Here is a 144,179-nt window from a genome sequence, read left to right on the forward strand (position 1 = left end):
ACAAGTGGCATGATTGTCTAACCCTGTTTCAGTGAGAACATGAGTCTTTAAAGGGCAGAAAGGCAAATGGAATTCCACGTCCTGAGTCAGGCGAAGTTGTGGTGCTGTTTCCCTGGACTCTGGGGGGTCCCCTATTGATTTGTCTGGGCCCGGGGTGGGCCCTGCTGCCAGTTTCCCTGCTGTTGTCCTTGCTGATTTCGGGCAGTGTGCTGACCCTGCTGTTGGTTTTGAGGAAGATATCTGCATTGATTGGCCCAATGAAAGCCTTTTTTGCAGATTGGACATTTGGTAGAAGGACGCCTTGGCTGTGGCGTGGATCTACATTGTGCCTTAAAATGTCCTGGTTTGCCACACTGGAAACAAGTTTTATCAGTGGTTACAGGCTGGTTTTTATTTAGCGCTGCTGCCAGCAAATGGGCCTTGTGGGTGGCTGTACCAACAGACTGACAAATGCGAAGCATGGCTGCTGTGTCTGTGGCAGGATTGTGTATTATCGGGCGCAACGCAACCTTACAATCCTCATTTGCATTTTCAAAGGCCAATTGTTTGATAATTATTTGTTTGGCTTCAGGATTTTCAATTTGTCTACTCACTGCTGTAATCAGCCTGTCCATAAAGGAAGAATATGATTCTCTAGGTTCCTGTCTGATAGAACCCCACCTTGATTGAATACTGGTGGGTTCCGGGATTTTTCTCATTGCTTGTTGAGCAGCAAGAGCAGTATCCCTCAATAAGATCTGCAGCAGTGTGGCTTGTACCGAAGCCTGAGCAAAAGGGCCACGCCCCATCATAGCATCCATCACATCTGCGAGGGTAAGATTTGGATTATTCCCTCTGATTTGTTGTAACAAGGCTGGAGCATAACCACGGCAGGCAGTTTCCCATTCATGAGCAAATAATACACCAGCTGATGGGGGTAAAACTGTACGTGCCAAAAGCTTGATGTCATCTGGAACCAAAAGCTGGGCTAATGTGGCTTCCAAAAGAGCTTGTGTAAAAGGAGCTTGCAGTCCATTTGTCCTAACTGACAATTGGAGCTCTTTCAAGATTTTAAAGTCAAAAGGTTGGTGCTGAGCTTGTGTTCCTGCTGCAGCACCAGCAGGGGGCACAATGACAGGGAATGCCATAGTATCCTGAGATAAGGAACAAGCAAGGACTGCACGTTGGAAAGGGGTAGCTGGTTCTGCTGCTGCTGCTGCAAGAGCAGGGTCATTTCCAGCCAGACCATGGTATTTTTGCAGGATTGGGTCCTCTAGTGAGGAACTGTAGTCCGGAGGTTTGGGGTCTGGGGCTGCAGGCAAAGCAAGGGCTGGAACACATGGCAGGACAGCAGGCTGAATTAAAGAAGCTGAAGGTTGTATTGGCAATGCAGCCATGGAGATATTTTTTGGTGATAAAGAACCCATAGCATATCGAACCTTGCACCATGCATTTAAAATCCTAACATCAATGCTGGGATGTCCATGAAAATGTGTTCCAATCTTGTCCCAATGTTTTAATTCCCATGTCCCATCTGCAGGAAACCAGGGACAATGCTCCTCAATTGCCAGAATGAGCTGTATCAAATCACCCTCAGGGACTTCCAATTTGTTGGAGGAGAGGAGAAATTTTAAGTCTTTAAAAAATTTTTGTTGGGGAGTAGTCAAAGAGCTGCCCATTTTTCTAAAATCAATATAAAAAGAAAGAGAAAAGGGATCGGTCTCACCTGGATCTTTTTAAAAGATGAATTCAGCGCTGTGAAACCCTTGCCGGGCGCGATGAGCCGATGATATCCACTGCTTGGATCGAAAATCCTCTCACAGTGTCTTTTAAAATCCTCTCAGTCTGTCTGAGACTGCTTGCTTCAAGTTGCTTGTTTTTTTCTCTTTTAAAACCCTCTGCCGTATTCTTTTATTCAGCCTCACACGGGGCACCACTTGTAACAGTCCAGCTGTTCCAAATGGCTTAATTAAGTATAAAATAAAGACGCAGAAAAGCAACAATATTTCCTTGGACTGAGGACAGCTCAATTCCACATCCTCTCCCTCTCCAGTCCGTTTTTATTACCCTTTGTTCTCACCAGCCGCATGGCTGCTTGCCAGGGTCTCATGTTACCTCATCTGGCCAAGGCTTAAGCCCACCCACACCATATAGGGTCATCACTGCCCAGAGGAAACACAACTCCTTTTAAGGTCAATACAATTCTAATACACGATAAGGCACAACCATGCTGGTCACCGAGGTCAGCGAGGCACCAGGTGGCGCTACAAGCCTTTGCCATGACTTCCTGGCTCCCACAGCGATGGAGCTTAATACAAATGCAACTGTCATAGCCCTTTTGGTTTTGGGTGCTAAATACTAGTAAGTGCTACTGCTACAAATGCTTTTCATTCTGGACCAAAATATCCATTTGTGACATTGCGTTCTTTAAAAAGGTTTTCCTTGGCTCAAGTGTTTGCTGCAGCATGAAGTTAGATTGCAGTTATTACTCCCAATGGTGCTGCTGCATCAGAAACTACGGGAGCACACAGCTGAAATATATAGGACGTCGAAGGTGGGTGTCTGATATCATCTGCCTGTTCAGCCCTTCAATCCAAGTAGCAATGACTGCCAAAATGAGAAATGATGGCAAAGATTTTCTCTGTGTTGAAATAAGTGCGCATATATATATATATATATATATATATATATATATACACACACACAAACAGAAAGTCTTTGATATCATTTTTCATTTCAGCAGTCATTGCTATTTGCTACACATATAAACAATCCTTATGTTCTTGCACCGCAATTTACGATTTAGCTCAAAAAAGTAAGAGTGCTTGCTTTAGTGGAAATTACAATGCTTGCAATTTGTGCCCTCTAGTTCTCTTCCTGTTATTTTACAGACACTGTACTTGGAACAGGCTATTCATATCAGAATAGAAGCTGTCAACATGAATATTTATACATTAGAAACAGAGATTGGGGGAGAGAGAAAAGGTTCTTTTCAGATACATAGCTAGATGGACTCAGAAAGGCCACAGTATCTTCTTCTATTCCCAGACATTGCTATTATAAATTATGCTTTTAAAAAGCCACTACAGTGGACGCTCGGGTTGCGAACGTGATCCGTGAGGGAGGCACGTTCACAACGCGCAGCGCTGCGTCTGCGCATGTCGCGATTCGGCATTTCTGCGCATGCGTAAAGTGTGAGCGCCGAAACCTGGAAGTAACCCATTCCAGTACTTCCGGGTTCGGCGTGGTGCGCAACCCGAAAACACACAACCTGAAGCGTCTGTAACCCGAGGTATGACTGTGTTTATATTTAGCAACATGTTAGACATTATTTATTTCTTTGGAGGGCGTTGACATTAGCTTATACTGAACAATCTGTGCTGCATTACCTGTTCAGCTTAAACATCCAAAGACAGCATTCCTCAGCTGCATTTTATAAAAGGTAGGCTCTCATTTTCATCTTGAAATTTTTGAAATGCATACTGGATAAAACAGTGCAATTTCCTCCTGTAACCTTACAAGCTTGACTGTGTGTACTCAGCAATGGATAAAATCCAAATTTGCCAGAATATGTTCCAAAAACATCTGGCTTTTGAGACCCACATAGTAAGTACCCTTACTATGTAAGACCCACAAGTAAGTACAAGATAAAATATTTGCATGCTTTGCATTATTCATTTTGCTTATCAGACTATGCTGGACCCTATAGCCCCAACCACCACCCCCCGCCCAAGTATTGAACCCCAATAAGGTTTAGTAAGGCCCACCCTGGCACCTGCAATTTCAGCTGGCACTACCCACAGAGTGTTGTTACAAAGCCTATCTTTGCAGCTCAAAGGGACAACAAATTGCCCGCTAAAACATGAAAAAGAGCACCATTGGCTTTAGCCCTCTGTGTGTCCTTCTCTGTTCAAAAAGGAGCACGGCATGAATAAAACATGGTGGAATGTGACAATTGGAAATGGATGAGGCTTCTGCCTCTCATTTTCTGTCTTTCTCCTGTACCCAATGAAGTCATCTTGCATCTCTCACTAGGACTGTGCCATTGCATAATTTACTTCGGCCTTGTGGCGGTATTTTTTTGAAAAAAAGTGAAGCTGTTCTTGGGCACACCATTTTTAACTTGGAATAAATAAGTGAAAATGGAGCAGGTGAGGATTTCCAACTCCAGCACCCATCAGACTGCATTTGGCAATATAATACTTGTAGCTTTCCTATCATGTATGTATCTTGGGGGGTGCCTTTAGAGATTTTGTTAAACTTATATTTGCATTAGTTGTTGCAAAATATATGACCAACAAACTCTAGAATTGGGATTCCGACTCAAACCAAATCAGGCAGTTGCTTTGGATGGAATAAGGATGCGATGAATTGGCTTTGAACCCAATTTTGTGGTTGGTGTACACCCCTAATATAAACACCAAACTATACCCAAGGCTATAGCTTGATAAGCAACGCAAGTTAACAATGATACAATTATTTCTCCCAAGACCTTATTTGTTGCCTTTTTATGAAGTTGCACCATAAAGCGTAAATATATGACGACAAGCACATAAACTGTCCTAATAACTTGGAGGGCCACAGTATAGGCCTTACTAATAAACATATATACAGGTGACTCCCCATTTATGCGGGGGTTATGTTACCAACCCCCCCATATGTGAAATCACCTAAAATGGGGTGTTGCCTGTATCAGCTCAGCTGATGCATGGGTAAGAGCCTCCCTATTCATCAGCTGTGGGAGAACCAAACTGTTCCTCTACTCATGTGCACATTACTCCACTTCTGGTCCACACCATCTGCGTCAGAGATGCATTGTTCCTCTGGCTCGCACATGCAAGCAGAGGGTCAGCTCTGCTCTCTCACAGCTGACAGGTGGGGAAGCAGCTGTTTCCGTGCTACCCTGAAAATCAGCTGTTAGGCAGGAAGGACTCATGCTCACAAGGAGATCCTCCCCAGAGCCTTAAGAGGACATCCTATTCAGGCTCTGGGAAGGGTCTCCTGACAAGCCAGGACGCCTCTCCAGGGTGTCCCCCATTTCCAGAATCCACTTCTGAGATCCTGGCACCACGTGTGTTTGTGGTCACATGTAAACAGAGCACATGCAGATGGGGAGTTGTCTGTACTCCAAAAGAAATCACTGAGTTTAAATTCAGCATGCCAGCCAAAACTGTTCACCATTACACAGGAATGTACATTTCAGAATTTTGTAATCATGTCTGGGTAAAATTCAGTCAAATTTAAGCACTTTTAAAGTCCCAGTGATTTCAGTTTTTTGATGTTTAACTTGTTAATTAATACATATACCTAATTTGTGTGCACCATATAAGATGCTCACAAACATGTAATACATTGGAGAAGCCTGCAGATAGTTTAACTCCAGATCAACTGGAAATATTATTAGCAATGCTCATACACACAACCTCAAAACTGACCTCCTCGCTTTCAATTTTGGAATAACAGAGAAGTCACAAAAACACAATAAATACTGCATATTATCGTTACAGGAAGTTTAATTTGTTCAGCTCATCAAAATATCAAGGTTTTAGTGTACATTGTTAAAAAAACAACTACAATTCTACTTCAGACTAAGATACTCAGAATGGAGAATCTACAAGGATGTTCTGTTTCCTGACCTTCGAAGGTCAATCTTGCTACATTCAAGGAAGTAGCTATGCCTTTATTTATCAATATTAAGTAAGGCTGGGTTTTCAGAATGGGGATTCATATTACTGCCTCTTATTGGCAAACTTGTATGCAATTTAGAAATTTAAGGTAGATGTTGAAGAGAAGCAAAGTTTAATAGTATGGAAATCACTCCAAGAAAATATAAGCAGGACATTTAAGTAATTCAAGGGCAGGTTCTGAAGCCAAGTGTAAACAAGGCTATGGTGCATGGCTAGAAAAACACATTATTTTTCAGATGAACCAATTTAGAGGATGTCTTGTGAAAGCGGAATGCTGAAAAGCCTTATTATTGATTTGGCAGTATGTACATTTAGAATGAATGCATTTTTATAGAGAAGTATATAAAACAAATAATCAGTGTCCTTTTAAGAACGTAACTAAAATTTGAAATGAGAGGCTCATTTGCTTGATCTATGTGTTCTGCACTCTAATGTTCTTCATGTCTCTTAGCAGCACTGGTCTGTAGGTTAGAGCCAAGTTTTCCATGTATTTGAAATAATCACTCACTTGAAATCCATGAAGTGCTTCTTCCTGCACATTGCACAAAAGCAAAGTATTAGCCAGGGAAAAAATGATGGATATTAACATTTGAGGCTTTCCCAAGAGGCAACTTGTTTTATTTTTTCATCCCATTTAGAAATTTGTTCTGTTTCCATTGTAATACACAGATACTGCATTATGACAAAAGTGAAAAATAGACACATCCGTTTCTATACAATGGTGTCTAATGACATATTTACTAACGGAATTAATACAGCAAAATGAGGATTTCAAACTTTACATATTTCTTAGCTGTATCAGTATACATAATTTGAAGTATAAAATAAGCTACAATTTATCAGTAGCCCTAGTTAAAATAAATTACTGTTTAATATAAATGAGCAGTGTGTTATTTCATGCCGCTCCAAACTTCCCAATTTGCTTCAACCTGGTCCTACCGCCGCCACACAGCAAGAAAAGCAGCTATGACACTGGTCTCATCGTTCATTTGTCTCCAAATAAAGAACAAATGGAAGCCTGTGTTTGTTCTTAGTTTACTGATTATAGTTTGAAAATAAACAAGCCACAAGCCTGATGCAGACAAGGTAACCTGAGGTTTGTTTCCTCAGCACAGGAGTAGCATGCTGCTCTATCACACTGAACCATCATTTATTTTAACTATGGTTTACTGTGACGTGCATACTTGGCCAACTAACATTGCCTTGTCCCATACCCTTTGTTTGCAGTTGCATGCCATGTCCTATTTTGTTTCTGACAAATTAAACCAACCATCTTGTTAGAAGGTTAGCACTAGCTGCATTATGAACGGTACATTTTGAATGTCTTTTAAAATAAGATAATTGGGAATTAACCCAAGGACAGACAAGTTTAATTATTATTATTTTAAATTTCTATACAGGGCAGTTTATGATAGAAAAACACAAACATGAATAACATAGTAACAAATAAAAACACCCCACAACAGAGTTTAAAAGGGCATAGATGGTTTAAGGCCTGGGTGAAGAGGAATGCCTTTGCACTGATTTGCTATTGAGGGATAAGGAACTGCAGACTTTTGTTCCCCCAGCTCCTACCACAATGCTGGCAAGAGCTGGAGAAGGATATTTTCCAAAGCTATCCACTGTTAAAGTAATCTTAGGGACATGGTAAAACTTTGCAAGGTGCAGAGCATCAGTGAAGTCGGTAGTTCTAAACAGAAGTGGTTGTGAATTCCTCTACAAAACAACAGAAAGTGTTGCAGATGTTAATATTTGCATCTCATTTGCAGCAACTGTAGCATTAATGGCTAGTAAACACTGGGGAGAATAAGTAAGTTTTTAGTATACACTGAAATCAATGCTTTGTCAGTGCTTCCCTTAACCTAGAGGCAAGTTTAGTTGTTACTTTGAGTGCTGTGTAAACCATATGGAAATACAAGATGAGGATTTTACTGCCTTTCCACATTAAGGTTTTGATGGGGGAAAAGTAATTCAGATACTGTTTTGTTTGTCAATAAATGTGTGCATACCTGTATGATGGTTACTAGATGCTTCAAATCATCTATCTAAAATTGCATATTATATATTATGTCACTGTGCAAAAAAAGTGAAACACTTGGTTGGAGTATTATGGGCCACCAGAAACCTCACATACTGTAATGGAGGATAGTGGTTTTGTTAGAGAATCTTCCACTTTTATCCATATATATTATTATAAAGTAATTATATGACAAAGAGCAGCTGGCTCTTCTTGAAAGTCAGCATCAGAAAAATTGGGATAAGAAAATGCCCCCATAGACTTTTGAGGTGTGGGTGGGTAGGAGAGAAGGAGGAAAAGAAGAGGTGACCTGACGGGCCCACAATCCTAGCTACAACTAAATACTGACTTTTAGTATCAATGGGATGAGTAATTAGAAATTATTTGCTTCATGAAGCAGTTAATAAGGCTTTTATTGGAGAGATTTGCAGTCAATTGTCTCAGCCTACTAGCAAGGGAAAGGGACGCGGGTGGCGCTGTGGGTAAAAGCATCAGCGCCTAGGGCTTGCCGATCGAAAGGTCGGCGGTTCGAATCCCCGCGGCGGGGTGCGCTCCCGTCGTTCGGTCCCAGCGCCTACCAACCTAGCAGTTCTAAAGCACCCCCGGGTGCAAGTAGATAAATAGGGACCGCTTACTGGCAGGAAGGTAAACGCCGTTTCCGTGTGCTGCGCTGGCTCACCAGATGCAGCTTTGTCATGCTGGCCACGTGACCCGGAAGTGTCTCTGGACAGCGCTGGCACCCGGCCTCTTGAGTGAGATGGGCGCACAACCCCAGAGTCTGTCAAGACTGGCCCGTACGGGCAGGGGTACCTTTACCTTACTAGCAAGGGAAATCCATGTGCAGAAAAAACCTACCACGTAATAACCAACATGGATGCAGATGTTCGTCTGTATTACAATGCACACCTGAGTTCCATTACACTGGCTTGTGCATTTGATGTAAATAGGTTTGTACATTCCTTTATGTAGCCACAAACTGTTGCACACAGCTTCAAGTTGACTGGGTCCTCTTAATTAGAGTTTCCATTTTAATGATGCACTGCTTTGTGTACTTAGTACTGTGTTTCCTTCAAACAATGTATTGTATTCTAAGGGTGTAATTTACAACCAATTAAGTCCAGAGTATTCTAGTTAAAATTAAACTGGAATCAGATATGGTGGATTTCTTTTCCAAAATCTGCCAAGTCAAGCCTAGTTATTAAAGTCTAGTTAGGACAATTTGACAGAGAGTGTAAATTAAAATCGTGCTCTTTCCTCAAAAAACATTTATTTTTCTCTTTTATAAAAATACAGCAAACCCCATGATTCCTTATAAAATGTGTTCAGCACACTTTTAATGAGAGTTTCATAATTTTTGACCTATTATTTGGCCTCTGTATCTTAAGAACTATTTAATCATGATGGCCTGTCATCAGATGTTAAGATGAATTTTATTAGGAGGAAGAATAGCTCTGGTGTGTTGTCTCCTGCTATATAATGAGGACTACAGATCTGTCATGCTATTTTAAAATGAATGTCAAAGATTTTAAATTAAAAGTATATTTTGGGAATCACATTATACAAAATGGCTGTTATAGACAGGCAGCAGCTAATGGCATGTTTAAACAATTAACTTGATATTTCTTATTTTAAAAGTATTATCCAGTCTAGAACGATATATTCAGCTTTGATTCTAAAGTTATGTATATCAAACAGGGTTTATTAAATTTAATATATATAATGCCTGAAGCAACTCTTTTCATACAGAGAATTCTACTTTGGAGTTTTCGTTTGTGCATTCTTAGAAAAGGTAAAGACAGATATGAAACTTAAATAGAAAAGCAGCTTTCAGAAAATAATAACTCATTTAACTTCAGCTTTAAAATTTATATCCCTACCTCTTTGCCCAAAGACTTAGGGGCAGGGGACAACAATAAATACATAATTAATGTTAAAACAAAACAATAATAGTAGAATAAAAACAGTCTGCCTAGGTATCAGTATACATTTAAAGAAGGTCTTTAGCTGAGTCCTAAACCTGAACGACGTCAGCACCTGCCCAATGTCTGGCAGAAGTGCTTTCCGCAACTGGGGTGCTACTACTGAGAAGGCCCTCAGATGGGTTATAAAGTCCCAAACTATTCTCAATGATGGAACCATCAGAAAGCTCTCCCTAACAGATTTCAACTCATAGGCAGGTTGAAATGGGGAGAGGCAATAGGGATAAGGGAAAAAATATATTCTGACCACCTAAATCAGTTACCAGAATATGCAAAGCACTGACATAGTTACCTTCTCAATGACCATTCATTCAGCTTTGAATTAACTCAGGTTTGCCAAAAGCTCATTTCTAGCTCTGAAATTCTTCACTGAGTTTTCTGAGTTAATACAGCCACTACACTTATGAGGAGACAGCACTGTCATGGATACTTTAGCTGACATTTGTGCATTGCAGGGGGTTAGATTAAATGGCCCCTGTGGTCCCTTCCAACTCTACAATTCTGGTTCTAATAAAAGGCAGCTACTGTTTCTGCAGAGTAATGTAAAGCTTTGAAATAAACAAATCTATAGCTTAATGTTATTAAAAATGTTAATAACAGCCCTGCTGGATCAGATAAAAATCAATCTAGTCCAGCATTCTGTTCCAACAGGGTTCAGCCAAGTCTCCCTGGAAATCTCACAAGCAAAGTATTTTGCTCAAAGTCCATCAAGGATATGGCATTCTGTAAAAGAGAATGACATATCAAGATCAGGCTCATCACCAATTCCCAGTGAACAAACAAGGAAGAATCTATTTCATATACATTTGGCATATGCATTTGTTTTCTTTAAAGGATTACAGAAAGGATATTTTCCATTGTCACTAAGTAAAGCTACGAAGTAAGAAAACAGACTGAAAACAAACACATATTCAAAGAATGATTTGTTAAGTTTTTCTAAAAAGTTGACATCAAATCTTCAACACTGTTCTATTATTCTAAGTCATGAAGATAAAGAAGAAATTACTTTAAGAAAAACTTGGAGATCCTGAGTCTGCGTATGCTGAAGAATTTCTTGCTGTAGATGCTTGAATACAGATATACACATATAAATCTGATAATCTGGGCCAAGAAAAATACAAATGGCAATGTAATGGCAGATCTCGCTCCAGTCCAAGTAATTCCAGAAACACTGAGTCAACCATTGTTGACAGATCTAGGAAAAAAACAATAATCCAATTCATCACTTCCAGCAGCAACTGTTCCACATAATGCAACCAGCTCTATATACTCCATTCTGAGGTCCCTTGCAATTGTCAGCTACCATAATTTACAACAGAAATCCACCCCCCACTCCCTGCTCTTAGTCATGTGGGGGGCAGCACACCCTGTTTCACCACTGGAAGTGAAATGTTTTTCCCTGGAGGTTCCCAGAGCTCACTGAAAACCTGAATCACTGCCACTAGTAAGGGCTTGTCTGGGAAGGCAGCACTTCCGTTTGTAAAAGCAACTAAAGCTCTAGACCACGTCCCCTAGGCTGGGGGGAGGCATCTTTTCTCAAAGAATTTGAACTAAAAAGGAATGAGGGAGGTGTGTCATATCATCATCTCCCAATTGGTCATTTGCACTGCATCTTCTTTCTGGCAATCATGGGCATAAACAAGTTTCCACCTTAGTGTAGCATCATTAAAAACCCGGAAGAAGAATTGCTACATGAAAGAGTTTTCTAGTGAAGAATGTCACAAACAGTAGTACTTTGGTTTTGTTTCATGTGTTTGTATTTAGCAGAAGAGGAGCTCTCCAACTTTTTAATAAATTTGACATTCTGTTATTAAACTGATTATGAAAAACAAAATTAGAATAACTGTTCTTTTTGTTGATATCTACCACGACAATTTCATTTAGCTGTGAACTTATGAATCTTGTGTTAATCAGCCTGTAAATATTTACAAAAGTAAATCAGGCAAAAGTACTAATTTGATTGCAAAAGATAAGGTTTAAAACAGATTTTAGCTTGCTTCATTTGAATCCAACAGTGACAATGGACTGGAACCAGACTTTTTCTTTTTGTGGACAGCTTCTAATCCAACAGAGAAAACCATTTTTTGTTGAGTCCCCCCTACACTCTATGACTCCAGAAAAACTTACCTAGAGGATTAAGGACCCCTTGGAAGGTAGCACTGGGGATTTTGAGGAATGGAAAAATCACTCTTCCTCTTTCATGGGAGTGTCCTGAGCAGAATTCTGCTTAGGGGATCCAGCAGGAACAAACTCTGAATCTATCCCAATTAGTGTTTAGACAGCAAAATTACTTTTGCTCTTTTCACTTAAAATTATGGTGTAAGAGCTGGCATCTAATACACTGCCCAATTCTATGTATTTTCATTCAGAGGCAAGTCTCATTGTTATTCCTAAGCATTCAAATACTTTCAGCCTTATTGTAGAAACTGTACAATAAATAGTACATATCAGCAAAACAAACTGTTTTTTATTGCAGTAGCAATAATTCATTTTTTTGGTCTCACCTGTATAACTTGATTTCAAGTATGGTTATGAAGAACTACCAGACAAAAGCAATTCAATTTCAAAAAGCTCTCTCTTTCTACAATTCCCAGCTGACTATTCATTAGCAGTAAATATAATTTATAGTTAACTCTGCCCACTGCTGTGCATTTAAGGGTCTGACAAAGCTATTCTTTTTACCACTATGCTTTTTAAGAGAAAAAGAAAAATCTTCCTTCCTGTGAATTTCTTTTCAGAGTTGCTTCAACATGAAATGATTTAGTGGAAGTCCTACCCAGCTGGAATCTTGTCTTAATTTCCCTGTAAGCCTCATTTAACTTAATGAGACTTACTTCTGAGTAAACACCTAAGGGGCTGCACTATAGAAGAGGAAAGTGCTTTGGCTCCAGTTTTGCAGTCTCCCTTTCACTGACAGTCAAGGCAACCATTTTTTTAAAAAAACAAATTGGAATATTTTTTATTACCTGTGACGACGTAAAACCAGACATATGGAACGCAGAAAAGACTAGGGGTAACTCAGCCTTCAGCAACATCTCAACATAGTGTGCACTGCAAAAATAGATTGGATGGATCCCAGACGCTGCTGTGTCAACGGGCAGGTGAATCTGGTCAATGAAGCAACAATACCCAAAAGGATCCTTATTATACAGCTTTTCAAAGGTCTCCCTTCAAAAAAGATGTCACCTTCCCTCTGCCCATTCATTATCCACATGCAGAATAGAACAGTGATCGCTTTTCCTAATTTATGTCTAGCTGTAGAAAGTTTATTTGCTCCCAACACAACTAGAAAAAAAAAATACGGCAAAGTAACCAGTAACATTTACCATTGCTTTGGGAGCAATGGGAAGAAAGGACTACCTGCTTCCCCCTTCCCTCCACAGCCCCCTGATAATCTGGTCCTGAAGGCTGCCCCCCCCTGGGAATATGGGACATAAGTGATGGGAGCTGCAGATGGATGGTGGAACTGGCAAAAACTGCATGTCCCTCTTAAATGAATGGAGAAGCGCCTTAGGATCCAAGTCACAGTCCTTGCCAGGGCCAGACATTTGGCTGTCTTCAAGCAGCTGCATTGCACATTCCAAAATGTGTGTTTCAGGATCCCTTGGAGTGTTGTCGAAGGTGTTGTAGCACACCTCTAATGCTGGACTGCTTCACGTAAACCAAGAGCTGCACACTAGAAAGAGCTGTGGCTCTTCAAGGAATCCTGGCATGCACAGAATTCCTTGGTGCCTAATAGAAGCATTTCAGTCCCAAGTGGACTGCTTGGGGTCTTTCTGCTGACCTACCTTTTGCAAGGAGGTTTACTATCTCTAAAAAGTAGTGTACAGAAAAGCCTGTTCTTGCCAGAAACTCCATGAATTGACTGACAGCCTGCTTGCCTTAAACTGAGTTTATGACATTTAACTGCTAATTTGAGTGCTTTGTTACCAGTGTTAACAATATGATTTGACTTGTGGCTTCCCTACTAGATGTGACCCATTGCTTTGACCTCTAATGGCCTTAGAAACAAACGGGCATCAACTGTGCAAGCGTCGAGGAAGTTCCAGAATATGATTTGGAATTGTCACATATGCATAATGTTCGTGAGTAGCACTTCTTGATCATGCCCTACACTATTTCTTAAACTCTTTTTCAAATCTTAGTCCCTCTTGTCATATGGCTTTATTATTTTGGGGTGCTGACATGTCTCAAGTGGGGAGCCACACTTGCCCTGTTTGCTCAGTTTTCTAGTATGTGGAAGTTTATGTTAGTAGGAGAGTAAAAAATTAAACATACAAGTTTTCATTTAATTCTGTGATTATTTATGTTAAAGGAAACTTGTATAAATATCTGAGATGCTAAAATAGTGAGGCTCTGACTAGCAGTGACAATGCAAGCTGGCTTACTTTTTTCCCCCTTATCCAAAATTGCTACTTTGTATCATTTAATGATTTTATAATAAAACAAAAGCTAATAATCTAAAGCATGAGCTTGCACATAGCAATAATAATAAAAAGGCCATTCAATAGTTCTATCTGCCTACATACAGAATTTAACTCTACTAATAAAGTGAATTTTATGGCTCACTTTAAAATTCAATAACACCACCACTGCTATCTGTCTACCTGTTTCTTCCCTAGTTCCAGACAACCATTTGAGCAGATGTCAAATCCATATTTTTCTGAGAGAAATTTTGCAGGGCAAACATTTGGTTAAAAAAACCTTTAAGTAACTGCATTGTGTTCTGTTTATAAACAACTTTGGAAATAATAAATTTCATTTAAAATGTTCAGAGCAATCTTGTCAAGATGAAACCTTTTTTGAAGTCTTACAGAACTGTGCAGCCGTGGTATCCAAAGGAATGCTGACACAAGAAGACGGGAGAACTGGTGGAGAAAATTTAATGTTTTTCCCCTGTCTCCCATCATTATTAGAAATACAGAAGATGCAAACCAATCAAAGCCGACGTATCCTCCCTGCAAACCACCTGTAGGAAAACGTTCAGGAAATCCAAGGGTTTGTTGTTAAATGCAGAAAAACCCTGCCATCAAAAACACATCTATTAGTAGACCATTATTAGAAAAGGATCAGGCCTAGATACCAAATCCAGAGACTTAAGGGTATTCACATGCATCATGTACAAAGTACACCCCTTTCATTGCAATTGTGAATGCAAATCTATAAGTGTGGGATGTCTGTGGATCTGCTTTCTACACTGGAGTAAGTGGGGAAACCACTGTAGATTTTAAAAAAACTCTGGGCAGAAATAGAAACTTAGATGGGAGAGCATCTGCTCTGGAAAATATGCCTGTTGAGAAAGGAAAATGTTATGAAGTTCCTGCCTATATGGCACAAATCTTTGTGCCATCTTAAATAATTCAAGAAGGCATCTTAAAAATTATTTTGACAGTTATACCGACAAAAGACTTGGTGATGTTTATATTATGAGAAAGGATACGCAACGATGTCCTTAGAACTGCCTGTTGTCGTTTCAAAAAATTTTCACAGTGCATTATTACATGGCATAGATCATCTTCTGCATTCTCTCTCAGCAGGTTCAAATGTTTACCATAGCTAAACCAAAAAAAAAAAAAAGTTTATCTTAACTAGAAGCTATACACATTTTCATTTACTTATTTCATTATGGAAAAGAGCACACCAGACATTAATGTGAGTGATTTGTAGCCAATTGGCAGAAGCCTTAATCCACATCATATTTATAGGCAATCTATACTGGGAAAACATGTCTGCAGCTGTTTCTTTCTTTTAAACCTTGCTACTTTATTTAAGATGCATAACATTACACATAAAATAATAATCTGAATACAGAGAGCTCATGGAAGGGCTTGATACAAACCCAACAATATTTGTGACTCCTTTATCAAACAGCTGAACTCCATCACCACCACCCATGGCACATCATAAACTGCATTTGAAAGTCCCTCATTCCCAGATTAAACAGTTTTCCATGTGGCTTAGATGGCTGGTCTTTAAAAGAAAGCACTCTAAAGGCCCCTTGGGTTCGTGGTACTAGTTTAACGGTTCTTTGAATCCTGGCCTGACCTCTCTCTCCAAGTAAAGCACATTCTGCCACTTAAATGAGACCGCTGGTTAATTTCTGCGTGAAATGTATGATTTAATGGATTAAGGCACTGATTTGACAAATTTATGCTCTTTCTGTCATAGATGCTGCAACTGCATGCAAAAAATGATGCAGTTACTCAGATTGCTGTTCCACTAATGTAAACAATAATCCCAAACCTTCTTTATGCCCAGTTCCAACCAAAGTTGTTGGTGGTTTTGCTGGGGACATAGGAGCTGGGTGTGAAGCCTCAAGCTAGGTGCAGGAAGGTACAAAAAAGTATATTAAATACACATCAGATTACATGTTCCCAACCACAACTGGCGCCGTTACAGCAAGACCAGGATGCATAAGAGGAACGTAATGTGCAACATAAAAATAAGCAAAACAGAATTTTTGAACCTGTACCTGGTACTTTCCATGACTATCTATCTGCATCTGCTTGCAAATCCTATTTGCCTTTTTAAAATTGTGTAAGTGTCTTCTCATCAAGGCAAGGTAGCAAATAGAACAGAAATAATGGCACAACAGTATTGTATAAGCATTTGCACATTTAAAATGTTAAAACAAATGGGCTGCCCTACAACTGTAATATGTGCCAGCCTAGTGAAAGCATAGGTGTGGCGTGTATTTATATATTTATATAAAAAATATAGAGCAATAATGGCTAACCTTTCTGGGCCTGAGGGCTGCAGTTAACCTTGAACAACCCCCTGAAAACTGCATACCAGCAGTGCATGTGATCAAAAGTGTGTGTAGCCATCTCACTCCCTTGCACACACACACATGCATATCCATTGATACTAGACATTTTTAGTATAAAAACTTATTAAATTCTTCCACAAAGCATTCTGCTTTGCTTCAGGCTTCCATTTGCACCCCACTGTTCACAGCTTAAGTCAGCTTTAAAATGCACATTATGTTGATTTAGATTATTATTCATTCTAGGAAGATCAAATAAAGCATATACAATGGAAATGTGTTGATAGTTTAAATAAATGAATGAAACATTAGTGGTTCAAGAGCAAGGAAGAAGATTACTAGGTCTCAGTTGAATTAATATGGAATTATTAAAGCATCTGTTAATAGTATTTTGGTAAAAATATAGTGTTCAGAGCTTGGTTACTCATACTAGAACAGCTTACTACAAAAATAATAGTATGTATTATAAAGATGTTTTTAAAATATCTGATACTCCTGTTACTGCACTTCCTATGAGGAATGGCTTGAGGGAAGCAATGGCTTCCTGTTACCTTACCATGTAGAATTCACACTGTTGTTCATGACTTTAAAAGCCCTAAAGGGCAGAGGCCTGGCTGATTTAATGAATCAAGGTGACCACAGATTCAAAGAACTGTAGCGTTGGAAGGGAACATGAGGGTCATCTAGTCCAATTCCCTGCAATGCAGGAATATTTTGCCCAATGTGGAGCTCAAACCCATGATTCTGATATTAAGAGTCTCATGCTCTACCAAATGAGCTACTGCTCACTCCTAAAGCCTGGTGTGAACTTATTCATTTATTTATCTCCTGCCCTTCATCACAACTTATCTCAAGGTGAGTTACAAAAAAGTTACAATATGATAAAGCACTAAAATACTGTTAAAATCATCAAAGAAAACCCATATGGTTGCCTATACCTACTCTCTGTAACTGTGTGACTACACAGAGATATTTAGAAAGCATGATGGAAGAGACAGCAATTCAGCTGGCAATGGAAATGAATGGCATCAGCTCAGTCTTGGAGAGAGGGACATTCCTTAACTGATGGAACCAGCGCTGAGAAGCCTCTAATTACATTTTTGGTGGTACTGTCAGAAGGACCAACCTAGCTCATTTCAAAGGCTTGGCAGGAGAATATAGAGCAGGGTAGGGCCACCCACCTGTCAATCACCTAATGTCATAAAGATGTCACAAGGGTCTTGCAAAGTTCCTAAGCTTATATTGTAAAATAACCAAGAATGTTCTTCTATTTCACTATTGCTCCTACTGTGACCAACAGGGACCTTTAGATAGACCTTCTCAGTAGAAGTCATACAATTATAAAATTCTCACTCCTGAAATGTCTGCTAGTCAGAACCTAATCATCTAGAAGCACTCTCTAGTTTGGGGTGGCCTTTGGTGCACCAGGTTAATTCAAATTGTTAACTGGTTTCAAGACAAAACAAAACATGATTTTTGTATTCAGTTAGGGGGTTTATTTTATCATAGTAGTAATCAAGCACTTTTCTTTTTGTGTAATCTGGTTATATATTTTTTAACCTGCACTAGGCCTCCGGGGTAGAGCAAATAACCAACCTCAAATAAATTACATTCAATGTGTCTGAACACCATTATTAATCCCTTCAGTGGAACAAAAAAGAATAAAAGCAAATTCCTAGTTTTGAAGGACAAGCTAAATGACCTTTATCAAATCTATTCTGAAAACAACAATTATGGTAATTATGTTGAAATATACAATTCAAACTTACTTAAAGGAATGAAAAACATACAAACCATACCAGGAATTATATACTGGTAAGAAAATCAGTATTCCTTATAAATCTCAGCTATGAAGTCACTGGGGTGACTTAGGCGAGCCTTTAACTCTTCACCTCAGCCTGCCCTCCTTTTCAATGGCAATAATGGAATATTTATTTCTTTAAAAATTACTGACAACTTTTCAGGATAAAAAAATGACAAGGTTGTTTACAAATAAATATAGTACAATAAAAAATAAAGCAAACTATCTAGAGTTCAGTAAAGCTGGTACTAAGGATTAGAGTCCAGGAACGCCCATATCAAATGAAAAGTTTTTACCAGCAGCAGAACATCTGCGCTGTAGGTTCCTGTCATATCTGTAAGGGGAGGTCATTCCAGTGTGGGACACTGGTCTATTTTATACAGGTCGTCTTGTGAGGATTACCAAGAAAATATATGATAACCGCATTGCACAATATTCACTCTCCGTCCAGTTTACAGCAGGTGCATGGCTTCTGAGCAGGATCCCCAGAGGGGAACTGGATGCAGCCCAAAGAGAAAACGCAAAGCCATCATTTATACAGCACAACTGATCAGTCGGCATAAAAAGGTAAAAATAAAGAAAAAAGGCTAACGAATCCATTCTAAGACGGGTACTACTTAGACCTGAAAGCTTGTTATTGGCACACACAAAAACAACCAATTATGCAAAAATGGAGTATTCCATTTGCAATGGGGCACTAATTTTAGTACATCTTTGATAATGAGTATTGTTTTGTTTTGATAACATTAAAGTATCCCTATATAGACACTTAACTTGGTCTGGTGTTGTTTCAGCACACTATAGCCCCATCTACCGTATTTCTATGATGCTTCATGGAGAACACCCAAAGGCAGACAAAGCTGGCTAAGAGGTCACTTAAAGTGATGTAGGTGCTGTTCTGCCGGTGGGGAAAGAAGCCCGCCAGCAAACCAGCCCTTACACTGCTGCAGGTCACCCACAGAAAGCTCCACAGACATAGATGTTCTGCTGCCACTGAAACACTGAGGGGTTGCCCAGTGTTTCATGGGCAATGGAGGATCTGATATAGTTCAATCAATCGGGTTTGGGGGTTTTTTGTTACAATTTCAGATCAGCCACTAGAATATAGTCCAACACATATAATTTTACAGAGATTATAAATTTGGGGTTACCAGTACTACCAAAAACTAGGGTATGTTTGTGCATTGCCATACATTCATAATCACACTAGAATGAGTTTTTTGAGTGCTAGTGTGGTTGGTAGAGAGATGTAATCATCTGGTTCCTGGTGATGCATGCTGACGTGCATAATTTTGCCACATTGATGAGTCTGGTGTAGTTAATTCCCTTCCGTTGGCTGCAATGAGGGGTGTGGGGGGAAAAAGGAGAAAAAAGTCCTTGGACCCCCCACAATGGATGCAGTGAGCCAACAGGGATTGGGAAGTAGCAATAGCTCTACCGTAGGATCAGTGAGAGGAGGAAGAGCTTGCTTGGCCATTGATTCATGGAACATTACAATATTTTGGTGATGTATCTGGTCTGGAAGGTGCTGGCAGCAGTGAGAGAAACCGTGTGCAGTTCTGTGGTTCCAAGCCATTCACGTTACAATAATGATTTTCACCATAAAATTGTTCAATTTAAATGTTGTATTATGTCGAATGGATGGTTTCAATAGCATTCAAGTCATAACAAATTAAAAATGAACATTTTATAAATACCTAAGTGAAATGTTTTGACGTAATGTACCTGATTGTCATTTTAATGCCAAGCTGCTGTACAGATGAAAGAGTTTTGATCTCCACATTTGCATCAGCTGCAAAGAAAAGAAAAAGTCACATAAAAATAAGTTCAGGTAGGTAGCAGTGTTGGTCTGACGCAATCAAAATAAATAAATAAAAATTAAAATTGTCCAGTAGCACCTTAGAGACCAACTAAGTTTGTTCTGGGTATAAGCTTTCGTGTGGTGTCTGAAGAAGTGTGCATGCACACGAAAGCTTATACCCAGAACAAACTTAGTTGGTCTCTAAGGTGCTACTGGAATTTTTTTTTTTTTAAAAAATAATTTATAAAAATAAGTGTTTAACCATTTTAATCTGAATTTCTAAGAACTGTTTAAAAGATGAAGTTTGGTGGCGATCCATAATACAGTGAATTTAGTGAAAGCAATAAATAATAGTTATTATAGTTACAATAAGACAACATTTTGGACTATCTATGGCCTTACTTTTAACAACTGAACTCTACAAGCTTCCATTTTATGACAGATATAAATAACTGTCAGCTTATGGTTCATCACCCCTTACAACTTCATAAAACTGTCAAAGTGGCACCTTGCCTAAATACTGTCTGTAGTACTTATGCACAATCCTATGGGTTTTGCGATGGAGTTCCAGGAACCATAGGGTTTTGCAGATGAATCTCGCCTTCTCCATGGGCTCTGAAGAAGCTTCATCCAGGTTGCTATGAAAAGATCCATAGCTACTACTTCCCCACAGAGAAGAGGACAAAAGGGAGCATTTTGCGGGTGGATTTAAGTGGTGTCTTTGGATCTGCTTGAATTCAAAGCCCTTTCACTCCAAAACCATCGGGAAAGAATGCCGACCCTTTGGCTGGTGTCCTTCTTTTCCCTATTCAAATTCTTGGAAAAAAAACTAAAAGCCAATAGGAGGAGAGAGAAAATGGGGAACAACACCATCACACCACCTTCTGTCCTGACAGTGCATTCCCAGAGGGCTTTGGATTTTGTGATTTGTCTTCTATAACTACTAACCACTCCCAACACTGTTGCTCTGTCTAAGCACTTATCCCGCAGACAGAACTTGACATCAAGTGCTCTTCTCCAATATTTGACTCAACTCAGCCTTTTGCCAAGTATGGGTAGCATCCAGTAAAAACAATAGCCTAATTCACTATAATCAAAATGAATGAACAGATTATCCTGTTTCACAGTCTCTTATATATATGTATCTATTCATGACATAAATTAATGTGCAAAATTGTGGCTGGGTTGTCATTATAGCTATGTTTTCCTATTCCGAAGATATTTGTATCAATTCTTTCAGTGCAGATTTTAAACTCTTCACAATTGAAGTACACTTAAGATTAACCAATGAGTGAAGCATTGGCCTGGTGCGGTAGTTCTTAGATTTTTCCAGGCTAACAATATTTTCATCTGCTGTTTATAAAAAAAGTGGGCCTACAAGTCTTTCTTTGTACTTTATTCAATACATTAGGAGCTCAACACCTCTACAGGGGAGGGGAGGAGGCACGAAAGCTGCAATTGTAACGATGCACAAAATGTACCTTGTTTATTCCAAGATACATTATTTAATTTCCCCCAAAATCAATGTGAAACCCATTTTATTAAAAATGTCTTGAAATAATGTGGCTTTCAGAACAAAAGCATCAAAGGATCAATTTTCTCAATAAGAAAACCATTTTCCCCTTAACAAAAGGCAGAGTATCTCTGAACTGTCAATCAGACAAAGAGGTGAAACTGCTATAGTAGTTAAGCAGAATGAATAAAATATGCTATGGCAGCAGCTCCCAAGCTGCCAAATTCAGGGAAAAGATTTAAGTACACCTCACAGTTCAAAGAGAAATAAAAATTGCACAGAACATGTGTAATTCATTTTTTAAAGAAGAAATCAAACATTCAATTGGATGTATCACAATTCATATTTAATTTCAATGTATGGTGACTGTCAGAATTCCAGATACAGTCATGCTGAAAACTTGTGCTGAAGTAGTTTAACAATATTGACCATTTTTGTTTTTCAAAACGCATCCTTAATTCAGAGTTCACCGGCTTCTAAGCAGAATAAGGCAGCCTCCCCACCACCACACACCATTTTTAAAATCAGATCTATTGTGTGCAGTTCTTAGGTTTTCTATCAAATTTAGATTCTAAAGTAACAATTTAATAGTCTATTAAAAAATACCAAAAAATGTTGGTACTAGTTGGATGCCATTAACATTGATAATTACAAGTGTTGGTGTCAATTTTCTCAAAAGGAATGTGACTTCCTCTTCTTAGTGTTAACAGGGTGCTATTCTTGACATCCAAGAAGCACAATTTATTTTTGCATACAATATTAACTGCATTAATCCATAACAAATTTAATATCTTTATAGGGGTTCTTCCAACCCCCGGACTTCCCCCCACTCCTCTCCCCAGTTTCCAATAATTATCTCTTCTCTTTTCTGTGACTAAATACTTTTATCTAATCTATTAAGTCTGCTTTTTCAATACCCTTTATCAAATTATATTACAAGTGCTAATCCAAGCCTGCTAACGTTTTTAAATGTTTGCAATGCTCCTACATATGTTCTATGAAGTTAATACATTCATTTCTATTTTTTTTTTTTTTGTCCTCTTGGTGTCTAATCTTCCCATTCAATTTCGCCATTTTGGCATAATCCATCCAGCTCTCTTTTCGCACAGAAGGAAGCTGCTTGAGAAACTGCTGCTTTTCCACCTCCATACTGTAGCTACTGAAATAGGAACGACCTGGACAGGCAATGGGTCTCTCTCCCTGAAGCCACTTGGACCCAGAGGCTGTATCTGATCACCCTGATGTACTAGCAGAAGCTAACTTAAGGATTCCCACCAGTGCAATGGGACCTTTCCCCTTCTCATCCCCTGTGCCCCCCCCCCATATGCTCCAGAGGATTGGGAGAAATCCCAAAACAGTGCATGGTGGAAGGAGAGAGGAGACCTTAACTGCAAGAGTGAGAATACGCAGAACCTAAAGAAGGCCTTATCTTTATGTTTATCCCATCAAGAGGAATCTGGATGGCTCTCATGCTGGCTTACAGAGTATGATAGAAAAAATAAAAAATAAAATCCAACATAAAACTAAAACTCAAAAGAAATATGGTAACAGTGGCTGAAAACAGCAGCTAGAACACAATTCAGTTTAGAAGTTAAATGCCTTTCATAAAGGTCAAGAAAACTAAAAAAAAGATAACAATGAATAATCTTCTTTCCTAGAACACAAAATTCCAATCTCTTACAAATCTACACATAATAAAATAATTCTTTGCACTTGCATCCTTAGATACCATCTAGCAGATGAGCAATCCTGTCCTCATGCTAAATTACTACTGGTAAGAATAAAGCAATTTCAAAACATAAAGGTCAATTTTTAAAAGTGCAATCCATGTTCCAGGATTTTCAGCTTTTATTGCTACCTTGAAAGGAGATGCAAAATAATGTGTATGATCTGTCCTAATTCTAATTACATGAGACGTGTTCAGCTCGAAATATATACAGCTACTTATTTCTAAAATGACATTACATTTGCCAGAATTTTAAAGACTCTCTTCAGCTGGAATTGTTTCTCTATTAACAAAGTACTCCTCAGAGTTTTGAAGGGGAAAAAAAATAAAATGTGAGCAGCAGAAGTGCAGTCTTAGTTTTATAGAGCTCAGTAACCCCATGTAATCAAATGGCAAGCATGAAAATAAAAATCCCGTGGAAGACAACAAAGTAAGAAATGTTCTTTTAATAGCCAAATCCCAAATGGGACATGCAGCCCAATTTGTAATGTTTGCTATGCTCTCCAATTAAAAGGGAAGCTTTGTCCACTTTCACTTCATTGCCAAACTATGGGCAAGAACTACATGGAAGGGAGGGATGAGAGGAGATACTTTCCAGAAAAAAGGTCAAAGGTTGCTTTTAATACACACACACACACACGAGTGAGGTTATAATGTTTGGTCTTCTCTCAGGACAATCTAGCCAAGTAGGGTCAACCATTAATGATGGGCAGGAAATGATTTTCATTGTCCCACTTTTAGAGATCCTTTAATAAGAAATAAGATTTCAAACCTATGCCTGAAAGACATGCCCAACATGTCTGACTATTACTCCATACCAAAACTAATATTACAAAACCCAATCCAGAGACATTTAGGATGCCTGTGAGACGGATCCTAAAATGAGTTTTGTCTTCACCATGCTAATTTTCTGCAGAAAAATATTAAATCTTGCAGAGGGGCCCAAAAAGCACAGCCCAAAAATAGGTTTGCCACTCCAAATGTTATCTTATGAGTAGACTTAAATCTGGGGTTTCACAAATGTAGCTGGAAAATGGCGAATCTACCACCTTAGCATCTTAATTTATAGCAGATGATCTGATGCAAACATAGCTGTCAGGACTAGCAAGTACTCCAGTACCACCTCTAGGGCCAGCAGGCTGCCATATGGCGATGGAAAAGAGAAACAAAGAGGAAAGATTTTAAAAATATCTAGTGTCAGTTTTGTTGTGGTGGTTTGAGCTCAGGAGTGATATTTAAAGTTAAATATAGCTATATGCATGGATCATATTCATAAGTCATCCATATATTATATGAAAGACAGAGGCTGGATTTCCAGAAGTCTTTTTTCATAGAAGCTTTAACTTTAGGCGCATCTTCCACATAAGCCGACAGACAGGCAATATAGAGTTAAGTGTTGCTATTGTTTATTATAATTTTTTTAAGCCCTGCAACTGTATAAATGTCAATATATTAGCTTATTATTCTCCCTCATCTTTAAAACGCTAACCGAAACTAATTTGATTTTTCCAGATTTGCAAATTTTATAATGGATTGGAATCCTGAGGGATTTCACAACAGCTGGATGAATTGTGTTATTCTAATTTCAACTACCCAAGGGTTTAGAAAGCTGCTGTAGTTTAAGATAATCAATTTCTCATTTCCAGAAACATGATAACACTGAATATCAATGCATTGTCCTGAAACTACTTTCATATAACACATTGATTCTATTCATTAAAAAGCCAGGCTAAACTATTGTTATACTCCCTGTTGATCAAAGCCTAGCCAAGGTGTGTGTGTGTGTGTGTGTGTGTGTGTGTGTAGAGGGGCTGCACTAAGTAGTCTGCTGGCTTATTAAAACTCAAATCCATCTGCTCCCTTTACAAATAATTTGGGATACCGAACATCCTTACATCAGATTTATTATGCTCGATGATTCTCTGTGGTTTATTCCAGTATATGACTCAAGGGCTCAATACAGAGGAGAAGACAAACAGGGAGCCATAGTGTAACAAAAGTGTCAAAGGAATAAGTTGAAAATATAAAATTATATTTAATTTTTAAAACATTTCAATTTCCATTGATAGGTGGAATAAAATGCACTACAGAAGCACCCAATTAAAAAATCATGTTCCAGCTACTCTTGAACCATAATGAGATGTAAATAGCTATGTGTTATTTCAGAGGGATCCTCCTTATTTTAGTGAAATCATGTGTGCTTTATGTCAGATTTATGCCTCTTGGAAAGGTATAAGAAAACAATTTTTTTCAAAAATGAGGTTACAGGGTCAAAGTGACTCTGCAAATCCAGCTAATGTTGAGAGTTACATGCTGTACCCCAGACACAGAGTGCAAGTGTACGGGACCAAAGATCACACACAAAGTGAATGGCTGGGGGAAATATGGCTTGTTGATTCAAGTTTTTCGACTTTCAGTAGGATATTGGATAATTGTGAAGATACCTCATCCAGCCTTTTAAAGATACAGTGAAGGGTCTTAATTACTAAGTGTAACTGCTCACAACTGGGGAACTCCCCCATATCAGATGTTAAACCATCATCCTGTGTTGAGAGTTTTTCTTTCGTATTCTCCTTTACAGGCTTTACTTTTGAAAAATTTTGAGTTGTCCGAGTTGGAGTGGCTTCTAAATCAATTAGAGGTAGGAAGCGATTTTGGGTTTCCACCGCAAAGCAATGCTCAGCATTGTCACTCCCTCTTCTATTCCGGTGTGGCACCAACCTTGATAGTTTTGGTTTAGGGGATGATAGGGGCTCGTCAAAGTCTCTCAAGCGTTTGTTCTGACCCATGCTTTCCTCAGGCCAAGGATTTTACGATTCTTAAAATAACATAATAACCCTCTCTCCAATTAGGATAATGGCGTTCTCTTCTCTTTTAGCAGCCGAGGCCGGCCCGCAGATAAGAGAGAAACAAGGAGCAGTCTGCTACAATCTGGAGCAGGGCCAAATCTCTCAGAAAGTTGCCATAGCATGTAGCTGCAGCAATTATAAAATGCTTCAAAGACTGACTGGGTCAGTTAAGATAAAATATAAAGAATTAAAAGAAGATTAAAAGAAATCCGAAGAGCACCGGTAAGCGCGTCTTACCTCGGCGCCATGTTGAACCCGTGATAAAAGCTAATAAAAACTGATAAAAGCTAATAAAAACTGATAAAAATAATAAAAACAGCATCAACTGATGCGGAGCTCAAGTCGACGCTACTACTAACGACGACGCCATCTTGGATCCTGCTCTTCTCTTCGAAGCTTCGGAAATATGGCCACAATTTTTTGTTGATAATGGAGATTGTTGTGGCATGGCAGCAAGGATCTTGGTTTTGGGTGGCCTGACTTCTGCATGATGTTGCCAGTCATGTGGGTCATCCCAGTGGTCGCTCACCCACATGGGTGCAAAGAGGCCAGCCTCAGTCTCCAGAGCTGCAGCCAAGGCCTTAGGGCAGCCCCACCAAAGAACCCTTATGGGGATCCGCCTATTTGTCTATGAATTCTGTCCCTTGTCCCTCTGCCACCAGCTGTATGCTGTGACAAATACTCAGTTTAGAATAAAATATCAAACTCAATATTCTACAACCTATGCATGTTGCTATGAGAAAGGTGAAAACCTCATCACTACATCATAAAATGCCAAGATGTGCCATCCTCCTATTATAATGTATTAATTATAATTATAGCCTGCTTTTCTTTTTCAGTCAAAAAGTGAAGGTCAGCTGGGTCAAACCAGATCAAGAGAATGGAGCCTGCTATTTCTACCTATTCCATTCAGTGCCACTGAGGGAGGCTCAGAAGCCAGAAGTATGGCAGTTACCTTTCAGTTGACCATTGCAAGCCAGAAAAAAACAACATGAGAGAAGAAAATTACCTTCACATTCTCTGCTGGTGAAGTAACATTCTGATGGTGTTTCAGAAAGATGCAAGACAAACATTTCCATTAATTCTGCCAAATCTGCAATAAAACCACAATGATTAAAGCATCAATGCCACAAAATTTCCTTTAAAAAAGAAATAATGTCATGTTTTGTGATTAGGGTGCACACAATTTTGTAACAATAAAATAAAAAAAATAATATTAAAATGCCACAAAGTAAAATGCAGAACTATATCAACCAGTTTGTTTGTTTCCCTTATACCCTGCCTTTCCAAAGGTGGCATATGTAGCTTGCTCCACTCCATTTTATCCTCTCAATCACCCCGCGGGAGAGGAAAGGCTGAAAGACAGTGAGTGGCTCAAGGGCACCCAGTGAGCTTCATGGCTGAGTGTGGATTGAATCTTACCACAGCACAACAGTGAGTAGAAAATGAACCAAAATTAAAGCCTACAGGCAACTAACAGTGTAATCTACTACATATGCAGTCAGAAGGTAAGTGCGTTACAGGATTGTAGCCTAAAGCTGTCTATACAACCGCATGTTTATTCACAAAAGTATGGCAAAAATAATTCAAAACAGGCATTCTGTTTTTGTATTCATAACAACATTCCTGGTTTAAATTAAAATTTTAATGGCTTCTCTGACAATCTATTCAGTGTAAACTGAAAGGGAATCGTTTGTTATCCTTGGATCCTCTAAGGATTACTTCGGAATTTGTTAGACAGTTTCAACATAAAGAAAATTAGCTGTAATTAGATTGCACTGCCTACATTCTTCTATATAGAGGTTCTGAGGAGGGAAGTTTGGCCTTCATCTTGCAGTAAAGGTCAATGCACTTTAAGAGTTTCTGTCCTCCTTTGTGCAAAAGGCGTTCCAACACAGCTACCTGCTTCCTTTTGCATCTCAGCAGGAAACTTTCCAAGCTCTCCATGGAAGTCTTTTGCACTTGTCTTACTCATTTAAATGAGTAAGAAAGCTCTAAATGGGAGAAGAGTTCTATGTTCTATGCACACAGCATATCTGAGTACGATTGTTTTTCATTCTTTCATGGATAGTTCCCAAAGTCATATTTGCAAACACAGGTTTGCCTAGAGCAGGCTTTCACCAACACCTGAGTTCACTGACCCCTTGACGAGCTTATAAAGTTGTCATTGACCCCCAACCCAAATTCATAGGGATGCAAATGAAATGACATCCAGAAATATCAATGTATAATCAACCTTTTTAAACCACCAATCACCATTACTAGGAATCATAAAATGGAAAAAAAAATAAGGAATACTGTCACACTGTAAAATCATCTATTAAATACAGAGGCTCCTCACTGGCAAGGGAGATGCACTCTGTACATATTAATATTCTTTATTCCTGAGGCTTGTTGCATTTCCACACTGTCCCTTGTGGCAATCTTTTCCACCCCTAGGCCGTTTCTGACCTACTTTGGAATTCTAGATCTTTTATTCAGCCCCTGCACATTCACATCAATATCAACCACTTTGGGAAGCCATTGCCTAAATAATGTATAATTCTGATGTAGTAATTCATTTGGAGTAACTCTGTCAGGGATTCTTAGAGGAGTGTTTAGGATATACTGCTATGGATACATGATGTCTCCAGGCACTGCAGTTGTCTGCAAGGGATTCCGGTCTGGCGGAGTTGATGCTGTCAGGCTTCGTGTCACATTTGCAGACATCTTTGGAACACAGAGTTGGTCTACCAATGGGCCTGGTGCTGGAATCCAGCTCCCCATAGAGCAGAGGAAAAATAACCATGGGAGGAGTGGAGAGAGAAGAAATGCCATGGTGCATCTGCTGCAGCACAACTGGATGCCTTCATCTGCCCCAGATGCAGCAAAACATGTCTCTCCCACATCTGTCTCTACAGCCACAGCAAGCGCTACAACCCAGCAACAGTTTGACTTCACCTCAATTGTCGCTGGAGACAGGCATATTCCAACCAATTTAGGACATAGCAACATATAATGCAAGCTGGTTTAAATGGCATGTCTTCCCCTTTGACAGTCCTCCATCATACCTCACTATAAAGAATCATCAATATAACATAGTAAGGATAAGCAGTTTCCCTTTAAAAATAATTATACTTACTGGTTCCACTCATAACAGTAGGTTTGTTTTCCATGATTTCACAAAACTGTCTTTGAATATTTTCAATCAATTCCAGCGGTTTATCTGGATTATTTAAAGCACATGCAAGCTTGCTAGCATCGCCATCTAAAATGAAGATGAAAATATTGCTTTGAAAGCTATGGTTTTACTTTTGCCTAAATGATCACAACAATCAGTGAAGAACTTGGTAAGTCTGCCTCAAACCAATAAAGCGCCTATACAAGGAAATACAAAAAGATGTTCACTGTTCATAAGAGGACTGGACTGTGAAGGTGAGTTGCTTGGCTCAAGCAGCAGATGGGGGCTGGGAGGCACTCCCCTCCCGCCTGGCTGCTCTGCCTATTTAAACTTCATGCAGTATTAGAATTACTAAATATTACCATAGTAACAGCATTTTCCTGAAATTAAAAGTCCTGCTTTTTACAAACAGGTGCTTAGAAATAGCTCTTTATGAGCCTCCAAAAGCTTTCAGTGAATTTCTTAATTGTAAATATCAAAGTGATCAAGATAATTTCTCCCTGCTATCATCCTCTTCCAAGTTCTTGTTTGTGCAATATCGTACCTGTTTCTAGGCTTTAAAATTGCCTAAATTCATTTTAAGTATACACAATAAAACATTTCTGTAGTCCGACTTTAAAAACTTTGGTTCTTTAAGATACTTATTATTCCTGCTTCATTTCAGCATTTTAGTATCCTAGTTAATATTCAACTTCCTAAATGAAATCATCACTTGCAAATGCCGTTAGCCTTTTTTTATTAAATAGAAAATATTTGCTTTCTGTTTCTTTCACCGCATAAAATGCATTTTAAAATAGTGTTTGGACTTTAATAATTTATACTTAAATTGTTTTCCCGTCACTGGAATTCATTTGACCAACCCAGAGTATTTCACAAAGCTGTTCAACTAGTACAATTCTTCCAATCTATTCCATATGCACATTCAAATGCCAAGTAATTACACCAGAAGGCTTCATTTCTCAAAGGCCCTCACTGGCACAAGCCTAATTTAGTTCTTCATCTAATGTTCACTTCATGCAGCCAGGCACAGGGAAAAAGAAGCTTCATGCGCAGATTAGATCGTTGTTGGTGATGAAACTCCTCTGGCCCTTTCTCCCTGTATGATCATGACTTGTTCCCACTGCCAAGGAGGAATTGTTATTCATTTCCTACTTTCAACACCTTTTGTTTATATCTATTTGTAAGTGTAAGGTATTCTATATGTCTTATCATGATTCTCAGGATCCCACTTTTTGGCTCTACATGATTGCCCCTTCCTTTTACGAGAATGAAAGGTGGCAATAATGTAGAAGACTGGAAAGTACTTAACAAGAATAACTTAGAAAACTTAAGACTGTGTCTGTTAGGAGAAAGATTCAATTCAGGGCCACACCAAGAAACGTGGCTGCTTAAGCAAAGTATAGGATTATAATCTACTGTCATCTGAGGCAGTTGCCTCATTTTGACAGCCCTGATTCAACCCCAGGCAGAAAGTACTAGGGTAGGGAAAGGTTTTCTAGAACAAAACTGAGTTTCCTTTATAGGTTATCGGGTGGGAGGGGAAAACTAATTTGTTCCCGTATTCTGTTTTCCCTCAGTTTGATTTTCATACGTAAAGGAATTGGGTCCCAGTATCTGATTGCTTTTATTATAAAAACCCTGCTGTGTTTGTATTAAATTCAAGGAACAAGTGTAAAGTCATCCTGTGTTCAATTTAACACTTGGTAATATACATGTATATTAACAAAAACGTTAAGCCTAATGGATAATGTGTGCATCTTAGAATTGAAAGGGAAAAGCACAGTAGACACAGATAAACCATGCAATCCTGGCAGGGTTTGAATGCGTAAGACTCTTCTTTGGGGAATAAATGCTGCCTATGGGACATGGGATACATTCAGTAAAATTCCTTGATTTGTAGAGTTAAGCTCCACAAAGACTTTTATTTTATCCTCTAAAGAGCCTTAAGTGTTTGAAATGCATGCCGTTATTGTACTGTTTGCCTGGACATAAATATCTGCACCTACTGTGTTCTCTCTTTCACAAGGGATTTTGCTTGGAGCTACCCTCTTTGTGACAACACCTTATGATTCAAATGTGAATAAATACAGATCCATATTGCATCTCAATGATAAAATACAAACCAAGCAATGCAAACAGAAAATCAAGAGATACAAATAAGAAAAAACTATCCCAAAGGAATATGGTAAACTCCAGCTGCCATACAGATACGTTCAGCTCATATTCTTTACCCTCGTGAGCCTTTCAAAAGGGTTCCTCAAAACAAAACATACCAAGATTTATGCACAGACTAACACACAACCACAAATCTAAAATACATATTTGTGCTTTTCACATACATTACTCCAGTAAACTAACATATTATACCTTGCCTTGTGTCAGTTTTTCTTGGAAATTCAGCAAGATAGCATGTTGGTAAAGGATATGATGAAAACATGGGCCAAGGATATGGATCATCACCCTAAGGGAGAACCACCAATAATAAAGTGATGTTATAACTTACTGATGGCTTGTCTATTTCATTCTGTCGTTTGAAGAATCTGCACTCTGTACTTACAGGTAATCTTCAGATATTTCATGCATTACCCACATATAAAACATAGTGCACTTGACACTGTACTTTAATGCTATCAGTGTAATGAGTCAGGATGATTACACAGAACAACTCTTTAAAGCCCACTCAAAGGGCAATAGCTGCAGTTAGTCAGCAGAGGTTCAATGGAATAATCAGCTCTAAATAAATGGTAGAAATAATAAATAAATCTCAGTCTGCAGCACTTATCTCCAGAGAGGCTAAATGTGAAGAAAACTGAAAAGCACGTTTACAACCTTATGCAATATTCTTGGAGGCAAGATCCGTTCCGTTGGTCCACCAACATGATTTATTCTAACAAGAATATGGTTTCTCTCTACTGATAGGCCATCAATTATAAAGTCTCTGCAACAAAACAAAATTGAATTGCATGTGGAAATTGTCATGAGTCTCATGATTCTCAAGAGCTAGATTACTGAGAAAGTACTTCAAGTTCGGTTGTTAGCATGGACACTGAATTGCAGTTTTGAACAAGGTAACAAAATCCTGGCGCTGGATTCAGGAGAATTCAGAGGTAGAAGGGAATGCACTATGTGTGCTTTGCTTAGTCTTTTCTGACCAGAATATAATACAAACTACTCTTTTTATGGCATTCAGTATTTATGGTGCACTGACCAGCCCTAATGGTTTTTGAGATAATATATCAGCACTTCCCAAGATCAAATTACAACACAGAAGCCAAAAATGGGTTGTGGTTAACGAATAGTTACTTCAAAGGAGTAGCAAGCTTACAAATTATTCCCATCCTTGCCAGGTCAATAAAGATTGTGAATACATCAGGGATTTTCATTCTGCCTCATGTTGGTTGTACCCCTTCATGCATGCTTCCTAGTGACTGTATGCAGCCAAGTAGTAAAGAACAATATGTAGTCATCAGATAAAACTTCCAAGAACAGTTCAAGTGGCACAACAATGAGGACAATAAACACAACCCATTTTCATGCTTTCAATACCATAATTTTTGTATCCCCAACAAATGAAAAAAAGAGTCTCATGCCAAATCCCTTAACTCAATGAAGCCAGACATTAATATATTGCTATTGTTGTTGTTGTTGTTGTTGTTGTTGTTATTATTAGCAGAGCTGCCTTCTCCACTGATATTTTTCTTTTGGAGGGTAAGGCTGTGGGTTTATGTGAAAAGCTCCAAGTAAAGATTACACAGAACTATAGAGTGGGGTGATACATTTTTTCAATGAATATTCCTTACCGAGAAGTTTCAGAAATGTAGATGGTATTTTCTCTTTGGGCATCTAAGAGCACTTCTGATACCTTATACTGAGATTCTAAAAGTAGAAGTGTATCTAGATCACAGCAGAGCACATTTAATAACCTGCAGAATGTAGTATTTTGAAATATCAGAACATTACAAGTTATGGGAAATGCAGAGCAGCACTACACAAGTTTAAATATTTTGGAGTTGAGTTCTTTTTTTAAAAAAAGAAACAAACTAACTGCTGTAATACAAAGCAGAATTAGGAACCTGGGACACAGCATATGGTTTGCATGTAGAATACCACTGACCTATCCTAGAACACCATTCAAAACAACACTGTTATCTACAGTCAAGGTATTTCTATTATATTCTTGCATGTGCACACTGCCTTTTTATTGCTTCTTGTTGAATACTGCTAAACTGACTGTCAATTTCTTATTGTCAGTTTTGTTCCAGGGAGAAGGGGCTTTAATTACCAGTTCTTCCTTTTATTTTTTCTTCTATTTTTTATACAACAACATTGTTTTACTATACAAAGCTCCTTTCTGCAATAGGAACAGAAACTGATAGGGAACAATGTAGAAAGGCTTTATAGAAACAATTTACAGTCGTACCTCGGCTTACGTGTCCCTCTGGTTACGTAAACTTCGGGATACGTAAGCAGCAAACCCGGAGGTATATTTCTGGGTTTTTGCCGTGCGCACATGTGCAGAAGCGGTCCCTCCGGTTGCGGAAACCTCGGGATCCGACCGGAGCTCCGGAATGGATCCTGTCTGCAACCGGAGGTACCACTGTACAAGCTATTCATCAGTGAGCCCACTGCTACACAAAACAGAAAGAAGCAAAACAAAAACCTGAAACTAGGAAGCTTGTATCTAAAAGCCCAGAAGTGATGAATACCCTTCGGGATGTCCACACCAGACAGGGTGCGTCCTCCAGTTGTGTTTTAATTTATATACCAAAAAAATCAGCGGAAATTTTGCCAGAAAAGGGAGCGCACAATGTAAGGAAGTAACAACATCCCAACAATGCCACCCATTTTCTCTGAAAAAAAGTGAATGAACCAAGGATGGCAACAATGCAAGCAAGCTAGCATGGAAACAACCTTTGGTCCCTTTATGAAAGAAAATTGCCTTCCCAGTGTTGCGATCCTATACCCATTTATATGAAAGTAGGCGATATGATTTAGTCCTAAGTAGACATATACAGAATTGCACTGAATTTTACATGGCTGGTTTGTCCAAATTTATCTCATCCATGTTATGTAACCCAAATGCTCCATTTCATGAATAGGTGGAAGAAGAGCCCAACATAATATTGCAGTGGACCCAGCCTTCTTTCTCATTCGGCTGCTGAAAAACAAAGCTACTAGAGGCAATGTAGTAATAACTATTTTTAGTTTCAAAAGCCTATTCATTTGCTTGAATGTTTTATTCATAAAATTATTCTCCATAATCTTCAGGACAAGCATTCATTCGTTAGTATATTTCAAGAAGTGATACAGAGAGATTAATAAAATCAATACTGAGACATTTAATGCTTTCATAAAGATTTATAGGACGAAAGAGAAGCATTCATATTTTCATTACTGATGATCATGTCATTCTAAAACATTTTTAGTATGAAAAGATTATTATGAATTACTTATGAGTAATCAGTGTGGGGAGAAACATTATGATGCATTGAGAAAATCAGTGTGATATCAAAATAATTTTTCATACACAAATGCCCTTTTCTGCATGGCATGCCTTTGACAGTTTAATTTGAATATTACTAGCAAACAAAGGAAACAAAAGCACCCATTGATATTAAAACTAGAATACTTTAACCCACTAATCCAGACCATTTTCTATCCACGTTAGCCACACTAAATGCCTTTGCATGAATTATACTGCACTTTCATGAGCTCCTAACAGATGCACATCTTCTATGTAACTTGTGAAATAGCTCCTGGTCACCACTTTATCCCTTGGTCTAGGACTAAAAGCCCTGATTGCTCTTTTGTGCTCATAGCCAATGCTCCCTAGTTGTTTCAAAAGGTATGGAAAATGTGACACTATTATTTAGCCCTCTGTTCTGTATCTGATATCAGTAATGGCGGTTTCATATTGCAAATCTAATGCAGTTCAAAGGAACTATTTCCATTTACTGTACTTGTTCTGCTAGCCATGCTATTTTAGGTCTTTCCATTTTTTTCGTGTTAACTTCTGTTAATCTTGCTTTTCAAGATTTCAAGTGTTGCTTGAAATTTAAAAACAAATGCAAATTGAAGTGCTTATGTACAGATTGTGACATGAATGTTTTACTTAATTATTTGTTTCCTGTACCTGCAGTCAGGTTTTAATGCCACTGGAAACAGACCAGATGTGAATATATAACAAAACAGGGATTCCCACCCCCTCATTAACATATGACATGTTAATTTATCCTCCTCCATTGACAATACTCAGATTCTGTAGAACATGGTACATTCGTTTAAAAGATACAGTTCCCTAAAACTATTGCTGAAGATTGTTTACACAACATAATTACAATTCCAGTAGAGAAACTGGAGGAAAATACAATCTGTTTTGTTTTCCAAAACAAAAATTAGAACGACTGCAATATCCTGTATAATTTGCAGTAAATATTTTTTTCAAAAAAACTATAGGTAATACACTGATTGAAAATTAACTAAGTTTTGGCTGACAGAAGCATATTCCCAAGCAAAGTTTGTGTGCAAACTAGACAGGGACTACAGCAGCAGGCTCACCTTCCTATCAAACCAGCTTCCCTATTTGGATCAGGGACTCTGTGAGAAAGAACTGGTCTACAAAGACAAATTATATGATAATGCTATAAGTAGTTTGGACCTCAGTCTTCTCAAAATCTAAGAGGAACTAGTTGTGGTTTGTGAGCTTGATTCTACCCACCCCCCTGTTCCGGATCTGCAAAGAAAGGCGAGTACAGAGCTGCTTCCCTGTGCTTCTCCTGAGAGCATGAGCAACTATGAAACATCTAATACAGGAAATGAACCAAAATAATGTTATTAAAAACTAGAGTTGACAGGTACTAAGATTACTGGAAGAGAATAAAGGTTTTAATCCAGATAATGTATCTTCAAAGTAGAGAATCCAATTTAAACTCTTGATGCACTAATGGAAAATCTTGTGGCACTTCAGGTACAAATAAAAAGCTAAAATTAACCTGAGGCTTCTCATTATATGTTCAGAAAGAAGGACAGGCACATAACCTAATGACAACTACTTGCACATATTTTCTTGAGAACACGATGAGCTAGTTTCTTTAGGGGAAAGCTACACATTCTCCTGAGTGTTAATTAACTGCAGCTAGGGAGCTTGGGAAACTGCTGCCTTTTGAGCCAAGATCCATTGGGAACTTCATTTCTCAGATTCCCTAGCATACAGGCCTCCCCAACAGACAATGATAAGTTTAGGAGAAAGGGAAGCAAGCAGTGAAGGCTTTCCCCTGGGAAAATTGTTTTTGAGAATTGTTTAAGAAAACTCAAAAGGGCGCCTGCCTTTCACCAGACTTGAGGGATATCAATGTTTTGCAATATCCATCTGATGACTTGGTTGTGGACCACTGAGATTAAGACCATAAGGAATACAATTCTTTCACTTGTATTAATGTGAAACCTATTTAAAAATCCTACTGCAAAAAAGGAAAAACAAACCACAGGACTGTAAATACTCTCTAAAAAGATATAGCAACATTCACTTCCTATCTGAGACAGTTTTATTGTGATAAATATGTTAGAGCAGCTAGACTAAGGACAGGGAACCGTTAGCCCTCCAGAAGCTGCTGGACTCCAAATCCCAGCAACCCCAGTCAACATAGCCAATAGTCAGTGATGATAGGACCAGAAGTCCAACAACAGCTGACCATCATTTCAGTGGCCTACTGTCTCAGTTTTTATGGTGGTTTTACTGCAATTTCGTTATGCTTTAAATTGTTTTAAACCCTTTTTGTAAGCTATGATGTTGACAGATGAGGTATAAATTTTAGAACACAAATTACAATAATCTCTGATAAATGCTTCAGCATATAGTATTGTTTCACTGCTTTAGCATAGTAAATTTCATTGCTATAATGTAGAAAGACGTTAGAACTGACACTGGATTTGGCAGTCTCTTTCCTATAATTAGTTTGCATAAAATAATTGTGTTAGCATTGTTTTAGACATGGGTTGAGATATGGTGGGAAACAGCTCTAATATGTGGATCTGGCCCTCCAATGAGTCCTCCTCCCTCTGACACGTTGCTGCGTTAGATGTAAACTCACAACTGTCAAACAAGCTCTACTGAAGCTGATCTACTTCAGCAAAGGAAATTTGTCAGGAACAGGGAACAGGGTCTGCCACATACTAACAACACCTTCCAATCTGAGGCAGAAGAAATAGAGAGATATTGGGGACAGACGGAGGACCAGAATAGCACAGCACATGGCACAAGTCTAAAATTACAGCAGCTAGGAATCACACTTTCACTTCACACAGAAGTGAAAGAAATTGACCTACAGAAAGTGGTAAAAGTGAGTGAACTGAGCAAGAAGAAACTTATTCATTCTGTGCTAGCAAAAGATAGTAACTCCTGAAGCATCCTTCTGCTGATTAACTTGTTAACATATATAAAGCCCTGAGCAACTTGGGACCAGGTTATCTGAAAGATTGCCTGGTCCAGTATCATTATTATTATTATAGTCACTGCTATTGTTGTTGTCATTTATTACCAAGCTGATGTCTGTGAGCTCCCAAAAGGGCCTTTGGTCCACTGGAAACCCCCACTAACTGAAAAGGAGGAGGAACCCATTTTTGCCAATTCTCTCTTCTCCAAGCTACCTTTCACATTGCTCTGGAGGGGCCCCCAACCCTTTGAAGGCAATTTTCAGGGTGTGTGCTGGGAGCTGCAACGGAAGGGTGAATAGGGTTGCCATATGTCTGGGAATTCCCGGGCATGTCCTATTTTCACGGTCCTACATGCCCTTCCCTTTGCCATACACGAAGCACGCAATCATCAGTTGCTTCAGATGTGAAAACTTCTCTTCCACTAACCCATAAGACTGGACCCTGTTTTAGATGTTTGAATCTTCAAGAGTTTTTTCTCTCACTGTTATACTTTTTAATATTGCTGTTTTACTGGTTTAGCTTGTGCTTTTTTGGTTTAATAATCTACTCTTTGTTTGTTACACTATACACAGCTTAGAGATTTTTGTAACGTTAAATAGTATATAAACGCTTTAAAAAAATTAACAAAAAGATTGTGTTCATCAAACCAGGCACAGGAAACCCCTGACATTCAAAGATCCAAGACTGTATAAAGCCAATAAGCTACAAAACATCAGTCAAAACCACTGCCGCTCTTGATTAAAATTTCAGCATCCTATTTCTTTCCTCATCCAACAAGAGACAGCAAGGAGTAACGGTTCAAGTGCCTAAGTTCTTTCTATTGTGTCAGCACAGCAAAAATTGTAGACTGCATCCCAAGCAGCTAAGATTTCCAACCCCCCAAAGCAACCTATGATAAACAATATAATGGGGGGTGGGGACACCAAAGATTTGCGTTGAGAGGATTTTCTCTAAGCCTCATATGAACTTGGGTACAATAAAAGTTGTCTAGCGGAAATACTTCATTTGTGCATAGTCTATTTTCCCTGACTGTATATTGGTCTTCATTGCCATACAGCACTCAACCTGTATATTTCACTCACAGATACCTCTACCCTCATTTTCATATTGTCCCGATTCATAAGCATTTTACCAAGTCAGCACTGCAGAACAGAAGAAACTAGCTGATTATTTTACCTTAAGTGAATCAGAAAATGTAGTATCTTACCTCAGGCCAAAGATATGAGACTGCTCATAATTGAACAATGAATGAATTTTAGCTTCTGTGTTCACAATTATAAGCCTGTCAATGATATCCTGAAATATAAGCACCAATTTTATTAATATGTGACGAGCACTTTGAGTAGACAACATTATTACTCAACCATTTTTATTAAACCACATTTTTAAAGTATATGGACAAGTATATGATTTGGTTGTTACATTTCCTCACAAATAGCTCTTAAACTGGCAACAGGCAATTCAGCAAACTGTTCTTGTGTTTAAAAAGTAAGTATTTTCCCCATTTCATTCCAGTCAGTTTCTCTGACTCAAATGAAAACAGAATCATAAAAATAGTCATTATCAGATACTCTACATGTATTTAATACCCAGTGCATTTATCTTTAAATCTATGTGTACATCTGGGGAAAACAGAGTGAATAAGTATAGAATAGAATTCCTATAAAGGAAAAGTGTTCCTAATTGGAAGTTTACTTCCTTAAACAAGTAAATTTATACAACCTTGCTAATGTGAGATTGTAAGTAATCCACCAAGAATAGAGACTTGGCAACATCTTTTGATTTGATCTTACATCCAAAGTACTTTGACACCTCAAACAGCTAACCAACTCCCTCTACACTGAGCGAAAACACTTTTGCCCAGCTGTAGCAGCCAAGAGTAAGGTTTCCAGTTTCTTTCCCAAAACCTCAGAATAAATGTGAATAGCCAAAGGGGATTTGACCCTATACTATTTATTTCAAGTCAGATCATTGGTCCATATAGCTCAGTACTGTCTGCACTGACTGGCAGCAGCTCTCCCAGTTTCAAGCAGGAGTCCTTCCCAGCCCCATATGGAGAGATCAGGAATTGAACATGGGGCCTTCCATATGGCAAGCAGATGCAACTGAGCAACAACCCTTCCTTAAATGAGAGGCATAGTGTGTTTGCCATGGTAGCAGGGGAGATCATAGACATTATGCTACCTGAGACAAAAGACAAGATAGCATATTGCATGGTCAGACTGGCAGTAGAATTTTATTTCAACATGATGACAGAGTAATGCCCTTCACTGCACCAGAGAGTAGCAGGCTAGGTTCTGGGCACAGAGCAGGGTTACAAAGCACACACAGCTGTATCTACTTCCTCCCTTACCATCTTTGGAGAGCAGGGCAGGTGATTGGCTTTTCACCATGTAGAGTACATGATTTTTGGTTGTTAAATGTTTATAGTGTTCAGCTGAAGTAAGAATTAAGTGGATGAAGTGGTATAAAGTGTGCAAAGAAAGTGTGATGGCTGAATGAGTAGTATCCAAGTATGGTTCTTGAATTCCTGATTTGTATTATTCATTATAAGGATACTTTTCTGCAATATTGGTGTGTGTGTGTGTTTTAAAGATAATATTGCAATTATGTTGCATTCTGTTGCTGTATTTTGCTGTTGTATTATATTGATGTATTTTGATGGATCCTTGTTTTGTATAAGATTTGCTTTTGTTTTTTATTTTACATTGTTTAGATATTTGTTATGTTACTTAAAACAAACCAGCTATAGTCACATAGAACTGATCTAAGTCCTACTACAGAGGGATAGAAGGATAAAACTGTCATGAAACAACCCAATGCAACTTGATCAACATTACACCATTACATTCTGGTCAAAAGGAAGAGCAACAGAATGAACCATTTACATCAAAATCATCTACAGTGATGGCAACACAGGCAGACATCTGCTTGACCAGACAGCCCACATATGCATCACTGGAAGTGGGAAGAGCCATCCCCAAGATTCAGGAGCTGTCCTCAAAAAAGAAAGGTCACAGACACCTTTATGGTTAAATTATCTTCAGGGATGGCATAAAGCACAGCAACACCAAACACAGTAATGTCTCTACCCTGGATATCCCAAGTGGGCCACAGGTAAAAGACCAAGAAAAGGAAAATCACATTCCAGTTCAGGGAACGTCAACCTTTTTGAGGCAGTGGGTGCATATGCAATTTTAAGGAAGTGCTTGAATGCCAGCCACTAAATGGCTGCCACAAGGGCATGGCGTAACACAAAAATGGCTGCCATGTCTAAAAGAGCAGGAATACAAAAAGTATTCAACCCTTCCCTATCAATGAAGAAAAGGCATGTGCATCAGTCACCACCATGCTCACTCACAGAGGAAAGCTCTTTGCACCTCTCCTCTGCTCAGAGTAGAAGGCTGGGTGTCCAATCCTGGCATCCAATGAAATGTGGGCATGTCTGAGGGGGCATGAGGAAAGGCCGAACCAATGCAAACACAACCTGAACAGGAGAAGCATCGTGCATCGTGGATTTTTGAAGGAATCTTATTGAACCCTTTCTCAAGAACCATAAGAGGTGCTGCTAGGCAGGCTGGCACACACAGGTGCCAAAATTGTGGCTCTTGTTCTACTTTGACATTGGTTATAATTCAATATATCTATATTTCTTTAGATATGCAAAAGATTTTTATACATATACAGATTTTATATGATATAAAGAATAATTTTATTATAATCAAATCCATTGCTTACACTTGAAAGAAGAGATTTGTCTTTAGACAAGAGAAAGCAGCATCTGCAGATTATTATTTAAGTATTACATTTTCCTGTGACTGTAGGAAAAATAGATTCACACTGAGGACACTGTGCATATACTGCCCTCATGCTGCATGCAAGAAAGAAATGCTGAAAATGTACTCAGAACCTAAGCAGCAATAGAACACCAAACCCATATGAAGCTTCTTATTTTTACTGAACAGATTTGTAAACCACTCATCATATGATTGTCAAAAGGAGATACAATAAGAAAGCAATAAGAAAACATTAAATCCATTTGCAAAAAGAGCTTGTTTCATCAGAGCAAAATAACCATTCAAAAGAGCTTTTCAAAAAGGATTGAAAGCCAAGCTACTTACTATAATATCTGTAGGAACTTCACGGAGAGAATATTCTGGTTTATTAGGTATCGCTTGATCACCTATCAGTTCGTAAACAGCAGGGTAGGATAACAAGTTTATCAGAGCTAGAAAAGACTAAAGCAGGAAATGGTGACACAGTAAACAAAATGATTACTGGCATTTCGTTCCAGCAGGTGTTCTAAATGAATTCTGATGTTATAGTTTTAACACATTTTTAGTCTTATTGTATCAAGTCTTCTGTACACTGCTTAGAGGCTACTGTCATTGAGTTATACAAATTGTCAAAATAAATAAATAAATCTAAAGCCTGTTACAAAAGCCGTTAGTACTACTTTGGTCTTCACAAATATGATATATAAAGAGTGACCTTTTATTGGACCAACTCCTATCAGTGTGGGTGTTTTCAAGCTGTAGCGTTGAACAGAATGGAAAGGTAAGTTTGCATCCCAGGCAGAACAGGGCTATTTAAAGATAATTAAAGACATTTGCAGAGCGCCTACTGTGGAAAAGAAGGCGGAAAGGAAATCTAATGCAAACAGCTGGAATGAACGCCCACTGCAAATCACAGACATTAAAGCAATACCAGTTGGCTTAGCCTTTATAGGAGCAGGGGTGGGAAAATGGCAGATCAAGCAAGGTTGAATCCAGGTATAAGGAAACAAATTGCATTGAGGGCTGCCACAAATCCAAACGCTGCTGCCTTTAGCTAGAATCTCCTTCAGTGAAGCCCAGACTACATTTGCACTTTAAACCTGGAGGGCAAACCAAGGCAATACAAGTCTAACTACAGGGACACTACCTTCCAGTACAGTAACTCTGCACCATGGCATTGTACTGACAAGAGTTAGCATAGCACAGCCATTATTTTCCAATTAGACCATTGTAGCAGGCTGGATAATCCCCTGCTTTAGGACAGGCATGGCCATTCATAGACTAGGCTGCTGAGAGCAAATAGGATGAGCTCTATGTATAGCAGTTTCTCTCTCAGCCTGAATAATGTATATTTAAAATATACATGGCTATGCTCAACCCATAAGATCACTGAAGAGTGATATTGCTGCATCACACAGAGATAGAAAAAAAGATTGTACAATAAAATGCAGGCAGTCTAGGGTGCTTCCCAAAGGAACAGCAACTACATTATGAAGTAGGAACAGTCACTTAGTTTTTATTTCTCAAGATATGCTTGTTTAAATTCTACCAAAGAATTACGTTGAGGTGGTGATTATTTGCAAGAAGTGTGGATTGTGACTTTTATATGGGTACTGTTTTATTCTGGATAATTGTCTTTATATGTAGTTGTTAGTAATTATGTTTTGTATTATGGCCTCTGGCCGAGGTAATAAAACTGATTGAAACATATTCACTGAATCCTGATGCGATTATACGTAACTCTTCTCAAACTGATTTTGCTCCTCTTCTTTAAGCTGCTAAACTTCCAAAATATTAACACTAAACAAAGTTAGCACTTCTTTTTCTTTTTGAATTCTGGAGTCAGTCTCTATCCTTATTAGCAAGTTTATCAAGAACACATCCTCAATAAAAAGCGTATCAGAGCATGGTACGGCAATCCCATGCTAATCTTTTATTGTTTCCCCAATACTCTACCTTAGCATAATACATAATTTACAACCAGCAAGCTACAAGCAACTTAAGGAATATCCCAAGGAAAATGTTCTGCTTCAGATAAAAACTATATTCACATATTAATGTGCAAAAGAAAATTCAAACCACCTTCTGACAGCTCCGATCAATGGGATCAACTGGTGTTGATCTGGGATGAGTTACTCGGACATCATCTCTTCCACACTCTAGAACACCCCACAATTCGGTAACAAGTGCTTTTATAAATCCTAGGAAGAGAGTATTTTATTCACAAGGACTCTGTTATATTTTATAGCAGAGGTCCTAGCAAACGTTATTGGACAGGAACCACACTGAGAACACTTTCCATAAGGGTTAAGCTGATAATGCTACCACAGCTCTTCACTAATGAAACTATCCTCTTTCATAACATGCACAATTTCTAACATGGTGTCTTAATCTGTACTGTTTCACACCATAATAGATAGGAACAGTTGGTGCAGCCACCTCCACATTTCAGGTGGGGGCTCTGTTTGGTTCCACATGGACTTTGCTCTGGAACACTCAGGGCCTCAGTGGGTGGAATTCCATGTAGCACTGGGGTGTGCACATGGGAAACAAGGCCGCTCGTGCAATGGGACTTTCCCACCTCTCCAACCCCAAAGCCCTCTAAACCTGTTCTGAGGGTTTCCCCAATCCTCCAGGGCAGGTTTAGGAAGCCCCGTTGAAGCCTTAATCCCACGCACACAACAATTTAGTTGAATCCCACATCATGATCTGACATTACATGACCAAGCATGGCAGCATCTTTGGGCTTGAATGCTCCTCTCCCTCCTTCCCTTGCAAAAAATTTCTCCCTCATTTCCTTGTTTGATGCAAATCACGGCTTTTGGAAAACCATGGCTTGCCTTTTATTCAGACGAGCAAAGTAGGGAGGCATTTGCAAAGTGGAGGATGGAGAAGAAACAGATTTTCAAATATATAATGCAAAACCATGGTTTGGCATTCTGTCTGAACTGTCCCATACAGAAGCACAAAGACAGGATGATAGAATAAAATAAATTATTTGCTCTGATGCTTGCTGACAAAAGTCAAAGCTATAGACACAATTCTAACTATGTCAATAGGAGTTAAGTCCTACTGAATTCAGTGGTGCTTGCTCTCCGGGAATTGAGATTAGGATTGCAGCCTTAATTACCAAGATTTATTCATGATAATCTATACAAAAAGTTACCTGAACTCTGCAGAGCTACAGCACCTGCAGCTGTTGCAGCTACTTGCGATACAATTGCTCCATAGCCAAACTTTTCAAATCCACAGACCTAGCACAAACAAATTATAACAAACCATAAATTTCAAGGGCTCAAACACCTTAGCTATACAGGAGGAACACAGTTTATACAAGTTAAGAATAACGGTGCTTTTTACATATTGTTTGTTTTGGAACAAACAATTAATTCCATAACCAAATGTATCGTTAACAAGCATCACCTAATTAACATTCTGATGCTATTATACTGCTTTAACAGAGAAAGGTTATAGCATAGGCAATAAAGACTGCTCAGGCAAACTAAGTGATGAAAATATTGTTTCGTGTGTGTGTGTGTGAATGATTATACCTACTTGGAGGTTTTTTGTGAACCTGTTGAACATGAAAGTCACACACTCGTTTACTGTTCCTGTATTCTGCAGCAGCAAAAGCCCTTTAGGTGTAGCTGCAAAATTTAGCAAGTCATCCAACAACGTCTCTTCCAGTACAATACTGGAAAAAAGCAAACAGATAAAAACTAAATTAAAGTACCCACAAACAAACAACAACCACCACCAAGTAACCTCTCCCCCAATGAATAAAGGGATTCTTTTAGTAATGTTTTGCATAAAAGGCTCATTTGTTATAGCAAAGACATAGACTGGTCTACCAGTATATAATTTCTGTTAGAAAAAATGTTTCCATTCAATATTGCTTACACTACTCAATTCACCATCTGGGTGCAATTAATTCATTTAGAAAAGCAGCTGTATATCTGTGCTTGTTCTACCTACGCGACAGCTGTCTCCCCCTGAAGGTCTAAAGCCCTTCTCTTGGATCTAATAGGTTTGTCTGTTAACTCTTCTGACACATTTCCCTCCAACAATGATACCCTTTCACCATATACAAAAGAGGCCGAGAGCAAAGCAAGAGTTTAACTCTATTACTCTTTTGATTATTTGCTTAAGTTTCTACTACCCGACAAAGAGAGAAACAAAATAGGTAGTAAGGCAGCAAAGCATAATGGTGATAATGCCAACTCAGTGAATTGCACATACAAGCAAACTCTTCCCTCAGCAGGCAAGGATCCACAAGTTGCACCTATTGTTACTGACCATAGGATGGTGCTAGCTGTGCTCACGGTACCCAATCCCTAGTTCTTAAGTTGTTTTCCAGATCATATATATGCATGCTTACCTACTGAGAGTTCAACAGAATTTACTCCTAAGCATGCGTATAATTGTATTCTAAGGTTCAGTGCAGATGTAATGTGAACCTGCTACAAACTCAGGTCTGCAAATTTGGCAGCCTGAAGAATACCCACCCCCTTGCTTTCCTTTGTTTGCCTTAATTACATTTTAATATCATTAATTGCTACATTCAGATGATCAAATCTTGAGTAATCGGCAGGCAGGCCCTTTGCTCCCCCTTCATGTGAACATAGATGCAAGCTAGGAAGCAATAGTCAACCATAACTTCCATTACTTTCCCATTACTTTCAATAATTAATGGATTCCAAATGAGACAAAACCTAAAGCTTACTTACACTTGCTTTTCAGAACCTGGCTTCTTTAGAAGCCATTAACCAAACTTCCTGATTCTGATGTAACATGAAGCTCTGTTTAACTACAGCTTCTCATCTTGTTCATTTACTTCTGCAAAGGAGCAACGTGTGGAAACATGAAGCTTGTGAATATCTTCATTCGTTAAGCTATGGATCGATTATCTGAATGTGGCCAGTTACATAAAATGCATACCTCGCCCTTCAGTATTACAAATAATGTAAAACAATTAAACACAAAAATCACATACAAGGCAACAGAAACAACGGAACAGTAAAATCATAGAAGTCATATGCCTAACCTGAAATTGTGGGGGTACATTGAGAAGGGCACCTGAAGATGATCTTGGCGTACAAAAAATCTGTGGGAGAAGGCAGTCCTAATATTACACCTGCTCCAACACTAACCCTAGTTAATGCTAACCAGGTTCCTTCTTAATACAGTTCTTAGCAAATCTATGTGATATTCTGGTAAGTCTAGCTAACACTACCCATGATTAGCATTTGTACGGATGTAACAGAAAAGTGTTATTAAAGGTGACAAGGAGAGAAAAACAGGTGATATCTGTGTTGGAGTGGGATGCGGCATTGGAATGCCTGCTCCCAAGGCTGGTTTTTAGTAGGCAAACCATAGTTTGCAGCAAACAAGCATTGCACCAGCAAGGGATCTACTATTAACCCAAACTTTGTTCACCACTCTGAAAGGCCTGGAAAGAAGAAAACACTAGAGCAACATAATCATCCAATGAGAAGAGAACATACAGAAACCCACCTAAGAATACCCATCTCTAAAACTGAATTCTTCACTGGGGAAAAACTCTTATAGAAAGTGAAATCTGAACTATAGAGTATCTCTAATATTGATATAGGTATCCAAAAGCTACCTATATTCAGTGAGACACACACATTTTGAGGCTACTAATGTACCACAAATTTCTTTTATATTAGTACAGTCATGGGGAAAAGAATGTGCACCCTCTTTGAATTCTTTGAATACGGAGACATAACAACAATCATCTGTTCCTTACCAGGTCTTAAAATTAGGTAAATACAACCTCAGATGAACAATAACAAATGACATATTACACCATGTCAAGATTTATTTAACAGAAATAACGGCCAAAATGGAGAAAACATGTGTGAAAAACTAAGTACACCATTACTGCATCCATAGGAATTAAGAGGCCAAGTAGCAGACAGATGCTGCTAATCAAATGCACTTGCTTAATTGATCATCAGTAAATGTGCCCACCTCTATAAAAGCCAAAGTTTTAGCAGTTTTCTGGTCTGGAGCATTCAGGTGTGTTTTAACACATTGCCAAGGAGGAAATATGGCACAGTGCTCTTGGAGAAGCAAGTGCTGCTGCCCATGAAACTGGGCTAAGGGTTCTAAGGCCATCTCCAACCAATTTTAAGTCCATCATTCTACAGTGAGAAAGATTATTCAAAAGTGGAAAACATAACATTCAAGACAGGTGCAATCTTCCCAGGACTGGATGTCTTAGCAAATTCACCCCAAGATCAGACCGTGCAGTGCTCAAATTGCAAAAACCCCAAGAATTACATCTCAGGCCCTACAGGCCTCAGCTAGCACATTAAATGTTAAAGTTCATGACAGTACAATTAGAAAAAGACGGAACAAGTATGGTTTGCTGGGAAGGGTTGCCAGGAAAAAGTCTCTTCCCTCTAAAAAGCACATGGCAGAACAGATTAGTTCAGTTGCATCTTAACAAACCACAAGATTTCTGGAACAATGTCCTTTGGACAGACAAGACCAAAGTGAAGATGTTTTGCCATAATGTACAGTGCCACGTTTAGCAAAATCCAAACACGGCATATCAGCACAAACACTTCACACCGTCAAGCACGGTGGTGGAAGGGTAATGATATGGGCTTATTTTGCAGCTATAGGACTTGGGAAACTTGCGGTCATTGAGTCAACCATGAACTCCTCTGTATACTAAAGTATTCTACAGCCAAATGTGAGACCATCTGCCTGACAGCTGAAGCTTGGTTGAAATTGGGTCATGCAACAGGACAAGGATTCCAAGCAAACCAGCAAATCTACAACAGAATGGCTGAAAAAGAATAGAATCAATCGCCCCATCAAAGTTCAGACCTCAGTACAATTGAAATGCTGTGCGGGACCTTAAGAGAGCTGTGCATCAACAAATGCCAGCAAACCTCAATGAACTGAGAGACTGATAAAGTCCTACAGAAAATGATTACTTCAAGTTATTGCTGCTACAGGTGGTTCTACAAGCAACCGAATCGTAAGGTATACTAAGTTTTTCACACATAGCTTTTCCATTTCATTTTATTTCTGCTAAATAAATCATGACACAGTGTAATATGCCATTTGCTATTGTTCATCTGAGGTTGCATTTACATAATTTTAAGTCCTGCTAAGGAACAGATGATTGCTATTATGTCTTCATATGTAAAGCCACAGAATTCAAAGACGGTGCACTTCCCCCCCCCCATGACTGTATGTTTTAGGCATGTTAGGTATTAAATTGTCACATGAGAGCTGATATATCAATTATGTTTTAATCCAAACTTTTAAAACGTTGTTTCAAAAGCTATTAAACGTGATTTTATATTATACAATGCTTACTTTTTAAAAATGCATTTATATGCTGCTAGATTTTTTTTCTATGGAATTATCATTGTAAGCAACATAATTTTTAAAATAAAGTGATTGCTGTCTTATAGTCTGACAGTAAAATGACTCACTTCATTTTATAAATAGTCAGTGGGTGCTGACATTACAAAAAAGAAAAATGCCTGTTGAAAATGATTTAAACCAATTGTAATTAATATATACCCATAAACTGTGGTGTCTTCATTGCCTTGGCCAATACATCTTGCATGGAAAAATGACAGCTTATAAAAGCTAAACAGAATTTATAGCCTGTTTCAATTTGCATGTTACATGTCATCATTATGAAAAAATAATATGCCAGATTCCCATTTCTAGGAATATAGACTTAGGGAACAAGTGATTGAAAATAAAAAGTATGAAGCACTGTATTGACACATGGAATTCAGAAGTTCTTAAAATGCAGAAACCACATAAATAATAATTATCTCTATAATAGTAACATTCAACGGTGAAAGCTGATAGCTACACACACCCAAAGAAGAGGAAAGATGTTCATATTCAGGAGAACTACATGCTATGCAGAAGTAGAAAAAATGGGGGGGGGTCCCTAAAAGTGGACATATTTGCACCCCAACCACTGAAACTGCATCTCATGTACCATGTGCCTGCCTCACCCAGGTCTTTTCCCATGTGAGGCTTGCACGACAGATGTCAAAAAGCCACTGGAAGATTTCTTTCTGAATGTGTTAAGAATTGAAAACGAAGGAACAAGAAAAGCAACAATAACATTAGTAAACAAAACGGGGCTGGGGGCAGATGAAAAAGAGGAAGCAGATGTAGCTGACAGGAAGAGTAAGACTGAAAATACGGAGGACTGATGAAGGCAGAAGTGACAACATACTGGACAGCTGAAAAGCAAATGAGAGGGGAGGGATGGAAATCACAGTGACAGAGGAAACAGAAATCAAAGAGAAGAAATGGGAGAAACAATACGGAGTGAGGAAGACAGAGCGAGCAAAGGGAAAGGGAAGCAAGAGGCTGTGCGAGCCACTAAACTGTATTTTATTTTCCCATGCAGAACTTTGCTGTTGCCTCTGCCTGGTAACAGCAATACAGCTTTATCAGAAAGATTTCTCGTTTTTAAATGTTACCTAATCCCCATGTTGCAGCTTTGAGGACTTTTCTCATGTATCTCTGAGCAGGTAACCCAAACTAGTACTTACAAGCTCTGTGATTCTTGACTTGTTGATGACACACAATCTGCCCCCGCAACGGGCGTTGGAATTCTCTCCGAAAGCAAACTAGTCTGTCAGAAATGAAAAGCAAATTACATAAATTTACTGTTAGCAACAGTAGCAAATCTAAATTATGATCGCTAACAACATAGTACGGTAAGGATATTTGATTAAGCATCAGAGACATCTTAAGGGGAGACATATCTGCAGATTGTCGGAGGGCCTCTCTCCGAGTGCCTACCACCATTTCAGATCCCAGCAGTGACATTACTGCAGTTATCAGTCAACATTGCTTGGCCATTGTTGGTGGGGGTGCTGCAATGACAATGCTGTTTCTGCTGTCTGATAAACCCACTTGTGTGCAGGGGTGATGGTGGGTGCCTAGATCCCAGACCATTATAGCGCCACTGCCAGATATGCCTGTTAAAGAAACCTGCCAGCTACCTGCTTCCAAGCGTGCTTTACCCAATTGCAGCAACACTGCAATGCACCAGAGAGCCAAATGGATGCTTGGATCCTTCACCACTTACATTAATAACCTAATAATAAATCCTGATACCACCAGATAAACTAGCTTGCAAATGTGCAAGGTGAGAAGCAGCAGCTGCTGCAGCAACCACCCGTGTGATAGTGGGGCGCTGGGAGCTGACCAACTTATGGGCATCACGAAGTTACTTGGTGAATGTTTCTAATGTAACTCTTGGAACCAAAAGCAATGCATGCAAGAAATGCAGCACTTGACTTTTCATGACTAATGAAGATTAACAAACAGATCTACTTGCCAACTTTAAAAAATACTTCAAGCTCCCAACATCTATTCAAGCCTATTTCACATATAATATAAATTAGAATGCACACATCTGTATACTATACTGGCAATATTTCCCACAGCCTGAGAGGACAAGACTTGTCTATTTTTTAACTACAGCAGTACCTCGGGTTAAGAACTTAATTCGTTCTGGAGGTCCGTTCTTAACTTGAAACTGTTCTTAACCTGAGGTACAACTTTAGCTAATGGGGCCTCCCGCTGCCACTGCACGATTTCTGTCCTCATCCTGAAGCAAAGTTCTTAACCCGAGGTACTATTTCTGGGTTAGCGGAGTCTGTAACCTGAAGCGTCTATAACATGAAGTGTCTGTAACACGAGGTACCACTGTACACGTGCAGTGTTGGGATCCAAGAGAAATTGCTACTCCCCTTCCCTCTTTGCTATGCTTGTTACAAAGAGGGGGAAACTAATAATCATCTTTGGGTTATTATAATGTTAAGGTGCCACTTCCATGATAAAATCTGTACTACATTACATTTTCAGCATAAAAAGTACCCTTTGGGAACAGATGCACACACAAGCAAACATAAACATCCTTTGCATAACTTCTATACATATACTTTGTATAAACAAGGATAGGACTACCTTTTTCCAAGCCTCAGAAATAGATCCATGTAAATGGTAAGGTAGCAAGACCTCTAAGCCTTCGCAAGTACTATACATCTGGTGGCATATAAAGATGAAAGCACCTTTGAGCACTGGCAACATCTCAGACCCAGAAAGAACAGAAATGTCTTCATCAAGAAGCTTCTTTGTAAACTGAACGATAGTATGTGCACCCCTAAGGCTACAAAGAATGAAACATTTCAAAAAACAATGTTTTATTGATTCGGCAGAATTATGATGAAATAAAGCTTTTCAGTTAGTAATTGAAATGTTAATCCTTCTTCTGCTTATACAATATGCTGAGACTTGGCCTAAAGAAAGACTTACTGCCTATCATCTTCCCATGTAAGATGGGAACAAACATGTGCAAAACAAACCAGGAAGGCTTCTCTCCTCCTTCCACAGAGATCACCTATAAAACTGCTTTATTCTTAGTGAAGCTAACACATCCACCACGTTTTTGAGCAGCATGCTTAGGACTTGGTATGACTGTTTCTTAACAAATAAGCAACAGCAAGACCCAATCCATATTGAAACCATATTGTTGGAAGATGCTGCATAACTCTCTACACCACCACCTTCCCACCCAATTCATTTGGATTGTGGTCATAATGCAGATTATGACCCTTTGCCATAGCTGCTCTTTGTTAAGAAAGTGATATTGCATTTGCAAGTTTTTCCTTTTTACATTTTTTTTAAGAACTCCATTAGTTTTATATATGATTTATATCAACCCACAGGACGTAATCAATGATACCAGGTGCTAAATAGGTATGATCTCAACTATTTAGAAATGTTTGTGCTCATTTCTAAGACAGAGCAACCTGGTTGAGGGAAGGTGTATGAAGGCATTTATACTGCTGTGAAAATGGTGATGTATTCTGAGAAGCACACAATTTTCATATCTCCACATTTCCCAGGATAGCAGAAACACATCTTCAATTTAATTGGGAATATGTTTCTTTAACTATTTCCTCTTACATGCCACCTTCTCCAGAATGCTGTGGAGATGGAAACATTCCACTTCGATTGTTGATTAACCACAGTTTATGATATATGCAAATCATAAACTGTAGTTAAGTCTTAGCTACTACTGCAACAAGCCAACCTCATTAATCCAAGGTTTCCCACTGAATTCAGTAAACATTAGTTAATTCTACATTTGTATGGGTTCAGACACAATGTTTAATTGCGGTTAGTTTAAAACAGAAATGAAACCTTCTGATATCCTCTTATGGAGAGAAGGTAGGTGAGAGTACACAAGCCTGAGGTTTGTTGACATAACAAAAAAATCATAGTTTATCATTACAACCAAATGCAGTAATACTTTAAGCCAAGAAACAAAAGCATGACTAATGAGAAATAACATGAAAATTACAGTGTACGGACCATTCAGGTATTGCATGCAGACTGTTTTCTACAGGTGTGGGAACTATCTCCTTAGGTACATTTGCATAAACAACAAAACATTCAAGCTGTTCATTTTATAATTCAAATCATGGAAGCTTCTCTCAAGACTTATATACAACTAATTAGATATGACAGACAAGAACTTATTTCATAACACTGTTTTTGTTCTTTTAAAACACATTCTCTTACCTACCACCCTCCATGGCAGAGGGCTTCTCTCCTCCATAGAGTAGGAGTGAAAGACCATCATCTGCAGCAGCAATCCTTGCCAAAATATCAGCTATATATATTAGAGTTGTTTCAGGAGAATTTAGATGCACCTGCACATACATTTTAAAAACTCTGAAGATTAATGTTTTATAGAGACTTTTGTCTACAAACCTTGTGTAACTAAAGGCAAATTAATGTAACAAGACTGAGACATTCTTACATTATAATCCAGCTTATGTCAATGGAGCTTTGATTTTTATTTTGATTTTTAACAATACAGTTGTAAATGATACTGCTGATTTGTATTTAGCTAAAAGTAGCCGTGAGGATAAATCTAAATGTTAACTGACAAACAAGAACAGAAGAATCCCAAGTCCTTTCAAAATGAATTAACATTTATTTCAAATATAAAATAGAAACAGATGGGGCTAACTTCCAAAATAGACCAGCATGCCAATTCCACATTCCTTCTCTTACTGAAACAAGGATGGAAATCTATGACTCTCCAGATGTCAAAAGACTATAATTCTCAACATCCCTTATGATGGAAGCTGGAATCCAACAACTGGAGGGTTATAGGTTAGCTGCCCTTGACTTACATGAAATGCAGCTTTCTTCATAATCTTCCCTGTCTCCTTTCCCCACAAATCCCAAGCTCCATTTTTAACTTTGGCTCTTGTAATTCATTACAGCTTAGCCCAGTCAACAATATGTTTTATTTCACTGTGATGTGCACAGCTGTATTGAAACAGATACAGACACAATGGCCCCAATGCAATTCTCACTCTTTTGCAATGCACATCTCCATTCACTAGTTATACGCAAGACCACATTGTGCCTGACAATTAAATGGATCACAGCCATTACATTTTTCTACATTGAGTTTTATTCATGTTTATTTGAAGGAAATACAACCAACCTCTGTTCCATTCAGTAAATAATGTATTGGCTGAAGAAGTGCTTCTATCACTGTATTAGTATATAGACATTCAGTTGCACATTCTTTTCTCTCACAAAGAATTCCGAGCACATCAGTAATAAGGCCTGCTGGAGAATAATTGCCTGACAAATAAAAAGAGACTTGTTTCAAAATAGTAAAGAACAACAGAGTGAGCAACACAATCAGATAAAGGAAAAGAAACAAGTGATATTTCTTCCCTCTTGCCAAGCCCACCACTTCAAATACCCATCAGATGTGAAGAGTCATTCAGTTTTCACTTTAAATATGATGTCATGGTGTCTACAGACACAGAAATGATTAAGAAATATGGAAGTGAACAAACCTCTATTCACAAAGAAGAACATTAAAGAATAACAGAGCAAATATAAAGGGCAATGTTACCTGAATGCACTGTAAGAGTCTTTGGGCAATTTGGGGCGCAATAGATAAGACGAGTAAACATTACGACAAGGTCTGTCAAGGACATCAAATCTACAAAAAAGAGAATGGGAAAAATAACTTCCTGTTACTTATAATTTAATTAGCAACAACAAACGAATACCTGAATACAAATTTAAGTTAAATTGCTGTAGCTTTTCTTCCATTTCCAACTGCTTCACAGACAGAAACCATTTAATTTAATTTATTACTGGTAGAGCTATTCCACCAATGTCAAATAAACTGTTGGGTTCATGTTTTCCCTCCTGGAAAATAATGTAATCAAACGTTTTTTGTAACAGCCACAGGCCAAGGAGGACAGATGGAAGAATATTTAGATAATTGTGTAAGATGATAATGTGTACTTCTTCATAGCCATAAACCAACCTGCCTTGGAAAAACCATAAGTCAGCACTGCATGAATAAGTACAAGCGAGCCCCAGGCACTTGTCCTCACCCTCCTCTTCCAGTACAACAGCAGGAGGTGGAAAATAAGACAATTGTGGGTTAAATGACCTAGAGTTTTGTTGCATCCCACCTAGGGAAACTGATTAATTTAAACTATGCCATGTTTGGAGAATCATAAACTGTGATTCGATGCTGTCTTATTGCAACTAACTATAGTTTAAACTAACCAGAGTTCCAGTTCCATTGATATCAGTTCTCTTACTGAGCCATGATAACTTCCCCAAAGGAAGCAAAGTATTCCAATGCAATTCTGTCTCACATACCTGTCATTGTCTCCAGCAAAGAACTCAAAAGCAGTATTCTAATTTCCCCATTTTTCCACAGGTACATGCAATAGATGTGTCCATGCAAATTTGTGAACTGGCACACTAGCAGATCTGGTAACTTCCCTTCACTCCCAAGGTTTGGACATAACAATAAACACCAGTTAGTTGAAAACAGAAAACACATGCTTCCTTGAATCCTCCTCAGGAAAGATGGGTTGAAGAGAATAAAAGTGCATGAACTGAAGGTTGTTTACACTGCACTAAGCTATGGTCTAGCATTATGTCCAAATCAAGTCACCATGTTAGTTTTGATAAACATCTCAGCTTCGCCACTGTTACAGAAAACAACAAAGTTTTGTTATAAATAGGTTTTAAAAAATCCAGATAAAAATAGTGAGACAGGAATTTATGTGTGATCCTTCTATATAGAACAGCATGGGATAATGAACCAGGCACTTCAATAACTGTCCTGCTTACGTAATTTATGCCACATAATTTACACCCTGTTGTACAATCTCTTTTGGATACCTATAAGCCCTCTCCCACAAACATCAGAACCAAAGCTGAAAAAGAATTAGAAAAATGGCCCTAATAGAACACAATGTCATGTTTCTATGCTTCTGTGTTCTTTAACACGCACTTACCTTTTCTGTTTTTCAGCTGAATAGGAAAAAGTCTTCTGCCTTGTTTATATATCAACAATCTTCCTAAGAGGCTCAGGGAATGAACAAAATATATATACTGTAATTCTTTTCCAGTGTAAACATTCTTCTGTTTATTACCTTGAAAGACAAGACAGTTCATGTCAATAAACCTGTGCTGTCTCTTGCTTCATTCTTGTATACTAGAGTCCAAGCAATCACTGCTATCATGGGCAATAATGTATTTATAAAGAAAACTGCCAAGATCACAAAAAATGCAACCACCAATAAAAATTGGATTTGCCATTTCTAGGTGGGAGGGAAGCCTCACACAGTTGAAATGTTATTTAGAAATTCTGAGATAGAACATATTCTGAACATTTGTCATAAAAAGCGCTACTGGAACACTGCTACATATATTATTAAAATGTAAGCAAAAAAGAAGACTTCCAATAAATATATATTATTCAGCATATGGAAAAATTACTTACCATTATGCAATGTGGAGAAAGAATTAAACCTGCCTGTTTTATCAATCACTGATTCACAAGTTTCAAGATAGGAAACACACTGCTCAACAGATGCAATAATCTGACGAATAAAACAACAAGGTATAACAAAATTCACAGGAAATGCCTATTGCACAATTCCCTTTATTAATGAAGATTCACTTCACTCACATCATTAGCAAATTTGCATTTGACCCTTTTCACATGAATTTTGAGTTGGTAGAAGTACATACAGGCAGTAGTGTAAATTATAAAGTCTCTGCAGAACATCATATTTAGAATGTGAAACTGAACTTCCTAAATGGTCATATTGATAAACAAAAATCAATTAAGGAGTATGTAATATCTTAAGATATGTCTTGGTTCAGTTGTAATTGATATGTACTTTGTTCCTTGTATTGATGAGAAAGGATATTGACTGATGAAAAAACAGACTTACCAAAGATTTGTATTTTTTTTCAAGTAGCCTTAGCACCACTGTTCTGCTATAATATGCATGCTAAAATGACAAAACAGACATACATTACACTTAAAGCACTGAGTAAAAAATCAAAATGATTCAATTATTTTTCAACTGATTACAAGATCAAAATTGCACAATAAGTTCTGAAGCTAGTCCATGTTAATATATATTGGCTTGGAGACAGGTGTGTAGAGAAGCAAATAAGTGCTTTGTATTTACTGGAAAAATAGTTCAAATTGTCCGTAAACCTACAGCACTATTTTAATTTCATTTTGACTACTGCCTATTGACACCAAGGACAATTCTACCCATACTCTACAGCAGGGGTGGATGTTGCTGGATTTCAGTTCTCATTAGCCCTAGCCAGCATGGCCAATGGCCAGGGGTAGTGGAAGTTTCAGTCCAACATATGGAGAGCTCCCAATTCACCATCCACGCTCTACAGCATGGGTAGGCAAACTAAGGCCCGGAGGCCAGATCCGGCCCAATCGCCTTCTAAATCCGGCCTACGGATGGTCTGGGAATCAGCATGTTTTTACATGAGTAGAATGTGTCCTTTTATTTAAAATGCATCTCTGGGTTATTTGTGGGGCCTGCCTGGTGTTTTTACATAAGCAGAATGTGTCCTTTTATTTAAAATGCATCTCTGGGTTATTTGTGGGGCCTGCCTGGTGTTTTTACATAAGCAGAATGTGTCCTTTTATTTAAAATGCATCTCTGGGTTATTTATGGGGCATAGGAATTTGTTGTTTTTTTCTTCCCAAAATATAGTCCGGGCCCCCACAAGGTCTGAGGAACAGTGGACCTGCCCCCTGCTGAAAAAGTTTGATGACCCCTGCTCTACAGCCTTCTAAAACAAGGGGACGTTCCACATGCGTAATAGATTAAGTCATCTATTTCTTAAGCACAGTCCAGACACCATGCCTCTAAGATGCATTTCCATTGTAGGGATCATGCAATTAATTTGCTTATGGTGGGATTTAGTGTTACATCCATCATGTGCTAGCAGAGTGCTATAGTATTCCTGCAGTGCGAGTTTTTTTGGGGTTTTAAAATACAAGTAGTCCTCCTCCTGCCATGTTCTTAACTAGGTTTGGTTTAGTTTGAAATGTTACTGTGGGTTGCATTCTATCCTGGTGAGCCCATACCATTCCCAATAAGCCAGATGAAGGAGAAACCTGCAACCTTCCGTGCAATTCCTCAGAAATTGCAACTTATCTCATCTATTGCATTACACTGACACATTCAATATCAACCTCTTGAAGAAAAGGACTAAGAGGATTATTAGCTCAAGGCATTATCAACAAAGCAATAACCTTGAAGGACTAACAGAAGAAGCTGCAATCAGCAAAATACATACATTTGCTTACCATCCATTTTTTAAACCAAACAGCCTTGAGATCAACTAGAGCCAAGAAGTACACAGGATCCAAAGAAACAGGGTGGCTTGACTCACGCTTTGCTGACAAAAGTGACAGGGTACTCTCCATTATTTCTTCCATGTACCTAAATATGTTATAAAGAACGAGCTGTTAAATAAAATCCCAATGTTCATACTGATGCCCTTTGTATTTAGACTCTTCATCATTCAAAAAAGGAATTTGAAAAGGGAAAGAAATCAGATGCATTTTAATATTTTCTACTTTACTGTGAATATGATTTTTTAAAGTCAATAAATTGTATGTACTATTTTTATTTTGTATACACCAAAAGAAAGTCACCTTCAAAAGGAGATTAAGAAAGTTACAATGAGCAATATTGTGAGTATGTTTACTGGGGTACTGTGAATACATTTTGGAGTTAAACTGCAATAATAATTTAGAGTATGCAGAACACCATTCTCCATGCTTAAATATTGTGAAGACCAGTTGAAAGGGACCAGTTGAAAGTGATTGTGATCCTAAATCACCAAACAGGAAACAGAAGTGTCACCTGTAGAATCCAAATCAGGAAACCAGTAACTGGCATAGATTAAATAGCACAAAGAGAATAGTTGGTTTGGGGAGTTTTAAGTCAAGGTACTTTGTCCTCATAGACACAGATTGACTTATCACAGCAAGCAATGGAACCAAGAAACTTCACTATCAAAAGACAGATGAGTAGCAGTAGTAATTTCATGTTTAATAAATCACTGATTTTAGTAATTTAGCACAAAGAAATTGCAACAGGCAAATGAAAACTAAGGAAACAATTGGATAATTGTGACATACTTTTCTGGATGACGAATCCAAAAAGATGGTACTTCCCTCTGGTACTCATTTAGCAGACGTATCTATGAATAAAAGAAAAACAGCTTGTTTGCTTTTTTTAAAGTCTAGATGGGGAAAATAACTAAATTTGAAAAAGAAATATGGGAAAACTGATTTGTACCTTTTTAAGTAAACGGATTATATCTGGGTTGCTTATATCAATACCTATTGATATGGTAGGAACATAACTATCTTCAGAAAGGAAGTACATCTCTAAATACTTTGCTGTAAAGAGATAAATAATTGCCAAATAATTTAAGAGGCAAATTTTTAAAATGGTTGCTGGCTACAGAAAGCAAGTAACATTTCTCCATTTGACTTAATGAACTTACCCAAACTTATATACAGTTCCCTTGTCATATTTAGTGGAGAGGAAGAAAATGTCTTGGCATAGAATTTCAAAACTTTGTCCTGAAACAGTAAAAATGAAAGCTAGTTCATAAAATCTAAACAGAATTTCAATGTTCTGCATCAGCAGCAATGTTATAAAGAATATCTGACTTGTTAATTTATTTCATTTCATTTTTTACCCAGCATTCTTCGAAGGCGTTTCGAACTGTTGTCTTTCTGCCTCACAACAACTGTGTAAGGTAGTTTATGCTGAGAGACAATCAATAGCCCAAAATTACCTAGTGAACTTCATGAGTGAATGGGGATTTAAATCTGGGTCTCCATAGTCCTAACCTGATACTAACCACTATACCACACTAACTTCTGTAGCTCTAACATACACCAGATGCACCTGTAGACTTTTCATTCAAAAGCTGAAAATTATTATAATAACATAACTCCCTGTATTGACAGCTGAAGCACTTGGGCCTATATATAAACACACAAACAACAGGCTATACAGTGGTACCTCTAGATACGAATGGGATCCGTTCCAGAGCCCCATTCACATCCTGAAGCAAATGCAACCTGCGTCTGCACGTCTGTTCGTGCCACAATTTGCCGCTTCCACGTATGCGTGTGACGTCATTTTGACCGTCTGCGCATAAGTGAGCGGCGAATCCCAGAAGTAACACGTTCTGTTACTTCCGGGTGACTGCGGAGCGCAACCCGAAAGCGCTCAACCTGAAGCAACTTCAACTCAAGGTATGACTGTATACACTAAACACGTTGTATAGAGGCCATGCCAAAATGTACCTACAGGACCTCTCCCTCAATATCTGGAGTTACCTTGATGGGAGATCACACCACCACTGTATCAAACAATAAGATAGCTTATTGATATATTACTATATTGGAAGGCAGAAGGTTTGCTATAGTCCTGCAGGCTTTCTATTTCAGTGTTTACCTGAAGGAGCATCTCCACTCCCATCCTTCTGCCTGGACACTGAGGTCCAGCGCCGAGGGCCTTCTGGCAGTTCCCTCACTGCAAGAAGCAAAGTTACAGGGAACCAGGCAGTGGGCCTTCTCGGTAGTGGCACCTGCCCTGTGGAACACCCTCCCATCAGATGTCAAAGGAATAAACAACTATCTAATATTTAGAAGACATCTTAAGGCAGCCCTGTTTAGATACGTTTTTAATGACTGATGTCTTAATGTATTTTTAATCTTCTGTCGGAAGCCGCCCAGAGTGGCTGAGGAAACCCAGCCAGATGGGCGGGGTATAGGTAATAAATAAATAAATATTATTATTGATATTTTACATTCATTCAAAAAATGTGTAACACCACATAGCCCAAAGGCCAAATGAGACCCAGCAGTGCTCTCAATTTGGCCCGCAAGGCTGTTTTCCCCAAACCATGTCATATGAGGCAACAAGTGTGGGGCAGGTAAGGAAGTACTTACAAAGGAACAATCAGGAGCTTAAACTGAGCTTGCAATTATTCTTTTGCAAGCAGCGACGCTGTGATCACCCATCAGCACTGACAGTGAGCATGCCTGAAGTTGCCACCTGATGTTGTAATGGTATGAAGTGACTGACAGGTTGAAAGCTCTGTTCACCTATCAAAATGGCTTGTGGGGAAGCTCAGGATTCAGCCTACCAAATAGAAAAGCTTCCCGATCCCTGCGATACAACAGGGACAATTAAAACACTGCATATATATGCATGCTATTCAAGGAAGAAGTAGTAGTAGTTATAAAGAAAGATATACTTGACCTGCTTCATTTAAAATCCCAGTAGTCACTTTTCTCCATGGAATTTCTGAGAGGTACATAAAATCTTTGCATGTGCTTTGATTTTGCACACTATATAAATGAGGAATGGTAAAAAATAATTTCCTTACACTGAAACTGGAATCCGGATCTGAAAGTGCTGTTGCAAGATGTTTACGTAAATTAGCCCAACTCTCACAGTTTAATATATCAGATGGAGGAGCAGAACACAATGTCTGCATAGCTTCCTGACGCACCTGCAACATCAAGGTAAGATGTGGGTTTAAAAAATCACAAAGGGTATTATCATAATAAAACAGAAATCTTCAACCAATGTGATGATGCGTGCACGCACACACACACACACACACACACGATAAGGTAAAGGTAAAGGACCCCTGGACAGTTAAGCCCAGTCAAAGGTGACTATGGGGTGCGGCACTCATCTTGCTTCCTGGCTGAGGGAGTCAGCGTTTGTCCACAGACAGCTTTCCGGGTCATGAGGCCAGCATGACTAAACCACTTCTGGTGCAACAGGTTGTGTGTGTGTGTGTGTGTGTGTGTGTGTGTGTGTATACCTACACACACAACCAGTGGACCACAGAATCGTCTACCCTCCTCTATGTTTTCCACCTTTAGCTCTCCTGCACAATGCCTCCATACTTCTGCTTTCTAGATCTCTCCTTCCTCTTCCTAAGTCTCAAGCCCGCACTCGTATAAAGAACTAATAATCAATCATGCCCCCTCCAAATGAGACTATCCAAGTTCACTCAAGCAACGTGAGCTTAAGATGTGCTAAAATAAAAAGTATTGTCTAAGTGGGTGTGTCCATTTGCCTTTTAGACTCACCTCCTTAGGTTGTGCCGGATCAAGCCTTTCTACCAGTAGTTGCAATTGTTCTTGATTCATGAATGTGTAACTCTGTAACACATTGCAAAATGCTCATTAAGTAACTCATTAAATTAAAAAGATTAATAACTATAATAATTAGCTATTATTAGTGAAATAAAAATTATCTTTAAGGGATTCACATTATCTTAATGAAATATTAAGAGGGGTATTGTTAATTATCAAATATAAGGGGAAAATGTTACCTTTCTATTTTTAATAACCTTTCTATTTTTAATTATACAACATGTGATACCAACCATAACATTTTGTAGAAATAAAAGTAAGACATTTTGGAAAGACCTAAACTTTATAGTGTTGCTCCCAGTAAAAAAACCCACAGAATCATAGAACTGTAGAATTAGAAGGGACCCTAGGATCATCTAGTCTAACCCCTGCAATGGAGGAATCATTGAGAAGGTTTAAGTACATAGCAAACATTTTGAATATTAACTTTTATCTGGGAAGTAAAGTATTGTAATTAGGCTTAGTACTTAAATTGTATGGGGTGCATGTACACCTTTGGTCCCCACCCTGCACTCAGCTCTAACCTGTGGCTCCTAGAAGCTGTCAGAATGTGACAGCTGGCCAGCTAAACCAAGTGAAGATAGCTGATGGAATTAATGAATTAGGCACTTCCGCCTGCATGCGAAGACAGGCTCTGGCGTATTGAGCCCTAAGGCGGTTGTATGCCTCCTTCCAGCAACTCCTGCAGTCAAGCTGGTGTCAAATGTATAGTTCTGCTTTCCGTTGGGCCATAATAGCAAGGCCAAGAGTGGGGGTCTTGTCATCTGGGCAGCTCAGGACCTCCATACACACTGCCCAGGATGCATCTCCAGGAGGTCACTTCAGTGGTGCTAACACAGCAGTTTGACTACACCCCTGGAGGAGCACTCCATTGTCTCTCGAGACACAGATATACCAACAACAACTTAAACTGACTTCAATATTGTGGGTACCCTGTGCACAAAGCGGAGATGTGTAGAACTGCACTGAGGTTGATGGGAAATCTTAACGCTGTGAGAATTCTATGCATGCCCTCAGATAAGGTATTCTAACTTTCAGTGGAGATAATGCAACCCCATAAAAACCAATAGGCTTCCAGCCCTCGATCTAAATGGAATGGATTTTATCTATTGATTTTGCAGTAACAATCTAAAGAAAATATAGCCTCAACTGGCAGTGTAAGTCAGAGAAAAGAATTTCTCATTGATTTCATCAGCAACAAACAAGAGGAACATGAAGATGAAATCACAGAAACCAACTAGGGCTCTCCATTAACTCTAATGGGAGTGTATTTAGATATGACAGCTATTTTGGTGGCATAGCTCTATGTCATCAGGGAAGTAAGGCCCAGCCCAGGGGAGGATAGAATGGCAACTATGGCCAACTAGTCACTCTTCCATTCCTTACCACACCCGTGCCTTCCCCTTACACCCTTGTTGTTACAACAGCATAAAAGATGGTGGCCCCACAAGATTATTACATAGACTTGGCCATACCTGATTAAATGAAGAATCACTATCAGAGCAATTATCTGTATAGTAACTGCTGTGCTGTTCTGTTTTCACTTTCCTCTGAATTTCCTTATAGCGCATCTGATCTTCTTCAAACTTGTTAATTAAAGATTCAACTACAACCATCATAACATTCTTCAGAGAATGCATCATTTCTCTATACCTTCAGAGCAGAACAAATGTTATAAAAACAAGCAAGTTCACAAATCTTATTACACACAGGCTGAACTCCTAAGCACGAACATCAATGGGACTTAGTTGTGGGTAGGTAAGTACAGTCAATAGGAAGTGAATGGTCTCTTTTTGTGGGGGCTTTGCACTGGTAGCATTACAGTCAGAACAGAAACTTCTAAGGCGAAGCAATGGTTGGGAAGTTACCTTCAGATATGTCCAACCATACGAGAGGGAAACCATACAAATGTTAGTACCTATTCACTGAAGGACTTTTACACAATAAACTTGAAAGTGGAGACTTAACTGGAAAATAGAAAAGGTCACAGATTGCCATAGCAAACTGATTTACATTCAGATACAAAGCAACCAAGCCAGTATTGGGACCAAAGAGCAACAGAACAGGAAAATACAGTCTCTGTATTGCTGAACCACAAACCATATCTTTGGGAAACCTAGTCAAGGCTGCCTTGGGTGTTTTTAGGTTCTATATATTTTCTGACAAGATAAAGGTGCTGTTGTGGGCAGGTGGGGAATAAATCTGTTCTGGATGAAGCCACTATCCCCTGTAGGAGCAGATTCAAAGACTATACCACTTTTGTTGCTTGAGGCCCAAATAATCTCAGTTCTAGGAATGCCTATCTCCAGTTTAAATTGATGTGCCTTCCTAGATTGCAACAGCTTTGCTGCAGTGGTCCGTGCTCTGTTGAACTCTGGATTTGACTACTGTAATGCAATCTACATGGGGCTACCATTGAAGACAGTCTGAAGTTGCAGCAGAACACTATCATATTATACTTGGACTTTTGGAGGAAGAGAGGGCAACTAGCCCCATTGTATATCGGGGGGTGGGTGGGTTGTGTGGAGAGAGTCTCTTCCTTTAAATTCCTGGGAGTTTATCTTAGTGAAGGCCTCACTTGGAAAAACAATATAACTCAGGTGGTTAGGAAGGCCCAGCAGAGATTCCATTTCCTCAGGGTCTTGCGAAAGAACAATGTTAAACAACAATTGATGACCTCCTTCTACCGGTCCACAATAGAAAGTGTCCTCTCATATTGTATCACAGTGTGGTACGTTGGCTTGACAACCACGGAGAGAAAGTCTTTATAGAGGGGGGTGAACACAGCACATGATATCATTGGCTGTCCCCTGAGCACGCTAGATGACATCGTAAGGATTCGTTGCCTTAGGAGAGCGAGAAAAATTCTCAGGGACGATTCACACCCCGGCCAGCACCTCTTTAATCTTCTACCCTCGGGCAGGAGATATAGAAGTATAATCAGTCATACCAACAGGCTAAAAAACAGTTTCTATCTGTGGGCTGTTAGGCTGCTGAATGGAAAATAATATAGTGCAACTGACTTTCGGGGTTGGTGTGTTGTGCAACAAGCACACAGAGTGCAATGAGATTGAGTGTTGGGAGGGGGAGGCTCGGTTAATTTCATTGTACACAGGTTGAACACTGACAATAAAAGTATTACTACTACTATTATTATTATACCTATCCTTCTGGAATTGCACTAAATGCCCATTTGCTACCAGGCCCAACTCAAGGTGTTAATGTTAGCATATAAAGCCCTAAACAATTTAGAGCCCAAATGCTGGAAATACTGCCTCTTCCTGTATCTGCCTAGTCAGACACTGTAGTCTGCAGGGTAGGTCCTTAATGTGGTCCTGTCAACAGATGTATCAATGATGCAAGATAGGGCCTTATCCTTGGCAGTGCCCAGGTCATGGAACTCCCTCCCACTAGAGATACAGTAGTCCGTCCTCCCAGTGAAAAGGGAAAGGGTACTGTGAAGTAAAGGGTATATGGGATATTTATTTGTGCTTTTATACACTGCCTTCCTAATCACTCCCCTTTACAGTCTTAAAAAAGAAACCCATGAAGATTGAGAATCCTAAATAACAGTATCTAGCCTTGGGGTTTTTTTATATAAACAAGGACTACCCTACAGGAATGAACATAGCCTGGCATTCATCTGTGCTCTCTAAAAATTATTTCTTTGTGCGGTTGGCTCAAAACTGACATGCCATTCCTAAATGTAAATAAATGGCTTATTAAAAATACAGCAGTCCACACATTAATTTATAAAAGCAATTAAGCACTGATTAAGTAACGAAGTTTTTCACAATGACATTTCTAATTTCCTCTCACAGAACAAGGCCATCCACATATCATTGAAATTACTATTAAAATGTTCCTAAGATTGATCTCATCATTAGAGGTTCACTGAACTTTTCTACAAGGGGTCCTCCTTACCCTTGGTACTTTCACATTTGTATTGCAATCTCCCTCTGTCTGAAGGTTATCTGGCTATATTTAAAGTGATCAACACTTCCAGTAATATTTTGTTTGGTAAAAACTCATAACTGGGCTGACAGAAACATTTCCACAATTAGTATTTATTGAATGCACTGCTTTCCAGTTGTAAATAATTATAATTGAGTTCTAATTTTGCTACTATTCACAGAAATTGTTGACAATCATATACCCTAATCCAATTCCACCTATGAACACAAAAGCACAAGCATACACACAGCAGTGTCATGCTCACACAGGCATCCCCAATTAATGCCAAGGACAGATATGTCCTCACATCCGACAGTACCAATGTAATTACACTGAACAGTGAAAATCCCACTTAACCGAAATCTTTTTACTGGACCACCTGATGGGCAACAGATTATAGTTTACAGTCCCTCCCTGAATCCCTTCTTAGAGGTAGTAAAGATGCATAAACATTGTGTGCATACCTCTAGCTTGTTACAGTGAGGTATTCTGCAGCACAGTGCTTTAAAGTAGCATTAAAAAAAAAGATGCAGAAGAAAAAACTACTGCAACAAATACAAAAAAAAAACAAAAAACAAAGAGTAATTTTTGGTGACGGCTTTTAGATAATAAATTGGCTGTACTTATTGCACTGCTTCCTTCCAGAGACATTTTGTAAAATGTACTGTAAATGCAGTGAAACTTTGAACTTAGGGGGCTGCGTTGCATTCTTTGGTAAAGTACTTACTGTAAATAGCTTATTGTACAAATTCATCTGAATTAGTTTTAAGCAGGATATATCTTCTCAACATTTCTGGTCAAACTACACTCTACAATTTTGGCTACAATTCCATTTACATGGAAGTAAGACCCACTGAACCCAATTGGCTTACTCCTTGAGTACGCATGTATAGGACTGCGACACCATGCCATTATTCCATGGTACCTAGCACACTTGTTTGAACAAAGCAGCAGAAACAGTCATTCAGAAAGAACAGGTGTCTCAGGATAAGCATGAAATGTGAGGTGCACATTAATACCAAGTCTTCCCATGCTCATACTTATGGAATCAAAATCATACCACTGACACATGAGCGAGGTATAGGCAGACTCAGCATAATTCTGAGGTACATACAAGTACCAAAAAAACTCTGCGGGGTAGAAAGCTAAGGAAGGGAGACACCAATTCAAAAAACAAACAAACAACCCAGCCCCTGAACTACTCCACAGCACAAACCAAGAAGATTAGAAGAATCTGCTGGATCAGGCCAGTAACCCATCTAGTCACCATCCTGTTCTCATAGTGGCCAACCAAAACTATTGAGATGCAAAGGAAAAACTAACATGGTTGGGTGGGAGCAGAATAGAGCTGCAGGAACAGAAGGAGACACACACAACAGACATATTGTTCACACTGAAAAACTAGATCTTGACTGAAAAAATAATAAATGTAGCTGGAATTGGATACCAAGTGCGTCTACCCCACCCCACCCTCAAAAAGATCCCAAAGGAGAGGAAAAAACAACAACCCAAAATTAGCCTAGTGAGGACTGGATATGTTCAGTGGGCCTGGGATGCTGGCTAACATTCAAGGAGAGGAGAGGAAAACCAGGGGGTGAGGACAGGATACAATGGCTGGAAACCAGTATTCTACACTGCAGTATTTTGTTGCAGGGCCACTTGTTTGAGTTTTAATGCCAGCATAAAGCAATTTTTTCTGGCTTAAGCAAGGAAATATTACAAACAATGCCAAATCTGAAGCCAATCTTTCAGAAGAGTTACAATAATGAAGGGACACGATTTCTGAAGGACAGTGCCAGGAACCGATAAAATCAAGTATAAGCAGGAAAGAACATTTGAGAAAGTCATTCTTTTTGGACACTGTAGGTTTTTACATGTGTTTTGTACATGTACTCACTCTTTTGATTCTCGAGTCTTTTTAGTAACATGCTGTACCAGTGTATCATAGCCAGATCCTTCACCCTGATTTTGTGCAGATGTACATTTCTCAGTTTCTTCTTCTATTACGGAGCCCAGCATGCTACTTATATATTGCCTAAGATACTTCACAAATTCATAGCTGTAATAAACATGTAAAGTATAACTTACTTTGTGCTGTTGTATTTTCAATGTTACATAAACTGTATTTCATCAGGCTACTGCTAGAATTCTGTACAGCAGGAGTTGGTCTAGGAACCTGTGGTCTTCCAGATGTTACTCCTATCATCTCTGACCACCAGCCACGCTGGCTGGGGCTGATGAGACATCTGGTTGTTAGATTCCACAGGTTCCCCACCTCTGCTGTAGAGATGTCATGAAAGATTAGCAGGTTTTTAACAGTAGATTTGCAGAGGTGAAAAGAAACTAGGTATTTAACTCACACCGAGCTTTAAAAGAATTTGTGGTCTATCTGCCAACTGGAAAAAATAAAGTATTTCTCCATAAATACTTAGTGTACATAATCCTGTGGCTGCAAAATTATCAAACACACATAAAAAAAGAAAATGTAAAGATATATCTAATGTCTCAAAAACCATAGTTCACAAATGTTTTCAGTTATTATACATAATGCCACAAAGCAGCCTGCTAGTTTTGTACAGATGGCTCAGTATTTTTTTTCATTCCAAAGTATCTTACAATTAACCGCTTGCCCACAGACCTGGGGCAAGCAATAATTCTTTCCACATGAGTAGCTTGGTAGAAACACCCTGTGAATGACAGACAAGCATTTAACTAAGTTGGAAATTGTTTCTTAAAGGCATCTGCAGGATTGTAACATCTCAATTTCTAAAATCAACTGACTTGAACATTATATGTATGAGTACCCGCAATGTTCTAACAACACACTATCAAAAACATTGCTTACTGCCAGTCATCAGCTGCAAAACTGCAGCAGCAAGTTTCCCCACATGGATCAGCAGTCACTATTCAGTTGCTTCAACGATGACACAAAAATAAACTTTCAAAAAAATTACTTGTGAAAATTTTCATCTGTTTCCTCCAGATGTAGAAGAATCTCTTCTGCACACTCTACTGATGGCGCTCCTGTGATTTTTTCTTTGACACTTTGCAGTAACTGTCTGAGCATAGACTGCAAAAGAGCTTCATCTTCACTAGAAAAATGAGACATCTAAAGAAATAAGCATAAATATCGCATTTCTGTAATACTCTAATACACAACTCACTCTAAGCTTTTACAGATTTAGACTGAAAGGAAATGAAGCGTAGTAAGTTCTTAACAGAAATGTAATTCTAATTTTATATGATTATTATCTGCTGTTGCTGTATTACCTGCATTCCCTAGGCCCAAATTCCTGGTTTTTTCTTTCCTTTACTGCCTTTCTCTCAGGCAGCCGTGACACAGGTAAAAGGAGTGCTATTTTATCATCTTTATTAGCATGAATGGGCCTACAGATATGGCTTTGGGCTGACAGTGGATGATCAAGGTCATAAAAAGAAAGTGTTAGGTTTTCTTGGCACCCGTAAATAATTCCTCCATTCTTAGAAATGTGAAATCCATCAAAGTTTGGGGGAGTAAGAACAAGAGGCACTAGGAAATTGATTTTGGGCAGAGGTAGAGAGACCTTAATAACTTGTGAGGAACTTAGGGTTGTATCCAACTAAATCGTACTCAAAGAAAACCCATCAAAATGAAGTCAGCTAAGTTAGTCATGCCTATACAAGGGGCCACTCTGAGTTTTATTAACATTAGAAATGTAGTACTGAAGACAACTCAGTTAACACTTGAAACTTTCATGGCAAAAGACTTCAGTGAAACTAAATGAATGCTTTATGTATTTTACCACATCAAAAACAATGGCCATACAAATGGAATCATGACTACACCCAAACAAAAGTGAATTCAGAGAAAGAAGTGCCTAGGGAGCAATCTATAGGAAGAGCAAGGTTAGGATCTGGCAGATCTCTGGCTGAGAGTTGCCAGCACGGCTGGGCTACACTGACTTAACTCCTTCCATCCTTGGCTTAGCAAGAGATACACCAGCTTATCTCCCCTGCCCCTGCCATGTTCCAGGAACATCTCACCTGATGGTCTTGGCTCAGCTGGGATGGGGGAGATATGCAAAAGGGTGGTGTAACTGTTTTCAAGGATTGTTTTCTCTCTGCCAGGCTTGGGCCAGCTCAGCCAGAAGTAGCCCCATTAGGCTCTGGTGTATGGTACTTTAAATCAGTTTAACTTGGCACTACTTTACACTAGCTTCTTGTGTATAGGATTGCTTCCCTAATGTCACATTTCTCTGCACCTTGAACTCAGGAATAAATCCTCCTAAACTCCGTAAAGATACTTCCAAAGTAAACATATACAGAATTATCAGGGCCGGATTTAGGCTTGATGAGGCCTTAAGCTACTGAAGGTAATGGGGTCCTTTATATGTCCAGCTGTCCTTTGTCAACAATAAATTGTCGCTGTTTTTTGTGTGTTGAATATATGCTATATGGTAATTTATGGACCTAATAGGTATCTAAAGCCATTTGCACATAACAAAATATGCAACCAGTCCATGAAGAATGTAGGCACCCTGTGTATAGAAATGAGCAAACCAGTGATATTTTAGGCAACAGGATAGCAGGCCATTACTTACATCTTAGCACCAAACACTGCTGCTGTACGTAGGTTTTATTTTTATTTTTTTAATCTTTTATTTTGGAACTGTACATTGAGGGTTTTTTTCCCTTTAATTTTTTTGAGGCCCCCAAGAGAGCCTAAGCTATAGCTTGTTTAGCTTATATGTAAATCCAGCACTGAGAATTATGCAATTAAAAAGTTTACTGTGTACTTAAGATTCCACCCATTTCAATGGGTTTTAGCTGTGAATTGAAAACCATCAACTACCTGCCCTTACATATTCTATGTTTGGGTGGGGAAACCAAGAGCTGGAAGGTTCCGTAATGGGGCAGAAAGGCAGGAAGAAAGGTGCATTGCAAATGGCAATACAACATGGGTAGCTTGAAACCTGAGCGTTGATTTTTCGAGACAGCAGAGTGGCCAGCTGACATGGGAGAGCCAGGTTCAACAGAAGAGTTTCAACAGCTTTTCACAGCAACTTGGTCCGCAGCAGTTTATCAGGTTCCCTTCCACCGCGTTCAAAGCGTCACCCGCAGCGCAAACTCCTACTTTGCGCAAATGGCACCGAAATGAGTCACGGGGCGGCAGAGAGAGCATAGCCGTGGGCGGTGGGACAAGAGCGAGGAGAGACCAGCGTGGAAAGAGCCCGGTAGGTGTGCCCGCCCGCGACCCTGCGCTGCCAATCCCGGGGGAGCTCAACTGCCCAAGAAGCGCGCCTCACGGGAGGATGGCAGCTTCAGGCTGCGCGGGATGGGGAGGCGCAGCGAGAGCGCTTACCTTGGGCGAGAGGAGGGCGCTCTCTGCCCTCGGCCGCCGAGGGGACTAGAAAAGGAACTGGGGCGCTCTCCCGGGAAGGAGCCTTCGGAGCGACGCCCTCCGCTCCGGGAGAAAGAGCGAGGGTGGGATTCGCCTTCCAGCTGCTACACAAACCCTCAACTTCTCCCCCGGGCGCGGCCCTTAGCAACCGCCCGCCGCAGCCTCGCTCGCCGCACGGACGTCCCTAGCAACGGCGCCGGGGAGAGATGCGCCGCGCGGAGGTTGCCGGGAAAGGGGCGGGGCGAGCAAGTGAGAATCCCAAGCGCGCTTGATTATTCCAATAAGGGGCTCTCCGCCCACAAGGCGGGGTGCAAAGGCTTGAAGATCCCGTTTGCATTGAAATCAACGTGGCACAGATCGTATTGCATAGCTGCTCCATATTATATGTGTATTGACTTGCTGGCTGCATGTTTCCACCGCCCGTTGACAAGCTCTCCGGACAGTGTACAGTAAATGTTGTTTGTTGAGGCTGCGATCCTATGCTCGCTAGTCCAAGAGGAAGCCCCATTAAATTGAGTGCATGCGGTCTGACTTAAAAGGATAGGCTAGGTTAGGGGGGGAACCCCAGATTGCGTGCCCCTGAACGATTGTTTCAAACCACAGTCTACCTCCATGTTCCCTAACTTTTCCAGCCCCGCCCCTGGTTGCATAAAGTCACCCCAAGGGACCCCTGCTCTATACAAAGCATTATTTAGAACTGGTTTGCACAACCAGCTGAGGAAGAGGATGACAAATTCAAAACAGTAATAATTCATTCAAAATCCAATTAAAACTAGTTTAATTAATTCAACAAAATTGATTAACTTGAGCCTGTGATCATCATTTACACCTCTAGTGCCCTTCTGCCACCCCCTTGCCTTAGTGCCCCCCTAGGTGATCACACTGCCCCCCAGGGAGCAATACAACACACTTTGGGAAGCAATGGGCTGCCTTATGCCCTGGATGATTAAATCCAGTCAAAGGCAACTATGGGGTGCGGCGCTTATCTTGCTTCAGGTCAAGGGAGCCGGTGTTTGTCCACAGACTGCTTTCCGGGTCATCTGGCCAGCATGGCTAAACCACTACTGGTGCACGGATGACCATGACGAGCGCCAGAGCACATGGAAACGTCGTTTACCTTCCCACCACAGTGGTACCTATTTATCTATTTGTACTGGTATGCTTTTGCCACTGCTAGGTTGGCAGAAGCTGAGACAAAGCAACAGGAGCTCACCCCATCACGGGGACATAGCTGTCAACTTTTCCCTTTGCTTGCCAGGAATCCTATTTGGAATAAGGGAATTTCCCTTTAAGAAAGGGAAACGTTGACAGCTATGCACGGAGATTTGAACCACTGACCTTCCGATCAGCATGCCCAAGAGGCTCAGTGATTTAGACCACAGCGCCACCTGCTCCCACAATTTGTTGTAGAATGCAGCCAGTAGAAGTCTTGCAGATTGCACAGGAGGGTCAGCAATTGGATGGCTAACCAAGCTTCCTTTCAGGGACATTTTCCACCATTATCTTTTCATTGAGGCATTCCTGATAAGCTTCCCAGGCATTTCAAGGTTTCCTGGAGCATAGCTTGAAAGTGCTGCTGCTCCATGAGTACAGCTTTCTGTGACCCAGAAGATCACTGCAATTTGTAAAAAGTATTAAAATAATACATTTTTGTGAAAGAGATGCAACATGGTCTCTTGGCTCTGAACGCTGGCTTGAAGAAGAATTCAAGGGGCTTGAATGCTTGCAGACCTTTTATAGAGCTAAAAAGAGAGTGGCTTATCTTGGCCTTGCCTTTTGTGAGACTGAAGATACCTATCATCAAAGCAAAAATTGGTGTTGCCCAAGTATGATACAGTATTAGGAACTAAAGAAATTGAAGGTGCCCTGTGGCATGAAATCGAAAGCAGCGTATTTTGCACAAGTTTTCCAAAACATATGGAAGATAGTTCCAAATACTATCTACTGCAGGGGTAGCTAATGCATAGCTGTCAACTTACAGATTTGAAAATAAGGGACCAGCAGCCAAAATAAGGGATTTTAGTCAACCAGCAGCCAAATGAAGCCTCAAGCGGTGGTTCCCACAGCGCAGCAACCCGGCAAAGGGGATGCAGCAAGGAAAACCACCGTCAACTCTCCGCTGGGAAGCGCTGAGCAAAGGCGAGTCCCCAGGCAACGCGGCCGATTTGATCGGCACAAAGCATGCAAGCTCCACCCCCCAGTCGTTCTTAGACTCCTTATTGGGTGAGCAACGCAGCCAAGCAGCACAGTTGGAGCCTCCCTCCTCCCTGGCCAGCAGGGAGGGAGTGAGAGGAGCTGCTTCCTTTGAAACCCGGGAAATTTAAGGGACATCATCAATAAGGGACAGCAACGGAAACGGCGCTAGGATAAGGGACTTTCCCGCCAAATAAGGGACGGTTGACAGCTATGAGCTAATGTACCCTCCTGGTGTTTTTTAACTACAATTCCCATCACCCCTCTTTACTGGCCATGCTGAATGAGCCTGATGGAAGTTGTAGCCCTGTCAATACTGGAGCAGTGGAAGTACCGAGGACCCTCTTTTATGTGATCTGCTCTGTCTTGAGTTCCAGTTTTCCAGCAAGAAGACAGTAGCAACAAATTCATTTAGCCATATGGATCCCCTGCCTTCCCTTTGCAAACAGGGAAGGGATCAAGTAGCTTATCCACATCAAGAAAGTAGCTATCTACCACCACAACTAAAAAAAGTGTGAATTTTACCACCACTTGAAAATGCCTGCTGCAAAAAGTTTTTTGATTACTTTTATTTTTAAGTAATCAAAACTTTTTGCAATGAAGACATTTCAGCTGGGTTTTAAAAAACCCTTCAAAGACACATTTGCAATGCAGTGCAATGATCTTGAAATGTTAAACACACACGCCATAGTTAATCCTGAAGGAGATTCTTTCCTTCTTATAAATGATCGCTAGAAATGTGTCAGAGTAATGCTGCATCATACATATTAATAGATGGAACACTTTTCAGCAGCTGGCTGTTCTAAATAATATAGAGATGCATTACAATTAATACACATCATAGAGAATTATGATGTAGAGCATGTATTATACATAGCTAAGCGTTGTGCAAAGGCTATATCACTTTTAAGAATATTTATAAAGATGTTCTAGTTATTTTGTACCCCAAATAGGCTTAAAGTATTTTCAGTGCTTATCATTGTGGCTGCAACATAGTGGTAATATTGGTATATCCTATTCAAGTGGACTCTTCTGTATGTCAAATCTTTCTGAACATAAAGGTGTATATGAAGCTGAGTTCAACTATGTCTCCAATATTATTTACTTTGGTGGACAATAGCTTTCAAGGGCCTCCAAGCAAAGTTTCCCATCACCTGCTACTTACCGTATTTTTCGCTCTATAACACGCACCTGACCATAACACGCACGTAGTTTTTAGAGGAGGAAAATCCGTAGGCATGCCACCCGTAGGCATTTCCTCCATAACACGCACAGACATTTCCCCTTACTTTTTAGGAGGAAAAAAGGGAGTGTTATGGTGCAAAAAATACGGTAGTCCTTTAAAAAAAAGATATGTCGGGTTGAACCTTGGACCTTCTACATACAAAGGATGTGCTGTACCTTCCATCTGATTGGGGGTGGGGGGAGCACATCTCAAGGATTTGAAGTGCCTTAGCTTTGTGGAGGCCTCAGCAATTCACTTTTTGACGACTGAGGTTCAATATTTTATACCCTCTTTAATGCAGAGTGTACCGACAGATGTGAGCATGACTGAGTATTGTGTCTTTATGGTGATTGCTCAGTTTGTCATCCAAACAGAGGCAGAGAAAAATGATGCCGTCACTGAATAGGTAAAACTTTGCCTGGTTTAAGTGGACTATCATTTTAGCCAGGGGTCAGCAAACTTTTTCAGCAGGGGGCCAGTCCACTATCCCTCAGACCTTGTGGGGGGCCGGACTATTTTTTTGGGGGGGGGAATAAATAACAAATTTCTATGCCCCACAAATAACCCAGAGATGCGTTTTAAATAATAGGACACATTCTACTCATGTAAAAACACGCTGATTCCAGGACCACCTGTGGGCTGGATTTAGAAGGCGATGGGGCTGAATCTGGCCCCTGGGCCTTAGTTTGCCTACGCATGGTTTTAGCTATATTGGGAGTTTCCTGGACCTCTTTATTCCACATCTCTAACTTTTAATGAGATGCTGTGTGTGCCTCTTTCATTTTGCAAGTTTCCTACTAAATCATTGAATAATTATATTGCTGCTGTATTTCATTCATTAGTCTTCCATTTATGTACCTTATGGTGTTGTTGGGTATTAGATTGCATATAACTCAGATATTTGATTGCATATAACTCAATATAATACCAAGTCACTGATTTTCATCAACTTAACAGATGTCTACATTGTATGTCAAAAGAGCTATAAACAAAAGGTGGCAAATTGTTGTTTTTCTTTAACATTTACTAAAGGAAGAGCAGAACACAACAAATACTCTCATTACAAAGAAATATATTAACCAAAGATCTAGAGACAATACCATTCTTGAACACCATATCCCATATAGTGTTTTTTCAAATTTGAATTTTAAACAGATGGCTTCATTTTATAACACACCATTTGTCACCATATTCTATATAAAGAGAAATAACATGATTAAGTTTCATAGAATGGTAGAGTTGGGAGGGACTCTGATTATCTGTAGTCCAAACCCCTGCAATGCAGGAATATGCAGCTGTCCCATATGGGTATCGAACCTGCAAGAATCCAACATTGTTGCATAGTGTTATCTTCCATACCACTTTTCCAGGAGGCACAACTGAGCTGAATTTGAAAATACCCAAGAATATGTGTGGACACCATGTGAGGTTTAATTTGCAAGGTTTCGGTTGTGCTACTAAGGGAAGCAAACACTAAAATGAAACGAGCGTTGACTAGCCTGCTTTTGATCCTTATTTTTCCCTGTTTGGCCAAGGTAATAAATTGTTTTCTCAGTGCTGCCTTACCCAAATCTTTCTTGCAAACAATAAAAAGAGGGGATATGTTCTATCTGATTCATGGTTGTTATGTGCTGGTGTGGTTGCCCAAGAGCAAACAGGCAAGACTCCAACCTGTCTTTTCCAGGCTTTATTATCTGTACAAAACTATTTACAATGCAGAGCGTCGGAAGTCCATGTCTGCTCAGTCGCTAGCAGAATCTGGGAGTGGGCGGTCCTTATACCTTCCCCAGCATACCAGTCTTTTGACCCCCATCCTTCTCCTCCCCTCTCTGCTCGCAAACCTACTGCGCAGAGTGGGCATTGGCAAAGGGGGACTTGCCTCCCCTCCGTTTTGCTCAGGCTCGGTGTTGAGGCTCTCCCTAGCATCTTCTGATCTCTGCATCCCTTCCCCACTGGAGGCTTCCCTCCTCGCCAGAGGAAGAACTGCTTCGCAAGATCTCCGGAGGCTCCCTGTAACACAACTGCTCTTCCACCTCTCGCCTCTGAGCTGATGGCAGTTCCCTGACAATGGTTATTTACAAAATCAGGTTATTTACAAATCTGTGTTAATTTGTGCAATTTGCAATCTATAAAATGACAAAACACAGTTGCATACATCTGCTTTTCTAGTTTTTGGTTTTTGTTTTAATGGCACACAAGCAAAACCTCGACCACTGCGATGACAAACATTGCCATAATAAAAAAATTCCTTCCAGTAGCACCTTAGAGACCAACTAAGTTTGTTATTGGTATGAGCTTTCATGTGCATGCACACACGAAAGCTCATACCAATAACAAACTTAGTTGGTCTCTTAAAGTGCTACTGGAAGGAATTTTGTTTGTTTGTTTGTTTTGACTATGGCAGACAAACATGGCTACCTACCTGTCACTAAAACAGTACCATGTTAGCAAAGCCTCAGAATTGGCCTTTTCACATGGAATATTTTTTCCAGGATGCAACTCAGTCAGAGGACTTTCAAGGTACAATGTTAGTAAGACCTGTGAAGCATAATGAGACCTTGACCGTTTATTCTTAAATCTCACTTTTTGGATGATCTAGCGTGCTCAGCTATGTTTTTGCACTCAAAACTATTGATCTCTGTTTCTTCATAATTGTTGTCAGATTCAATATGCCTAGATAGCAAGACAGAGATAGGAAGACAATATGCCCAGATATTCAGCACAGGGACTAAATTTCCAACTGCCTGGATTATCCTTTTCATGCTGTCCTTCCATGAGAGTACATCCCACTAAGCAAAGTGAGTCTTGCTTCTAAATAAAGTAAACATTCATATGATTGCACTCTATTAAAACCAACTGCCTTGCACTAAATCTGACCACCATAATTCTATACGCATTTTTAAAAGGCCATTTTCATTAGAAGGCAATTAAACTTCCATCTATTTCCCAGTGTAAGCGACTACTCTCCAATTCAGGTGATAGTTTGAGGAGAGTTAATGAAGATAGCTTCTTTCTCAAATAAGTTTAAGCACATCTGCTGATTCAATTTTTTTGCAATTAGACTGTTGCCAAATGTATTCCTAAAAGCTGAAATTTAATATGCTATTTCATTGAGAAACAGCAATGGTATTAGAGCTATGGAAATAATATGCTACTGAGTACTTGCTAAAGCAAGAACAACTCTTTTTTTGTTCTTGTATGTAGGGTTGCCAACCACAAGAAATTGATTGCCAATTCTCTTTCCATGCCTAGGTAATATACCACCTAGGCACACCATTTTTTTCTAGCCCTCCAGGTTATGGATAAAAAATCATGTTAAGGGTGCAGTGAATTAAAGTTGTTAGATCTGAAATAGTCTGGTGAACACTAATCTTGCTTCCTCTCCCTATTATCAAACAGGAATTTTACTCATATCAAGTTAGAGTCTATTGTGTCTACAACACAGATAGCCAGTATTGTGCCTTCCAGATGTTGGAGCACAACTCCCATCATCCCTGACCTGAAGCTGCTTGGGAATGATGAAATTTGGGTTCCAACAACATCTGGAGGGGACCACCTTGGCTACCCCTGGCCTACACTTGAGTAGCAGCAGCTAATCAGGGTGTCAAGAGTTTTGCTCTTGGTACTTTTAACTGGAATTGCCTGGGATTGAACCTGCAACCTTCTGCATGACAAACCATGTGCTCTTCCACTGAGCTACAGTCCCTCTCCAAGGTTTACCAGCATTTCTTACTCTTCAGTTTAGATCCAATCAGTTTTCGTTGTCATACATGACTATACAAGCTAATTTTAGACATGGACATTGATAATTTAAATATGCCATTATTCTCTTGCTTTTTGTGTTTCCACTGGGTTGTGGGGTTTGTTTGTTTTTTGTTTTATTTTAAAAAACCATAATCCAAATAATGAAAAAAGAAAATGCATTTTAAAAATAAAAATAATAATTCATTGAAATTCTCATGTCTGGGGTACAGGCTTACTATACGTACTTTTGAGGTGACCAAGAAGTGTTTGTGAGTGCCCTTTCTTTCATTCTACAAAGGATCTCCCCGGTGCTCTGCACTCTGCAGCCTTCCTGTGTGCCTGTACTCCATTGAAAGCCCAGGGGGAAACATTGTGAGGTAATTCCTCCCAGGGGGCTTTTTCAGATGAGGAAATACAAGAAGACTGCAGAGTGCGGAATACATTTTTTTCCTTGGAAGTGCGGAGGGATCACCTTTTGGCCACCTCACGAAAAGGTAAACTGAAAACCCCAAACTCACCAAAATATGGAAGCAACCTGAAAATGAAGCAGAAAACTAGAAGCCTCATTCCCAGAGGAAGGAAAACTTTGACAAACATCCTTAGAAATTTATCCCATTATTCTTGAGGGGCAAATTCCAACCAGATTTTCATAATTGGTTTGTGGTTGCTTTTTTAGCTTTCACAGTGAGCATTCAAAAAAAAAAGCTTGGCTGCTGTCCAAATGTTGGTGCATGCACACCAATGGTGGTTTGAATTTATCATATTGCCTCGGGAATTATACATTGGTTTCACCTGGCCTCATAGCACTAGTCATGGCAGTGAAGAACTCTGCAATATTATTTATTTGTCGGTCTAAAGCTCTTCAGTCAAAACCAGCTCCCAGAATGGATTACAAAGATCAACAATAAGATAGTCCCTGCCACCAGGCTTGCAATCTAAAATACACAACACAAAAGTTAAAGAGATTAGAAGGGAGGAGGGGAAATACAAATTCAAGAGCAGTACTTCATAGGATGATTGGCTGGAATGAAAAGAGTTCAAAGAAAGGAGGAGCCAAAAATTGCTGGTCCCAGTATTATAGTATAAACCTCCATTTAGCATGTAAGAGTCAATTCACCCCCATACTGGTTTAACCTTATCCATTAAAATTCAGCCTGAACCAGGTTTATCACACTTTTGTTAGTCTGCAACTTGGACTTGGGAAGACTCCAGAAGAAGATCATGCCCACCCATCTGCAGGCTGCCATTAATCCAGTTTTGTTCTGGTTCAATCACAGTCAGTGTGTCTGCATTCTTAGTCCCCCACTGTGAGGGAACCTAATTCAAAAGTCAATGTTTCATTGGGAGTGGAATGTTGTCCTGGGCTCACAGCCAGCTCACATCCTCTTCTGATGTTACTTTTTATTGGCACAGATCTTACATATATGAGCTTTGCTCCCAGACACATTCATGATACATCTCTGGAGAACAATTTACCTGTAACTTATACCTTTCGAATAATTCTTGGCTGACTTGACTGAAACCCTTTAGGTTTTCCGAAGAGAGTTTTGTCTGCAAACTTGGATAGAGACCTTGCCTAACTTTTTTTGATGGTTCGTTCATTTTCTCTCTCAACATCAGATTGTCATCTTTAAAACTGGATTTGGTATGGTCCGTCTCTTAGGATAATATTAGCAAAAAAAGAATGAAAGTTCAGGTTGTAGAGCACTTTAAGTACAGTATAAAACAATGAAAGTTAACTGTGTTAGCTATTTCACAACTGGGACCTTGCAACAAAATGTTGCTGTGTATCTCTGGTGGATGGATACTACCTGTGACTGACAGGGCTGGGGCGGAATGATAGACAGATATCCCGCCTCTAACTTGGGTCTTATTTAGCCCAGGGGAGACAGGTTCAGCAATTGATGGCAGCAGGTGGTAAAGAAAGCAAAAGCAAAGTCAGAAAAAAGGGGCTGCATTGTTTGGTAGTTGGCCATTACACCTCATATTCAACTGCTTCATTCCTGACTGGCCAGCCATACCCTCCACAGGAAGTCTGCAAGCAGAACCTAAGTGCCACAGCTTCCTGTCCCTCCCTCTGTAATTTCCAGCGACTAGTATTTAGAGGCAGACTAGTGGACACAGAACACAGCCATCATGGCTAGCATACCTACCCTCCATGAAATTGTCTACTCAACTTTTTAAGCCATCCACACCGATGGCCATTGCTACCTCTTGTGGGAGCACATTCCACAGCTGAACATTAACAATAATGTTACTGTGTGAACGTATACCAAAGTCGGGAAAGATGGTAGCTTTTGGCTCATCCTTCATTTGATGGAAGGTAGAGATTGGTGAGCATCCCTTCCGGTTTCTCTGATTCCCATCTCAGCTTTTCCTTGCCTCTGCTTTCACTGCCTTTTATCCTTTTCCTGCTATCTTACAAGTAGCCACCCCATGTCCCTTTCCCAGTTTTATCCCAAGTAAGTAATCTTGGGACAATGTCTAGGGCGCTCATCAACTTTGCTTCAAGCTCTTCTCTCAATGTCACCTTCTGTGTATCTGCTCATGTGACATAGCTAGCTATCCCTTTCCTAATAGGCAGCCAGGGAAGGGCTTTGCCTAGTATTAAGCTCACAGGCCCTCCAAGTGTCCCTATTTTCCAGGGACTTCCTTGATTTAGAAAAGCTGTCCTGGTTTCTGATTTGATCCCAAAATGTCCCGCTTTTCCTTAGGATGTCCCTATTTTCACTGGAGAAATGTGGGAGGGTATGGAGTTATCTGACCCCCGAGCCACCTGAAGGCAATCCTGTATACGGAAGTTCTTTTTACTGTTTTATTGTGTTTATATATATGTTGCAGCCCAGTAAGATGTGTGGGGTATAAATAGTAGAATCATCATTATGGAATGGGACATCCCTATTTTCATCAGAGAAATGTTTCAGGGTATGAGCCCAGGGCATGCAAGCTGCCTACAAAAGGAATGGCTGAGACAAATGCATGAAAACCAGATGGTGCAGATGCCAAGTCTTGAAGGAAAATGGGTCTGACTGAGTAGTGTAGAAGACGACTCCTTCTATTAATGTCTTTGGATCCTAAGAGCAGGGATGTGAACCAGAACGTAGCCCTTTTTCAAGTGTTATTGGAGACAAATTCAACTCTTAGAAGGCAAGCAGGAAATCAACTCATAGCACAATGACCTTTTAGATTGAATGCTGCTGTAGAAGTTTGCATGTCCAAGTCAATGGATGTCTTGCTAATGGCTCCATATATATCTCAACCAGGACCACTAAAATACATCTGTACTTTTCATTCAAGCATGAAATACTGCATTGTGAGAGAACAAAGGAGCCACATTGAATCATGTTATTTGGTGGCTTTTAAAAACCGAAAAATAAATGACTGACATTCTCCACATTTGACAGCATGTGTCATGCAGCCTGCAGTGCTTTTTCGATGAGTGCTTTTAAACAGAAACAGAGGTTTTTAAATCCTGCAAAGGGGGGGAGGGGGTAATAAAAACTACTGAAAATCACAGGAGAGAAAAGAAAAAAATGTTCCAACAAGATGTACAGCTAGTGGATGAAGCTGTAACAAGGTGGCTAAAGGATGCTAATCCTTAGTAAATTATCCTGAATATGCATTCTAGAAATTACTGCCAATCAGAAAGTTTAAATCATATATGGCTAGGATAGGAATTTTGTTAGTTAGATTAAACAGAGCGGCTAGTAAATCTTGCATCATTAGGGGGGTTGTGCATTTACAAGAAGTCCCAGACTCTTTGTTTCTAATCTCCAAAATACTAAGATTCATGTGTCTAAGAAACATATTTGTGATATTAGTTTTAAATGGCCATTGTTTTGTGCGCATTTATCAGAGGTTGGAATTGATCCATTTACTCTAGAGAGATTCACTGCCTGAACTTAAGAGTTTGACAGCAGGCCCATTCTCTCATCCTCAGTACTTTTAAATTATTAAGCTATGCCCATTTCAAAGGACTAAAACAAATTGAATCTGGCAGATGTTTGTTTCCTATTAAATGGGGAGAAAAGCATGGTGGTGGTTGCTGTGAAATAAATCTCATTTTAAATGGGAAAGCAGTCTGTTTACTAATCCAATACTGCAAGTGCTGTTTATTTATAATTTTTTGTTGCGGGGGGGGGGGGGGGAGAGACCCAGAGGACAGCAAGAATGCAGAATCCTTGGAATCTGTTTTGAAATTGCTGATCATCCAAGTTCCGTGTTCTGTATTAGACACACAATTACCATTGACTGGCAATAGTGTTTAGCTCAGCCTCGGCGGATAGATCTGTCAAGCTGGTGGAGAAATGCTGAGCCGAGTTTTGGAAACCACATCACAGAGCCATTTCCCAAATGTAACTGTGGTTGTTGCCCAACAGTCTGAAGAAGTGAGAGAGAACAAATGGAAGCATGAAATCAGAGTAACAGATGCGTCCATAAGGCGCAGAATACCAAGAGAAATAGGACAGAGAAACTAAGCAATTGTGAAGTCACGCTTTATTCATCGTTTCTAACATCTGTTCGTGTAGGCTTGGGAAAACACTGAAGGTAAAGAATGTAAGCTTTCGGTGTCATTTGGACTTCACAATTAAGCACTGAAACTCAGGAAGAGCTAGATGACTATTGCACAACTTTCCATAGTTCTGTATATGCCCTACAGCAGGGGAGGGGAAACCTCAAGCACGGGGACCAAACACAGACCTCCATTTCTCTCAGTCTTGTCACTGGGAGTCTCCCAAGCTTCACCCTCTCCCCAGCCACATTCCCTCTCCTAAGGTTGCATCCGTCACCAGGCCTGCTTTGCACCCTCTTCGGGTTTTCCCTGGTTAGAATGTGTGCTTGAATTCTGGTAATGCTTTTTACTTGCCTGGATGCAGAAGGGTGTGCAAATGTCTGTAGAAACAAGTCTAAAATTTACATTGTTGCTTTGCCTTTTACCGCAAGCCCCACCCACCCCTGGCAACTGGCTCCCAGATGAGTGTGCAGCCCTTGGGCCAAGAATGGTTCCCCAGTCCTGACCTATAGTAGTATATTTGTTATGTTCCATTCCTGGTTTCTGCAGCATTTTTAAAAAAAATGAAAACCAGAACAATGGGTCTTGAAGTGTCATTCAACTACACAGTGGCTTTCAGGTTGAAAGCAGGAGGGTTGCATCCAGTGGTGGCTTGCACTAGCAGAAGTGCTTCTGCATGCCCATTGTCTGGTCCTCCATTTTCACCCATCCCACCACCAGCAATGGCAGCCCCCTCTTCTAGCCTTTCTCAACCTTGCTCCATCAGCCCTAAGCACCTGTCTGTCATATTCTCTGTGCCTTATCCCATTCTGTTCCAGAGGGTCCCACAACCCTCAGGAGAAGCTCTTGGGAGACACACGGTGCTGCATTGGGATCAGCAGAAATCAGATGGTCCAGTTTGCGCAAATGGAAATGCACAGAGTCTGTTCGCACAGAGTCATCACTGGATACTGCATAGAAACTTAGAATTGGATTCAGCCTTTTCAGAGGAACAACACATAGTATCTAACCCAGATAAGGATGGGTAACCAGGCCCTTGGCTGAATATACCATATGGCCTTTTAAATGTGTTTGTGGGAGAAGGGTTAATGAGTTTTGTTTTTATTTATTTTCCTGTTACGTATTCCCCCCCCCCCAATATTGTATTTTTATGTCGTGAACTGCTCTGTGATCTTCAGATGAAGGACAAGATAAAAAAATGAATAAATAATAATAATAATAATAATAATAATAGTAGTAGTATTTTAGAATGGTGACTGTTCTGAAACTCAGTAGGTATTATGAGTTGAGTCCAGACTTAGTCATGCTTACAACAGACTCGCTCAAATCAGTGCATTGTGTCCAACTAACTCTTACTGAGACAGACCCAAAAAAATTAATGGGCTTACAATAGTCATGCCCATTAATTTCAGTACATCTATTTGAGTAGGACTGAGACTGGATACAACCCAATGGTTTTAACTTAAGTCTCATTGATTTCAGTGGATCTACTGTAAGTATGACTAAGTCTAGATTGAAGCCTTTGCTGCCTGACTCCTTGTTTCATGATGATGATGTTCTCAGGTACCTTCTAGATTTCAAAACAAAAAACACATTGTTATCCATCAATGAACACATCTCTCCTTTGTTTACCTATAGGGCAGTATGTGTGCAATAAAATGTAGCATGATGATTTATTGCCACCTCGATCATAATCTCATTGTGAACTTCGATCATCAGTCAACCAACCATTTGTGTATCTCTACACTTTCAAATTAGCCAGATTGATTGCTTGGTTAAAGTCGCAATGTGAAATCATGTAAGATCCTGCTTCTAAATTCAATTAGATGAAATTGCCTATAAAATAAGTACACAGTTGCCCTTCAGGATCTGTCTCCGCATGTGCAGAAGGGCTAAAGCGATAGGTTTGGCCACTGTCCAGCTCCAGCAGCAATTCTAAAGCCATACAAAACTGAAAATGAAGAAAGCATACTACTGTTGGCTTTATCTTTGCATATATGGATATATACACACACACACATTCACACACACAGGTGTTATCATATCTGCATATTATAAATACAGGGACGCATGTGGCACTGTGGTTTAAACCACTGAGCCTCTTGGGCTTGCTGATCAGCAGGTTGGCGGTTCAAATCTGCGCAATGGTGTGAGCTCCCGTTGCTCTGTCCCAGCTTCTGCCAACCTAGCAGTTCAAAAGCATACCAGCACAAGTAGATAAATAGGTACCGCTGCGTCAGGAAGGTAAAATGTGTTTCCTTGCACTCTGGCTTCTGTCACGGTGTACTGTTGCACCAGAAGCGGTTTAGTCACGCTAGCCACATGACCCAGAAAGCTGTCTACGGACAAATGCCAGCTCCCTTGGCCTGAAAAGCGAGGTGAGTGCTGCAATCCATAGTCACCTTTGACTGGACTTGACTGTCCAGGGATCCTTTACCTTTACTTTTTATGTATTATAATTACATGCTCCAAAATTCTATCCTTTGTAGCTTAGATACATCATATTAAAAGCTTTATCTTCCTAGATATCATTTTGCACTGATTAGTTTAATGTAAATCACGTAAGTATTTTGAACAAGCCTTTTTTTACATGTTTTACATTTAATAGAATTTAATTTTAAAACGTATTTTATAAGTAAATGCATACTTACTCACTGGAGAATGTACTGCTTTCAAGGCAGCATTCTTTGTTTTTATCAGATAATGTTGTTTCTGTTTTCTTAACGAAAGTGGATTATTTGAAGTGTAAAAACTGCCAGTAGCTTTAAAAATAACATTTTCTACGATTTATTTCATGATAATAGACATTCACAACCTTTGAAAAAGTTAGAGTCAAAGACTATTTTCCACAGCTTCTATTTAGATACATTTTCAAATAATGATTAATTATTTGCTTTGATTTTTTAAAAAAAACCACAAGCAACAAAAATCCAAAGAACAGAAGATAGAGAAATGCCCTATTGATCACCTTATCTGTCACTTTTTTCAACAGAAGTTTGTTTATAGAGTGTGGCTTCAAAAGATTACACTAACTGAAAAAAGAATCTCATGGGATGTTTTGTTTTATAAATCCAGGTTCAGAGTTGTTCATGATCCTGTTATTTCCTTGGTAGGTAATCTGTTGGAGTAATTGTTTACTTTTTATTCTGATCCCCTCAGCAATATATGATGATGTTCTGAGATGCTCAGATAGCAAATGCATCATTCAATTTTCCTTTGAGAAAAGGTCACAGCACTTGGGGCTTTTTATTTTAGAAAAAAAGGCAGGGGGGGGCATGATAGATTTGTATAAAATTATGCACAGCGAGGAGAAAGCTAAGTTTTTCTCCCTCTCTCATAAAGTTAGAACCTAGCGCCATTCATTGAATCTAAATGTTGAACAATTCAGGACAAAGAGATAAAGTGATGGCCACTAAACTGGGTCGCTTTAAAAGAGGATTAGACAAACTCATGGAGGTTAAGAGTTTCAATGGCCACCGGCCACAATGTTTTCCACTGAGCTTGGAAGTGGTATTGAATTGGGTGGCGTTCCTCCACCCATCCCTTGCATCCTCCAGCAGTAGAGCTTCCCCTCCTGCCTGCTGAAATCACTGCTGTTGTTGTTTAGTCGTTTAGTCGTGTCCGACTCTTCGTGACCCCATGGACCAGAGGACGCCAGGCACTCCTGTCTTCCACTGCCTCCCACAGTTTGGTCAAACTCATGTTTGTAGCTTCGAGAACACTGTCCAACCATCTCGTCCTCTGTCGTCCCCTTCTTCTTGTGCCCTCCATCTTTCCCAACATCAGGGTCTTTTCCAGGGAGTCTTCTCTTCTCATGAGGTGGCCAAAGTATTGGAGCCTCAGCTTCACGATCTGTCCTTCCAGCGAGCACTCAGGGCTGATTTCCTTAAGAATGGATAGATTTGATCTTCTTGCAGTCCATGGGACTCTCAAGAGTCTCCTCCAGCACCACAATTCAAAAGCATCAATTCTTCGGCGCTCAGCCTTCTTTATGGTCCAGCTCTCACTTCCATACATCACTACCAGGAAAACCATGGCTTTAACTATACGGACCTTTGTTGGCAAGGTGATGTCTCTGCTTTTTAAGATGCTGTCTAGGTTTGCCATCGCCTTTCTCCCAAGGAGCAGGCGTCTTTTAATTTCGTGACTGCTGTCCAACCATCTCGTCCTCTGTCGTCCCCTTCTTCTTGTGCCCTCAGTCTTTCCCAACATCAGGTCACTGCTGGCAGCAACCAAATGAAAGTCCCAAAACAGGTTGTCCCAGGGCAGGAAGGGTGAGAGACTGAGTCCGCCCAGAATCCCTTGGATCCACATCCTTGGATCCCCAACTGCCATCAAATCTTGAAACTAGGCCTGATCCAAGCCTAATCACTGCCCTAGCTCCAGGCTGGCACAGTGATTTGCCTCCCCCCACAACCACCACCTCCAACCCTGGCCAGGGATCACAGCAGGGCTGTGAACATGGCAGTAGTTCCACTGCTCCATTAAGCACCCCCTCTCCCTAGGCAGCAGCCAGGGGTTGGATTGCACCCTTAGCCTTGTATTGAAAGCAGCACTAAGCAACTGTTCGACCAGTGCAAGGATCAGTGCCAGATTTACGTATAAGCTAAACAAGCTACAGCTTAGGGCCCCACTCTCTTGGGGCCCCCAAAAAAAATTGAAGGGAAAGAAAACTGGATATAAGAGAAAAACCAAATAAAACCGACATACAGCAATAGTGTTTTGTGTTGCATAGGCTCCTATGACGTAAGTAATGGGCCCTGCCTGCTAGCCTGCTCCCTAAAATATCACTGGTTTGCTCATTTCTATATATAGGGTGCCTACATTCTGCATGGACTGGTTGCATGACAACGTATGCAAATGGCACATGTCTAGATACCTATTAGGTCCATAAATTACCATATATTCAACACAAGAAACAGCAACCATTTGTTACAATTTGTTGTTGACAAAGGACAGCTGGACATATAAAGGGCCCCATTGCCTTAGGGCCTTAGGTAGCTTAGGGCCTCATCAAACCTAAATTCAGCCCTGGCAAGGATTCCCACTTGCACAACTCCTTTGCCTCTCCGCACCCTCCCCAAATTTGCTTGCGGCGGGGGGGGGGGGAGGCAAAACAGATTGTGGGGGTGGCAGGGAGGAGAGTAGGGAAAATCTTGTTGCACATGCTTAACTCCATGTGCTGACAGGATGGTTAATAAGCATTCTTTTGGACACAAGTCTTACTGTATGCTATTTTGTATGCTAGTCTGATTGTTGATTAGCACACAGACATTTCTGGACTGAACTCATTGTGATCAGGGCTGCAAAATCATTATCCATAAGACCAAACAGTGCAGGAAGTAGGTTTTACGGACAGGAATCCCAAATTGTTTCATTTTGTAACTTGATGTTTACAGCAGCCTTTCAAAACATGCATGTAAGATAGGCCTGTTTCATTATCCTCAATGTACAAACCACGCAGTAGCAGAAGTTGAAAACTAAAATAAATGCAGTTTGTGGAGATCACAGCTTACAATACACACACACACACACACACACATTAATAATACTATACCAGAATATGGATCGAAATCTCTTTATGTTGCAACTCCCCCTAGTGGGACATAATTTATCATTTTAATATGTATCCACTGCTAACAACATGAATTTTCCTTTTCAATAAAAATGTAATTATCAGTCTTTTTCATATATTTGGGTAATCATTGACACAGACAAACTTCTTCTGAGATTGACATATATTTTTGAAAGCAGAATTAATTTCAGTTGTGTAGCGATTACTGCTGGACTGTTAAATGTATTCAGAAACAATTATAAACAGGCCTTGAACATTGAAAAGGAGCAATAACATAATACTTAGTAACAGGCTTTTTCTCCCCATATGAATTTGCAGAACATAAAATGTCTACTAATCAGCGGCAGATGATGTGAGAAAGTGGCAGGACTCACCTTACCGCTGATCTGTCATGCTGCGGCTGCTGCTTACCAAGAAGCAAAAGGGGTAAGGCAAGGGCACTGTGGGGCACAAGCACTGTGGGGCTGCCGGATTGGCGCCGCTGGTGCATCTGCCCCATGCTGATCTCCTCTTCCCAGTCAGCAGCAGCAACATGACCAGCTGAAGGTCAGGTGAGCATCACTACCATGCTACACATCCACTACCACTATAAAGGTTTGCATTCAATATAATATCTAAAGCTGCTTAACAAGAGACACTTGCATTTTTGTTCATTTCCTACCTCAATGCAATGATGGCCAGCAGTGATAATAGTAAAGTGAAATGGGTTGGATCCAGATGCCTAGAGCATCTTGAAATCAAGTCCTATTTATTTCAGTGGACGTGTAGCCTCTTCTGTAATAGAAAACAAAGGGAGTGTAATTTTAGTTTGTAGCAAAGATGGGTTGGATCCAGACTCACACATGCTTAAAGTACGGTTCATTTCAGTGGGTCTACTCTAAGCATGACCAAGTCTAGAGCCATCCCACTATGAAAGCGCTCTAAAAGTCAAGCCTTTTTTAATTATTGTAGTTCAGCATCTCTTCTTTATGTGAGCTGGTTTCTTTAAATGGCACGCAGGTGTCCTAAACATTGTACAGTTTGTGCAACATATACTGTAGGAGAAAATATTTAAATAGTTTTCAAGTCTGAAACATACTTTTAAAGAGCCATCTCACACTTTTTTTTAAAGATGGACTTGTAAAACATGTGCTGCTGCATTTTTATAAAATGTGTTTTGCGGGTGGCTATTGGGTTGTTCTTGTTTTTATTTTGATTACGTATTCTGTGTTTTTATATTGTGATTTTATCCTGTGAAACTCCCTGAGACCTGCAGGTATAGGGCAATTTAATAATAATAATAATAATAATAATAATAATAATAATAATAATAATAATGGTGCACACCATAGAAACAGTCCAGCAGCAGGTTGCATAATACAAATAACCTTGCATAGATACCAGGATGTTCCAAAGGCCTGGATAAATAGATGGATCTTTAGCTGATGATGAGAACTCAGCACCGAAGAAGGCTGAACCCCTCCCCAAGGGCTGGAAGTTCCACATGGTTCCTTGGTAAGTATATGCTAGTGGGAAACAAGGGAAACAAGGGTTTGTTGTGCAATGCATCATTGGGAATGCTATATAAAAACACTTTAACTGCATAAACACTAGGTGGCAGAGTAAGTACAGAAAAATCTAAATGTTATGTGCTATTTCTAAACTTTACAGCAATTTGCACAAGTCAATATATTAGGGTACACTTTTTAAATTTGTAGTAATCTTTTTCCCCATTTGTTTTTCTCTTCCAGAAATGCTCCTGATCAGGTGTGAAACTGCAGGTTTTGTCATTCCTCTCCAAAAAGCAAAACATATGGGACATATTAAAGCTTACAAGGAACGCAGAATAGAATGTCAGAACTGAGTTCGCACAATGCTACTTAAACAACACATTCATATTTACTGTATATGCGGGGTTTAATCCTGTATGCACTTACCCGGGAAAAAGCCCCATTGAACACAATAAATGTCTGTGGTTCTTTTTCATTTACACCATGGACTGAAATAAACTGATTTGTAGCAATCTGCCTCAGGAAAAAAACATATGTTTACTAAGCTTTCATATATTTGGTGCTAGGTAATTTGAAGGTCCCCCCACATATTTAAGATACTTAATGTGATATGGCAGTAGGCCTCAGCACAGGATGGGAATGGAGGAGAAATTCAATTCAGTTCACATTTCAAGGCGATCCTACCAAATTTGTACCTTATGAAACCATACGCAAAGAAAAAGCCCATCCCTCAACATTCTCTCATCTCTGAATTTTGCAATGCAATCCTCCAGACAAGTAATATGTACATAAATGCATAAGCTAGGATTAGTGTGCTTTAAAATGCATATGTTAATAAAATAACACATAAAATGCATCATATTAGGGGGGAAATGCTTTGCAAACATGCATGTTAGGCATACCAAAATTTGGAGCAATTCACATTAAAATGATGAATTTCCATGATTTTTATTTTTAAAACAACAAGAACAACAACTCGTGAATTGTTGCAGAAAACTGAATTTAAGATTGGAACAATGAGAAACTAAGAAAACAAAAACTGACAGTTTGATCCATCCCCAATAGAGAGGGAGGGAGGGAGAGAGAGGCGGGGAGTAAATAAGTCAATGATTCCTTTGAACTGGGTAGCCACTGAGGACATGAGTACAGAAGTCTTCAAGCTGGCTGCATCGGGCAGAGATTGGTATTGTAACGTGGTGACAACACATGCACATTCCACCTTAGGATTCTTACAATATACAGTCTCATAACTTTACCACCAGTCATTTCTTTTCCCCTTCTACTCCACACACACACACACACACACACACCTGATACACACCTGATTTGCTTTGTTGACATTCTAGCCTGATGAAGAGTTTTGAAGAACACAAAAACTTGCACACTGATTTGGGACATGTAGGATGGAAACAGCAAATCAGGTTCCCCAAGAAGTAAATTCAGCTTGCTGCACCCGCATATAAGCCATGCTACCAGCCTTCCCAAAATAGTTGCTTCCAAATTGAATTGCACTTTGTGGCTGTGCTATGTTGGTCATGGGTTCTAAAACAGGATGGGCTGCTATGGACCTACAACCTTAGCTTCTGCGGGCACTATACCAGCCTGCAGTGGTCGTGGCTGGATAGGAGTCTTTCTTCTTCTCTTTGTGTTGTTCATCCTTCACAGATAAAAACATATCTGGGGGAGTGTCTATGTTTGTTCTTGATTTTTAAAACATAACACTGCCTTGTGGGCTCTTTGTCAAAAAGGCAGGGTTTTAAAACTGTGATATGTAAATAAACACCCAACTCAACAGGGAAGAGACATGCCTAAGGGCTCTTTAGGGGAAAACTCTCTTAAGAAGTTCTTGGGCTGGGGAGGGCTGGACCAGCGAGGGACCATCCAGCTCTACGGAACCAGCGGACCTCACTTTGCCAGCAGACAGCAGGTGTCTGGATTACAAACAGGCCAGCTATGAAGCAATGGGTTATGGTGACTACTTTCCAAGAACAACAGATTTTCTGCTGTCTTAAGAGCTTTAAGGTCTTAAGAGCCACAAGGAAGACAGATTTTAAAGGCACAGTTCTTCCCTCATGATATTGAAGGAATCGGTGGTGCTGGTGGAGCTTTGCATGCTAAACTTTTCTCCTCTTGGTTTTTTACTTTTTGATGCTTATGACTTCTTTTGTATTGTTTGTAGTTACAGAACTTTTTATATGTTGTAAGCCACCTTGAGCAGGGTTTTGACTATGGAAAGGTGGCATACAAATAAAACGATGGATTGAGGGATGCCATGAGTATGCAGATAGTATCCAACTCTGCTTCTCCTTTGCATCTAAATCAGGTGAGGCTCTGGGAGAATGGGACTGGTGCCTTTGAAGACAGCCATTGAAGGTGGTCTAGAAACTTCAGCTGGTTCAGAATAACACAGCCAAAGTTCTAATCAGGACTGTTTGGGCTCCCTTGGTTTCTGATTCATTTCCAAGCCCAATTTAAAGTGCTGGTTTTGAGCTGTAAAGCCCAGCATGGCTGTGGACCTCAGTAGGACCTAAACGAACACCTCTTCTTATAACATACCATCCAGTAATTTCTCTGATGAAAATAGAAATGTCTCATTGCATAATGATAATTTTACTATTTATACCCCACACATCTTACTAGGTTGCCCCAACCACTCTGGGCAGCTTCCAACATATATAAAAACATAATAGAACATTAAACATTAAAAAGAACTTCCGTATACAGGATTGCCTTCAGACAGCTCAGGGGTCGGATAACTCCATGCCCTCCAACATTTCTATAATGGAAATAGGGACATCCTAAGGAAAAGTGGGACATTCCAGGATCAAATCAGAAACCAGGACAGCTTCTCTAAATCAGGCACATCCCTGGAAAATAGGGACACTTGGAGGGTCTGCCATAGGCACCTACTTGGAAAAGATCAATGGAGGTTCTCTGAGTGCCCCAACAATTTATGGTGGCTATGATGCAGAGAGTCTTTTCCATCATGGCGCCTGGGTTGTAGAATACTCTTTCCAGAGAGAGCCCTAACTGGCACCTACATATTTTCCAAGCACCAGGCAAAGACATTTTTATTATCCCATGCCATTTAACATCTTAGCAATATATTTCAACATATTTAATAACTTTGGGGGTTTATTTTATTTTTAGTGGCTTTTTGCAGGGCCTGTAAGACAGAGTTGTTCTGCCTGGCCTTTGGAATGGAGTCAATTTGATTCCTTCCCCCTCTTTTTTCCTTTCTCCTCCTGTGATGAGGCTGCATTTTAATATTTCAATGTTTTAATATCGTATTTTAATCTTGTTTTTAAGTTGTATTTTTTCAACTTGTTTTTATTATTGCTTGTTAGCCGCCCTGAGCCCAGCCTTGGCTGGGGAGGGAGGGGTATAAATAATAATAATAATAATAATAATAATAATAATAATAAAGATTGATCTAAAGATAGATGTTACTAGTTTTGACATTGTTCTGTCTTCTTATATATTTTTTAAAAAAATCTTAGCCCTTTGAGATTGTTCTTAGCTCCTCCTATGCCCTTTGGCAATCTGAGTATGGTGATATAACATGTTTGTATTCTCTGTGCTGGGTCTGGGCTTTATTGTGACATTTGATTGCTCTACTTGCGTTCTGTCTTGATGTTTGTTTTAGATGCTTCTATTGTACTCTGCTTGGGGGACTTGGTTGGGAAGCAACTAATAGATGTAAACAATAAATAAACATGCTGTCTTGTTTGCTCACACTCCTAAATCCAGAGGCCGAAATGCAGAGTTGGCTTCAATGAAAATCCATGTAAACAGTAATTTGAGATGGAAACCAGAAGGATTTTTCAATGTTATTCCCGGCTGTACTTCACAAGTTTATGTTTTGATCTTGTTAAAATGCTTACTGCCACATTTAAATGCTAGTTCTACAATTTTCAAAGGCTCACAATAGGCTTTTAAATTAGTGTTCCATATCTGGATTAAAAAGAGCTCTATGAATGTTGAGAGGTATTTTTTTACATTATATCATTTAAACCTGGTAATATTAAAGCCGATTAACAGACATGCTATTTTAAAAAACAAAGGGTATAATCCAACCCAAATTAAGTAAATTTTAAACCCATCAATTAAGTAAATTTTAAACCCATCAATTTCAGAGAGAGAGTTGAGCACTTTCCTAAATCTCTGTCATTGAAATCAATGGGATTTAAAGGTACTTAGCTTGTATTTATTTCTCACATAAATAATCAACTTTGGTTAGATTGTGGCCCAAATCTACACATGATGAAATGGCAAGTGCTTGTCTGTCCAATTTTTTTGTACACTTTTGTAACACAATTCTAAGTAGCATGGTATCATTTTATAGGTTAAATATCCATATGTAAGAATGAAAATAATTTCGCTTCACGTGATTCTGAAGTCCATTTGACCAAGGATCCTTATAAATGGTGGATTTAATAATATAAACCTTGCCAGGGCCTTTTTCCCCCCAGCAAGAACTCAGCAAAACTCAGTTCTGGCTCTTCTCAGGTGGGCACCATTGCCATTATAAGAGAACCAGGAGGCATTCATGGGGAGTTCTGGCACCTCCTTTTCTAGAAAGGTAGTGCTGAACCTTGCTGATTTGGATCAAAGGCCCTACTATCCCAGCATGCTTCACTGCCATGATAGCAGGGACAGTGCTGGGAGCTTTTCCGCTGCCTCCTGCACCTGGCTTTTAGCACTATGCAGGCACCACTATGCTTGGGAACCAAACTCAGCCATAGTGGCTTCAACTTCTGGATCCTTGACTCATCCTGGGTTCTGAGAAAAGGCCAAAGGCCTTCTTCCAAGTCAGTCATTCTGGGCAGTGAGACCAGACAAGGTTTGTTACGGTAGCTAGAAAAGCTTTTTCAACTTAGTTTTCTTTTTTAAGAAAAGCCTTTTTGAAAAAAAAGAACTTTAAAAAGCCTTTCAAGCCACAGTGGGAAACCACAACAGTGGTGCAGCCATAGTCCTGGCCACTTCTCCCAGAATGCTTCACTCTGAGAAGGAGGACACCTTTAGCCCTTTCTCAGAACCCAGGTGAAACTGGAAGATGGAGGCAGGCAGCAAACCAAGCACCATGGATGGCAGCCAGGCATTTCTGCAGGGCTCTGGGAAGGTATTCTGAACAATAGGGGATAAGGTGTAAAGCACTTCGAGGGAAGGATAGAATCATCCAAAACCTTTTGTCTAATTTGGGGCAATTTCCAACTTTTCAGAAGCCCCTTGTGCTCCATCTCAGATTGTCCTTATCCTTCATAGAGACTTTCTGGGAAATGCGCTTAAGTGCATAGGAAAGCAGGGATCATGAAACTTTACTTCTATGATAACTTAGGTTGGGATCCAATCCATTGAATTTAGCCCATATAAAGTATGGAGAAATTTTGACACTATTCTACCAACTTACTCACTGGTCTAGAACACACTAAACCCCACTGAATTTGATAGGTTTTATTTTTGAGTAGACACGCATAAATTGCACCATAAATGACAGAAAAGAAACAGCCCAAGGTTTCCTAAAACGATATATACACATTTCACAAATATACCCCCCAAAAAATTTAAATAACATTCCAGGCAAGGATTTCAACCCTTTGTTTCATTTCTCTTGTGTACAGAAGGGGGAGCCAAATGCAAAAAAATGAAGGCCATGCATAGCCTTTGATTATATGCAGTGTTATTGTATCTGATTTTTTTATTTATAGAAGCTTTTAAAAAAAATAAAAGTATTCTACTTTCTAGGAAGTGTACTATGCTTAATCACTTGTAGTGGTAGGCTGAAGGATGCTTTTCATGGAGCAATTTTATAAATGACAACTGAAGGGACTATATTTCTAATTTTTGGCCAGCAGGCAGTAAATCAGGGTTGGTAACTAGGGTATTCTGAGACTTTCTGTTCAAAGCAGACAGCACAGAGCATCTGTCAAAGTCAAGTCATGGGGGCAGAGAGCTGTGATATGGCCTTTGGCATCAGGAATATACTACTGAAAGTTAGAACTTGTTGACTTCTCATATTTAAAAACTTTGCTGCAGAAAATGAATCCAGACAAGAGAGAAGTTTAGAAAGCAGGAGGATTAGATAATTTGAAGACTTAAAGATTGCTATTAATGATAGTATCACACTCCCTTTGGAAAACAGAAGGATAGAGCTCCCCAACTCTGCACTGTTCCTGGAGTCCCCGGCGATAGCAGTGTCCAAGATCCTTTTCACTAGCTGCTTTGCAAGTGGGATCTGCCCCATGCGCTACCAAGAGATCTTGCAATTTGCATCCATGCACTGCATGGATTTAGACTATGGCCTAAATCTGCAAAGAGGTGTCTGTGGAACTTCTCTTGAATACAGTTTGTAATCTTCAGGTGGTGCAGAATGCCAAGGCCTGCTTTACGGCATGCACAGACCATGAAGGACATAGCCCTGTTTGACAGTCTTCTAATCTGAAAATATAGCACAAAGGAAGTTGTGGGGATAAAAAACTAACCCCATTCTACCCATCCATATCCCCATCAACCTCCATGAGTTGAAGAAAGACTATCTGAAATGGTGAGTCACCTGCACTCATGGAGGCTGCCTGAGTGATGCAAAATCTTGGAAAAATCAAGGTTCCCCCTGCAGAAACCGCAAATGGTGCATTTCCAGATTAGAAGGATATTGCACTGGTTTCAAGGCACCTCTAATGGCTAACGATGAGATCCAGGTTGAATTCATCATGGGTTGAAGGCTGTTGAAGGGCAAAGAATATTCATCTAAAGCCTGTGGATAGATAGGCTATCTTGGCAGGAATTTATTTATTTTATTTGAGAAATCTTTAAAATATCCATTTAGAGGGGATTTAGTGACAATAGGAATTGGAAGCTGAATTATAATGTATCTTACTGTTTCTTTTTCAATTGTTATTTTCATGATGGCCAATTAGTTGACATTGCTTTTATTTCCTAAAACAGGCAACATACATTCTATTGTAATCAATCCCATTGATTATAATTTCTCAAGGTAGCATCCCCAAACAGTGGGCTTTAAAATTTCAGGAGTGGCCTGTGAAACACCAAAATTTGGTGTATCTCCCTCCCCCCATCTTGTCTTCCCTTCTTGTGGCCATGCTCCCTGAAGCACCCTCTCAGCTCAGCACCCAATGCGGGCGAACTGGTTGCACTCCCCTAAATCTGTCCTGCCCAAAGTCTCAAATAATATTTTACACTTTCATTTAAAAAAACAACCAGAGCTCTGCTTTTACTAGTTCGCAGAGCCTGTGTGAATCTTTTTATTACATCCGAGCTGAACTGGGGCCTTAGCTAATCCGTAAGCCTATAACAGTGACTAAGACTGCATATTAGCTGGCATATAATAGTTCATCTGAGGTCATTGTGAGAAGAAATGCCATCCTCCCGATTAGCTGCCTAATTCCCCTGAACAGCGGTTGAGAATATTTGTGCTTTGTGTTCTGGTCATCTGGTCTTCTTGTTAACTGCCTTGCTCCCTCAACTGATTGGAAACAGGCTACTTGGTTCAGCAGTCAGTACAAAGGAAGATGGCCTCATGCATCATCAAAAAGAAGGAAGGGATCATCCAAAAGGACCAAAGAGGATACAGATTTGTAAAATAATAAAATAAAATGAATGCACATACTTATGTACATGCATAGATGCAAAATTTGCATTGATATGTTGCTGTTCCAAATTCATTTGTATATTTTGCAGTGTACTTTTGTGCATTGAGTCGCCTCAAGACTTTTTAGCAGTAGGCATTTAACAGGTGGTGATGATCTCAACAGGGACGATACCTTTGGCTTCAAAGATTAATAGCCATTGCTAGACCGTGTAAACAACTGTAACCTTTATTAAGCCCGATGGCTCAGGAAACTGCTCTGCATAACAGCTGCGGCATAAGGTGCAGAGGACAGGCAGATTTCTCTACCAACTTAGAAATGTTGAAATAACTGGGCCCCATGCTGTCATGTGACAGCAGTGAAAGTGGTTCTAAATCTAATGGATCTCCTAATGGATTCCCAGCCAGCTCAGCCCCTGTCCCTTCCTACTCTTGGAACATCACCATTTCAGGACTTTTTGCTAGCTGCTCCTGATGAGAATCTCTGCAGCAGCCTCCCAGCTGTCTGCATGGGCAACAAGCAAAAGGAGTGGTCAGCACCAGAAGACCAGATCATCCAGGAGAGCTGGGCAGGGGGACGCCTCCACAGTTTCCAGTACAACACCGTTTCCACACACAGTTGAGTAGGTTGCATTGCTCTGCAAACCACATTTCATATTTCTGTGCACTATATTTGCTAGTTATGCACTTTTATTATTCTCTGTGCTGGAAATTTTTAAGCTGCAAATGGTCATTTTAGGATATTGTGTTTTTAATTATTGTTTTATCCAGCAAGCCACCTAGAGAACAATGCTACTGGGTGGCTTTCTAAGAGCTGAGTAAATAAAAATGAGTAGATAAACATCAATGTCAGCATCAGCTTATGGGTATTACTTGTCTGTTACAAGCTCTTCTTGCACTTTTTCCTGACGCCACCCTCGGGTGTCTTGCAATTCTTCTAGAGAAATTTCCTCATCCCTGGCAGGGTGTCAACTGCTGCTCTTTAGCCATAGTAGTTTGTGAAGGCCAGTAAACATGTTTAGACACCATTTAACAGATAAAAGCAGCTTTAGTTAACGGATATGTGTGTACATGCAGCTGAGGAGAGTCTGCCCAGATATGAGTGACAATGGCCTTTGGACTGCAGGCCACGTGACAACCCCATTTGCCTAATTAGTGAATTCTTTACATACTCTTTATTTTCCCAAGTCCACTGTTGGGCAATATCTTTATTAGGACTCATGAAAATGTCACAAAATAGTTTCCAGGCTTTTGAGCTTTCCAGAACTTTGGTTGTGAGCCTACAGAGTCTATGTGGGATGCTGGCTCCAGCAACCTTTCAGGAGAAGAGAGAAGATGTCACTCTTCTTCTGGGCATTTGAAGGGAAATTATTGTGATGCTTCTTGCTGTGTCTGCATTCTTACTTTATTTTTGAGGTCTTAGGAAAATAAAATAATAATAATAATAATAATAATAATAATAATAATAATAATACACAAATTGGATTGGAGAAATGAGAGCGGAAAGGGGTAAATTATGCTGGATCTTGAATTACTGAAGTTTGCCTTTAGGCACAGTGTGAAGATGGAGATTACAGACTGAATTCTGTCTTCATTGTGTGCCTGCAGGGACTTAACATAGGTAGACTAATTCAGACTAGACTCTCCATCTTCAGACTGAGTCAAAATGCAGACCTCAAAGCATCAAGAACCAGCCTTTAAAAACTAAAACCCATTGCTCTCCTTCTCCTGCTTTGTGCAACATCTCACCTGATAAAGCGTTCTGGAGAACCCCAAAATCTTGTTGACTAGTTTTGCAAAACATCTGGGAAGTCCCAAAAAAGCTGTTGACCACCTGAGGGGTTGGGGGTTTCCATTATGGACCAACACAGCTGCCTTTGCTCTTTATTTTCCTTCTCTCCCAGTTAATGGAAAATTAGAGCAGACTTGAGTTTCACAACTTAATTTGCATCTTGTGAGCAATTTCTTCAGAAGAAATGTTCACAGTGTGGGCCGAACTAAACCCACTTTCCTTATAGCCCGGGTTAATCTTATCAAAAGCAACTCAGAACAACCAGAATAATCTCTCTTCAGCCAGTAAAATCTTATCTGTGTGATGCAACCTCCAGCTTCAATTAGACTAGATACAATGGCTTGGATCAGAACTTCCCTTTCTATTGCAGTTCCCTGTGCACACACACACACACACACAGAGAAAATTTGATTCTTGAGGCATGGGTTGTGGTGTAGAGGGCTGCAGTCGGAAGAAGGAAGTTGTGGGGGGAAACTGGGGGAGGGCTGCTCATGCAACAGAATGTTTGGATCCAAGCAACTTTTGAACAGAAAAGTCCATCATCTTGTAAGCGAGGGTTTCCTTCCAGATGTTGCTAGCCGACAACTCCCAACATCTGTAATCTTTGGTCAGACTGCTGCTGGAGCTGATGGCAGTTGTAGTTCAAGAGGGCACCATGCTGGCTGCCCCTGCTGTAAGTCTTTTACTAATAAGAGAAACATCTGGTTTCTGCTTTCCTTGGGATTCCTCTCAGACCCATTTCCATGAATGTGTCTAACCTTTTTTTAAAAGGCCACTTGCACTAGCAAAAATTGCCACATCATGTGGCAATGAGTTCCACAAGTGTCACATACTATGAAGAGGTCCTTTATTTGTTCTGTCCAGAACTTAACCTGTCAAATATTTCATTGTGTGAGCCCAAGTTCGAGGGATATGAGGTATTTTTTTTGTTTGTGTTTGATGCTTTGTAGCACAAAGACCATCAGTATCAGTTGGCAGCACTATGTAGCTCTGAAAAATAGTGTTTGTGTTTAGATTAAGAACCAGAAAGCCCCCTATTACAGGTCAGATCTGAACTTTCCACTTACAGTACTTAGCATACTTTACCCTGGCATTTCTGTAATTTCCTGCTGAGCTCAGAAAAAGGAAGCAGGATTCTCAAAAATGATGTTTTGTTTTGTTATTCAATTAAGTTTTTCCATGGAATCCTGAAATGATGAATCCTAACATTATCTAAACATTATGATACAAAGTGCCAGGAAGCAGAAGGAAAGAGAAAGTCTTTCAGTTCATAAACAACAAACCTCATCAGCAAGTCAGGTGAAATGGCTGAATTTTTATATGCTGAAACCCAGTAGTGAAAAGGCTTTTTGTTAATTAGCTACATTGGAAACCAAATGTTGTTGAACGACTAGGAGAAAAATATTAGAATAATTAAGCTCAGGCTCAACGTGTTACTTCAGGTAAAAATAAATAAAAAGTGGTAGTGAATTCATTAGGTTGACAAATTCTTCAGGTCCAATATTATATCTATGTCTGAAAATACTGGGGAAATGGATCAATATAAATGTTATGACAGCACACCCACCCAAATAATAATCCATGGCATCATATTCCATCAAATGCCTGGGAGAAGATGACCATTTTAACCTGGTACCAAAAAGATATTGGTGTTTGTGCCAGGCAGTCTTCTGAGGAGAGCATTCCATATTTATACAGTGGAACCTCAGTTTTCGATTGTCTCAGAAGCCGAACGTTTCAGAACCCAAATGCTGAAAACCCGGAAGTAATTGCTTCTATTTTCGAACACGCCTCGGAAGTTCAAAGGGCTTCCAAAGTGCGTTTCTCAATTTTCTCAATTGATTTTGCTGACGGCCCATTGCGCCTTGGTTGTCGAATGGGAAGTTGAGCGGTCTTCCGGAATGGATTACGTTTGACAACCAAGGCTCCACTGTAATTATGTATCTACTTTCTACCATCACTGGAATCCAACGTACCAAACATTGTATCAAACTTTTAGATAGCAGTGTTCGACTGAAAGAAGCAGTTGAGTTTAGATTACCTACAGATAGCTTTTGAAGGGACTGAGAAGCATGCTCTATACTTCTGAGCTCTACTGGTTCCTGTCCTTTCAAATGAGGCAGCAATGCAATCAATTGACTATATAAAGCCCCCTCCCCCCATTTCTGACACTAAATGGAGGAAAATTTGTCTTTGGCTGCACGCACACCATAAACTTAAAGCACATTTCCACCCCAAAGGATCCTGGGAACTGCGAATTGCAGCTCCGTGAGAGATAAACTACAGTTCCCAGAATTCGGGCCTGTGTACCTTAAATGTCTATGTAATGATACTTGCCTTCAACTTTTAATATCGCTTGAGACTAGCCAGCTATTTGTATTTATTCTGTTTTATTTGTTTATGATCCGATCAAGATTTATACAGTGGTACCTCGGGTTATATACACTTCAGGTTACATACACTTCAGGTTACAGACTCTGCTAACCCAGAAATATTACCTCGGGTTAAGAACTTTGCTTCAGGATGAGAACAGAAATCGTGCTCTGGCGGTGTGGCAGCAGCGGGAGGTCCCATTCACTAAAGTGGTGATTCAGGTTAAGAACAGTTTCAGGTTAAGAACGGACCTCCGGAACGAATTAAGTACTTAACCTGAGGTACCACTGTATTGGAAACATAACACAGTGGATATGGATTTGGATTATATACTGCAGCTGGATAACACAGCATGCATGTAAGGCTTGAGAAACAAGTGGAAATGTGACTGCTTTTCACTTATACACCGACGCCTGTCTGTTATAAAGATTGTGCTATGGTATCAAAAGGTTGCTAGCTCAGGATGAGCACCATCCGGGTGAGGGCCTTTGATGAACCTCCTGAAACCCAGCAGTGGAGCAAGAATCCTCAGCTGTCAAAATATAGAAATACAACGGAACAATAGTCTTACTGAACTATCCAAACAAGATGAGCTGCTGGAATATTTGTTATGCCTTCCAAGGAGTTGCCCAGCACTGAAGGGTAGGAACACAGTAGGAAGGAAGGACAAAAGACACTTCTAATTGGCCACAGCACATAGGACAGTCACGAATCTTCCAGCATTTAACACTTTCCATAGCAGTGTCATCTGTAGGTTGGCCATGTGAAGCCGTATCACAACAAGACGGTTCTGAAGTGTTTTTTTCTAAGGAGGGAATTATTCTACAAGTGTTTATAAGGGACTGGTTCCAGTCCAAAAGCAGTTCTGCTCCAGGACAAAGAGAATTCTTGTTTTGTTTTGTTTCCAAACTGTCCTCAGAAATATGAATGTCCTCCTTTGTGTTTTGTCCCAAGAATTCTTGGTGAAAACGACACTGCCCTTTCCTTGGACCCCTCACACAGAAAAACACTTCAGATTTCACCTCCTCACATTTTGATGTTGATTATTCACCGCCTTTGAATATTTGCCAAGAAGTCATGCAGTGTTTAACATCTACATCTCAAATGGTGAGCACGATTTGATTTCAACTGGACGTACAATGATTTTTAATCCTTGACGGTTGATGTGCAAAGGTATTTTGATGTCCAAAAGCACTCAGTTTTCAAGTACTAAGATAAAGCTGCACATTCAGTGCTCAGATTCCAAATTTTACATTATAAATTTGAATAGTGAAATAGGAAATGTTGCCAAAATATTTGCAAACATTTCTTTCAGCTTAAGCTGCAAGCCACTGTCCACCATGGCAAGAGTACAAGGTGTTTTTTCCTGCTGTAACTGACAATGAGAAGACCTATTCTTCCCATGCAAGACTATGGGACTGAAAGTGATATGTACATCACCTCAGTCATATTGACAGGCCAGTGGTAGCAGGCCCCAAACTGTGTTCTGGTTAATGTGAATGAGAAGGAAAGCAAATGAGAGTGTGATAACCAAATAAACAAATGTTTGTACTCAAGACTGTCAGCGACCCCCTTCTCAGAAGATTTTATCTGGAAAATGGACAATGAGTGAGGATTAAAGGTGATTAGGTCATGTGGGCCACTCTGCAAGTGAAGGAGCCTGACCAACTAGCTAAATTCGCACATTTTTATAGGCAGACTTTAATTAAAAACTGAGCAAGAAGACTGAACATTTAAAATGAACAAAGGTGTGGTTTGTTTGCCTGCTTGTTTGGATTTTTTTGCATTTATACCCTACCTTTCCTCTAAGGAGCCCAAGATGGTGTACATAGCTTTCTTCCTCCCCACCTTATCCTCACAACAACCTTATGAGGTTGGTTAAGCTGAGAGGCAGTGACTGGGCCAAGGTCAACCACTGAGCTTCAGGTCCTTGTCTGACACTAACCACTACACGATCCTATAAATGTCTATGTAGAAGTCATACACTCCAACACCTGGAAGCAAAAAACTGGGGCACCATCTTCCGGGATGCCATCTTCCTGTTTTTCCTTGCAAGAGAACAGTTGCCATTTTGGGTGCCATGATCTCATGTGATTTTGCACCGCAGTCCCCCCCCCCCCCAAAAAAGCATGCACATTTGGGGACACCTTGTGAAATCACAGCCTCCAAATAGTGCTCTTTTAAGAGGAAAATCAGGGTGCAAAATTGTGCAAGATCACCCCATCCAAAATGGTCACCATTCTCTCATGAGAAAAAACAGGATGCCCCATTTTTTCTAGGAAACTTGTGGGGTATGAGAAGTCTAGGGTCGCATTTTGCTGGCTGAAAGAATGGCTGCTTCTTGAGAACACAGACATTTTGGATTTAGAAGGCTTTAATAACGTTTTTGGGTGGCATGCATATCTGTGGTATGACAAGGTTAAAGCACACAAAGCATTTAAAAACCATATTGTCAGGAAAGCATTGTTTAATGTCTGGATAAGATATAAAGATTTACTTGAAAACAAAACCCCAAGGTGGTTATCACTGATGGAAGCGAAGGCTCAGAAAATGCTCAATATGGAGGCCAAATGGCCGAAATATTGGGAGATTTTGGAACAAGAAGGAGACAAATTGAAATTGCAGAGTTTTGAGAAACTAAAAGATAAAGTGCGAGACTGGCTTTATTACTATCAAATAAGGGAGGCTTACAATCTGGACAAAAAAATTGGCTTCCAGGTGGAAAAATCAAAATTGGAAACAGAACTGTTAGACCCCAAAACTAAGATACTATCAAGAATGTATAACTTGCTGTTGAAATGGAATACTCTGGATGAAACGGTTAAATCTGCTATGATTAAATGGGCACAAGATGTTGGACATAACATTATGTTTGCTGACTGGGAACAGTTGTGGACCACAGGTATGAAATTCACGGCATGTAATGCCTTAAGAGAGAATATTATGAAAATGATATACAGGTGGTACATGACACCAGTCAAGCTTGCAAAAATCTACCATTTGCCCAATAATAAATGTTGGAAATGTAAAGATAATGAAGGCACATTCTTTCACCTTTGGTGGATGTGCCCAAGGATTAAGGCTTTCTGGGAGATGATATATAATGAAATGAAAAAGGTATTTAAATATACCTTCTTGAAGAAACCAGAGGCCTTTCTCCTGGGCATGGTCGGCCAATTGGTGTTAAAGAAGAATAGAACTTTTTTTATGTACGCTACAACAGCAGCAAGAATACTCATTGCAAAGTATTGGAAGACACAAGATCTACCCACCCTGGAAGAATGGCAGATGAAAGTGATAGACTATATGGAATTGGCGGAAATGACTGGCAGAATCCGAGACCAGGGAGAAGAGTCGGTGGAAGAAGATTGGAAGAAATTTAAAGATTATCTACAGAAACATTGTAAAATTAATGAATGCTAAAATGATGTTGGAATGAAATGAAGCGGTTTTAGCAACAATGTTAAAAAGGAGTATGTAAAAATGGATTGTTAATAGATGAAAATATAAAGTTATAATATGTTAAGATAAAGAATTAAAATAAAAACAAAGAGGGAAAGGATTTGCTGAATTAACCATTCGAACCGGAATACAAAAAAGGGAGGTGTGAGGAGGTCAGGGAAACAAGTAAATGAAAGGCAAGACATGGAAAGATGGATTTATTTTTAATTGTTTTTATTTCCTCTGTATTTTGTATCTTTTGTTTTCTTTTTTCTATTTTTTTATTACTTTTGTAATTTCTTTTGAAATTTTAATAAATATCATTTTTTTAAAAAAAAGAGAAGTCTAGGGTCGCCATATTTCAAAAACTATAAACCAGGACACCTCAAAAGTTGTTGAGCTTCTTTTATGAAGACCCCAAAAAATTGTTGAGCTTTTTTTTTTTAAAACGCATTTTTTCGATTAACTTGCAAACATCCAGGACAAAGTGCCACATTGCGGAAATTCATTTCTGCCTTTGAAATTCCAGTAATGTCTAGACGTATGGCAGCGTTATGAGAAGTTGGCCCACTGAGTTAAACGAAGCTTACTTTCAGAAAAGTGTGTATATGATTGCCAACTCAAAACTTAAACAGGACTTGGACTGAAGGGGAAATCTACATTTTTATTTTTAACTCACACAAAGGCTATACCATGGCTAGACTTATATAACCTATATACAAAATTTTACCCCTTTCAAAATTAGCTTTAGTCTAGGTTTCTACTGCAGTCAGGCAGAATCTCTGCTGTAGCGGGATTAGCTTGTGGCCCTCCAGATGCTGCTGAACTTCAACTCCCATCAGTCCCAGCCAGCATGGCCAGTGGTCAGCAATGATGGGAGTTGGAGTCTAGCAGCATCAGGAAGTCTCAGGGCCAGCTCTGCCATTAGGCAGCATGAGTCAGGTGCCTCAGCGAGGGGCAGGTCTGCAAGGGTAAGGTGCTGGCAGACAGGGCCGTGTGTGCTACCTGACCTGACCTGTGTCTCCCAAATTAGCCTGCAGTTCTGTTTCCAGTGTTGAAGTAAGATTTCACAGCCTGGCTAGTCAGCTTTTTTATATGAAATAGGAGAGGACACTCTCTTTTATTCTGAGGTGTTCTGAGGGCAGGGCGGAACCAGCCCAAGACCTACTGGATCCCAATCTACTGGATCAATGTCACTTCCATCAGACAATGAAATCAGGCCCAAAGCATGGATTCCTGAAGGATAACGCTATCAATGGCTACCAGCCATGATTGCTGAATGTAACATCTGAATGCTGCTTGTGGGCTTCCCAAAGGCACCTTGTTTGGGTCACTGTGAGAGACAGGATACAGTAGTTAATAGTACTGATCCCTGACCCAGCAGGGTTCTTCTTCTTCTTCATTGCTGTTTTGTTCAATTTGTTTTTGTCCACCCATACCAATTTCCAGAGTCGAAAGGAAGATGAAAAGGCCATATTTAAACAAGACCAATCTGCTGCTCTGCACTTAAAAAACAACAACCAGGCAAATGGGTTGTGTTAACTGCTGTGGTGAATTTCTTCTTTGGGCTTGCCTCCCCTTTCTCAGTGTTTCCACATGGTGCTTTTTTAGCATGGCTGTGGAATTGCGTGAGGAACCCCTTGCCTCGTTCAGAGAGCAGCCGGCTGCCCTGTGCCAAGATGCCTATTTCCAACACTTTGCTGGTATTCCCTTTTTTTTTCCCCTCGCTCCGTTGGCAGAAGTTTTGTTTGTGCCACCCTGGAGTACTCTCTATGTACTGTATGCGAAGTTCACCGGACAATCCAGCAGAAAGGAGGCGAGAAGGAGACACAAAACTACAAGTTCTGACAGAATATGGGAGTTGGCACAGGGGGTGGAAAGAAGCCCATCTCTTTCTCCACACTTTGACTCTTTAAGAGCTGTGTGGGGAGTGCGCACCTCCGTCTGATTGACCTGAAACGGTGCCAGTGCAGTTTAGGGAGGCACTGCTTCTGCTACTAACACCCAGGCAGCTATCGGAAATTCCTGTAGGCCAGCTGCTGAAGGAATCCACTTCAACTCATCGCCACTGGTCTGCAGCAAATTCATGATCTAGACAAACCACGCACCTTGGGAGAGTTGTATTTCATACCGTAAATTAAACTGTGTCACTTCCCTACAGCAAGACGGCTCTGGATACCGTCCCAGTTCGGTCTCTTTCATGTATCCCACCCCCCTTTCTTTGCAAGTTTGTGCTTACTCAGCCACTTTGATGCTCCCTCCTTTCCCCTCTCTCTCTCCCCACTTTGCCCCCACCCCATACTGTCTACAGCTTCTGTCTTCTCTCCTCCTTTCCTCCTCCCCATTCCTTGGCAGCCCCACCTCTTATGCTTTCACCCCTCCTTTTCTCCTCCTCCCTCACAGTTAGTGGCTTGAAAACTTTTTAAAAGCTCTTGCAGCGCTTCAAGTTAGGATGAAAAAGGGGTTTTTGTTTTGTTCTGTTTTTTAAATGAGTTCTCAGCACTTTTCTTTCAGGAAAGGGGGAAGGAAAGGACGTCACAAGACAAAAGAGCAGGGGACTTTTAAAGTTTAAATAGGCAGGTTGGGTGCCTGAAGAAGTTTCTGCCTTTTGAGTTTTAACCCTCTGAGGAACTTTGTTTGACTTTCTTCACTGCTGACAAGCAAGGTAAGGATGGAAAAGGGTTTGGGTGTGAGCGGGGTTTTTTAACTTCAAGTTAGTTCCAAGCAAATCTTTTCAGAGGACTGTGATTACCTCAGACTTTAAAGAAATGAATATTTTAAGTGCAAGAGTTTTACTACTGTTCTTAAAAAAAAAATCCTGTTACAGCTGCAAGGACTCCTCTGGGTGTCCCTCTTTGGGGGCACATTTTAAATGTACCAGAATTTTATCAGAGAACTGTACTTGGGGAGAGATATCATTTATTTCAGTTGATTTGGGTGCTTCATTTTCACACTGTAACATTTTATTTGCCAGGTTTTTCCATCTCATTTACCAAGGGAGCCTGTTTTATTGTACCTCACCCCATATAACAAAAGAAATTCTTTCTGTGGAGAGAGCATCCAACTTTGGGGCACAGTAATCACACCACAACAGTGTTGTGATCTCTCAGTTGCTTTGAAAGGGTCACCAAGTTAAAGCAGTTAGATCCTACCGCAAGTATTTCCAAGTACCCCCTCTCAGCACACGCGTACACACATTTCACTTTCATATGGAAATCATGGCTTGTCTTTAATAGTTCATACAATGCAAGGTCCTTAATTAGGGGCTTTGTTCAAATGCTGCCTGGGCTTCTGTTAACTCGTAACGGGATGTCTTTCAGGCGGCCTTTGCTTATTTCCTCCTGATTTTCTATTTTGAACAACTGAGCTAAAAATTGATGGGGATTTCAAGGGAATCTGTACAGTTAGTGTTCAACCCCAGATGTGGACTGTGTGGAAGGGATCTTATATCACCGCAGGCTGGCAATGCTTGCGAAACCTTTTGGTTACTCTAGACTGAAATTGCATATTACCAAAGTCTTTCAGAGAATATTGTCTCTGTCTGCATCAAGCTACATTTCTGCAACCTCTTATGAAAACTATAGTTGGAAAGGAAAGAGTCTTGGCATCTACCCTGAAGCTGGTTTTTTTCCTTTTGAAGGTATAGCAGGGTGGCTCTCAGAGTCCCTGCTATGAGTAAGCTTCTTGTCAGGAAGGGAAAAACTAATTCAAGGCAACAAAAGTGGATTTTTAACATCACTCCCCCCCTTCAACTTTCACACACTTTTATGCCCAGTTTCACCTCTCTGATCAGGTTCTGCTGTAGTATACATCGCTAGTCCTTCAATCTGGTGCATTGTGTTTTAGAAGCAGAAGAATGTTCACAGAGAGATTTGTTAACGCCAACAAGGTCAACCAACAGAGGAACATGTCTCTGTGATTTCAGAAATCTGTTTGTTTCTCAGGGAGGAAGGAGCTGGGGGGGGGGGTGGGAGAGAGAAGGAGCTGACCTGCCTTGAGCTTCCATTCAGCCATATTAACATCTGGAGTTTTGAAGCCTCCAGACTTTGAAACTGTTTACAGTAATGTTTGCTGGAGGTTGGGGGGGGGCGGTTGGCCGTGTTCAAAGCTAAACATTGGCGCTGAGCCATGATACCTAACTAGAATACAAATGGGAGAAGGATGAACAGGCGGAATTTGAAAGGGTCAAGGGGAGATGATGGGAAAAAATCTGAGATTTTAAGAATAATGCACTCTGTACCAACCATGATAAAGCAGCAATCATAAGCAATTGTTGTTCAGCACTTTTAAGCGTGCAAAAGAACTGTACTGTTCATCCTTTCAGAGAAGCTCTATGAAGTGGGACGCTTCCCATTTTATATGAGGGGGTGGAAAGTGAGCCTTAAGGAAAAGCAATCTTAGAGAGTGGTTAACTGAGCAAAGAAGCAAAGGGGCCTATGTATCTTTGCTCAGAATTTATTTCAGGGAGATGTGCAGCACAATCCTCCTGTATTTAATGGGTCTTCCTTGGTGAGTGTCTTGCTGCTATAACTTTGCAGTAGAAATGAGCTCAGAATTGCAGTCTTGACTCCCCATATCCTACACAGTCAGTCCCACAGAGTCAAGTGGTTTACTCAGAGTTACTACTGCTTAAAGATGCATGCACTCAAACAGATGCCAATCAAGTAAACGCAGAGCTCCATCTAGCAGGCAATGGCTCTCCTATCTGGCCTGAAAAACAAGCTGTTCTTTGGCACTACGAGGAAATGCTCCTTGGGGTTGAGTAGAAAGGCACTTGCATGGATGACATCTGTTCACCACCAAGTAATATTTCTGAGTAAACAAATAATCTCCTCGAAGCATGCTTAGATTGGGCTATCTGATATGTTGTTTGCAGGCCTTTTTATGAATGATTACAGGGCTTCCTTAGCTGTTGACCTCAGTACCACAGTTGAAACTCCTCATGGTGCTTTTCCTCCTTGCATTTGACTCTCCCTGCATCTAACAAACGAGCTTGGCGCCTTATGCCTTAATCTTCAAGGTGTTAGCTGGACTCCCTGTTGATCTCATGCTTTGGTAAAAGTGTGGGGGGAAAACCTCGCTCTCAGTTTGGAGATTCAATTTTGGGACTAAAGAAGGGGAAGAGCCTTATTGTCCCATTTCTCTGCATACTGATTTTGGTCCCAAATGTAGTCCCTTTAGTGATTGATTGCATTTCTTTTTATCTCACCTTGATCCAAAGAGATCAGGAGGTATCTCCCATTGAATATTCACAACAACCTTCTGTTCAGGCTGACAGAAGTTGACTGGCCCAAGGACACCCAGTGTTCTTTGTAGTTCAAATGGGATTTGAACCTGAGTCTGTGCAGCCCAAGCCCACTGCTGTAACCACTGCAGCCCACTGCCTCTGTAGTGAAATCCTACACATTTAAGACCTTTAGTGTCTCAGCTGGAGCTGGGTTTGTAGCCTTGTTGGACAGTAGGAAAGGCATTTTGGGTCCTTAGATATTTTTTTAAAAAAACCCAACAACTGTAGATCTAGGCAAAATGTCTTTTCCGGCTTGCATGTGAAATTTTCTGTTATTTTTCTCTGCTCACCAAATCTCATTTTCCATATCCAGCCTGGTCCTCATTGGTAAATCACTAACCATATCTTTTCTTAAGAAGTTCTCATGCAATTTCTGACCCTCTCTTTATTGTGTCATGGTTACTCTTTGGAAATGCCTACATCTCACATGCTTGTACTCTGTTAGAATTCCAACAGGTAGCTGGCTGAAAGCACAAGTAGTCCCAGTTTTTTCTGTAGGATTTTATGTGAACCAAAGAACTAGCCAGCCAACTGCAATATGCGCACATGCTCCCCACCACAATCCCACAGGACCATGACAAATCCTTCCTTCTGACCTTCTGACATTATGCTCAGTCATCATCCTAGAACACTGAAAATGTCTTGTGTGCCCTGGAAAACATGAGCCATAAGTTATGGCACACGGCACAGCTTCACTTTCCCAATTGTGGTTTGCAGATCAAATTTTTCCTGCATATGGTCACTTAAACGCTAACCAAGTAGTGCTGCCATTATTTTATTCCTATGACATGCTCTTTTTCTGAGAAGACACTAAGGACAGGCCCCTTTTAAGATTGGATCTACTGTTCTGGCACCTCTGATCGCTACTCATTATTTGTATGGGTTGCTTCAGACGTGATGGTCCCACACAGCCAGCAGAATGTACAGTTCTTTCCCTGTTTGGCTGGTGGAACAACATCAGTGCCTCTGAAGGAGGAAAATAAGCAGAGATGTTGCACAAGCAGTGGATACACATCTACAGCGTGTGCATAACTTCCCTCCATGAGTTCCCCGGGGGATGCAATAATCCTGCGCCACCAGCCAAGTGAAGTGGCTGCACGTTCAGCTGGTTGTTCGGGATCACCCCATGCAAAGCTTGCCTTGAGCTGGTCTCCTGAAGTCTCTGTGTGTCTGACAGGGAGTGATGCAGAGCTAGTGCTGACTGTGTGGAACTCACATCTGGTCTGGCGGAGCGAGAGCCAGATTGCGGCACAGGGAAAGGCACCTTGCATTTTCCACAGATACTTCCCAAGGACTGAGCCAGCAGCGCAGCAGCCTTCTGTATGCAGAAATAGAATGCAGTAGAAATCTGGCCGAAATCTTCTTGTCATCACTGGGCACAACACTGCAAACCACTGCAGACAAAACTGGGATTCCACCTGCCCAAACTATACGGTGCCAAATCATTAGTTGGTTTTTCAGCGATTGGTTCCTGAATTGTAGCTACATTTATTTGGAAATATCGAAGTTCAATTGGTTATTCTGCTAACTTTTCCCAATCAAGTGACTTCAAAAGATCAATAATCCTGTTAATGTTTACAGTGGTACCTCAGGTTAAGAACATAACTGTTCTGGAGGTCTGTTCTTAACCTGAAACTGTTCTTAACTTGAAGCACCACTTTAGCTAATGGGGCCTCCCGCTGCCGCCGGGCCGCCGGAGCACGATTTCTGTTCTTACCCTGATGCAAAGTTCTTAACCCAAAGTACTATTTCTGGGTTAGTGGAGTCTGTAACCTGAAGCGTATGTAACCCGAGGTACCACTGTACTCAGAAGTCCCATTCAGTTCAATGTTGCTTATGCCCTAGTAAGTGTGTATAGGACTCGGAGATCAATCCTGAATTGACTGTGACTAAATTGGATTTTCTATTTCTCCTGGACCTGCCCTACCATTAGGCAGAATGAGGTAGCTGTCATAGGCAGTTGATTTTGGTGTCCTGAAAAGACAGCAATTTGATAGTTACTGAGGGTTGTGCTCAACTAACTTTTATTCAGAGTAGAACCATTAACATTAATGAACCAAAGTTAGCCGTGGTCATTAAGTTTTACTCTGGGTAAAAGTTCCTAAAATATAACCCCAGATTTATTGTTACTGTATTTTTACTGACATGGAGGAGGAAAGGTGCTTGTGGGATTTTCTGACTGTGATCTCAGACTAATTTTTATGTACTTCAACTTGAGCCAGAAGGAAAGAGCATCATTTGCTGATCTGACTCAGGCAGCAGAATGTCTTGGGCTGGCCCTGCAAGTCTGCCATGCAACTATAAAACCTTCATGGGCTAGGGAGTGTTGGCTTTCTTCCACTTTCAATCCTGCATTGTTAATATTCAAACATGGAAGAAGTGACTTGTAAGAAATTAAGATGCTTTTGAATGTCATGCTTAAAAACCATTTATGCTGCGGTGTGTTGCTACATAAGTGATTAAGTCAGGGTGTGACAAGTATAAAGCATGATTTTATGCCAGCACTGCAGGAACAGCATGTTAGGAACATAGCTAACATCATAGGTGGGCCAACCTAAACATTTAGGATCAGGGTTTGATATTTATTTACATTCAGCCCTCAGTGGGGATTATAATATGAAAGCTAGGATGGATATTATTCCAAGAGTTACTTCCATGGTGTGTTCACCATGGCCATTCCTCACAATGATCACATGCCATCTCCGGCATCAGAGACAGCGTTGCTCCCATGCTCCACTTGTGGAGCTTCCTAGAGGCATCTGGTTAGCCACTTTGGGGGACAGGATGCTGGCCTTTGATCTGATCCAGCAGAGTTCTTCTTGTGTTACCTAGGACTTGTGCTCAGGATCAAACCATTCAATGCAATCCCATGCATGTTGACTGAAAAATGCCACCCTGTGTTCAACAGAGCACATTTCCCAACAAGAATGCTGTGAATTGCAGACTTCATTCATTAGCTGCTAAATCAAAATAGTGTCACTCAAAAATTAATAAAACTAAAGACCTACACTAATGCCATGGCTTTTCACTGTGCAGTGCAGCTTCTGGGCCGCCTCCTCTCCACATATGTACCCCACACCCTCCTAAATCTGCCCAGGAGAGTTGAGGGAAACCCTAGAGCAGATCTAGGAGGTGTACAGGGAGAGGAGAGGGTGAGGAAGTCATATTGTGCAGCTAAAAGTTGTTGCGTTAGAATAATTGTTTAGTTGGATACCATTCTAATTTCCCCCAAAGGGGGATAGGATTCCTTGTCTCTTTAAAACTGTATATCTCCTTAGAATCTTCTGATGAACTACTAGCAGAGCTTTAGGGATATTTGCAGTGAATAGTTTTGTTGAAAAATATTTGTGTTTTTAGTAATTCACCCAAGAAATGCTTCTTCCTGAAGTAAATACAGTATAGCCTAGAGAAAAAACAAAACTTCATTTTGCCTACTAAAACAAAATTTAAAATTATTGATAATTTGAAAAGAAATATTGCTGACATAGAGTTAAACAGCTAAGACTTGGAATATATCTTCCCATATTAATGGACCAGAATGTAATTAAAAACAAATAATCCAAAACTTTCTAGCAATAATGCTTCTTTTGTCTCCAATCATACTTTCAATCTGAAATAACACGATGCTGTGAAAAAAACAAAACACCATTAAGCCTGGAGGGAAGTCTGATAATGGCATATTTTAACATCGGCACCAAGCTAGTTAATGAAATCAAGAAGTTATTACTTGACAGCGGAATGGCTCTCTCTCAGATAGAATGAAGAAAAAGGAAGCCTTTCAAAGACAAGCTTCATAACTTTCTATTTAAACACTTGTGGCTTGCAAATCTACTTTGCATTCATAGTCACCCCACGCAACCAGGATGACCTACATGTTAAAGCTCCCACAAATGGTTTCTGCCTCTTGATGAAACCCTTCATGCACAAAACAATGCTACGCAGGGGCAAAATTCCAACATTCACCACAGTGTAATGTCACCAATCACTTGTCTTGGGGAATGATATCAGGCACCTTGTCTCTCCCTCTCCTCATGAGTTATGAACACTGTCAAGCTGACAGCACCAGCCACCTGTCCCAGCAGAGAAATCAGTGTGGAATTATGTCCACAAATCCCACTGTTGTATGTTAGGGGCTCAGGACAGGGGCTACAGTCTTCACCAGACTTAATGACCCGCAAACATCTGTTGGGTACATGATCAGTCTTTGGGGTGGTAAACTTAGTGGTGAAGCACATGCATGGTATGCAGAAGGTCACAGGTCCTATCTCTTTCTTGATCTATAGTATGAAAAGAAATAAACTACATAAACAAATGTGAAATTGCTGAGACCCAATTATGAATGCTTAGAACTAGAATTATGAGCGCTTAGAACTATACTCATATTTATGAAAGTGGTAGATTTTCTAGTCTTCTGTGTTTTAGCTCTAGTTGCTACCATATCTCTTGCAATCCATGATTCAGGTGTGACAACTCATGCATCTCCCTTTAAAAGCACACCATTTTGACTGTACAGCAGGCAATACTTGAGCAATTTTTGTTGTTTCTCTGTAGGTAGCAGGCAGTGAAGATGGGTGACTGGAGTGCTCTGGGAAGGCTCCTTGACAAAGTCCAAGCCTATTCCACCGCAGGAGGAAAGGTGTGGCTATCTGTCCTTTTCATTTTCCGAATCTTGCTGCTGGGGACAGCTGTGGAGTCTGCTTGGGGAGACGAGCAGTCAGCATTCCGGTGCAACACCCAGCAGCCTGGTTGCGAAAACGTCTGCTACGACAAGTCGTTTCCCATCTCCCATGTGCGCTTCTGGGTCCTGCAGTTCATTTTTGTGTCCGTGCCAACCCTCATGTACTTGGCACACGTATTTTATGTGATGCGGAAGGAAGAGAAGCTAAACAGGAGAGAAGAAGAGCTCAAGGTGGTGCAAAGCGAAGGGGTCAACGTCGACCTCCACCTCAAGCAAATAGAAATCAAGAAATTCAAGTATGGGATTGAAGAGCATGGCAAAGTCAAGATGCGTGGGGGGCTGCTTCGCACCTACATCATCAGCATCATCTTCAAATCTTTCTTTGAGGTCGCATTCGTGCTCATACAGTGGTACATCTATGGGTTCACCCTGCACGCCATCTACACGTGTGAGAGATATCCATGCCCACACAAGGTGGATTGCTTCCTCTCCCGACCCACGGAGAAAACCATCTTCATCATCTTCATGCTGGTGGTGTCTATCGTCTCCCTTAGCTTGAACATCATTGAGATTTTCTACGTCACCCTCAAGAGCATCAAGGATCGCATGAAGACAAAAAGCAACCCTTTCTCTCCCAACAGTGGCATGAGCCCCTCCAAGGAATGTGGATCCCCAAAATACGCCTACTTCAATGGCTGCTCCTCTCCAACTGCCCCCTTGTCGCCCATGTCTCCGCCAGGATACAAGCTGGTTACTGGAGACAGGAACAATTCGTCCTCCTGCCGTAACTACAATAAGCAAGCCAGCGAACAGAACTGGGCAAATTACAGCGCTGAGCAGAACAGGATCGGACAGGCTGGGAGCACCATTTCAAATTCACATGCCCAGCCCTTTGAATTCCCCGATGATCCTGAGAACACGAAAAAAATGGGCTCTGGGCATGAGCTACAACCTCTCAAGGTGGTAGACCAACGGCCTCCAAGCAGAGCTAGCAGTCGAGCCAGCAGCAGACCTCGACCTGATGATCTGGAGATCTAACCCTCTGTAGCCACAGTAATACTTAACACAACTATGATATGAAATGCATTAGAAGATGCACATGTGGTGTTCATGCAGTTCCATTGGAGGTGGTACTTTAACAATCTCAGCCTGGAGATTTTAACAAACAAAAAACATTGGGATTTTTTTTTAAGTGGGAAGCTGGGGTGATTTGGAGACATACAGCACATGTTGGTATTTAAAGTAGTCAGTTTTTAAAATTTTAAATGCTAATTTTAATTTTTTTAAAACTTAGTCAACATTACAGTAAGTAGCTGGGTTTGGGTTTGTTTTGTTTTAGAAAAGGTTATAAAATGCCTGGATATGTGTGTGTATAATATGCTGATTTTTCTAAAGAGTTTTGTTTTTGTTATACTAAAAACAAAAGTTAAACCTGAGAAAATTCTTTTGGTCAGGATGAAATGGAGATGGTATTCTTTTATTGAATAACTGGCAGTCTTAAGTCAGAGTTTGATCATTTTCCTATAAAGAACATTCCATTGTTAATGTGCACTTTGAAGGAAAATTTCCTGGTATAAACTTGTCTGTGTCTATACATTCAATCATTTAATTCCTTGGAATCAATCCATCAATCAACCTACATTTCAGTTAAGGCCCACCCACTATGCTTTGCCCAGTTGTTCCCAGGGTTTCAGACAGAACAATCTAATTGAGAGTGTAGGTTGGAAGCCCTGTTCTGCACCATCATTGCTTGTTATCTTACAATCACAAGCACCTGCCACCCATTCCCAGGTGTGAAATGTAAAGCTGGACACTGAAGTCATTTTTATTTGTTTAATTTGTGTTTGTTTAATGCTGTCTGCTGTCAGCAAACCAATTTATGACAGAATTCTATTAACATCAATGAGATTTGAATGGTGAAGATCGAATCCCAGCAACTAGAATGCCGTTAAAATTAATGGGAACGCTTCCACTAAGTTCAACAGCATATGGGTTAGGTCTATTCACTGCCCCACCAACCCTTTCCAGAGCGCTGATATGCACATATCCAGTTAAATTACAACTGCTGTTTAATGGAGAGATCTGTGCATACATCAGTACCCTTAAATCTGTGTTTACTTCTGTGTTGTTTTTAAAGACAAGGGTGCCTGGAGTTGATGAACTCTCAAACTAATATGCACACAAAAATTCTTAAGCATTTTGGGATATTATGGGTCACTATGATGTTTACATTAAATGATTTCAGCAGTGCAAACAAGTCAAATGTTAGTTTTACAAATCTTAATATTATTCCCATGCATCCTGTAGTGGATAATTTACCATTTTTACAAAATACGAATGCCATCTTAAGAACCAAGCCCTGACAACCTTTGAAAAACTTCCACTTGCATTCCAAATAGAAGCATTGCTTGAACTGTGAGTAGAACACCGAAAGTCGCATGCTTCAGAAGTTCTCGATTATTTTGCTTTGTAAAAATTAAGGAAGAAGAAACCTGCTAGGTTACTGAGTCCATTTCTCTGACTTGTTTTAACTTATGCTTGAATAACAGAGATGATAGTACTGGGGGTGGGGAGGGGGAGGGGGGAGTGTTAGCCTGCCAATAATGTGAGAGACTTGGGTACAATTTACACATCCATGTAAATCACGCAGTAGCTGCAGTTACCACATGATAGTTTAAGGTTACGCATCATAGATCCCATCATTGATGGAACAAAGGAATGTGAAAGAAAGCACTTGATAACTGCAACCTCAGTGGATTGTGTGAATGGACCCTTATACAAACGGCTTTGAGCTGTACTAATAATATGATGCCTACATCTGTTTTTATAGAAACAAGCATATCTTGCTTGTCATTCACTTACAAATCAGTTCAACTATAACATGGTTCAGTTCAATTTTGATAGTTCATTCCTTCTCAGTGACAGCTTTGATATTTGCACATAATTTTTTTTGTTTGGGGTGTAAGTGAGGCTGAAAGAGTACAATTCTAATTTATTTGAAATATATGCTAAGGAAATATATCCGTTTTTATTTTCTTTTTCAACCACAGTGCCTTATACTTCAACACAGTTCCACAAGGAACATAGCCTTGGTTTCATTGTGCACCTGTACAGAGTTTTGGGTTAATATGCTAGGTTTTTACTAAGTTGTTTGACATTCCATGTTAAAACCATTGCCGAGCTCATTGATTGCATGTATGCCGCCATAGTTCATCAAATCACCTTGTCTGGAGAGCAAACCTTAGTCAATAAAGTTTAATTTAGTATAAATAAAATTGCCAATAGTCATTTTTGTGTGTGTGTATAACTTGAAATTGGGTATTAAAAAGGCAGCGTAGCCTGCAGTTTTCATCACAGAGGTATCTCCCATGCTGTAGAGGTAGGGGAGAAAACACACTTGCTGCTCAGTTACACTACAAGCCAATGCCTTTTGAAACAGGCAGAAATTCATAGTCCTGGTTTGCTTCTCTACAGTTAGGAAAGGGGAGCTGGTTGCTGAAGCAGGTAGAGACCAGCAAGCAAGGAGCATTGGTAAGACATTGGCAGACAGAGCTATGTGTACCACATGGCCTGTCCTGCAGACCTTAAGACAGTCTACTGATCTGCAGCATAGGATACTGTCCTGTCACAAGCCTTGAAGTAAGATTCCTCTGCCAATCCCATCAGCTTCTGTATGTGGAACGGGAGGGGGTGGCATCAGGCTGGACATCAGTGGCTGTTCAAGTTGGGCACTGGCAGAGGGCCCCATGGGCTACAAGCCGCCCCCTCACCAGCCTGACACGGCTGTGTTGCCACTTAACAACCTCTGGGTGACCATTTCAGCAGTGGGTGGACAGAGCTGCTGCTTTTGAATGGGAACTAAGGTTGGCTCCTGTCTGCAGTGGCTGTCCACCATCTTAATTTACCCAAAATGCACATGCTCAGCTGCTGCTGCATAGCAACAGATAGTTTTTTAACAAAACCATACCTCATTGGGAGAGTGGGTATATGGATGTTGGGGGGGGCAGGATCAGTAGCTTCAGGACAAGAGGGGGCCCCTGATGCCTGTCCTTTGATGCCATCTGATTCTTCACTTCAGGCAGCAAATGGTCTTGGGCCAGTCCAAGCTGTTGATATCAGCTTCATGGCAATTCATAGAGCTCTATGTACCAACTTGGACCTTAGGTTCTGCATTCTGCCAATTCCCTTTCATCCTCATAGAAGCACAGTGTCCGCTGCCCAGCACAGCCAAGCCTCACAGGATTTGGGGAGAAGCCTTCAGTTACTGATGGGCACATTCTTTTATTCCCATTCCAGGAAAGGTTTGGTGGAGCAAGCTTTTCTATTCAGTTGTCCGCTACCAAACATTCTGCTTTTGAAATCCATTTTGGATTGTAGAACACCCGGCTCCTCCTTGAAGCTTATCATAAACCTTCAGGTTCAAGTCTGGCAATTCCAGAAGTTTCTCCCATGCACAGGTCTCCTCTGTGATCAGTCACCACACAGCACAGGACATCTCTGTACATGTCAGGTTGTGTCTACTGTGTTGAAGAAGTTTCTAGAACTGAGAACTGTGAAGTTCCAGGCTGTTCTCTTGTCTGTTTTTAGTATGGTTCCACCTGACAAAAATGACAAATTCACCTGTGGCAAAATTTCAACACTTTTCTAATGTAGGTTGATCATACCTTGTGTAGCACTCCTAGGGATTAGATTTGAATGAATGTGTGAGAGAGTAAGTTATGAAACACAAAACAAAAGCAAGCTAAGAGTCTGGTGCATCATTTAAAAATTGCCCCTTTATGCCAAGAACTCAGGATTCTAGTCAGCTTCAGAATTATACTTTGTTAAGATTAATGTGTGTTCTTTACTGTTCCTTCTGCCACTCCTGCATTCCACACATCAGAATATGCCTGGAGTCCTCTTCCTGACATATTGCAAAATGTTTCACCTGAAGGAGAAGGCACTGATTTTTTTGGCTCTTCAGAACACTTCATAGCAATGATAATTATTGTGTCATGCAAAAATAATTGCATCCTATGATGTATTTTTATCATTTCAACTTTAGCCAGATACATATGTGAAATCTAAAATACTCACTGAGGGACAACTTGTATTTCAGGAGTAGGGAGTTGTTGTTTTTTGTAAGACATTTCTATGTTTGAAAAATAATGTGGATGTTATGTACTGAGTTGAAAAGGATCCAAACTGCAGCAGTCTGATTGGTCCTAGAACAATAGGATCCAAAAGGCAGCAGTCTGATTGGTCCTAGAACAATAGGATTCAGAATGCAGCAGTCTGATTGGTCCTAGAACAATGCAGCAGTATGATTGGTTGGCAGGAACCACCCAATCATGCTCCAGATAGAAGTGAATCCACAACCTGATTGGCTTACAGTAGAATTCCGGAATTAGCCAATCATGTGCAGCCCGTTGTGTAAATAATGTATATAAAGCAGATGCTTTGAGGGGACTTTCATTCATTCCTCCTCACCACTATGAGCTGAATAAAGAGCATGAAACCACTTTGCGACTCTGAGTATATTTCAGTGGGCATGAACCGTCCTTTGAAGTGCAGATTGTGCCCACTGCCTGAAGATTTACAGTCTTACCGAAGAAAACAAAAGAGAGTAAAGGGGAGTGAGAATCAACAGTAGAAAGCCATGGTGAACAGTTGCCCAAGCAGACCACATAAGAACATAACAAGAAGCCTTGCAGCATCAGGCCAAAGGTGTATCTGGTCTAGCATCCTCTTCTCACAGTGGCCAACCAGATGCCTATGGGAAGCCTGCAAGCTGCTCCCAAGTAAAACAGCACTCTCCTCTCTTTCTGGTTCCAGCAAACTGGTATTCAGAGGCGTACAACCTCTGACAGTGGAAGTGGAACATAGCCATCAAGGTTTGTAGCAATGGATAGCCTTATCAACCATGAATGTATCTAATCCTCCTTTAAAGCCATCCAAGCTGGTGGCCATGACTATATCTTGAAGGAGCAAATTCTTTAGCTTAACAATGGCCAGCTGAAAAGTCTCTCTTGCCTTTTGTCTGATGTAGAGTGGCTGCTGGCAAATGCTGGAGTCCAAGACAGAAAGGACTTGATGGTTCTTGGGCCAGGCAGGCTACGGGGAAAGCTTGTTTTTAGTCTAGCTTCCTCTGCTAAGCCACATAATTGACTATCGCATAGAGGCTTAATTTGCAAATTGTCATTGACAATAGGGTTATGGGTTTTTTTGGGGGGTGAAGGGGTGTTATTTACTGGATTTCCCCCTGAAAGGATAAATCTGGATTAAATGGGCTGGGGAATATGGACTGTAATTGTGATGCCATCATCATTATACGATGCACAAAATTTGCATGCATGAAGAGTACTAATCCCACAAAAATACTCTCCTAGAAGCACCCACAATCTGAGAGGGAAGGGACCAGTGGAAGCTGGCCTTTCTCCTTCCTTCTCCTAAACTGCAGAATAACTTCATGTGTGTAAACTCCATTTACACACAGAGGGCTCTGGAGCCTTCCTCAGACACAGAAATAATTATCCTGCCTGGGAAACAAAATGTTTCATATCGCCATGGGCTGATCTCACTTTACCTTTTGTCTCTGACAGATGCTCAGATACGGAATGCTTATTAAATTGCAGTGAAGAGAATGTGGCTGTCCCTTTAAAAATGCTCAAACCTGGGACTCTGCTACCTTCCTTACTGCCGTTTCTGAGGTTTTTTTAAAGGAGCACACAGCAGATTACACTTGTTTTTTCCGTGTTCATAAAACACAGTGAGGTGCCTTTATAGTACGAAAGGTAAATTGACCCTATTTGTTAGGAAAGAGAAACTCTTTTTGACATTATTGCCTCACTTGTGCTGGCAGGACCAGAAGAAAGGAGCCCTGTGTGCGAAATCCTTGCTCTTGGAATGATGCCACAGCCTATATAAGCTGCCCTAACTTGCCTGCAGATTAGCCTTCTTTGCTGCAGTCTCCAGATCAGGGGACTGCAAGGTTAAGTTCTGAACAACTGTTCTATTGCCCTTATGATCCACTTTTCTGCTTAATAGCCAACGCAATAGCTTACTATGCTTTTTCATGCCTAGTTTCTGTTTCCCTTGACAGCTGGTGAAAATTCTTTTCTCTGGTGAATTTCTGAAAGGATCTGCCATAAAGTTTGTAACCTGAACGAAAACGACACTTTTGAGTGCTGTTTATCTCCTAGTTCCTCATGAAATGCATTGACAAAGATGACAGGCACATCAGGTCTTAAGTACTTAGAGCTTTAAATATATTATTTACCTCGCACACAGACATGGAACCTTCCTTACTTGGAATCAGCAAGTAAACCAAACAAAATATGTTATTTTGCACCCAACAAAAATATGTTACAACTACAATCCTGTTCATACATACCTGAGAGTAAGCCTCATTGAAGTGAAAGTGGCTTCCTTCTGAGTAGACATGCATAAGACTGCATTAGGCATTATAGCCTCAGGAATAATGATAGCCATCACTTTAATTGACTTAATTTATTCCTTTATCTTTCTATTAAAATGCTTGAGGCGCTTAGAATAATTACAGTGAGAACATTGCAAGATAAAACCACAAGATAAAAGATAAAGAGAGAAGAGCAAGTGTTTAAAGAAACCCTCCAATAAACAGAGGTTTGAAAAAAAGTTTGGCAAGAGAAAGGTCTGCTGGAAAAGAAAAGCCTTTGCAAAGTGGTGGTGGTGGGAAGCCATCAGGGAGGGCTCAGCGCTGAGGCTCCCTCAGAGCACAGTTCCACAATTTTGGGCTTGGCTACTGAGAAGGCCACCACCTTTATCTCAACCAGATCTCATTAGTAAAGATTGAAGGGGAGCCTCACCATCAAATCTTACTCTCATATGGAAGAAGATATCCTGGACCTAACCTAAGCACTTGGAATTGGACCCAGAAAGGAACGGGAATCCAGTGAAGCTATTTCAGAAAAGGAGTCACCTATGTGAGAAAGTGTGGATTAGGTACCAGCTTAGTATATCCACAAACGGAAGCCTGAAGACAATCTATAGAAACATAGTCAATCTATGAAACATATCCAAAATAAAAGTACTTGCTTACATTTTTTTAAAAAAGTCTTAGGCCCCATCTGAACATACACAATTTATGCATAGCTAACTTGTGTGCATATGCGCTTGGCAATTAAAAAAAACAATTTAAAAGGGGTGGAAAGCTAGTGGTTCTCTGGGGAAAGACTTTGGCACTCCCACCTACTATTGCACCCAATGTGTTTTGACAATACATGATTTTGGCTTTATGTACTGTCCCCCAGAATGTAACCCTTGGGTAAGCTGAGAGTCACCTGCATACATTTCTCAGAGTGGTTTAATAACCAATTCCTCTTCCTAGGAAACTCTGGGAACTGTAGCTCTGTGTGGGGAACAGTGGTAAAACTCTCAGCCTTAAAAACTACACTTCCCATGATTCATTGGGACAGCACAGTTTTCTGTGCTTTGTTTCAGGGGTGTGGAAGCATCAGGGACACCCGCACTTCCAAGCAGGAGAACTTATAGAATTACCATAGCTGTCAACTTACAGATTTGAAAATAAGGGACCAGCCGCCTTGAAAATAAGGGACCAGCAGCCAAAATAAGGGACCTGCAGACTCCAGTCTTCCTGTCCTCCTGCAGTCTGGTCAAACTCATGCTGGTAGCTTCGAGAACACTGTCCAACCAACTTTGTAACCAGAGGTTCAACTGAATAGAATCTGAATCACATGCACCACAAGGCCTATGCAGCCTCAACTTAAGATGGCTCCCCGGCCTGGCTTTGCACTGCAAAGTTTGCAGCAGCACATGCAACAAAATGGCGTCCAGCATTCAAAAACCCCCTCAGCTTGCATTAACTAGCCCCACACAAGGCACGCAAGCTCCACCCCCCAGTCGTTCTTAGACTTCTTATTGGGTGAGCAACACAGCCAAGCAACACAGTTGGAGCCTCCCTCCTCCCTGCCAGGGAGGGAGGGAGACGAGCTGCTTCCTTTGAAATTTAAGGGACATCATTTAAGGGACATTTAAGGGACATCCATCAATAAGGGACATCAGCGGGGCATGGCGCTGGAATAAGGGACTGTCCCTTCAAATAAGGGACATTTGACAGCTATGAGAATTACTAGCTTAACATGAGTAATGTTCTGTTAACTCTGTTCAATCCTGCTGTGGCCCATTACAGAAGCTACATTATATGGGTCCCTCTCCTCCTACCCCCACTTCTCTTCCTCTTCAGTGTATGGAAAAGGAAGAAAGAAAATACTGTCCATGGTTATTAGAAAAATAACAATTCAGGGCCCCTACAAAATGCCAGGCCTAGCTGAAACAATAATTTTCAGTTTCTGCTTTAGCCTGAACCACAGAGTTTGCTTTATTCTAAAGACTAGTTCAATTCAGAGCTGAAGCGGCTCTGGAATCACTCAGTCCAGCTGTTTAAATAACAACGCCATTTACTATGGCTGTTCACAAATAAGTGCTGCAGTCAATAAGCACAACAGTTTGATCTGTTGGTGATACAATGTCAGGTTTCAGCACTCGTTTCCCCAGCTTTTGTTTGTGCATCAACCCTGTTTTCACATTTATGGTTGCCCAAAGAAATCCAGTTCTCTACAAGTGTCATGTGCTTTGAAGAATTTCCTCACAGCTGTCTGAATCTCAGCTAAGAATCAAGTAGCAATTTGCTTAATATGTATGAGTAGAAACATGTTTCTTTAGCTCCTGTAAATTATAGGGTCTGTTTCCAATGTAATCATTCCCCATTGACTTTAGTCTTTTTCTCCCCAATGCTTCATTCTGGAAATGTGCCCCACAATCCTTTGCATCAGCATATTTGAACAGCACAATCCTATGCATTTTTTACCCTGAAGTAAGTTCTCCTGTCTCAGTGGGGCTTACTCTCCAGTCTCCTCCTCACAAAAACCTCCCTGGACCCAGAAGTGTTAGGCAACTATTTCCCAGTGGCAAATATCCCCTTTCTGGGCATAGTGCTTGAAAGGGTGCTGGCAGTCCAGCTTTAGGGAAGCCTGGATAAGACTCAGTATCTGGATCCATTTCAGTTTGGTTTCAGGCTTGGTAATGGCACTGAAACTGCCTTGGTCATACTGGTTGATGACATTCTCTTGACAAATGAGGGAATGCAACCTTGCGCTTTCTTTTTGCATCAGAAATTCACCCTTCAGAACCCAAGGGGCAAAGGGAAGGAGGGATTGATAGACTTGAGAAAAAAATACGAGAAGGATTAGAACTGCCTGAACTTCCAGAATGCCATTGAAAGATGGCACTGGATATGGTGCTGTTTGGAAACAGATTGATTCACAGACTGGCTCTTGCATCTCTGCAGTGCAAGACTTACATGCTTGATATTGGTAGTTAAATTTGCAGCAAAAGTCAACTTGGAGGGAAAATCAGAATAGCAATAAATGCAGTAGGGCAATCATGTTAGCCTTGTGCAGGTGGGGTGGGGGGAGACAACAAGAGCCAACTTTGAATGCAAAGATGAAAAGTATCCCACAGAGTCAGCCCAGTTTAGGAATTTCTTTAAAATACAAGAATGCACACCCTAAATATCACTCGCTGAACAACTTGACTGAGCTGAGAACGAAGATTCTCCATTCTCACTTCCTCCTTCTCACTTCCTATTCAAACAAGTCAAGTGTCAGGTGGCCATTTCTAGCTCTGCCAAGGAGAAGAACAAGACTGGAGCAAGTAGAGGTGACTGAGGGCAGATGGTCTGAAATGTGTTGCAGCAAGAGCTGTATAGGAGAAAAAGCTTACAGATGTACAAAGACATGGTGGAAGGCAGTTCTTTGAAAGCCATAGCAGAGATCATAATCTCTGTTGTAATACTTCACTAGAAATAAAATTCCATTGGAGATATCAGGCCTTCTACGTCAAGAAGAAAGGTCCTCTGCTGGGGAGGTGACTGGGAATCTTCCTGAGAACTATAAACTTATTTGTCAGCAATAGTTCAATCCAAAGTGAACAAGGGCACATAAGCCTCCTTAAATCAAGGTCATCAGCTTTGGTGATAGGGCATTGAAGGGGAGAAACTGTTTGGACTCCTCACATGTAATGAGACAAAATAAGGATGGCTTTAGGCAGTGTTTACATTTGTCCACAAAAATCAAGGACAGGAAATGAAAGCAAAACAATGAATTGTACAAGTGCCCAGTGATTCTAAGATACCCAGAGAATTATGCCAGGGGAGCACAGAGCATGTGAAAACATCGTCCTGCACTGAGATTAGAGACACAAATGGAGTTTGTCAGGCCCATAAAATGCTGACTGAGACTGTTGGTAAGCAGTGTAGCATCCCTGGTGTTTTTAATGCTATCGGGATGCTGGAGGCGAGGGAGTGGTGAGACACAAGCGGCAATCCTATTCACAGCTACCTGGGAGTAAATCCCATTGAGCAAGCATACATTATTGATTCCTTGCTTTTTGCTCCATTTAGAATTAAAATACTGTAGGTGAGGCTTGTAATGATCCTGCTCAGCGTTCCAGCCAAGATACTCTATTACTTTATAACTTTCCCTGCTAAGTTTTCCCTTTCTTTACCTCCCTCAGCAATCAGTCAGCATGCTGTGCCCTCTGAGGATCCTCAGTCTTCGTTGGGCTGTTTTGAGGTTGTTGTTTTGCTTCCAAAGATTTTTTTGTACTTCTGAAAACCTTGGTGTTCCTCCAGGCCTGCTGATCCCTCCTTGATGTGTTTGGATGTTGTTGTTTTGACTTCATGTGGATCTGCTGTCATCTCTAAAGTTTGGAAATAGAAAGATGCAGGACCACCATTCAGCTGGCCCTGCCTGGTTAAGTTCTGTTCACATTTCAAGGGGCAAGGGGAGACTTTGAACTCTTCAGCAGGAATCTTCACAATATACACACAAATTGCTTAGTCCCCCACCCTCTTTTTTCCACAAGACAGAGCCCTATTCTTGTTCCTACATATAATGCACCCAGGGATTCTCCTTTCCCCAACCATATTGAAGCAAAGCTAGCTTTCAAACTTTAGGATCCCCTATGCAAAATGGGGAGACCAGGGATTATTGACTGGGTGACCAGAAACACCAAATAAGCGGCCCTCTGCCCTTCCTCGGAGTCTGTGCTAGCATTTATTTTTTGTTTGCAGTTTGGGAGAAAGAGATGTGTTTTCTTACTGGATTGTATTGTCAGGGCAGTATTTAAATATTTTTGAACATCCTGTTCTATGGAACATTCTTTTCAGCAGCAAGCTAGTACTTAAGGCTTTCTCCAGCTGCACAGCTCAGGATGAAGCCTGCAGGTGTTACTCATTGTAATTAAATAGTTTGGGGGCCGAATAGCTGGAGAAGCCATTTTATCTCTCCCTTGACAGTTGCACAAACTTGCCTGGGCTTTTCGTTTCTGCGGCACATTATAATTAAGGCAGACCGAAGTGGCACTCAAGGTGCTAGTTATCTGGATCTCCCAGTTCCTAGGCTGCAGCAAGAGAAGCGCGGGCAGTGTTACAAAGCAATGAATTCATCCAAACCTTCCTTTTCATGTGCATCCCAACAGGGCTTATGAGCAAGGTTTCCATCAATGACTCCTTATATGCTGCATAAATAACAACCCATTTAAACAAGGTCTTTTTATCTTCAAAGTGCTTTGCAGCCATTACATATTTAATGTGGTGCCAAGTCATCGCATATGATAATTTCAGATGGTCCTGATGATCTATGGTGAGAACAAAGAAGAGATTCTTCAGCCACATGAAACAAAGGGAAATCACCAGGCACCATCACTTTTTAATAATATTTCATAGAGAGAGCAGAACAGGGGCCTATCAGTTCTTAATAGATGTATGATGTATGGCTGAGAAAAGAAAAAGCCAACATTAGCATATTAACAATGCAAAAATTGAAAGCCTCTTTTTGTGTCTAATAGGGCACAGAATGTCCAGAATTATTTTCCAGGTCTATAGATTTGTCACGGGGATTCTCAGTTTTCTTTAGCGCTTTTTGCTTTGGATATCTAAGGAAGAAATTAATGAGGATTTTTTTCTTTCGTGTGAAAGCAGGCTTTTTAATGAGGGCTTCTGTCCATGTGTTTTCTTACGCTAAAGCAGTAAACTAAAATTTGGTGAGTGCTCTTATGCTCCAACTTGGTACTTACCAGACACTTTGGACCACAATTCCTATCATCCTTGGGCTCTGCTGGTTTTCTCTGATAGCAGCTGAAGTCCAAAATATGTGGGCGCCAGGTTGGGAGAAGACAGCCCTAAAGGATAATTAAGGTGGAGAAAGAAAGATACACATTGTTAGGGCCAATGACTACTTTCTGTGTATGATAGTTCATATGCTTTCCTTTTAGCGGAGAAAAATGTTATCCTTACTTATCAGGTTTCAAATTCCAAATATCCCTCTGCTAGTACCTTGCATTTTCATGATTATCTTACCTGATGTGTCTGGACTAACAGATTTCCCTCAGCAGAATGCTGGATTTAGTTGGCTATTATTTTATTTTTATATTGTTTTAGTGCATGCATCACCTTGTGGCCATATCTTGCTTTTTTGTTGCAAATGTTTTCAAAGCTCAAATAAATAAATATACCAACAACAGAAAAAACAAAACCTGCAGCTGGAGAGTTGATAGTTGAGAAGAGACAGCCTAATGTAGCCCCAAAGCCAGCTGGATATTAAAGAGTGGTGTGTTCCATTGCCATAAGGCATTGAAAATTATACAGCCCCTCCTTGGGAAGATGTAAACCTTGATCAGTACTAATTTTATGAAAAGGTCTGAAGAGTTATATGGGCTTAGTAAATCCCACTTCTTACACTTCTTACATTATTAGAGGGAGTGGCTGCATTCAGATGATCATATCTAGGCTTATTAAAGCCAGAAGTTCCCTTTTGTTTGTTTTTTGCACACACACACACACGCATCCCTTTTTCAGTGAACTGAGATTGAACCAAGAAGTCTCTAACTAACCGAACAGACAAACTATGGTTTCCTGCTTCAGGGAAAAAGCTAGGATTTTGAACCATAATTTGAAGATAGTTTAAGCAGCTGCTTGTTCCAAAGCTGCTAACCATAGTTTCATGGTTTTGACAAAGGGGGATTCAAGTAGAGGATTTTCACAGCACTGCCTACCTGAGAAACTCACACTGGGGATATACCAAGGATTAAATCTGGAACCTTCTGCATGAAAAGCATGTGTGACATATGAGTCTCTCCTGGCACTGTGTCTCAATTCCCATTTGTCTCTCTCCCATTTGTTGCCTGGAAAGGAAGCAACATATATAAGCAGTTAGCTGTCTGAGGCAACTTGCATGCTTGTACATGTGACATCAAGTTTGGGGGAGCAGAAAAGGAGAGAGGAAATCCTAGAAAGAAATATAATCAACTCAGAAAGAATTTACAGAAAGAATTAGAAGTGAGAATGACAACCTAAAAATGTTGGAGTCTTACGGCTGGGCAATCCTGCAGCTTTCACTTGCTCAGTCTTTCCGATGATACTAACGTAATAAATGTTTCTTCCCCAAGAATGTTGCTTTTAGGAAAGAGCTTTATTCCAAATAGCATTCATTTGCTTCATGAAAGCTGAATGTGTGGTGTGGTTCAGAAGCAGTGTTTCTTAACAGGCTCTGACATCACTGAAAAGGCTACTAGCGACTGTCTCATGTCAAACAGTGTTTAAAAGGACCGACTGCCCCATAGTAACTATGTGGCTCATACTGTGTCTGGAAACAAGCACAGGCTTAGCCTCACGTACACTCTATTTTAAGGATCAGTCATTTCAGAAACTTTATCCTCTTTTCCTGCTAACTAAAAGTATTACACAAAACCATAAACGCAGCAATATATCTCAGGTTCTGCCACCGAGAAACTGTTTGTGCTCAGCTTCCTTGGCTTATTTTTACCTCAGAGTCCCACTTTTGGTCGGTGAAGAGTATTTCCTCTGCCACTTTACCCCAGAATGAAGTCATTACAGTAAGGTCAACAGATGATCTACGCAGCTATCTGGCATAGTAAAGAATATAGGAAAAGATCTGCTGGATTAGGCCAAAGGCCCATCTAATACAACATCTTGTTCTCACACTGGACAACCAGATGCCCATGGGAAGCCCACAAGGATGACTTGAACACAACAGTGCTTTCCCCACTGGCATGTATCCCTGCTGTCCACAGTACAAGTAAAAACCTACAAGCTCTGCAATCCTCTGAGTCCAAATTTAGAGCTATCGCTATTAGAACTCTGCCTGCCTGCCTGTCTGTCTGTCTGTCCCTGCTCTACTCCAGCTATAGTATGGAAGTAAGAGCTGGACCATAAAGAAGGCTGATTGCCAAAGAATTGATGCTTTTGTATTATGGCGCTGGAGGAGACTCTTGAGAGTCCCATGGACTGCAAGAAGATCAAACCTATCTATTCCTAAGGAAATCAGCCCTGAGTGCTCACTGGAAGGACAGATCCTGAAGCTGAGGCTCCAATACTTTGGCCACCTCATGAGAAGAGAAGACTCCCTAGAAAAGACCCTGATGTTGGGAAAGATTGAGGGCACAAGGAGAAGGGGACGACAGAGGACGAGATGGTTGGACAGTGTTCTTGAAGCTACCAGCATGAGTTTGACCAAACTGTGGGAGGCAGTGGAAGACAGGAGTGCCTGGCGTGCTCTGGTCCATGGGGCCATGAAGAGTCGGACATGACTAAATGACTAAACAGCAACAACAAAGGCAGGGGAGAGATTTCCAGGCTATAAAGGACCATTAAAATGGTTCCTTACATATTTATTGTGGGTTAAACCACAAAGCCTAGGACTTGCCGATCAGAAGTCGGCAGTTCGAATCCCCGTGAGGGGGTGAGCTCCCGTTGCTCGGTCCCTGCTCCTGCCAACCTAGCAGTTCGAAAGCATGTCAAAGTGCAAGTAGATAAATAGGTACTGCTCCGGTGGGAAGGTAAACTGCGTTTCCGTGTGCTGCTCTGGTTTGCCAGAAGCAGCTTAGTCATGCTGGCCACATGACCCGGAAGCTGTGCGCCGGCTCCCTCAGCCAGTAAAGCGAGATGAGCCGCAACCCCAGAGTCGGTCACGACTGGACCTAATGGTCAGGGGTCCCTTTACCTTTACCTTACCTAAAGATATATATGCCACAAATAAACAAACAAAGATCGTTAATCAACTTCCCTATACAGCAGACACACAAGCAGAGTTACAGGCCCATTTGTGTTAGACAAGGTAGTCCAGACTCGTGACACTATTAATGCAAGAGATTGGAAGGTACCTTTAATGTGCCACGTCACCTAGCTACTAGTCAATGTTATCACCAGTGTTCTGTATACAATATTCAGAGTTCATCTCCCCATGTCTATTTTACTCTCACAATAACCCCGTGACTCAAGGGCCATGATTTAGGTTAGACTGACAGTCAAAAATCCAAGGTCATTTAATCCTGTCTCAAATCCCAATCCTAGTCCTACACCCTGACCACTGTAGCTCTCAGGAGCCATGCAGTAGCAAGAGGAGGAACGTATCTTTGGAGAGTTTGCATTATACAAAGAGGACCATGCTTTCCAAATCACCCTCTTTAGGTTTAGTCTGCGGTGTTGTTGCTTAGATTTATATCCCACTTTGCAATTTGGCTCAGAGTGGCTTGCGGATAATACACAACCATGGGGGGGAGGGGACCTACAAAGCTATGCAACTGCCAGACGAAACGATTTCAAAAGAATCTCAGTAGCCCTAGATTCAAACAGTCAAAGAATGAACACAGGCAAGGTGACGTCAAAGCGTCTCTTTTATTCAGGAGGGCGATGACACGACTGTATTAAAAGACCTAATGAAGAAGGAAAACCACAAAGCAGGCAGGATGCCTTTGATTGTGTTTATAAGAAAAGAAAAATAATTTAGATTTGAGTTTGGCTGAATCATGGGCCTTACCTCAGCCCATTACACTATTAGAAATATTTATATCACAAGCGTGCTTTAAACATATTTCCTGGGCAGAAACATTAACAGTTTCCCCGCAGCTTGTATCTGAGACAGTGAGACACTATCATAAAAGGTATAAAGGAAGTTGGAGAGCTACTGGATAGGATGTCCCAGGAACGTCTTATGTTGACTCCTCTGAAATGAATGGAGACTGTTTAAGAGCACTGCTTCTTTCTTACTGGACTCAGGCACAGTCAAAATAAATATGGCATTGCACAAGAACACAGCTGTGTCCTTCTCAGTCATCCATCTCAGTTTTCAGGAGGGCTAACGTAAGATATGTTCCCAATGGACTGCTTGCTCTTACGTCCTAACCTGTTGTGGTTCTCTTTGCTTTTTTTTTTAATCTTCTCCATGATTTCTTTGCCTTTTGAGAACTTTTTGAATATCTGTTTCTTTGCTAACCAACTATTGATGACTTTACCATGAAAATATTTTGCAGTCACAACAAGTCTCTAGGTGTTAATCTATTTTTGCATGGCGTAGTCATTTCAAACTTGCAAATCCTTGCCAAACGACAAAAGTGATCCAAGCATAGCCTTCCAAATACTTCTCTCCTTTTTTTAAGTCATATCTTTAGTTGCAAATGATTACTCTGGGTCTTTGCACCCAGAATTCTTGCCGCCAGAGTCCTAGAGAATCAACAGCAGGTACTGAAATAAGAAAAGGGAGATGTGGCGATAGCAGCAACAGCACCTGTAGGAAAGCTGTAATAACAGTGCATCTGGAGTCTAATTATACTATATGTGCATACTGTAGAGAGCTGCTTATGCTGCACAAAAATTAGCATTTATTTGCCATGGATGACAGTGACTCACAGAACAATCATGCAAAAATAGACAAGCCAGCACAACACGAATGATTCCTCGCATGTTGCATGAACACACATGCCTTGGTTGCATCAGGGCCGCTCCCGTGATCCTCACATCTTGCTAGCCATAACACACACACAGGCAGATGTAAACCTGATGGGGCTTTCGCAGCAGTGTGCTGCTGTGCATGCACATAATTTTAGAAGAGGCAAGCACCCACCTTGGGAAAAATTGACCCTAAAATATAAATAAATAAATGTCACAAACATAGGCATTCCCTGCACATTCCATTATTTCAAGGCCCTGTCTATCTGGGAACATAAGAAGCTGCCATATAGCAAGACAGACCATTGATCAATCTAGCCCAGTATTATCTACACTGACTGGCAACAGCACTGCAGGCTATCAGACAGAGGTCTTTCTCAGTCCTGCCTTGAGATTCCAGGGATTGACCCTGGAACCTTCTTCAGGCAAAGCAGATGCTGCACCACTGAGCTATGCCCTCCCTTTTTACTCCGGTATATATGTAATTTGCAAATCCTGACGTATTTGTATATTAACTCATCATAGCACATACCTCCTTGATGAAATCCAATTCCTGTTGACACTACAATTCAGAGCAAAAACAAAGAAAGCATTTATTACATAATCTCTGTATTAAAGGAAGGCTGAGCTCGAAACAACAACAACAACAACAACAACAACAACAACAACAACAACAACAACACGATTTAGAAATTTGGAAGAACACAACTCTAAAGCAGGGTCTCTTGGATTGTTTGATGCAAAGCTAACTATTTTGCACTCAGGAACATTCTGTAAAGGAAGTTGCTACCATTCCAGTTCAAGGAACTCTACCTGATTCCCACTATATGAATATAAAGGCTCCAGTATAAATTGCAAATAAATACTGGTCCCAGCAGCCCTTATCTCCTTTTATTCCTCTTCAAACCTCATCCTCAGTGACCTAAGAAAGGAGAGAAGCTGTACTGGCCAAGGGGACAAGGCAGCAGTAGGGATGATCTCCCAATGTTGTTTTAAGGTAGAAGGTGCAATGGAAGACAGCGCACCTGTGTTTTTAAGAGTAGCACAGGTGAGGGAATTGTGTAGGTGCTACTTCCTCATTGTATAATGCCGCAGAGTTGAGAAAAAGCTGGTATCTGATGAAATGTCATCATCTATACAGCCATAAGTGAGATAAACAAGTTCTTATCTTCTGTGGTGTCTTATCACCTCAACAGTAGCAATGCAAAGTGTCAGACTAGGCCAGGGATTGTTTCAAACAGTGGTTCCAAAGTGGGTGGAGCTGTTCCTTGGGGTGGGGGCAATGGGATTACCTAAGGGGGTGCTAAGATGCAAAGGAGAGGTAGGGAAGCGCTGGAAATGTAAATAACTATGAAAAGCTGGTATCACTGGACCACCTTCATCAGCTTTGTTGTATTAAGTAAATCAAATACTTTTTATTGGATTTTGAATAAATCTGCCATTAATTGCTACTGTTTTGAATTTTATTGCACTGTTATCTTCCTTTGTGGGTCTTGCCTTATTCTGATTAATGCTTTTCTAGGGTAGGAGGCACTGGAAATGAGTTTATGGGAACAATGGGTGCCCCAGAAAAGTTTGGGAACCAACCACTGGTTTAGAAGCTCCTTTTTCTCCCCTCTCCCCAGCCCCAGCCCCATGTATTACAAACCAAAATGAGGAGTAGACTGCCTACACATTATACTGGTACAGTGGTACCTCAGGTTAAGTACTTAATTCGTTCTGGAGGCCCGTTCTTAACCCGAAACTGTTCTTAACCTGAAGCACCACTTTAGCTAATGGGGCCTCCCGCTGCTGCCGCGCCGCTGGAGCACGATTTTTGTTTTCATCCTGAAGCAAAGTTCTTAACCCAAGGTACTATTTCTGGGTTAGCGGAGTCTGTAACCTGAAGCGTATGTAACCTGAGGTACCACTGTATTCTAAAACATGGCATCACAAAGAACCAGGCAATTATCAAGTGGAAATATTCTACTACATTGTCTCATATCAGAGCCTAATTGAGCTGTGCACGAGTCCTGCACCTTTGCTCAGTAGAGGAGACGTGTTTAATTTACCATAACATTTGTGAGTTTAAAATAATAATAATGATGATGATCTCTCTCTCTCTCTTGCATATGTATCCAGATTCCTGACAGCACTTATGGAACCAGGCAGTGCACTGAACACCGTGTTAAATGATATATGACATCTCCTGTAGGGGGAAAAAATGTCAGAATGTTCCGCCAATTGAGCCATCTGATTAGCTTCAGGTGTTTTAGAAAAGAAGTGGTATGCACATATCTCCAAAAGTACTGAGGCAGGCCTCACAGAGTGTAACTAAGCTGCTCTGACCATAATCTCTGTGTTCCCAGTGGATGTCACTGTGACGAGGGGAAACAATCAAAGCTCTGTCATAAAACAGGCCAGTGCATTTGATAGCAGCATGGACTTCTCGGGACAGAGGGCTTTTGGCACTACTGCCTGATGTTATTGACTAGGGAGCATGCTACTCAGTTCAGCTTCGTTAACCATTTTCAAGTGGTAAAGAGAAAATGCTTGCTAATAGGCTAATTTCAAGAAATGTTTCGCTTTCCCTACCCAGCCCATCTTTCTCTAGGAATCTATCCATTTTCTGGTGGGGGGGGAATCCCCCTTAATACATCAATTAAAAGGTCTATATCTGTACAGTATTGCTATTCTATGCGGAATATGATTCATTGTTATTGCTTTTATAAATCTAGTTTATTTATTTTGGGGGTATAATGATGAGGAAATGTCATCCAATCAGCAGCATGTGTAGGAGGGGCTGTGTCTAGGGCCAGGCTAGCCAATGAGGTGTCCTCCAGATGTTGTGGATCAACACCCATCAGGCAGCTGATGGGTCAGGAGTGGTGGGAGTTGTAGTCTACAGCGTCTGGAGGCACCACATTGGCATAGGGGCAGCCATCACTCCAAGAGTTTAATGTGCAAAGTTGTTAATTTCTGGTAATACACAAAGAGAGATCCCTTAGACTAGAGATTCAGCGGCTCGTTCATAGCAGTCTTTGTATCTGCTTGAAATGACCCTCTCACCCTTATGTGCATAACAGAAGGTAATGTGGCTAAGAAAGAGAATGGCTAAACCCAGAAAAAGACAAACCCACCATCGTCTTTCACGTCATCTAGGGTAAATGAATTGTGGCCTGCAACCAACAATGGATAGCTGCATCAGCTAGACCTGTAGAGCCCAAGAAAACAATGGAAAATATTGGTCAGCAACTTGGACACTGACCTCTATACTTAAATCACCTAATGCTGTACACGTAATAGTTGTATAGAAGCCACTAAAAATCTAAATTGGAATATGTGTCATAGTTTTGAAATGCTAAGAAATAAGTATTGGGAGGTTGAAGGCAGCCTTTGTTCACCTCTATTTTCCAACCACAAAATAGTATTCTTCTCTTTTGAAAGACACACCCACTGCTATCTGATGGCACTGTTGTAATTTCTTTTACATCATTGCATTGCTTCTTCCATCCCCCCCCCCAAAAGACAGCAAGCATCCATTTGGGACTGCCTGTTCTCAAAGAGGAACTGAAGATCATAATATCTGTATACCTAGAGTAAATGTACCCCAAAAGCAAGGTATATCTTTTAGAATTAAATTTATACATAGTAATAAAATACATTGGAGGGCAAAATTCTCAGCAAGATCGAAAAGCCTTCTCTTTATTTAAGATTAAATTGAATGAAATCACTGTATTTTGAGAGTATTTCTAATGGTTAGGTTGTTCTGTAATCCACCTAAATCCTTTTTTAAAGCAAAGTAATCTGCACATTTAACATGCATGTACCCATTTGAATTATTTTATTAATTTTAAAATAATTTTATACCACATTTCATTGAAAAGAAAACTTCAAGGAGTGGTACAATATTAACAAAGAACAATTCAATATAATTACAGAATAAAGTAGGCCAAGAAATAGCTGGCAAACGTCAGGGCGAATAAGTACATCTGAATAGATGGTGAGAGCACACTACTGTAGATGCCTGTTGCATGTGAGAGGAAGACCATAAAATAGGTATCACCACCTGGGTCATGTCAGGATGGATTAGTTCCGGTCATGGCATCCTCCAAATACAGCATGTTCACATAAGAGACAAAGTTCTTTCACATAACCAGCTCCCAAGTTATTTGGAGCCTTATAGGCCAATAGAAAAGGGACGCGGGTGGCGCTGTGGGTAAAAGCCTCAGTGCCTAGGACTTGCCGATCGAAAGGTCGGCGGTTCGAATCCCCGCGGTGGGGTGCGCTCCCATCACTCGGTCCCAGCGCCTGCCAACCTAGCAGTTTGAAAGCACCCCCGGGTGCAAGTAGATAAATAGGGACCGCTTACTAGCGGGAAGGTAAACGGCGTTCCGTGTGCTGCGCTGGCTCGCCAGATGCAGCTTTGTCACGCTGGCCACGTGACCCGGAAGTGTCTGCGGACAGCGCTGACTCCCGGCCTCTAGAGTGAGATGAGCGCACAACCCTAGAGTCTGTCAAGACTGGCCCGTTCGGGCAGGGGTACCTTTACCTTTACCTTAGGCCAATAGAAGAATCTTAAAGTTGGCTCTGTAACAAATTGGCAAACAGCACAGTTCCTTCAAAAAGGTTTTACATGATTGTGGTAAGAAGATCTAGTTGGCAGCCTAGCCACTATATTTGGCACCAGTGTCAACTTTCGAACAAACTCTAAGGGCAGTGACACACAAGAGTGTTTTACAGTAGCCCAGTCTTGAGTTTACCAATGCATGGACCACTGTGGCAATACTATCCTTATCTATGAAGTACTTTGGTTGATGTAAAGCAGGTGTAGGCAACCTAAGGCCCATGGGTTGGATGTGGACCAATTGCCTTCCCAATCCGGCCCATGGACAGTCCAGGAATCAGGGTGTTTTTCCATGAGTAGAATGTGTGCTTTTATTTAAAATGCATCGCTGGGTTATTTGTGGGGCATAGGAATTCGTTCATTTTTTTCCTTCCAAAATATAGTCGGGCCCCCACATGGTCTGAGGGACGGTGGACCAGCCCACAGCTGAAAAAGGTTGCTGACCCCTGGTGTAAAGGTAAAAGGTGCTCTAGGCACCACAGCTGCTTGAGCCTCTGGTAACAATGATGAATCAAGGAGCAACCCCCCCACCATAAAAATCCCTTTTCTACCTGCCTTTTCAGAGAGAGTTCAGTTACATCAAGAAAACAGTCTATCCAATTCCTCGATCCAGAAACCACTCATCCACAGGGCATCTGTAATTTCATCCAGACATATTTGAGTATAACAAATATATATATATACAGAGAGAAAGAGTGCCAAGTGTCATTTTGAGAACACCAAATCTCTTAATGACACCGGGGGAGGAAGAGGAGTGGGGGGGGGAGCGCACCGCCCCCGGCAACGCAATCCTGGTGGGGTGCCATCGTGGCCATGCCGCTGTGGGCAGCGCGCCACACCCCCAGGACGCGTGCCAGCCCCGCCCCCACCTGCTCTCCTCCCCCCCCCGGTGCCAGAGCATGAAGCTCCGCCACTGCTTAATGACAACATTATATAGCCATTGGCTCTCTGTGTTAGGGGGGAATGAGACAGTCACCCAACAATTATCACTGAGGATATATAACCAGCGAGCTGACTCATGAGAAATAATTTTGGCAAGGGAGGTGTTTATTTTGGGGAGGTCTCTCCCCTAACTGTTGTAGTATTTCCTTCAAAACTGGAAGCTTCTGCAGAATAGCAAGTCTTGGCAATTTCCAGGAAATGATTCTTCGTAGTTGTTTTGTTAATGCAAGTTTGTTTGTTAGTAGCATAGTGGAGCAAATAGTTTTCCAGCCCCTGCTGATTTGGTATGTATTAGCAATATCAGTTGGAAAAGAGAACTCTTGCTGAGACTTGCCCAGATGTTCACTGAGTCAGTTTGTGAAAATGTTCACAGCTGTTATGGGATGCGTTCCTACCAATTCCTTCCCTTCATCAGCATACTGTGGATCTCTATAAAATAAAGATGAATGAGGGGTGTGTGTGAGAGGGAGAAAAAGAGCAGCTCAGCCAAAAAATGCAAGGATCCTTCACGGAATTTCCCCCCACTTCCATCTCCATTCCAGACTTCATGCCAAAATGGAAACAGATAAAAAAAAAGCCTTCAGACTACAATCCTGACCTAGTTTTTCACCTACAAAATGCACCGATTTCAGTGTAACTTGAACATGCATTGCAACATCCACAATTGCCACCCTAATAATTAAGAACCTTTAATAACAGGCTTTACAACTCCAGTCTAAGAAGCTTTAAAATTTTGCACAGTCAGTGCAGGAGGTGTACTTCATGATTTTGCCAGGAAGCTATTGAAGGGGCAGGAGCATCCTTTGTGTTTAGCTATTGGCACCTGCATTTAAGAAGATCTTGCTTGTTCTAAGTGGGAGGGGAACAAAAGAGCTCAACCCTAACTCAGTTATTTCCTCAGTTATTTATCCCTAGAAGTCTAGAGAGATGACATTCTGTATTCAGCAGTCTCAAGAGTGCTCACACATTCAGATGAATGTGTGGAGGCAGAAATTGATGACAATTCATTTCCGCCCGCCAACTTCAATGCATGGAGGTAAGGAGTTGGGACCAACAAATTTTGCATTCTCCCCCTCTGTATGTTCACCGGCATGTAAACAAAGTCTTTTATTTCTTAGCTGCAACCTGAAAAGATTCCTTCATTAGGATATCTATAGCAGGCTTAGGTAGCAAAACCTTATCACTTCTGTCTTCTCACTGCACATGTTGGGTTTTGCTCGTATTTTGTTGGTGTTTTATGATTTCTCACTGCAGGCCAAAGTCCAATATGCTCAGAAACCATTCTTCCCCATAGCCTCTTGCATACCTTTGGCCTTTGAAAATCTGTCAGCTCCCTTTCCTATAATCGTTTTTCAACCACATACTTCCCTCCTCCTTTATAATGCTCAGCTGACGCACTAATTTCAAGCTGTCCGAAATGGAGAAGGCCTGCAGACTGAATCATCAACCTTGTGTATTAGAGCACCTGGACTTTCATTTGAGGCTTCCCCATTCAAACACTTTGCTGAACAGGCCTGGCCTTGTTTACTTTATGTGCCCTGGCACCATCACAGCCCAAGGTGATATGGCTTCTGGCCAAGGGCACAAAGCACTTGGGTCTCGAGCGTATGGAGGCACTTATTCCGCACACAAACACAAAACCTTTAGACGATATTGTTCCCCTGTCGCTCACCGAATCTCATATACCCATCTGTCTAAGGAATGCTTTCAAATCAAATGGAGAGCTCATTGTACAAATGTCTGTTTAATTTTAATGCTGGCTTTTGTGAGTGTGCAGAACAATAAAGGAATGTGAAATGGAAGGCCTGTGGATCAAAGGGGAATTCGATGCTATGCTTATCACGTAATAGAGCTGCTAAACATACTGGCAGAGGGAGCTCTTGTATCTGATTGCATGGCAAACGTCTTAACTTTGCAAAGAGGTGCTTGCAAAACACACACACACAGACCTTTTTTAAAAAAAGAAGGGTTGAACCAATAGTGCTCTCACAATAGGTACAATTCACCATACAAGTCTACTGAAACAGAAATGAGATTCATGCCAAGATACAGGCAGGTATGTTCCGGTAAAGAATTCATTCAATGGGCCTTGTGAAAGAGAACTTCCTGGCGAGTGTGCACTTACGTTTCCCAAGAGATGTGCGGGTGCTGCATCTCCCTTAGCAGTTGATGCAAGCATAACAAAAAGACGCAAAACAAAGAGTGATCCATTATATGAGGAGTACAATACTAGCAGTGCTGCTCGCACCCCTAGGCTGTGTACACACTATATCCTTAAAGCACATTCAAAGCACATTCTTTTCCTCAAAGAATTCTGGGCACTGTAGTTTACCCCTCACAGAGTTTATTTATTTAATACATTTGTATTATCAGTTCCCAACACCCTTAACAAACCATGGTTCCCAGGATTCCTTGGGGGAAGTATCAATATTTAAATGTATGTTATGGTGTGTATGGTATGCACGTTATTTAAACGCATGGTATGTACAGCAAATACAATAAGCTCATTAAAACAGCAGCAGAGGGACAAAAAAACAAGGGTTTTGTTTTATGGTTCACAGAGTTACAATTCCCAGAAACCCTTAATGAACTACAGTGCCCAGAATACTTCGAGGGAAAGAAGGTGTTTTAAAAGTATGCTTTAAGGTTTTGGTGAACATTATAATGCAGATGAGAATATTTGTCCTCTTGTGCATCTACATTAGCTTTCTGTGCAGAAACATCATTGCACACAATGACCTCCCTTACTTGGGGCATAACAGTGCACTCCTGCACATGCCTATTCAAAAGTAAGCTTTGTTGAATTAAATGAGACTTATCCCCAAGCAAGTGCATATAGGGCTGCAGTGTGATCACCCAGCCACTGATGTCATTTTGGGCAATACTTTTCCCTAATTGTTCCCTTACAAGCAATGTAAGTCTAGTTTCACACTCATCTATTATTTTTCTATGCAGCTGTCCTGCCTGTTTGTCCACACTGATTTCTATAGAATCACCAATCATGTAGAATCTGAACATTCTTAATTCCTATAAAAATGCTCAGAAATTTTCACTCCATTTGACTGGAAGAAGCAGTCCTTGAATAAGAAAACTGAAATGTAATCAGTGGAGTTGTCTCCAAAGTGTAAATGTAAAGATGAGGTGAAGCAATGGGGTGAGTTCCCATTGCTCTGTCCCAGCTTCTGCCAACTTAGCAGTTCAAAAGCACACCAGTGCAAGTAGATAAATAGGTACTGCTGCGGCGGGAAGGTAAACAGCATTTCCATGCACTCTGGGTTCCGTCACAGTGTACCGTTGTACCAGAGGCGGTTTAGCCATGTTGGCCACATGACTCGGAAAGCTGTCTGTGGACAAACAGCAGCTCCCTCAGCCTGAAAGCGAGATGAGCGCCGCAGCCCCATAGTCGCCTTTGACTGGACATAACTGTCCAGGGGTCCTTTACCTTTTTAACCTAAAAGAAAAGAAGTACTTTGCTATTCAGTTTAGATTACTGATTTCATTAGATGTAGCTTTTATCGCTACTTATCCTGGCAATAATGACCCGAATTCAGCCCACAGTGTAAAAGCCTAAAGGTAATGATCAATACTAAAGGTAATGATTGAAAGCAAAGGACTTGAAAAAGCTAAGATTTGAGCTCATGTGTGAGACATTTTCTTGTGTACTTTGACTAAGATTGCAGCAGCACTTCAGGTTTCTCTTTTTCTTTCTCCTGGGAGACAAAAACAAACAACAGTGAGGAAGGAAGACATTTAAGGATAACCAAACATTTTGTTCTTCAAATTTCAGTGCTCATAAAACAAACTTTTCATACAAACTTTTCACGCAAAGCCTTATTTCAAAATGCCTTTATGAGATTTCCAGATTTATGTGAACTTTTTCATTAAAACATTTAACGTGTAGTTTTGAATTATAGCTTGAAAACCATGCTCTATCAAGTACTCCCCTCTATGCCTCACCAACAAATAAATAAATACTGGAAACAATTGCATCACAAATTATAAGTAGCTGATTTGGTTAGATTTTCCAAATATAAAGGTGAGGAAGGTAATGCGAACATGAAGTGAGGGGGAGGAATTAGTGAACATTTTATTTTGCCTTGCAGTTACTGTAATCCTGTAAGAAGCCTGGACCCAGCACTTTATGATCCTGACTTGATACAGTTGGAGGACTAAAGGATTCTTTCTGAGGAGCTTTTGACAAGGAGATGCTGAGAGAGAAAGTTGAAAACAGCAGAGAAGAAAGAATACAAAGGCCTCATCCTCACCATCAAAAGTCTCATTTCATACCTTGAATGTTCATGCATTTTTGAGGGAGAGACCACATTCCCGGTGTTCTGCTGACATTTTGCAAGTGTTGTAGCAAACACACAGTTTTAACCTACTGTCTCCAATGGTAGTCATATTCAGAGTAGACTTATGGAAATTAATGGGCATTGCTGACTTAGGTCCTTCAATTTGGATGAGTCTACTCTACGTTAAACATAATTGGATGCAGCCCATAAACTCTGGGGAAGACTCCCATCCTTCCATGATCCATACTCATGCTTAAGAATCTATTTAAATTTAATTCATACAATGCTTTGTTTTTCCTCAAATATCATTCCATATCGTGGATGACTTCTAAACAGTACTGCAGTTTTAAAGCAACATTTGGTCATTTAATTCTGCGAAGGTAGGAAGGCAGTAAACGTCTTTATGGTATTATTGGATTCAGAAATCATTAAGCCCAGCAGGAAGAAAAGCACTTCAGAGCTTTCAAAAAGATAACAAGCCTTGAAGTGCTAAGGAATGAATTTCTTTTTATTAGAATTTTCATACAAACACAGGCCTCATGGGCTGCTCTAATAATAAGAGCTCTTGTAACAGGTCAAAAAAGGAGAATCAAAGATAAACAACCAGTCAGATTTTTTTTAAAGTGTCCTATAAAAATAAACATCAAATGAAGAACAGATACAGGTTTAGCTGAATCAGTAAAATGTATGGGCACATTTCAGGCAAAGTGGAGCTCTTTTTAAATCCCTTTATTCTGCTAGGAGAACTAAGCATGCAATTATATCTCTCCCCTTGAAAATAATGAACCATCTAATATTATCCTATGCATTCAATATTATCCCAGGCATGTTGATTCAATGGGACTTCCTTCCAAGTAAGCATGCACAGAAATGCAGCTTTTAATAAACTTTAACTTTGCAAGGATTTTATGCTACAATTGCATCAAGTGTTTACAAACATACATTTGCTGCATGATTGCATTTTACAGTAAGGTTAAAATATGCATTTTAGGGTATGCTTTGTTAGTCATATCTAACAAAGTCACAGTGAGCATGGCTAATGTAAGTCCACTTCAGTGGGTCTACTCTGAGTATGACATAGTTGGATAGACCAGTCAATAGAAGCTAAATTCAGTAGCTTTACCTTGCAGTTGGAGAGAATATTCCCTCAGAGAAAAACGGTCTCATTTTCAATTGATGCAAAATCC

At 40.4% G+C, this 144,179-nt stretch overlaps 2 protein-coding genes and 1 long non-coding RNA gene across 11 annotated transcripts; 2 read left to right on the forward strand and 1 right to left on the reverse strand.

The window, feature by feature from the left end:
• Positions 1-5,474: 5,474 nt before the first annotated feature.
• On the reverse strand, positions 5,475-71,663 carry TBC1D32 (TBC1 domain family member 32). 9 transcript variants are annotated; one of them, XM_053381795.1, is made up of 35 exons: positions 71,412-71,661; positions 69,025-69,179; positions 67,968-68,129; positions 63,592-63,769; positions 62,051-62,122; positions 61,333-61,458; positions 59,431-59,509; positions 59,220-59,323; positions 59,060-59,121; positions 58,220-58,355; positions 56,826-56,885; positions 56,369-56,468; positions 55,881-56,018; positions 54,467-54,556; positions 54,044-54,186; positions 53,104-53,234; positions 51,484-51,685; positions 50,058-50,140; positions 46,532-46,591; positions 45,043-45,181; positions 44,654-44,741; positions 43,570-43,688; positions 41,833-41,949; positions 38,919-39,007; positions 33,079-33,201; positions 32,108-32,216; positions 31,646-31,739; positions 29,240-29,365; positions 27,128-27,211; positions 19,955-20,021; positions 15,103-15,218; positions 14,477-14,631; positions 12,629-12,769; positions 10,669-10,857; positions 5,475-6,198 (listed from the first exon to the last, which is right to left on the reverse strand). In XM_053381795.1, the coding sequence occupies exons 2-35, from the start codon at positions 69,177-69,179 to the stop codon at positions 6,079-6,081; spliced, it is 3,957 nt and encodes a 1,318-aa protein (XP_053237770.1). In that variant the 5' UTR covers positions 71,412-71,661; the 3' UTR covers positions 5,475-6,078. The 9 variants fall into 9 exon arrangements, 6 of the variants coding, with proteins under 6 accessions (XP_053237770.1, XP_053237771.1, XP_053237772.1 ...); XM_053381796.1 differs by lacking the exon at positions 46,532-46,591; XM_053381797.1 differs by lacking the exon at positions 29,240-29,365.
• On the forward strand, positions 71,001-90,703 carry LOC128410491 (uncharacterized). The gene is made up of 3 exons (XR_008329528.1): positions 71,001-71,283; positions 89,019-89,251; positions 90,431-90,703. It is a non-coding gene; the product is annotated as an uncharacterized LOC128410491 (long non-coding RNA).
• A 16,956-nt stretch (positions 90,704-107,659) lies between these two features.
• Positions 107,660-118,655, forward strand: GJA1 (gap junction protein alpha 1). Its single transcript, XM_053381802.1, has 2 exons — positions 107,660-108,067; positions 115,241-118,655. Exon 2 carries the CDS (start codon positions 115,257-115,259, stop codon positions 116,403-116,405), a length of 1,149 nt encoding a protein of 382 aa, XP_053237777.1. The 5' UTR covers positions 107,660-108,067; positions 115,241-115,256; the 3' UTR covers positions 116,406-118,655.
• Positions 118,656-144,179: the final 25,524 nt, after the last annotated feature.

This window comes from Podarcis raffonei, chromosome 3, assembly GCF_027172205.1.
Source record: "Podarcis raffonei isolate rPodRaf1 chromosome 3, rPodRaf1.pri, whole genome shotgun sequence".
NCBI lineage: Eukaryota > Metazoa > Chordata > Lepidosauria > Squamata > Lacertidae > Podarcis > Podarcis raffonei.

What these genes read in the sequence shown, in the direction of transcription:
- TBC1D32 (XM_053381795.1), bottom strand. Translation starts at nt 69,179, where the DNA reads ATGTCTCATTTTTCTAGTGAAGATGAAGCTCTTTTGCAGTCTATGCTC. An exon ending in GTGATTCTTCATTTAATCAG is followed by an intron (nt 62,123 to 63,591) that starts GTATGGCCAAGT and finishes AATGTGTTACAG; the next exon opens with AGTTACACATTCATGAATCA. An exon ending in GGAACTGTATATAAGTTTGG is followed by an intron (nt 59,324 to 59,430) that starts GTAAGTTCATTA and finishes ATCTCTTTACAG; the next exon opens with CAAAGTATTTAGAGATGTAC.
- GJA1 (XM_053381802.1), top strand. Translation starts at nt 115,257, where the DNA reads ATGGGTGACTGGAGTGCTCTGGGAAGGCTCCTTGACAAAGTCCAAGCC.